This window comes from Chenopodium album, chromosome 26, assembly GCF_948465745.1.
Source record: "Chenopodium album chromosome 26, dcCheAlbu1.1, whole genome shotgun sequence".
NCBI classification, from domain to species: Eukaryota; Viridiplantae; Streptophyta; class Magnoliopsida; order Caryophyllales; family Amaranthaceae; genus Chenopodium; species Chenopodium album.
The window spans coordinates 35,464,943-35,609,121 of record NC_137859.1 but is presented as its reverse complement, the minus strand read 5'-3'; the positions used below and the strand labels follow the sequence as shown (position 1 = coordinate 35,609,121).

Sequence of the window (144,179 nt, the reverse complement as noted above, 5' to 3'; positions counted from 1 at the left end):
CTTGGCATATTTTAATCTTTCCGCTGCCCTTTTTTGGCTTTCAATCTTCTGCCTGTCACGTTTTTCTTTCGCCATCTTCTTTAATCCTTCAATTTAAGAGCTTAGTTGAAAATTCAATGCATGGAAGGAGTGGAAGATGATGTAATTGGGTGAGAAGTAGGGTCGTTCTTGAAGTATATTTGTGAAACACTCCCTAAACTGAAAACTTTTCATTTTTTTTGCCCACCTACAACCTCTAAGTGGACTTTGTCGGAGAGCTCCTTTGTTCTTATATTACTCAAGTAAATCCATATATTCTCCCTGCATTAAGATATGTGTTAGTAACTATGGTGTTCTCAGTTGTTACAACTTAAAAGACTTAAAACATAAAAAAACAAATGAAATACTCATGATAATATTAATGTTGTTAACAATTATTAGTAAAGTTTTCGACAGAGTCTCATTTTGTAATTTGAACAATCTCCTCCAATAGGGTATGGCTTCAAAACCTGCTTCAATTTACATCATGTCATACTACGTTATTCTCATCCTCCAACTCAATCACACATGAAAACAAATAAACAACCTATAATGATTTGAGTTTTAATTAAAGAGTAGTGAGCTAAACTCACCCTAGCGCTTAATGGTAAATTTGGAAAAAGAAAACAAGGGACTTGCTAAAAAGGTAAGGGACGGAATGAGGGGGTAAGAAATAATGTCATCCTAATAAAGGATAGTGACTAGAGAATATTTTATGATAGTTGCTAAACTGAAAAAATCATGTTAAGAAAATGCTCCCATCATTTTTCTTTATTAATTAACATGTAAGCTAACTAATTAATGCAAACAAGGTTCCTTAAAAATCAAAGAAAAAAGTTTAAAGATAAGTGTATGATATCCACGATTTGCATTAGCTTATAGTGAAACAAGTAGAATAAAACTATGCTAGATTGCTACAACTCAATGTTTTTACCAAAACAGAGAACAAAATTTCAGACTAGATGAAACTACATACATCAAAATATGCAACTACATATGAGATATATAAGTGAAGTTAATTAGATTATGTAGCTTAAAAGTAGATTATATTGCTTAAATCCTTATAAGGTTCACATTTTTAGAGTTCTATAAAATAATACCAGCAACAAAAGATAAGCCATAAATTCCAGGGGCTTCATATACAAGGATATATGTAAAAGTCAGGTGGGTCAGATTGCAAGAATAAACTACACCAATTGGATTCGAACTTTGAGGCAATTCTTGTTGCTGTAGTTAGAATAGGATATCTAGTGTTAAGGAAAAATATCAGAAAAATTAACTAAAATTTTTTTTTAGGGTTTTAAGTTAGTTTTGTCAAGTAGTACAGCTGGAAAATGTGATAAGCATGTTCTGCTAGCAAGGGCTGTTTTCCTTGAAATTTTATGCAATTTCTTAGCTTTGTTTCATACGTGTTGCTCACATGGCTGTAGCCTATTTAAAGGTCTAAATTCATCAATAATATTTAGTTTTTTAGTCATCTAAAACCCCCATCCCAACAAATAAGCCTTAGACCTTGGATATAAGTTTATAAGACACCTTAATTGAATTATAAGCACAGATTTTGTACAGGTATATTATAGTTGCTTACAATTCAATGTGAATCACTACAAAAGACTTTAAAACATCAAACCAAAAAGATTCTAACAGTATAAAATATCAAACGATATTACCCATATAACATCAAGGTAATTAAAGCATCAAAAATCAAAAGCCTAAAACTAAAAGATATAAAATTAAAAAAAATAAAAAAAACTTGCAACATATATAGAACTATAGAAGCAGGTGATATATTATTAAGCACTCATTATAGACAGCCAAATACATTAATCAGTGGCTCATATAAATTGTTAAACAAGCAGTATACATACCTAATTCGTTTCTTTTTCTCGACCTCTTTCTTTTTGACAGGGAGTTCTTCAAGTGTTGCTCATATACAGACAACAAATATTGTAATTATAGCTTCAATTATAGATTAAATTAAGAAAAAAGCATATTGATTAATTAGGCAAAATAGATTCGAAATTGACGAAATAATTAAACATATAGTAATAAGAAATTGACAAAACCCAAAACATTACTAAATCGTAGGGATTATAGCTGGAATAATCAGACTTGGGATCTTTACATTGAAAATAATTAAGGCTTTTTGTATAATCAATCATTTTTGAATCGTTTTACATTGATTGACTTCAATGATAACCATAAAATTCGCAATTGGCAGCCAGATTAAAATCAATTTAATCAACTTGCAATTCACAATTTACTATGGAAACTAGAGTATAATCAATTCAATAAATTTGTAACTCAAATTCAATCAATAATCAGGTCAACATCAATTTCGCAATTCGCAATGGAAACCATATTAAAATAAAAAACTGGACAAAAAACTCAATGCTAACCCTAAGATTCGCAATTGGCAAGTTGCAGTAAGTGAAAGATGAAATGAAGGGTAGGAAGGGGAAGAATGCATAACTTACCTAGGTGGAGATGTGGTGGCGCAGCGGCGGCAGGTGAAGACGACGACGAGGGGTTCGATCTGAAGTTAAGAACTTGGCCTTTTTTTTCTTTGAGAAAGAAGACTATGTACTGTTCGTCTGTTCGTATAATGAATGAAGGAATAAGGAGTGAAATTCTTGTTTTTTTTTTTTGCGGCAACAACTTATTATACCAAGAGTTTTTTATTTTTATTTTTTATAAATAAATTTCAAAATAATTGTAGCAACTACCGGATTACGTGTTAGTTGCAATAGTAGTCGCAATTTTTTTTAAAAAAATGGTTTAAAAATTATTAAGCCTAGCAACTACACTTTAGTCGCAAAAAATTATAAGGATGCCACAGATTAGTGACTGCATAGCAACTATTACAAAATCAGTTGTAAAATTTGCGACTACTTGCCTTTTTTAGTCGCAAAAATTATTTTTCCGATTGATTATTATGGTAGTCGCAAAAATTAGTTGCTAATTAGCGACCGCATAACAACTTCCTCGAAATCAGTTGCAAAATTTGTGACTACTCGTCTTTTTCAGTCGCAAAAATTATTTTTACGACTAATTATTATGGTAGTCGCAAAGATCAGTTGCTAATTCCCCTTTTTCTTGTAGTGCAAATTTCCGATGGTTAGTCTATAATTTTCCTAATGTCTAGAAATTTACTCTCCTAAGTGACTAGTTTGTGTTAGTGGCTTAGAGTCATATATTAGTTGTGGGTTTAGTAAGTTATGTTATCACCTGACCTGATCATGTTCCTTACTTTTAGCTTAATTTTGCACTTTATATGTTGCAAAATGATAAGCTCTCATACTTGTATATATGTTGCAAATTTTTATTTATTTATTTAATTTTTTTTTTCTCAACAAATAGAGTGGTAATATCCCTTGTTTGGGTGGAAGTCGAGTTCAAGAAAGATAATGCCTTAAATATAGGGAAGGTCTACTGTGTCATTTTTCAAAAAATGACACCAAAACATGATGATTTGTCATGTTATGATTGGTTAAATTTTGATTTATTATAAAAAGCCTAAATTGTAATGCCTTTTTTAAAGATTGACATTGTAGAATTTTCATTTAAATGTATAGTAAATATAGCAACTGTATATAGTAAAACTTATTAGTCCATAACCATATTGAAATCGAGTATTTTATTAGAGATAGTAACTTGTGTACACCTTTTTCCTTGATTGGAATTACAATCATACAATTGAACTTCCTACAATTAGTTCTTTGTAACAAGCTCACACACGTTCATCTATAACAAGCTCCAAAATTTTGGAGCATTGACCTTCCTACAGTTAGTTCTAACCTCTCCTTTGTTGCCGGTAAGAACACCAGTTTGTCCAAACTTTGTTATTGCCGTAACATATTGCTTGAAAAAAAAATCCTGATTTGAACTATAATTCGCGACTATGGCATCTGTGATTCCTCCCTTTCCAGTGTATAGTTCTTGATCTATGCCAAGAAGACCTTTTTGTTGCATCAAGTTTTTGAAGTATGCATTGTCAAACACGTATGGAGTCGTGGTGTCGATTGGTATACGTTCGCTATCGTTTCCTACCTTGGGGCAATGTGCTTGCATCGCCTTTGCGAAGGCTGGATCTATGTTCTTATCGTTATAGATATGCTTTCGGAAGGTTAAGCATCTTGCCCTACCAAATGTGTGAGAACCTGTACTCAAGAAACAACATTAGTCAAATTATGTGCATGATTAAAGAAATTGCCTCCTTTGTGTATATTAGAAGGGAAATTACCTATCAAAGCCACAAATTCTTCTGTTGTATAGCCTTTTTGTTTAAAGGCCATAATTAGAGCTTGTAATTTCACATCAAAAAGAGCACCTAAGGTATCAGTCAAAAATTTATGTGGTTGAGTTGAATCTCTTCTTCCTAATGGTAATGGCCATGCTGGTCCACCAAGCTAGAAAATTCATGATCAATAAGAAATAAATGAATTAAAGAGAAAATTCATCATAGTACCTTAATAATATTTATCAATAAATTAACAAATAAATTGATGATCAAGGTGCAACATAAAAATTTTAAGATAATCACACTGTGACAACAGAGTCTCGAGCAGCTGCTGCTAAGATATCAGCACATGATACAACACCAGGACATGCTTTTTCTAGTCGAGCTTTGATCCTATCAATGACATCGTATCCCCAATTTGAATTTACATTTACTAAGGAAGACTTCTCCCCGGGTTTCATTGGCATGTCGTCGAGTAATATTGATCCATCACATCCCTAATTATACATTAGACAAATATATTAGCTACAATTTTTTTTCATATATATATATATATATGTATATATATATATATATATGTATATATATATATATATATATGTATATATATATATATATATGTATATATATGTATGTATGTATGTATATGTATATGTATAGGAGGCTCTCGTGAGAATTTTTCTTATGTGAGAACACTCTTTATGTTCTAAATTTTTACTCGAATGTTATAAACTTTTCCTTAGGTGTTCTAAATCAAATCAAATATTCTAATTTAGTACTCACATGTTTTGAACCATAAATTAGTTAAGTTAGATGTCATAAATCTTAAATAACTTGTTCCAAAATTTTAACTTATATGTTCTAAATTTTAAAACGTGTGTTCTAAGAATTTTAATTATATGTTCTAGATTTTAAGGCGTATGTTCAATTTTTTACTCGTATGTTCTAAATTCTTTACTCACACTTTCTATATTCTATATAAGTTTGTTCTAAATTTTTTTCACATGTTCATAATCTTAAATCTGATATACTAAATTTTACTCATATGTTTAAAATTTCATAAAGCAAATTTTATAAATTTTTAATCACTTGTTCTAATTATTAAATCAGATGTTCTAAACATATTACTCATATTGTTTCAAAAAAAAAAAACATATTACTCATACAAATGTTCTAAATTATTACTCATATATTCAAAATTTTAATTTGAGTCACATGTTCTAAATTTTAACTTGCATGTTCTTAATTTATACTCACACGTTCTAAATTTTAGATCAGTTCTCATATAAGTATGAATTCTCACATATGGACCTATTCTCACCGGATCCCTCCCCCTATATATATATATATATATATATATATATATATATATATATATATATATATATATATATATATATATATAAACTTGCTTTAAGTTGGCTCCAATAATAATAATAATTTTACCATTTATTTAACAATATGAAGATTTGATGAAAGGAAAAAAAGGATTTAATCAAAGCTTACATATATCAGATTGAAATTTCACAATATTTCATTCCCCAAAACTTGACAAAAATGACCCTCCCTCTCATGTGTCCATGGAGAAGAGAACATGGAAGATTATATAATTACATTCGAATGTATAATAGATTTTATTTTAATTTATGGTTAGAATTCTAGCTCTAATAAAAGTAATGGGGAGAATATTGACATGAATTAATAGTGCATGAGAAAATCAATTAATTGTTGTTTTATTGTGATCCCTAGCTAAATGATTTAAATTGTGCACACGTTATATATGTACGAACAAAAATTTAAACACTAAAGCCTAAGATATTAGACTTACACCAACTCCACAATCCTTGAAATGAAGATGAAGAAGAGATCCACCCATGCCAGGTTCTTTCTTTAACGTTTGCCTAATTTCATCTTCAATTATGCTTTTAGCTTGGGGGCATGATTTTGCATAGTAATTCTCGGATAATTGAGCGAATGTCGATCCGAAAACTACAAAGATCAAGCACAATTGAAGCAAGGAGGAGGAAGCCATGGAAGATATTTAAATAGACTAAAGAATATACATAAAATATTAGGAAATATAAGAAAAAAAAAGTGTTAAGTTACTATCTCAAATTATTATGTTTTATGGATCTATTGTCTTTTCTTTTAATTTATAGTGTTTGAAATTTATCTACACACTCTATTTTTAATGACCATGCTTGTAAATTGCAATGCAAATCCCTTATTTAGCATATATCTAATTATGAACTTGTCAAATTTATTCAACATTTTAGCTTGGTTAATTGGTTTATTTGATCTTGGTTTATTTCAATTTTTGAACATTATAAACATTTAGCGTTTGTGTGGTTGCTTATGCATTAGGGTGTAACGGAAGTATAAAACCACGCATGATGTGTATTGGTGAATATTGCTTTTTTCTTTTTGTTAGGTGCAATTTTACTATGATTTTCTATAAATTTAGTATTAGCGAACAAATCTACCAAATATACCCCAACATTACATTCAAATTTTGTGTTGTTGTTTTACTGGTTAAGCCTTAAAATAATCCATGGAGATTCTATAAAAGGCATTTAGCAATTGTATATGTGAAAAGTTTTAAAATACAACAATATACATAGAAAAAGGAATTAGCTATCACAATGACTATTAATCATCATACTCAATTCCACAATGTTAAACGGTGTTGTGCTGCACCCGTCACAAAAATTCACTTTACAAGTTCAAGAAGGTTTTACCTCAAAACCATATGCAATGACAAAGATGAAAATTTCCCCCAACACATACCACAAAAATCCACTTCACAAGTTCAAGAAAGTTTTAACTCAAAACCATATGGCAATAATGAAAGTTGCCAATGTGATATTCCTTCTTTGGTATTCATTTTTTACAATGCCTATTGCATTTATAACAAAATGGATTACCTTCTAGCCTTATAAAGTGGACAAGATTAGGGGTTAAAGTAATTCAGTTTAAAATCGAACTGAACCACAAATCAAACCAAATAAGTGTTATAGTTTTTTTTTTTTTTTTTTTTTTTTAATTTTTTAATTTTTTTAATTTTTTAGTTTATTTATTTATTTACTTTTTATGTGGCATAGTTTAGTTTTGAAAATGAAAAATTGCAGCTTGCATTTTGATTTAGTTTTAGGTTTAGCAACAAGTCTTAGCTACACACTAGTGCAGCTATAATAGATGCACCACTGCCTGTAAAATGAACATGTAAAAAATAATGAACTCGTACAAATAAATGAACATTTAGTAATAAAAAATGAACACATTAAAAAAAAAAAAAAAAGAACATTCAGTACTTAAAAAGTGAACATGTTAAAAAAAAAAATGATAAATCAATATTAAAAATAAACATGAAATTCATAAAATTGGTGGGGCCAAAACCTTAAAAATGAACATTTATTCTAAAAATAATTATGAACACGTAAAAACAACAGTGTTTTAATAAAAAATGAACATGTCAAAAATAATTATGAACATTAGCGTATTAAAAATGAACATTTATCATATAATACTAGAATAGCTGGAGCACACCAAATAAAATGAACATTTCATTAAAAATATGAATATTAAAAAATTGAACCACGTGAAATAAATTAATGAAAATTTAGTATATTAAAAATGAACATGATTTTCTTATATTCATACAAATTCAAATTCATCATTTATTAATTATTAACGGAAAATAAAGATAAAGTAAATCATTAAATGTATTAAGTTTTTATGTACTAACTGTTCACTTTTAGTGTACTAAATGTTCAATTTTAAAGTACACCGTTGTTCATTTTTATTTTTCCAACAATTACACCCAAATATTAGCAACTCAATTAAATAAACCGAAACTCATTATAACAAACAAGTTAAAGATTCGGCAATCCAATAAGGAAAATTTCACATTTGCTACTAGAGAAAGGACCCTAATTCACATTTGCTACCCCTTCAAGTTTTTATTTTATATTGCTACCACCTAAATCAAAGTATTTTAAAAATCACTACCACTTAACGGAATCCGTTAGGATTTCCGTTAAGTTTATTTAAAAAAATTAAAAAATTAAAAACATAAATTAAAAAAAAAATTAAAACATTAAAAACCACCTTCCCCCCCTCCATTGCCACCCCTTCCCTCCCCCCTGCCGACGATCGGCGACCAGCGAACCCACCCCGACGCAGCCAACGCAAACCGGCGAACCCACCCTCCTTTTCCCCCACCCCTACACAACCACCCGTACTTGCTGCCCCGACCCCCACCCGAACCAAATCCACCCCTTTCCCCTTTCCCCTTCCTCCCACCGGAATCCGCCCCCCAGCCCCGTTCCCCCCACCGAAATTGATCCCCTCCTCTTCCCCTATCGTTTTCAACCTTCCCTAACCCTAAACCACTCATCCACCACCCCAAAACCACCCAAATTGAATTTAGGGTTTCGTTTTCGGCTTGATTCAGGTTGGGGTGGGGGAAATCGGTCGTTTTCGGCTCGATTCAGGTTGGGGAAAGGGGAAATCGGCCGTTTCCGGCTCGATTTCGGTTGGGGTGATGTCGGGGATGGTGTTTAAGGGTTGGGGGTGGCTGTTTTGGCTGTTTTGGGTGGGGGAAGGGTGGTGTCGGGGCTGGTGTTTAGGGGTGGAGGTGGGGGCAGCGAGGAAGGGATAAGGGAAGGTGGTGGGGCTGTCACCGGCGCTGACAGGGGTAGGGAGGTTGCTGGGTTTTAAAAAAAATCATGGTACAGTGGCCGAAGGTGGCAAACGGGGATGTAGTGAAGGTGTCTGAGGAGGGAGGGGTGGCAGTGAGGGTGGTTGATGTCACTAACGGAAATTATAACGAAAAGTGTTAAGTGGTTGCAAAATTAAAATTATGTGATTTTGTGTGGTAGTAATATAAAATAAAAAATTAACGGGGTAACAAATGTGAATCAGGGTCCTTTCCTTGGTAGCAAATGTGAAATTTTCCATTTAATAATTCATCACAAAAACTCATAAATTAAATTAACGTTCATAAAAAATTCAGTTGAAATAGTCTAATCACTAGATTCATCAAAAACTCAATTAAAATTCATCAAATTGAATTATAAATTTAGCCCAAATCTAACCTAATTAAAACTAATTAAAAATCAACAACACAATAACTAACCTGCATTGATGAACTCTTTTGAATAACAATCGAATCCATAATATTGTAGAAAAAGAGGAAAAAGAAAATGGTGACGATCGCGACAAAAATGATGGAGAATGCTACAATGCATGGTGAGGAAGTGGAGCATATTCAAATTAGGAGGATAAAGAACTTTAAAGATTGAAGGAAAGTGGAGCATATTCATGAGAAAATCTCGCTTATCAATTTGTTTAATAAACCAGCCATTCACAAACTATTTGCGAATCGAGCAATATACACTATCTAGCTACAATTGATCAAAGTCCTAGAATGTAACTAGACTTTGCTCTTGAATATGTGGATATTGTTTGATATTTGCTTAAAATCACTAGTGATTAGTTTACCCCCAATGTCTATGAATTTGCTCTCCTAAGTGACTAGTTTGTGTTAGTGGCTTGGAGTCATATAATAGTTGTGGGTTTAGTAAGTAAATTAATGTTATCACGTGATCATATTCCTTACTTTTAGCTTCATTTTGAACTATATATATGTCATTATATAGTTTGTTTAATCGTTTTTCAATAGATTGAAACAATGGTCTCCAAAATCTTAACTCTTTGAACATTTTTGTTTAATTTTTTATTTTTTTTTTAATTTTTTTTTTTTTTTTTAAAATACCCTTGTTTGGGTGGAAGCTGGGTTCAAGAAAGATTACATATTTTAAATGTATAGTAAATATAGCATATGTCTTAGTAACCTACTTCAATTCTTCCTCTAAATCGATATCATGCAAAAACTGTACATAATATAATTCGAATATGTACCAAGTATCATGTACTACTACCTTTGTTTCATGTTTTTTTGCAACTTTGGGCATTATTTGTAAGATATAAAATATTTCAAAGTTACAAAAAACATGAAACGGAGGTAGTAGTAAAATTTATTAGTCCATAACCATATATTGGAATCAAGTAGTTTATTAGAGATAGTAACTTGTGTACACCTTTTTCCATGATTGGAATTGCAATCATACGATTGACCTCACATATATTCTTTTTTATATTTAGTCCATACATCACATGCACACGTTCAAAGGCTCGAATAAGTTATATACAAGAGCTTGAACATTCATCTTTAGTAAGCTTCAAGCTTTTGGAGCATTGACCTTCCTACAGTTAGTTCTAACCTCTCCTTTGTTGCCGGTAAGAACACCAGTTTGTCCAAACTTTGTTATTGCTGTAACATATGTCTTGAAAAAGATATCCTGATTTGAACTATAATTCGCGACTATGGCATCTGTGAATCCTCCCTTTCCAGTGTATAGCTCTTGATCTATGCCAAGAAGACCTTTTTGTTGCATCAAGTTTTTGAAGTATGCATTGTCAAACACATATGGTGTTGTGGAGTCGATTGGTGTACGTTCGCTATCGTTTCCTACCTTGGGGCAATGTGCTTGCATTGCCTTCGCGAAGGCAGGATCTATGTTCTTATCGTCATAGATATGCTTTCGGAAGGTTAAGCATCTTGCCCTACCAATTGTGTGAGAACCTGTATTCAAGAAACAACTTTAGTAAAAATTTACAATTTATGACTCTTTTGATATAGTTTCAAGATTAATATCTCTCATCACGTCTTCAAAATAAATCATTACAGTGTATACACTCTCTCCATCTCATAATATAAGACCACTCATCATTTTTCATGGGAGACAAGGTTCGCAGTAGTATAGGGAGTGTATAATATTCTTACGAGGTAATTCTTTTTGGGAAAGTAAAAAAGAATGTAAAAAGTGACATATAAACTTTGCATATATGGTAATTTATACGGTATATATATATATATTAAAAAAAAAGGTAATTAAAGGTACTATAGTAAAATGAATAAATCACTACATTATGGATGGACTGAATTCTAGATAAGTAAATAACTTATCACATAAAAAATAAAACTATGAGCATAATTAAAGAAATTGCCTCCTTTGTGAATAAAAGAAGGGAATGAAATTACCTTGCAAAGCAACAAATTCTTCTGTTGTAAAGCCTTGTGCTTTAAAGGCCATAATTACAGCTTCTAATTTCACAGTAAAGAGAGCAGCTAAGGTGTCAGTCAACGCTTTATGTGGTTCAGTTGAATCTCTTCTTCCTAATGGTAATGCCCATGTTGGTCCACCAAGCTAGAAAATCCATGATCAATAAGAAAGAAATGAATCAAAGAGAAAATTAATCATAGTAACTTAATAATATTTAACAATATATTAACGAACAAATTGATGATCATGGTGCAATATAAAAAATATTACGATAACCATACTGTGACAACAGAGTCTCGAGCTGCTGCTGCTAAGATATCAGCACATGATACAACACCAGGACATGCTTTTTCTAGTCGAGCCTTGATCTTATCAACGACTTCGTATCCCCAAGTTGAATTTACATTTATTAAGGAAGACTTCTCCCCAGGTGTCTTTGGTGTGTCGTCAAGTAAAATTGATCCATCACATCCCTATTTTTATATCAAACAAATAAATTATGCTACAATTTTTTTTTTAAACTAATGATACAAAATGCTATATATATATATATATATATTTTTTTTTTCAATAAAGAAGTAAATTTACCTTTTTTGTTATAATAGGATGATTTGATGAAAAGAATAAAAGATTTTACTAACATTGAAATTATATAATGTATCACATTCTACTAAAATTGTCGAAAATGACCCTCTCTCCCATGTGTCTATTGAGAAGAGAATGTGGAAGATCATATAATGACATTCGAATGTATAATAGACATCATTTTAATTTATGGTTAGAATTCTAACTCTAATAAGAGTAATGAGGAGGATATTGACATGAATTAATATTGCAAGGAAAAATCAATTAAGTGTTGTTCCATACTCTTTTTCCCTAGAATCCTTTAGGGATGTCTATACTAGCTTTATTGTGCACACGTTATATATGCATGTAACAAAAATATAAATACTAACTCCTAAGATGTTAGGCTTACACCAACTCCACAATCATGGAAATGAAGATGAAGAAGAGATCCACCCATGCCAGGTTCTTTCTTTATTGTCTTCCTAACTTCATCTTTAATTATGCATTTAGCTTGGGGGCATGATTTTGCATAGTAGTTCTCGGACAATTGAGCGAAAGCGGATCCGAATACTACAAAGATCAAGCACAATTGAAGCAACGAGGAGGAAGCCATGGAAAAAAAAATTAAAATAGACTAAAGAAATAAAAGAATATACATAAAAATATATGGAAAATAATAAAATAAAATAAGTGTTTAAGTTACTATCTCAAATAATTATGTTATATTAACTTGTATCTTCTTTTATAGTGTTTGAAAATTATCTACACACTCTATTTTTAATAACCATGCTTGTAAAGTGCAATGCAAATCCCCTAATTTAGCATATATCTAATTATGAACTTGTCAAACATAACGTTTTTTTCGTTTATGACTCTGCAAATAAAAGGTAATCTTTGACAAACAACTAATATGAGCAATTCATAGCTAGCAAGTCTATCCTATCATTAAGATTTTAATGTAGTACATGTAAATAGTAAATAATACTTCAAAAAAGAAATAAAATAATTTCATGAAAATGATAAACTGTTGAGCTACATTTTTTTTTTGAAGAAACCCAAGCAACTGTTGAGCTACATTTTTTTTTTTGAAGAAACCCAAGCAACTGTTGAGCTACATGGTGTTAATGACGATAAACAATAAACTACATACAATCGTCAAAAAAAAAAAAGGTAGTTCACAAAAGAATTTTCAAAAAATTCATGAAAATGATAAATTGTTGAGCTATATGGTTTTAATGATGATAATCAATGAACTTCATACAATCATACCAATATTTTCTTGAGTCAGAAAAATAAATAAGCTCCGAGTAGCTTAGGGCCTGTTCCCATTTACATAACTGAACTGAACTGAAATTAATATAAGCTGAAGTGAACAGGCCCTTAGAGTAATTATGAGAAGACTTGTAAAACTTTAAAGATTTAGGCATGGCAAATTTTTATGTGTCTGGGGTGTCTCATTTGGTTTGGGGTACTTATTCTAAGTCGGGTTACTTATTCAAGGGTTACTCGTTTAGTCAGGGGTTACTCGTTTAATCAGAGGTAAATTATAGGGGTTACTTATTCAAGGGTTACTCGGTCGGTTAAGGGTTACTCTCACGTGCATACAAAAAGCGCGCAAACCGGCGACTGAGTAAGTAATCCCTACAAGTAACCCCTGAGAAAGTAACCCCTGAATAAGGGTCTGTTCAATTCAGCTTAATTTCAATTCAGTTTAGTTCAATTCAGCTCTAATCAGTTCAGTTTAGTTCAGTTCAGTCCAGTACTGCTCTTAATTTCCTTCTCTCATAAAATATTCATTTCAGCTCCATTCAATTCAGTTCAGTTCAGCTCCAATAATCAGTTCAGTTTAGTTTAGTTCAGTTCAGCAAATGTGAACAGACCCTAAGTAAACCATATAAGTAGCCCCTGAATAAGTAACCTCGACAAGTAACCCCTGCTACACAAAAAAGTTGTTGTTTGGACATAATTAATCTACACCTTGAATTGCCTCAAACAACGGACAAAGTTTATCTCAAAAAGAATATGCTCCTATTATAGGCACGTATTATAGGCACACAATTTATTGTACAACTTAAACTTCCGTAGACCTCACATAGCTTTTACGGATTAGCAAATTAAGTCGTTTTTACGAGTAATCCAAATGGAGATCACTGGAAAGCATTAAAACGTGTATTGGGTTATCTAAAGCAAACACAATTTCGATTTACATTACACTAAATATCCTGCTATGCTTGAAGGATATAGTGATGCAAATTTGATAACTAGCTCTAAGGATATGAAATCTATTAGTGGATGTGTATTTAGTTATTCACACTAGGTGATGGAGGGGAGGTGTTTTGGAGGTCATCCAAGCAAACTTGTATTGTTTGATAGATTCACCATGGAGTCTAAATTTATTGCTTGAGATTAAGCTAGTACAGGAGTTGAGTGGCTGTAAAATTTTCTAAACGATATTATATGCCTGCAGCCTGCTATTTGCATACATTGCAATATTCAAGCAGCTATGTATAAGCTAAGGGCAAGGAATCTCATGTTTGAATTGTTCATATTTCGGTCAGGCCATGTTCGAGTCAAATTAAAATCGACAAATTCATTGTTAATTATAATTAGTAGTGTTGTATTTCTGGGATATATGTGTTAATATCTTGTCATCATAATTACGAATTTACGAGTATACGATTTAGGTCTGTTCAGTCAAGTAATATTAGTTGGTCATTTAGGATATCAGCTTATTCAAGTATTTTTGGTTTGAATCATTTCAAGTATTATAAGGTAATTTTAGGGCATGTTCACATTTACTTAATTTCAGTTCAGTTCAGTTCAGTTTAGCTCCAATCAGTTCAGTTCATTTCAGCTCCAATCAGTTCAGTTCAGTTCAGCTCCTAATTTCCTCTCTCATAAAATATTTATTTCAGCTCAGTTCAGCTCAGTTCAGTTCAGTTCAGTTCAGTTCAGCTCCAATCAGTTCAGTTCATTAAATGTGAACAAGCCCTTAGTTAAGGTCACTTCAGGTATTGAATCGGTTCGGGTCAATTTATTCGAGTTAAATCGGATCAGATCACTTCAGATATAAAGGCGATTTCGAGTCAGGTTACTTTGATTATTTTATAATTATTATTACTCTAATATTTTTTGGTCCCTTAATTAATCTTTCGTCATGTTCATTTTCTACCAAATTAAGTTCTCATTTGTTTCCTAAAAAAAATAAAAAAAAAATCTGATTTATCATTTAATGGGCCAACTTGAGCAAGGAATGTGTCAAAACATGCAAGCCCATGTGCATTTGGCCAATGGGCCTTCAAACAATTCCCATGTTTGATTTTATTTTTTTAATGAAAATTTATACGTATAGATAAAAGTTAGTTATGTAAAATCATTAAAGATCAGAGTGTCTCAATATACATTATACACTATTTTAAAATTTATTTTTTCAATTTAATACTCATTAAAACTTTGATATTGATGATTAAAGTTATGTATTTACAAGCATGATAAATTGTATGAATAAATTGTATATGATCGAGTTATTGACCGATCAAGGATAACTGAGTTTCACAAAATATTACCTTCATTTTTTTAATATTATTTGTGAGACATTTAAAATTCCTTAAAAAGAAACAGAAATAATAACGCCTATTTATCCATAACGTACGTATTGAAATAAATTTTTTGAATAGAACAGAGATAGTAACCATTTTTTTTTTTTGAACAAGAATAGAGATAGTAACTTGTATACACCTTTTTCGATGATTGAAATTACAATCATACAAGTAATAGTCATACATATTTTCTTTTATATTTAACCCGTGCATCACACACGTTCAAAGACTCGTATTAACTAAACACAAGAACTTGAACATTCTATAGCAAGCTTCAAGCTTTCGGAGCATTGACCTTCCTACAGTTAATTCTAACCTCTCCTTCGTTGCCTGTAAGAACACCTATTTGTCCAAACTTTACTACTGCTGCAGCATATTCCTTAAAAAAGTTATCTTGATTTGCACTATAATTAGCAACAATGGCATCTGTTGGTCCACCCATTCCAGTGTATAGTTCTTGATCAATGTCAAGAAGACCTTTTTGTTGCATCAAGTTTTTGTAGTATGCATTGTCAAACACAAATGGAGTCGTGGAGTCAATTGGTGTACGTTCGCTATCGTTTCCCTGCCGAGGACAATGTGTTTGCATTGCCTTCGCGAAGTTGGGATCTATGTTTGTTTCCTCGTAGATACGCTTTCGGAAGGTTGTGCACCTTGCCCTACCAATCGTGTGAGAACCTGTACGTACTCGAAATAAACACTAGTCAAAATGTAACATTTTATGGCTCTTTTGATGTAGTTTTTGGTCAATATCTTATATAACGTCTACATTTTCATGAAAACATACTTCCACTGTTTTTTGTTATTCTTGTAACATACCTTTTATTTTTATTCTATTAGTACTGATCGAGTATCTCATGAAATTTTTTATGAAGTTTGGTATGACCGATTATTTAATTTGAACGATACTTGTATAAGGAATTGCCCCCTTGTATGAATAAAAGAAGGAAAATACCTACTAAAGACACAAATTCATCGGTTGAGAAGCCTTTCAGTCTGAAGGCAAAAATCAGTGTTTCTAAATTCCCAATAAATAGAGCACCTAAGAGGTTAGTCATAAATCTATGCGGTTCCGTCGAATCTTTCCTTCCTAATGGTACTGGCCAAGTTGGTCCACCGAGCTGAAAGTTCATTATCAATAAAAAAAAAAATAAAGAGAAAATTTATTAATAATATTTATAAATAAATTAGTACTAATTAAGAAGTTATAATCAAGGTGCAACTTTGGAAAGGACTTATAAGATAACCGTACCCCGACAACAGAGTCTCGAGCGGCCACTGTTAAGATATCAGCACATGATACCACGCCTGGACATGCTTTTTCTAATCTGGCTTTAATCTGATCAATGACTTCATATCCCCACGTTGAATTTTGATTAAGTGAGGCGGACTTCTCCCCGGGCTCACTTGGTGTATCATCGAGCAAAATTGATGCATCACATCCCTAATTATTCAACAAGTATATTAAAAACTATAATCGTTTATTTAACTAAGCTAATTAGCAACCAAACAAAAAAAAAACAAATGTAACTTCATAATTAAAATAGTTTCATACTATCTCCATGTTTTATGATGATATCATTTAATTTTTGTATACATGGTTTCCAATAATTTTATTTTATTTATTTTTTTTTCTTCTCATACCATTATATCACCTACTACCTCCTTTTCTTTTTAGTTGACACGTTTTGACTTTAGCACTATTTATCCACCTCGCTTTGACCGTATTTTGTGCTTTATACGTAATGAAAAATATAGTCATGTGGGAACTTGTTAGATTCGTAACGTTATATACTTTCTAAATATCAACTTTTCAAAATTTTAGCTTATCGAAAATTCAAGATATTAATGATTGAATAAGTGCATTGGCAAACGTGACTAAAGAAACGTGTCAAATAAAAAGAAACGGAGGAAGTATTATTTTGTGAAAAATTCATGGGATAAGAAATTGATAATTTGAACACAACTTCAAAGATCTTAGACTTACACTAACTCCACAATCATGGAAATGAAGATGTACAAGAGATCCACCCATGCCAGGGTCTTTCCTTAAGATGTTATTCATTTCATCTCTAATTATATTGTTAACCTGTGGACATGTTTTTGCATAGTAGTCTACAGACAATTGTGCGAATGCCGACCCGAAAAGTACAAAGGTCAAGCACCATTGAAGCAACGAGGAGGATGCCATGAAAAAAATTTAAAGTAGACTACAGGATAAACATAGAATATAATGATATAAAAACAATATAAGGTATACAAGTTACTATCTCAAAAAATATAATGTAACATATTGTTCTAAATTTGCATCTTCTTATATAATGTTTGAAAATTATTTACACGTCTTAGTTTCAATGATCATGCATGTAAAGTGCAATTCAAATCCCTTTTTTTAGCATATATCCGATTTAGAAAGGTGTAGGCTTAATGAATTGCTTAGGATAATATGGCTATTTTCCTTCTCCTTAGGAATGGTTATCATTTAAATTCAAAATTAACCAATTTAAGATTATTTCTACATATTATTCTAGATCCATGATAGATAATTAGGCCTGTTATTTCCTACTTTGTAGTAATCTGATCTCTTTGTTACCTCATTTTAATTACTTTTATCCTAAAAAAGGTAATTTCTTCCTTAGTTTAAGTTTCAGTTTGACATTTACTTTTGCCAGTTTACAAGGACTACAACCTTTGACAAATTAATCATCAAACGTCGTCAAGTTTTCACATAATGTGGAAATTAAAGAAAATGATCAACTTAATTAAAACACGAAAACAGTATTTAAATGAATATGTCTATTGTTAAAGTTGGGGGTGGAATGAAGTGAAAAGTTGGTATCTTATGGAATGCCTAAAATACCACATATTTGCCTTTAAAGGGTAATAACGATTTAGGCAATAAAAATCAATGCATCATAGAAAAAACTCGACAATACTAAAGAAATTTCACTATTGACAATTGGTTAATTGACTTGAAAAAACAATTTAGGTAAATACAAAAACACAATATTATTGAACCTTGGAAATTAAAAAGAAAAGAAATATATATATTACCTCCGGTCCAAATTATACACAACTTTGGGGTAGTATTTGTGAAATATAAAATATTCCAAAGTTGCGAGTAATTTGGACAGGGGTAGTATATATGATCAAATTAAAGGACTCGGATCACTTATGAATTCGGTTTGAACTTGCCTCTATTTGCATTTACTCAAGGGCACCACAAGCCTTTGTGTGACCAATTAATAGTTCGTACAATATCATTATAACTCTGGGACGCATCTCCTACATGCATTCAAGTGAAATTTCGTCATCAATCCTTGAAAACACAAAAATTTGCCAGTTTCATGCATGGATTATAGATTTTACATTTGTATAGTTTAAACTTTTTCAAACTAAAAAAATTAAAACAATTGGGATTGTCTCCCATGTACCCCTAGGACACTTCGGGAGGACAATTAGATGGTTGCAACCCACTTTGTCCTTAAAATTTGTTCATCTAACATTTATAACTTACGCCTATTTTCATTAAATCAAGGCTTCGATGAGCTTTTATATATGTGACCATGGTTCCAAATAAAAATTATATGACCCTAGAGTTTTCGAGATTGGGTCACGAAACCTATAAATTTGTCTTCATATCATGGATCTTGAATTTTGGACATTTTTCTAATTTTCTAGACTCTAGAAGAAACTAGGTCGGGATGCTTCCCATGATTCTCTGGACACCTCGTGAGGATAATTTGGGTGGTTAGAATCATCCACTTTACCTTTAATTTAACCATCAAATTAACCAATTACTACTTATGCTTCTTTTAATCTATTCAAGGTCGCCACGGGCCTTTACGCGACCACAAACAATATTACATAAGGCACTGAGATACATCCCCTATGATCTCAGAGATTTTTTAACACAAGGTCCCAAAACCTCCAACATTGGTCCAATTTCATAGATTAGTCTTAAGTTTTGGACAACTTTTACTTTCTAGGACCCAAATGAAAGAAGTCTGGGTGCTTATCTTATATATAACCGTACAACTTCTTAGGGAAGCATTTGGGTGGTGGGATTTGTCCACTTTTCCTTTAAATCTTGAACATACAGTTTACAACTTTCACCTCCTTTCATTTGGGTTAGAGGGTCCTTTTGTCAAGAGTTAGAGGGTAAAAGTGTAACAATTCAATGACTTCAAATCCCCTCGCTGAATTAAGATTCATTAAGGCAGACTTCTCGCTTGGTGAAGTTTTTGTGTCATCAAGCAAAAGTGATCCGTCATATCCTTAATTATTCAGCATATAATAAAAGATTATTATCTAACTTACTATGTGTAGAATTGTGTAATTCTCCTTAGTTGGAGTATTCTCATTAATCAATATACTACTATGTGTAGAATTGTGTAATTCTCCTTACTATGTTGTAGTATATAGAATTGAAAGGTGGATTAGGTGTAGGGGTAGTAGAATTGCCATAACCATTAACCGGAATGCGTTTGCCATCACCAACTAAAATAAATTGAGAAATGCTCAAATTAAACAAATTAGAAAGTTTACCCGAATCACGAGTTATGTGAGAGGAGGCCCCCGTATCCATGTACCATCCATTGTCGGGAGGTTGCAAGCTCATGGAACTATATGCTTGGCCCAATTCGGTAGGTGACATGAGCTGCCCATAACTATATGCATAATAGGCCTGTTGTTGTGCTGGTCGTGGGCCCAGGATGGAGGGAGAGGGCCCACGAAATTGACCCTGCTGCTGTTGGGCTGCAGTTGGAAACGGGAAGGGGGTGAAGCCCAGGACCCGGGTTGCTGCTGCCGGGTGGGTTGGGCTCCCCACTACGGGGCAGTCTGCTAGGCCGAATAGCTGAAAGGCCCAGCTTGCTGTTGCTGTTAATTCGGCTGCTATTATTGTTGCGGATTGTTGTTCTTGCCTCGGCCTCGACCTTTCCCCTTGCTATTATTATTGATTAGACCTTTGCCTCGACCATGGCCACCCCCTCGTGACTGATCCGCCGGCTGTTGTGACGGTGGTGGAGTGGCTGCCGAGTTTGAGGATTGTACAACAAGGGCATGTTGTCTACCATCCCGTTGTTTGTTCTTCCAAGTTTCCTCCAACAAGAACATCGATCGAGCCTTGTTAACACTCAGAGTTGGTTCGGTTTGTGAGACAATAGCGGACACGGTGTCATATTCACCCTCGGTAAGACCCACAATGAGTTGCATAACCATCTTGCGGTCGGAAATTGGGCAATCAACGTTGGCAAGTTGATCGGCAAGGAGCTTGATTTCCTTGCAATAATTAGTCATATTGGCAAAGTGCTCAAGCTTGATGGTGCTAAACTGCTCCTCTAAATATACCGCCCTAGTATGCTTATTGTCATGGAAGATTTCCTTGAGACGGTTCCATAATTCGAGTGTCGTAGCATCCGATTTCATGATGGTGTGTACAAGGTCTTTGGATATGGATCCATAAATCCAATTCTTCACAATATCATCCAACCTATTCCAAGTTGCATCATCAATGTCGGAGGGACGAGAAACCTTTTCATCAATATGATCAAGGAGGTTGTAAGCACACGCTTGTATCCGAAAGAGCTCGGCCCAAGTGGTGTAATGTGCTTCCTGTTGATCTAGGGTAACACTCATAAGGTTTTTGATGGATGTTGCGGCATAGGCCGGATGGAAGATGTTGGAGGGTGGTGGAAGAGGAGATGGGGGGAATTGTCATCGCCGGCCATGGAGATTGAAGAAGAAGGCTGGGCGAAATTTGACAGGGAACGGCTAGGATCGTTTTAGGGTTAGAGAGAGAAAATAGAGAGAAACCCTAATTAGAATCTCATACCATGTAGAATTGTGTAATTCTCCTTAATGGAGTATTCTCATTAATCAATATATATAGGTGTGTACAACCTAATTATGAGAGGCCTAATTACACGAGATATATCATTTACAGAATATTAATAAGATAATATATAAATCTATTATCTAACACTATGCAACAAGGTAATATTGTACTCTATCTTTATTCGTACTGGTTGCACTTGAATTTAATTCATGGTATGCTATGAATTTATCCGACCATGAGTAATTATCACTGTTAGGAAATATGCCTTGAATCGGTAACCGAGTAGGTACATGATCATGTAGTCCATTGTACACGATCGTGTAGTCGGTGTTATAATGTACTCTTCAATATACATGGCCATGTGGTTCATAGTACATGGTCGTGTAGTTCCACTACAACAAGACTTGTCACACGGTCGTGTGATCCAGGGTACACGACCGTGTAGATGGGCACACTATAATTGTCAAGGTACACAGTCGTGTGGTTTTGGTTCGTGTGGTTATTAATTGGGCTTTGGCCCAAATCAGAATCTGTTTTGGAGAGTTCTATATTAATTGGTCTTAGGTGCATCCTCATGCACCTAAGATAGGTGCAACAAGGGAAGGCCCAAAACGCGCGGCCCAACTAATAACCCAAACAACAAATTCGCGATCCGCCAAAATCAACACTACGCTCTACAAAATGAACATATAGTAAAAAAATATGAACATGAAAAAAATGAACATTTAATAATAAAAAATGAACACGTAAAAAAATGAACATTTATTACTTATAATGCATATGTTTCATAATCATATTATTTTTTATTTCTTCAAATTTTTATGTTCATAATTAAATGCATTATATTCATAATAATATTTTTTATGTTCATATATAATTTCAAATATTCATAATATAAATATGTGTTGTTCTTGAAATATTAATTAAATTTGTTTATGCATATTGTCTTTCTTAAATGTTTATGTTCATATTTTTTTACGTATATGTTCACATTTTAAATGCTTGTATTCACTTTAAGAAAACCAATGCTTGCGTTCATATTTGAAATGTTATGTTCACTTTCTGAAATGCGTAAGTTCATATTTTTTTATGCCTATGTTCACTTTCTGAAAAGCTAATGTTGACATTTAAAGGCACCCATGCATATGTTCATAATGTTAATATTCATAATATAGTAAATATTTTTTGTTCATGAAATATTCTCATTAAGCCTATTTATGCATATGTTCTCTTTCTTGAATGCATATGTTCATATTTTTTACGCATATATTCACCTTTTAAATGCTTATATTCACTTTAAGGAAACCAATGCTTACGTTCATATTTTAAATTGTTATGTTTACTTTCTGAAATGCATATGTTCATATTTTTTTATGCCTATGTTCACTTTATGAAAAGCTAATGTTCACATTTGAGGGAACCTATGCATATGTTCATATTTTGCATAATTATGTTCACTGATAAAAAAAATGCAAAAAAATCAGATGAAATTCATACACAAATAAAATTGATCGAAGCTAAAAAAAAAAATTCTATTCATATGAATTCAAAAGTTAGATAAACTTAATAAATTGAAATTAAGCAAAATTCACCACATAATAAATTCAATTGAAAAATTAAATCGAAAAAATGAAACAAAAGATAAAAAAAAAAAAAAAAAATAAACAGAGGAGAGAGAAATTAAAGAAGGAAGGAGAAAAAACAGAGGAAAAGAAAATCATAATGATATATTTGATTATATTATCCAATCGAAACAGATGCAATCGCAAAACAGAGAATAATTTTTCCAGAAAAAACAGAGGAAAAAGGAATTAAAGAAGGAGAAAATACAGGGAATAATTTTTCCAGAAAAAAAGAGAACAAAATATAGTAATGAAAATTTTAATGGAAAACTTTGATGAGAATTAGGAAATATAGGAGAAGAGAGAGAATTGGAAAAGAGGAAACCATAAAATTTGAAAAAGGAAACTAAGAATCTTGTGCGGGAAGAAACGTTAGAGAACACTAAATATGTGTGGCTGCGTTTTGATAGTGACACCTATTTCTAGGTGCAAGAGGTTACACCTAAGAATATGTCGTTCTATATATATATACCCCTTAGATTTATTTCCTAGCCGTGACAATTATAAGTTGAGTGATTATTCAGAAATCTGAGAGTATTTTGTGTATTTATCATCTGTGAGATCTGAGAGAGATAACATTAGAGATCTGAGAGACAATCAACCTGTTTCTGTGATTGGTCTCAAATCTGTTCTGAATCTGTAATTTGTATTCCCCAAGATCAATAAAACTATTACTCTCGCCTGCCCGTGGACGTAGCCAACATACTGTTGGTGAACCACGTAAATCTGTGTGTTACTTATTTGTTTTGCATTCATTAATTTGTTCTTTCTCACATCCGTTATAACAATCACGATAAAAATAAGTTTTTTTGGTTAAAAATCAAAACCTAAACTAAAGACCTCAAATATCACCCTCAAGACTTCGATCGTATAAATTGTTTATTACCAAGTACTTTAATTTGTACAAATAGAGAATGCGCTATCAGTGAGTAAATATACTCTCATTGCCAATCAAGGCTTTAAGATTTTTATGTATCAAATTAACACTTTTTTCTATCCAATAGTAAATTTTACTTTTTCCTTAATATTACATTATATTTTCTCAAGCAAAGATGGTTTGAATATGTCACCTAATAATTTTTTATAAAAGAAATTCATGGCAAATTTGAATGTTATTTCATGCATTCTCCCCTTCCATTAGTTTCATACATGCCAATCTTTTAATTTGCGCTCATGCAGTTGCGTAACATATGTAGGAAAATCATGGGAGAACGTAAAACACACCTAGATGTAGTGTACCATAGACGCGTCACATTTAATAGAAGTAATGAAGAAAATCTATCTTGAATTAATAAGTGCTAAATGCTTGGAATTTTTAGTCGTTCCGTCCTTTAATTATTATTTCCCTAGGATAGGATCATTAGCCCGAAGTTAGCCATGTTATGTACACAAATTTTTAAATACCATTCCATATATTTTAAATTAGACTTACGCCAACATTACAGTCATGGAATTGAAATCTAAGCAAAGATGCACCCTTGCGAGGCTCTTTCTATACCGCGTATTAAACCTTATGTCTAACTATGGAGAGTGCTTTTGGGCATGAGGTTGAATAGAAATTTTCGGACAATTGAGCTAGGGCTGATCCAAAAAGTATAGAGATCAAGCACCATTCAAGAAGCGAGAAGGAAGCCATTGTAAAAGAAATAATCAAAGTAGGCTAAATAAAATGCATTGAAAAGAGGCAAATAAAATTAATTAAGGTTGTAATAGTTACTAAAATCCTCTAGTAACATAGTTCTAAACCCTCTATGTTCCTCTTTTAAATCTATTTTCACGCAAATTTGTTACTTTTACAATGATCATGCGTGCAAAGCATAGTGCAAGTCTGCCTTAATTAGCAAATGTCTAAGAAAGGTCATGCAAAAGTGCATAAGATAATCTGTCAAATCCTAATAACACATTAGCAATCTTTATCGATTGAATTCAAAGTTAACTAATTTAAGACATTCTTTATGTCTATGCATGTTCAAATTGATAGCTAAATAAGCTATTGATGCTTTTTATTTCCATCTTTATAGCGTAATCTCTCTTCGATTGGTCATGTGAAGTCGTACTCTTCTTTTGCAAATGAAGTAGGCCACAATCTTTATAGCTAAAAAGTACTCTAGAATCCAGCTATGTGCAAATGAAGTAGGCCACAATGTGCTATATTGGATTAAGCTGATCAAACTCTAAAACCACAAACCAACCAAGAAAAATGGCTTTTACTCTCTTTATGTCTCCAACAGAATCTAGCTACGCTGTTTAGGTGGGAGAAATTAATTATTTGCCTCAGTTCTAATATCTTGATTTGTTGATGACTAATTAAGCCGTGCTCATTGGTATTATATTGTGTTTAGACGGTATCAAAGAACTCAATTGATACTCACGAAACTATTGGTACTATAATGAAGAAATATTTTGTTACTAAATTGATATCCTCTATATATAATTTGATCGATACCACTAAACATTCTTAGATTATAGATGACTCATGCTATTAGAGGCTACGAAATTCTCATTAAGGTGCAAAGTCCGTAGTCTAATTCTACGTCAACACATCACAAAATTTGAGTGTGTGATGATGAGCCACACGCAAGACTTGTTTTATATACTTCCTCCATTTTTGTTTCTCGATCACCTTATTTAACCAAAGACATCTCATTTTTTTTTTCCAATAATAATCAATCAAACCTCACTATCTTATTTTTTGTATCCATCTCTCCAAAATACATTTGCATTGAATGAATGCAAGTTTTATTTTTTATTTTATTTTATTTAATTTTATTTTTTAACGAAATGCAAGTGTATTTTTTTTGAAACACAAATGCAAGTGTATTTAAGGACAAAGAGAATGCTAATCATTTTGCTGGATATTAGGAGAAGATATAATGAATTTCATATATGTGAAGTAATTTATTATTAGTCTAGATGAGATATAAATAATGTATAGATCAAAACTTGATCAAATTAAAAAATTGATGAACAATAATTTAAGCATGTTTATATCCAAAAAAATCAAAATTACAATTCAAAGCTCATTTCAATTCGTTGCACCATTGGCCCTCCTACAATTAGTCCTAACTTCTCCATGTGTACCCGTAAGAACTTCCATTTTACTAATTTTTACAACAGCTTTTGCATAATCATCGAAAAATGCTTGTTGATTCGAGCTATAATTTGCAACAATGGCGTCGGTTGGTCCTCCTTTTCCGGTGTATAGTTGTTGATCAGAGTTAAGAAGACCTTTTTGCTTCATTAAATTGACAAAGTATGCATTATCAAACACAAATGGAGTTGTAGAGTCAATTGGTGCAGTGTTGTTATCCCCTCCTTCCTTAGGGCAATTAGCTTGCAATGAAGCCGCATAGGTTGGATCTATGTTTTTAGCTTCATAGACACGTTTTCTATAAAATTGACATCTTGCTAAGCCCACCGTGTGACTACCTATATATAGTTGAGGGGAAAAAATGACTTTAGATTATCTGCCTAAAAGAAATATTTCGTGCAATACAATTAGAGATTGAAAATAATAGTTTCCCGTCAAAAAAGAAAATAAAAGTTGTTATGAACAAGTGTAAGAATCAGCTGATAAAGGAGTAATTTCACTTGGAAACCCTATATAATTTGTTCGGAGAATAGTTCCCAAAAGTTTACATTGTGCCAATAAGCAATAAAAAAAAGTGGTAATTAAGTAAGGAAAATGCTTGTTACCTGCTAAAGCCACAAATTCATTCTTATTGAAGCCTTTCATTGCGAAGGCTCCAATTTGTGTATTAACATCTCCAAGAAAGACAGGAACTAAGGTGTCAGCCAAATCTTTATGTGCTTCAGTTGAATCTCTTCTTCCTAATGGCGTTGTCCAACTTGGGCCACCAAGCTAGGAGAAAACCCAAAATAAATCATAACAAGTACCTCATATATAATTTAAGTATAGATTTCTATATTACATTTTTCATTGGAGTTAATCTTGGTCTATTTTACATTTTACATTTTATCTATCTCTCAATGTGTGATGAGTGGCTTATAAAATTTTATCTGGTTACAAAAATTAGTATGTAGTCAAATACCAAAATAAATTGTTTAAATACATACAATTGTGGTCTGAAAAAGACTTATATAATGATGATAAGCATACCATGACAACAGAGTCTCGAGCTGCTACTGCTAGGATATCTGCACAAGAGACCACTCTTGGACATGCTTTTTCTAGCTGAGCTTTGATCGCGTCAATGACTTCAAATCCTATTGTTGAATTGCCATTTACGAATGCAGTTCTTTCCCCGATTGTACTTTGAGTGTCATCGAGCAAAATAGAACCGTCACATCCCTAATTTTAGCAAAGATATAGAATATTAAATATTACACAAAGTTCAAGCTTAAATTAAAATTAAAGTAAAATTGAACTCTTTTAGAATTAGATGATTTTACTTGCCTGATCAAGGCCCTAAAAGCATACCAGACTATTAATAGATTTAATCAAAATTAGTATAGGATTAAATAATTGATTGTTGATATTTTTAAATACACCTTGAATGGACACTAACAAACCCCATTTGCCATTTCTCATATAATTATTGTTATACCAAATATTTTCATAAATTAAATAACATTGTATATGATACTAACGGTATCATCTAGTTAAATTATTCTATTTAATAAGTTTGTAAAACTAGCTTACACAATTGATCTTCAATTACTAGTTGTAAAATTATTTAGAACTATAAAACTAAATTAAAAAAGGATTTGATGAGATTGTTAAATATAAGGTAGCAAATTATTCCACCTCAACTTTCTTACAAATTCATTGGTACGTCCTCTTTATCACATGCATTATCCCACAATTGTTTTTCCAATTTTTTTCTAGGATCAATTATTAGGAGCCACCAAAAAATTCATGATACACACAAGCTATTGATATTTAAATGCAACTCCTAAGATCAAAGTCTTACACCAATAAGGCAATCAATGAAATGAAGTCTCAACAATGCTGCACCCATACGAGCCTCCTTTGCTACCGCTGATTTAACTTGGGATTGTATTATGGAGTTTGCCTGAGGGCATGATGTTACATAGAAGTTCTCGGACAATTGAGCGAAGGCAGACCCGAAAAGGATAGAAATCAAGCAACATTGAAGAGAGAAGGAGGAAGCCATGGTAGAGATCAAAGCTAGCTAAAGAAATAACATTGAAAAGAATTGAAGTAAACTACGTTAGATATTTAAAGTCCTAAAATATAATTGTACATACATTACAGCTATACTCTAGTAATAGGCATGGTTCCAAATCTAAATTCTATTTTAAGGTGCCGTGTCATTGCCTATGGTAACGCATGCAAAGTGCAATGCAAATCCCCTTATTTAGACAAAGCGTAAATAAAGTTATTTTAACATCTTTCATTTAACGTTATCTAATATGGTACATAAAAGAAATTATTAACCTAATCAGTTTAGTACTGTACAATATGTGCACGGTATATTTATTAACTACAAAGTACTAAGTTAAGTTTGGCCTAGTTGCATTGTAAAGAATATACTGTTTAACTAAACCCTGATTAGCAATTCAATTTCCATGCGTATTCACTCTCATCTCAAAATGTCTAGCCTAATGATTCAAGGTTAATGTATATACTTCATAAAATTAACAATGTTAAAACTATGTGTTGAAAATTTGATAAATCCCATCCGATGGGTTATGTTACCAGTATATTATATAAAATCCTATTAATATATTTTTCTAAATAATCCAAGGTAAACTTTAGTAATTTGACTCGTCAAAAAGCAAAAAATCGAGTGATAGAGCAGTTAACCTCTCTTTTTCATAATTCAATATTGTCATTAAATCTTTACATCCCATGATATCACATCTTGACAAACTACAATATCACCGGAAATTTTCAGTACTTGAATGACATGTCACGAACTCACGACCAGATTCGGAGAATCATCAAGTAATCTTGCTTTTTATCGAGCACGTGTTAGCCCATAAGAAAATTACCATGTTCCCTCAACATTGACAAAAAAAAAAAAAAAGTGGTCCAAAATTCTAAAATGCCACTTTCACTCTACTGTTACAGATTAAAGACTTATGGTATGTATGATACTATGATAGTATCTGATAATTCCTCAGTTTTTAATTACTTGCATCACATTGATTTATGGCATAACGGATAAATAGCACTCGTATTATTGTTGGCCTCCACAACTTTTGAACTCAATATCTGTTACTGGACACATTTGCCAAAACATACTTTAAAATCAAAAAGTGTATTGAATAATACATAAGACAAAGTGATGCTTATTTAGAGCCTGTTTGATTGGTTGAACTGACCTGAACTAAATTGAACTGAATATTTTATCAGAGAAGAAAATTAAAAACTGAACTGAAATGAAATGAAAATAATCTGAAGAAAACAGGCCTTTAGTCTTACTAAGTCTAAAAAAAGGTTTTAAATGTTAGCGTATTGTATCATTGAATTTATCAGTAACTATTTATACAGTATATTAAGGAACTATCCTAAATGTACTACATAGTAATATAGTATTAACTAAAACAAATTTTTAAATGGTCTCAAATAAATAAAAAAAAAAAAAACATATTTTTAATAATATAAAATATTCTAAAGATATTACTTTTATATTAGTTATGAAAAATATATGTTTAATTTAAAGCAAGAACAGAAAGAAACAATGTTACTATGGGAAATCTAACCTGGAGAAAAACACACCGTATCAATTCTTTTGGTCCTCCCTTTCTAGAAGGAATTTTCAAAGTCTCTAACAAATGTATTGACTTTTCGCAGGATTCATTTCTCATGAATTCTTAGCTGGCTAAATTTCGTAAAACGTTGATTTTGGATTTGAAATTTAATTTGAAATGTATGCATTCAAGTGGAAATATGCTGAATAGTCAATATACATATGTTTGTCCAATAAAACACATGCTTAAAACAGTTCCAAGTAGGAATTTGGCGATTGATTTGATGGACTCGGCTTACAATATTATTTATTTTAGGTTAAAAGCAATAATTTAATTAATATATTTATCAATGTACTATTTTGATTATTAATATTTGTAATTACTTTCTAGTAAAATCATATAAATTGAATTTGTTGAAAATAAACATACATTAGAAAAAAAATCTAAAACATCTTATACACTAACATAAAAAAAAATCTAAAACATCTTATACACTAACATAAAAAAAAATCTAAAACATCTTATCACTAACATTTAATTTTATACTCTAGTCCCGTTCAAAAATATATAATATGATTAAATTAAACATTTGAATATTGTAAAAGTCAAATTGTTGCATTTTTTTTAAATAAAAAAAATAATTATTACATCTAAACGGAAAAGAGAGAGAAGGCTTAGCTTATTTAAGTATTGGCGGAGCTCAAAAAATACTCGTATTATATGTGCTAATATAGGTAGTATGTACTTCGTATTGTATTCGACTCCACTCCTTCAAAAAAAAATAAAAAATAAAAATAAAATTACTCCATAATTGTTAACTATTTTAAAATAAAGTCACCTTAATAATATATTCTAAGTTTAAAGTTGAAATATAATTTAGAAAAAAAATCTAACTGCTCCCTCTTAATTAATGATTTAATCCATAAGAGTACATATAATTTTGTCCACTTCTACAAATATGTTCTGCTTGGAATTTGGGGCTAACCTAACATTCTTCTTAGAATATTTAATTTACTCAAATTGTTCACATTTTAATTTAGACTAGATGATGCTACTATAAATTAAGTCCTTTGCTTTCCTTACAATTCTCCACCTCCCTCTTATTCAAAAACGGTGTCTAGGCTCATTAAACTATAGCAGAAATGACTTCCTTTTTATCAACATCTAGTTCAAAGTTCTTCAATTCAAAACTTCAATATTGCTTGCTTTGGCTATTAATTGGTGTAGCTTCTGCTCAATTATCACCAAATTTCTATTCAAGCTCGTGCCCAAATGCGCTTTCCACAATCCAATCTGCAGTTCAATCTGCTATAAATAATGAGACTCGCATGGGAGCATCCTTACTTCGGCTTCATTTCCATGATTGCTTTGTAAATGTAAGCCACACTTGAATACTTTTCATACAAATTATACGGATTATATATATAAAGTTGATATTGTATGCATGTAATAGTGTACGTAATACCCTCTAATAATGTTCTTGAATTAGTTTATCATTTCATGCAAGTTTAGTTAATTTTAATTTTGAGGAATGTTCAACAAGTTTTGCGTTTGATTATCTTCGTCAGTCCAATTTCATCATGAAAGATTTTGACGTCAATGGTTTAAGGTGTTTGAATTGTTAAGGGTATGTATTGGTTTATACCATTAAAACATTGAACGAAAAAGTAGAAAAATATCTACATATTCTATATGCTTATATCAACCTAATCTACTTAGCTTGTCGCATCGAATGTGTATAAATAGGTAGTAAGAACAAAAAAAAAAAAAAATTTGCTGCATATCAAACGTTAAGTGGTCCTACTATAGTCCTTTTTTTTTATTTATATCAATAGAGTTCACAACGCGTAATAGGTCACCCCTAAATACAACTAAAAGTAGAGGTCACTTTAATATAGCGTATATAGTCACCCATATACAATTTTGTACTTCAATTTTAGTGAATGTAGTGATGAAATTGTATCAATTTCTATATAATAATTATAGGAAGAGATCTACTCTTTAATTTGGATTAAAATTAAATGCATGTTAAACTATTTAACAAGTTATACTTTATGTGGTGAACAGGGATGTGATGGTTCCATTTTACTTGATGACACAGCGAATTTCACTGGTGAGAAAACAGCGATTCCAAATCAAGGTTCAGTTAGGGGTTTTGAAGTAATTGATACCATTAAATCACAAGTTGAGAATTTATGTGCCGGTGTTGTGTCTTGTGCTGATATATTAGCAGTTGCTGCTAGAGACTCCGTTGTTGCGGTAAAAATGATATTTTTTTTTTAAGTCTTCTTGGAATTAAATTAAATTTCCTTACTTTTCATACCAATCATCTAATATGACACATGAACCTATGAACATCCACCAAACTTGTCAAATCTCATGTATAGTAGTAAGATATAAAGTTAATAGGCTTCAAATAAATAGTAAGCACGAGAAGTCATCAATTCACATGGTTACACATTTTAAAGTAACTTATTATCTTATAAAGTCTTAAAAATCTTATGTAGTAGGTGTTTATGAAGGTGACTTCATAATGGAAAAAACACATGTAATTTCCGTGTATCATTTTTTTTTTATTATTATTATTTAATTATTTTTGTGTTAAAAGATGGGCAGAAGAGTAATATTTAGTAATAGTAAGGGTGAATAGTAAAATTTAAGTTTACATTAAAAGTAGTTCTCTTGTATATTACTATTATGTACCATGAGTAGTATTGTATAGAATGAAAGGAATACATTATTATAGCTAAATAGCTGTAAAAGATGACCTAACGAGTAATATATTGACATACCATTAAACAAACACACTAAAAAGCTAGAATTCCGATTATCTTGTGATGTAAAGTGATAACTTTTTTTTAAAGCTAATTAATGTAGTTAAAAAATACTTCCCCCATAATATATTGATTATTATTTTAACTTTTTCACTTTTGACCATATGTACTCAAGCAACACTCCTCTTTGATACTCTTCTTTAATCATACACTTTGATTTATACTTAGCTTCCTCCATTTCATTTTAATTATGATTAAATAAAAATTTTGAAAAAAAAAATTGAATATGATGCAAATATATATTGAGTCAATAAGATTCCACTAAATTGACTATAATTACCATACATATTAGTCATTAAAGATACAATAGTCAAATAAAAAATACTTTGTGTATGAATAGTGACAAATGTTAAAGTGTTGTGAGTAAAATAAAACAAGAAAAAAAAATCTAGATTCTAATGAAATTTAATGTTTTAATTATGTTTTGCTTTTTTACTTTTACTTTCCAAGACTAATTACATTAGAAGGTATGCATGTGCACTTACAATTTTTCAATTTTTGTTCCATAATTTAGCTTGGTGGACAAAATTATACCGTGCTGCTTGGAAGAAGAGATTCCACAACAGCAAATATAAGTGTAGCTAATGCCAATCTTCCTGCTCCTTTTATGAATCTTACCCAACTAATCACTTTGTTCTCCAACCAAGGCTTTAATCCCCAAGAGTTGGTTGCTTTATCAGGTATATACTCCCTCCATCCCAGAATATCTTGAACGTTGAACTTTATTCACTATTCACATTTATAAAAATTTATTGTAAGATCAGAATGACATTTAAAATCTCTGAGACGTTTAAAATTTATGGAAATAAACTTTTAATATATATATGCGTTAGTTGTGACATATTGTTACACATGTATTGCAGGTGCACATACTATAGGGCAAGCAAGATGCACTACATTCCGATCACATATCTATAATGACACCAACATAAATTCCACATTTGCCTCATCTTTACAATCAAATTGTCCTCGTACCGGTAGTGACAACATCACTTCACCACTCGATACGACCACCCCGAACACGTTCGACAATGCCTACTTCACCAACTTGTTAAGCCTAAAGGGTCTTCTTCACTCGGACCAAGAATTGTGGAGTGGTAACACTACTAGAACCACGGACAATCAAGTCTCGGCTTATAGTTCAAATTCGTCGGCTTTCTTTAGGGATTTCTCCAATGCTATGATAAAGATGGGTAATTTAAGTGTTCTTACGGGTACAAGTGGAGAAATAAGAACAAATTGTAGGAAGCCAAATTCAGCTGGTTTGAATATGATTGATAGTAAGATCATCGATATAATAACAACTATATTTAATATGTAAGGTGTTGCTAAAGAAAAATAAATACATTTGTGTGTTTTATGATCTAGTATGTTCTTAATAGTTTAATGAACTAAGGAGTATATTATGAAATGCTTTGTAATCTTGTAATGGCTTTGAGTTTTATTTATGGATAATTTTCTACTTTCTCCTTTTTGTTGGTTTGCATATATAAGGAACTAAAGTTAATTCAATAATTAAAAATACTTTACTTGATTTAAAAAAACAAAATCAAAGAATAAAAGCTCAAAGAATAATCTCAAACACAAGGCATACAAAAAAGTTTGGAGCACTTGTGATAATCTTACAAAAAACAATATTTTTCACTTGAGTAATTAAATATTTTTAAATGACTTAATGCTGAATTATTAAAAAAAAATAAAAAAATAAAAAAAATAAAAGAGTTGGCGCTATCAAAAACAAATAAACGATAGGTCCGTTAACATTTACTGAATTGAACTGAACTGAACTAAAATGAACTGAATTGAGCTGAAATGAATATTTTATGAAAGAAGGAAATTAAGAACTGAATTGAACTGAACTGATTGGAGCTGAACTGAACTGAACTGGAATTAAGTTAAAGTGAACAGGCCCGATGTATCTGAACTATTGTTTGTATGCCTTGATTAACATAGAATACAAAAAAAAAATTCTCTAGTGAGAGAAAGACCGCTAGTGAGAGAAATTCTCAAAAACTTTCCTTGGATAACCCAAAGTTTGTTGTGTCTTAACTTTTATAGCAGTTTCCTCCTAACTTTCTTAGTCCTCCTCTCTAGTTTATTCCTCCACTATGTCTCAGTATATCAACTCTGTTACTTTTGTTTATCCGCACATCATAGGTGCGGAATTCTCTTCACCACCTGTTTTACAAGATGATTCCCATATTGATTGGGATTGCTGTGTTATTGGACGTTTTTGGGATGAAAGAGTGTTCTCAATTTCTTTGATTCTGCGCCTAGTCACTCGTTTCTGGCACTTACGTGCTCCAGTGTATGTGTTTCCTTATGGGGAACAGGAAGTTGTTTTTTGTTGCGGTACGGTCGAAGACGCTGATGAATTGGACGCTCGTGGATGGGTCCACTTCAAAGGTACCCTTGTTGTCCTTCAAAGGCTCCGTGAAGATTCTGTTCCCCTCAACATGAATCTGCAGCTCGCGGAGCTATGGGTACAAGTGGAAGGCTTGCCGATTCGCTTTTCTACCCCTCAAGTGGCGGCGGCGATTCTGTCTCATGTTGGTGAGCTAATCATGGATGACGATACTAATGGTCAGTTTCCTGTCCCTCTCCCTCGTGCTAAAATCTTAGTTGATTTGTCGTTACCTTTGATTCCTGGTTGTTTTTATACCACGAGGGAAAATCGAGTCACGTGGTGTAGGGAATATTTCAAGTATTACGATCCCAAACTTGAACCCCACTGTGATCATACACTAAAGTATGGTGGCGTTCCAAAGGGAAGAAAAAGAGAGCAAAAGAGTCGCCAACAAGTTTTAGGAACTTGTAAACCCAAAAGACAATCCAAAAGGACCATCAACTCCATAAGGTCTTGAACCAAACAGGGTTCGGGGATGAGGGTACGAATCCAATCTACAAAAGAAAGGACCCGCCATATAGAATAGGCCTCTACTTTGTTCTGCTCGTATTCATGTGCGCTTTTCGAATAACATGCAAACATTATATTAAACCTACCCTGTTTAATCTATGTTGGTTGAATATTAATGCACAAATAAACTATTATTGGCGATCACTTGTATTAAAATCATATTAGCCTAAATCAAATTATTAATTATCTTATTAAGCGTGATTTCAAGTACAAATTCCCTTTAACAAGAATAAAAGGTGTGATCAAGCAATAACAATAAAATATCAAGCAACATAATAATAATCAATATAATAATCATAATAATAATAAAGCTTAATAATAGCAAGATCCTAGGCATGATACTAACAAGATTAATAATAAATCATAGCATGTCACTAAGCAATAAAAATCAAAGCTTTAAACCTAACATGGTACTAACATGATATCACAATATTAGAAAAGAGTAAAGGCACCCTAAACATGATACTGGAAAGCAATAAAAGCATCCTAACATGATACTAGAAAGCATTAAAAGCATCCTAACATGATACTAGGAATATTAAACAATAATAAGCATGCTTTCTACATTGTTAATAAAATAGGGAGTAAGCTAATCTACTTACTTTGAAGCCTCGTACCTCTTTCTAATAACAAAATACACAAGTTAGTAAACTTCAATGAAAATAATAAATCAAAGAACTAAGTTAAATAAATTGAAAGAAAGAGTTAAAAAGTTTAGACTGGATTTGGGACCAAACCCTCAGAAAAGTATAAACCTTTCACGTCTAGGGTGAAGGCAACTTCGAATTTGGCAAGGTGTTTCAAGATCTTGTGTATGCGGAACTGTATTTGTTAAAAGGGTTGGTTTAGAAAAAGAGATAAAAGAAAAGAATTAAGTAATTCTTAATGAGAGAATAGAGAGAATTGATAGTTGATGAATAAAAACAGAGGTTCGGGCCCTATTTATAAGAAAATAGTCCGAAAAATCATAGAATTTGATAAGGAATAAAACTCTACTCTGTCGCCAGAAAAGTAGACCTGTCGCCAGAAACTTATCTTGTCGCGAGGCGACAGGCTTGTCGTTTCGCGACATGACAGTTTTTTGCGGATTTTGTTTTTATCATATCTTTTGATCCAGAAGTCCAAATAAGTCATATAATATGTCGTTGAAAATCTCTTGAAGTCTACTTTCTAATTCAATTAAAATCTTTTGTTGATAAAAAGATATGGCCGAAATATTAGGAGGGTGTCAGTTTTTGATAGAGTTTCGTATTTCTTTCATATCTTTTTCGTTATAGCTCGGATTTACTATTATAATATATCATTGGAAAGATAATTTCAAGATCTATCCAACCATTTAAAATTTGGATAAAAAATATGAGGCACGAAAATAATATCTGACTATCTTTGAACATCTTTAAATTCGAATAGAATTAGGAAAGTTTTTAAAAAAGGAAAGTTTTATATTGAAATCAAATTCCATGATCTTATCTTTTCAAAAAAGGATAATTAAGATATTTTAGAAACTTATAGAAGATTCTAATCAATCCTAATTAGTTTAGGAATAGGATTAAACCCTTGAACCCTCCACATGATCATTGGGTCGTAGGTAAAATCCGGTTTTGGCCCAGTTTAGTATTTTGGCCATAACTTCCTCATTATTCATCGGAATTGTGCTTATAATATATCGTTGGAAAGGTCTTTTCAAGCCCCATCCAACTACACCATTATTGGACCCTTATTATGGACCAAAATAAACTGAAATGGACATTTTTATAAAATAGAATTGGTTTTCGAAAACAGAAAGAAAGAATTCTAACAAAAACTAACCGCAACACTTGACTTTTCACACTTTCACCTCATTCGATTATGTTTTGACGTGACAGGTATTCATCACTGGGTTTGGTTTTGGGGAGACACAAATGGGTGTCTACACGTGGGTTCGATTTAAATATGAGGGGATATTTAGATTCTGTAAAAAGTGCGGATTTGTAGGGCATGGTAAGGAAACGTGTACCAATTCTCAAAAATTTATTAACTATCATCTTGAAAATCGCTTTCGAAGACTTCATGACCAAGGATTACGTGTGTTGTATGGTCCTACCGATACTAATTTATATTCGAATGCGGTTCGGGGTATTCGTCCATGTCCTAGAAATTGGAATATAGAGTTATGGTTTGGTTTTCATGACGAGGATGATCCTTCCGAATATTCAGCAGATTCTCATCCGTCCGATTATGATAGTGATGGTATGGGTTTACCGAGGTCTCCTTCCGATGTTCTGTCGGGTTCGTCGGATTTTCAAGATCAGCCTCCTTCTGCCGTCATACCGGGTCTTTTTCCTCCAGATTCTCCATCGGAATTTCGAGCGGTGGCTAATGAGGTATTAAGGCGTGATTTGGGAATTAATCGAGCGATTAGGGAAAAATTAGAGGTTCCTAATCAAGTTGACAAAGCTCTGCCCCGTGTTACACATGTAGATGATAATTTGTCTCCGTGGCAAGTTCAAGGAGGTTGGCATAATGAGGTGTCTCAAGATAATCATGCTCCACGTGACTATCCCAGACCTGCTTGGTGGTCATATTTGGCTGGGAGTGGCTTCAGAATGGATGATCCTTATCGTTCTTTTGGACAGCTGGGTTCTCATCAAATAGGCCACAACTCCTCAAATTGGGCTCTGGACTCTACTATAATTTCTTCTCAAATTACTTCTCCTGGGTTTCAGCATCTGAATGAATATGGTTCTATTTTCGACCACGGATTGGGCCGGCCCAATTCTTTTAACACATCCTTTTCTCACCCAAGCAGCTTCTCTCCATCATCAGATCAATTAGTTCCAGACTTATCGCATCACCAGTTCAACTTCTCGCCACCACTATTGGGTCCTCACGGTCCGATCTTCGATGATCCTTTTGGCGCTGGTCCTAGCAATTGGGATTTGTGTGCAGTTCAATCTCTCTCGCCCACTCCTTCTCTGTCCGATTCCTTTCCGGTGGATCACTCGGAGGAATCCGGATACATAGTTGATTCCTCTTCTGAGGCGTTTGAGTTTCCTTCTCCTGCTATACCGGTCTCTACTGAGTCAGATTATTCCGATGAGGTGGAATCTGATGAGGCTGTTCCTATGGATTGTTCTCCACCATTTTCTCCTCCTCCTTCACCACCAAGGATGGAAGCTCAGGTCCCTATTGAAGTTTCTTCAGATCATACTATTTCTCAGCGTGCTTTTCAGAAACAGGACAAGAGTGACAGTTCAGGTGAGCAAGGGTAAAGCCAAGGTCAGTCGATGCATCATGAATCAGTGTCCAGCGAAAAGAAGAAATGGTGATCTTTAATTTTCTAATTCACCAATTCCAATTTCTTCGGATTCGCTTTCAACTAAGGCTTGTTGTTTCCCCTGTTTGCTGCCATACAAGAAGCGTAAGAAGTCTGCTGCTCCGGATTCGACCACATCATCAACTGAGGACTCGGTGACCGCCCGGACAGGGTCACCCAAGGTGGGATGAAGGTGGGAGTTTGGAATTGTAGGGGTCTAGGTAATGCGGACACCCCTAAAATTCCTTACATTTTGTCGTTAGTCCGCACTTATGGTTTAGATGTGGTTTTTCTCATGGAAACTTTACTCCCTGTAGATAGTGTAGCTAAGCAATTAGCGTCTTTATCCTTTTTGGGTTGTTGTGGTATAGACGCAGTAGGTTCAAGCGGAGGGTTGTTTGTATTTTGGTTTGCTCCGATGGGGATGGTTCCTATGTACATATCCTAGAACGTTATCCTTTGTAAAAATGTAGTGGGTGATGCCATAAAATATTATATATTTGTGTATGGTGCGCCTCAATTTCCAGTAGATTTGATGTTTGGCATTTAGTTTCGGAGTTTTTAATTTCATATCCAAATGCAATTTTAATTGGAGATCTTAATCAAGTAGAACATTTGTCTGATAAAAAGGGTGGTAGTACGAATATTCCTGGTAAACTGGACTTTATACAGTGGCGACTTGATGTTGGCTTGGTTCCTGTGCCATATTCGGGCCCCCAATTTACTTGGACTAATAATAGGATTGATTCCGATCCTATTTTTGAGCGTTTGGACAGGGCTTATGCTACTCCCTTATGGCTGGATAAACATCCGGATACTTCCGTCACTCATCAACCTATTTTATTTTCGGATCATGCGGCTATTATTTTATCAGACTCAGGTTATCAGGATCGGACGCGTCGTCCATATCGGGTTGAAAATTAGTGTCTTTCTGCGATTGAAGTGCATTCGTTTGTGGTTCAATTTATGTCACAATTTGTTGCGGGTTCTCCTATGTTTTCTCTATCTCGGAAATTGGCCTTGCTTAAGAATCGGTTGTTAGTCTGGTGTACTTCTAATAAAAAGCTTTGGGGTATTAACTGGAAATCTTTGGCAATGGAGGTTAACCAGGATAATTATAATTTGGATAGTAGGGTTGATCGGTGTCTGTTTCTAACTACCAAGGATCAACAGATGGCTGCAGTACAGGCAGCCTTTCACTACTGGAGACAGCGCACTAAGATGCGTTGGGATGCTATGGGGGAAATACATTCCAAGACCCTTTTCTCCTTAGTTCAAGCTCGGCGCCGCAGAAATGTTATTCATTGTCTTCAGAATAGTGAAGGAGTTTGGATTTCGGATCCAGTGGGAGTTAGATCTTTAGTGCTTTCATTTTACAAAGATCTATACACTCCCCGTCATTCCTGTGTTGTTCCAGAGGATTCATGGTGGGATCAGTTACATATGCCCTCCCTTTCCCCGATTCAACAGCAATTTCTTCTTATCCCTTTTTCTACTGACGAAATCCGGACTGCTATGTTTGCCATTGAAGACAACAAAACTCCGGGTCCGGATGGGTTTTCTTCGGCATTCTTTAAAATGCATTGGCAAGATGTGGGCTCATTTGTCATAAAGGCGGTCCAGTACTTCTTTGCTCATGGGTTTATGCTCAAGGACTGGAATCGTACTTTTCTTGTTCTCCTCCCCAAGGTGGATAATCCGGAGTCAGTCTCTCAATTTCGCCCTATCGGGTTGTGTAATGTTCTTTATAAATGCATCGCCAAATGCCTTACCAGTAGGTTATGTCAGGTTCTTCCCTCCTTGGTTTCTGATTTTCAGAATGCCTTTGTCCCCGGGAGGCTTATGTCGGATAACGCCTTATTAGCTCATGAGGTTATGTCTTTTATGAATGCTTCCAAGGCGCGCAAGCATTTTTATGGTGCTCTGAAGCTGGATATGAATAAGGCATACGATAGAGTTAGTTGGACCTTTTTGTTGAGGGTTTTGCAGGCCTTCGGCTTCCCGGCATCTTGGATTCATATTATTCACCAGTGTATTTCCTCGGTCTCGTATCAAGTATTGGTGAATGGCAGCCCTTCAGTTGGGTTTCGGCCTCAGTGTGGTTTAAGGCAGGGCGATCCTCTTTCTTCATATCTATTTGTCCTCTGCATGGAAGTCTTTTCTACCATGTTAAGACAGGTTGAGGCCTCTTCTTAGTTTCACGGTATTTGCATCTCCCGAGGAGCTCCCTCTATTTCTCATTTGTTCTTTGCGGATGATTCTCTGTTGTTTTTTCAAGTTTCTCCGGAGGCTTGTGACAATTTGTTAAAGGTGGTGCATCAGTTCTGTGACATATCGGGACAAATGATCAATCTCCAAAAATCATTTGTCAAATTCAGTCCCAACACTCCTCCAGAATACAAGGATTATTTGGCGCATTGTTTGCATCTAAAGCATCAGTCGTCTCTGGGCTCTTACTTGGGTTTGCCTGTGGACTTAGGCAGAAGTAAGGTCTCGAGTTTCCAATTTCTGGTGGATAAAATTACTGATCGCCTTTCCCAGTTCGCTTCCCTCCATCTTTCCGCAGCTGCGAAGTTGGTTGTTAATAACTCTGTTTTGGTTGCTTCGTTCAATCATATCATGTCTGTTTTCAAGATACCGGCTTCGATTTGTCACTACATTGATAATTTGCTGGCCCAATTTTGGTGGAAATCCTCTTCTTCTTCTAAGGGTATTGCTTTTCGATCTGGTTCGCATCTTCATCTTCCAAAAGGCCTGGGGGGCCCTGGGTCTTCGTAGTATTGCATTGGTTAATCAGGCCTTGCTTGCTCGTCAGCGTTGGCGCATTCATCAGCATCCCCAGTTACTCCTGTCCCGGGCTTTACGAGCCAAGTATCCTTCCCTCCGCTCTTTGGGGTCTGTTTCCACTCCTAGAGCCTCGTGGGGTTGTCGAGGGTTGTTGGAAGGTCAGTCGGTTCTGCATAAGGGCCTTGCATGGAAAATAGGCTCTGGTTCCAGGTTCGTCTTCGGGAGGATGACTAGGTTCCGGGAGGCCTCACTATTAAGGATTCTGTGCCTGAGTCGGAGATTCCGTCTCATGTTTCCTCTATTATTATTCCGCGTTCTGGCGCGTGGGACACTCTTAAGATTCATCACTCTTTGAAAGTCAGACGGTTCAGCGTATTTTGGCGCTTGAAAGACCGCATCGGGCTATGGATGACTTCGTCTATTGGAAATTCTCCAGAGACGGCCGGTTTACTACAAAATCAGCTTACTCCTTATTGGTACAACAGTCTGTAGTTCAGTTGCCTAGTGTTCCTGCCCCCGACTGGTGGTGGAAGAAATTTTGGGGCCTACCTCTCCTTCCTCGGTTTAAAATCTTTTGTTGGAAATTCCTCCACGATGCTTTGCCTCTCCGAGCAACCTTATTTTCTAAGGGTCTCCCGGTTGATCCACATTGTCTTTTCTGTCGTTCGAGCTTGGAGACAACTTCCCACCTGTTTCGGGATTGTCCTTGCATCTTTCACCTCTGGGATCCAGACATTTTATCCTTTCACGGTTCTTTATCTGTTCCCATTTCCTTTTCTGCCTGGGTGGTGGAGGTGGTTTCTTTTTACAGGAAATCTAAGAACTGAGAGGGTTTGGTTTTGTTTGTATCTCTACTTTGGGCAATTTGGATTGTCCGGAACAGCTGCCTTTTTAGGCAGGATGTGTGGTCTCCTTCGTTGATTCTCCATCTTTCGCAGACCTGGAAGGTGCGGGCGATTCAGGCCCAGGAGTTTCAACATCATTTGTTATCTTTCGCTATTCGGCCTTCTCCTCCGAAGAACGACCCGGTTTGTTTGTGTCTGCGCGGGAATTTCTCGGTTCCACTTGATCATTGTTTACTTTTTTGATGGGGCTTGGCTCAATCATGATAATAGTGCAGGGGCTGGTTGGATCTTACGTCCGGCTTCCTCCGCTACAATCCTTGGTGGTAGCGCTCGGGCTTGTCGTGCTGCCTCCGCTTTTCAGGCTGAACTTCAAGCGTGTGTTTGGGCTCTTAAGATGGCTCTTAGGCATGGTTGTTCCCATCTTTTGCTCTATATGGACTGTGCTTCTTTGGTGTCTCTGCTTCGACATCCTACCTCTGTCAATATCTCCTGTCTCTGGCTGTTTCAGGAACTTCAAGAGCTCCTTCCTCAACTTTCTGCCTGTCGTCTTTGCAAGGTGCCTAGGGCGTGGATAGCTCCTGCCCATTGGTTGGCGGTTCGTGCTAGGAATCGTCATTTTCTTTGTTGGTCTTTTACTTAGTGTGGTGTTTGTTTGTTTTTTTTAGCGATCTTTGTCAAAAAAAAAAAAAAAAAAAAAAAAAAAAAAAAAAAAAACCATAGAATACAAAGTATCTAATAAGTGTCATATGATTTGACCCGTGAATCTTGGGTACCTACCTAAATTTATAAAGCATAACAATGAACAAGAGCAATCTTCAATAAACGTCCGAATGATTGAACAAACTACCGAGCAGATATTTTAAATAGGACAATCAATCAAAACACCCAAAGATGTACGTGTATGATCATATTGTAATCGAGTTGTTCACATTCTTGAAAAGGTTTTCTTGGTTTTTTGTCAACCAATTCTTCTCGTGCTATTGATGTGACTAGAACTATTCATACTTTACATTCCTTTTGTTGTTTTTTTTAAGTGTTACATATTTACACTGATTTGTCGAGACACGTCTTTCACCATTAATTTATCTAATAATATGAAAATAAGATTATAGTAAAATTGATATTATGAATGAAATAAAGTATACACTATGACAAATTCAACAATATATTATATAATGCTATTTGTTTTATTTTATATATTACAAAAATAACCAAGTCAAAATCATTATGTGAACATATAATGACAAAGTTAAAAGTGTAAGGCCATGTTCTTTTCACCTTAAAAAAATAATATTAAGTAAAAATAATTTCAATTCAGTAAAAATAAGTTCAGTTCAGTAAAATTAATTTCAGTTCAAAAAATAATTTCAGTTTAGTAAAAATAAGTTCAGTTTAGTAAAATTCAGTTTTCTTAAAGAAGAATTATAATAGAAAATCAGTAAAAATAATTTCACTTCAGTAAAAATAATTTAATTTCAGTAAAAATAATTTCAGTTCAGTAAAATTAAGTTCAGTTCAGTAAAAATAAGTTCAGTTCAGTAAAAATAATATCAGTTCAGCAAAATTAAGGTGAATCAAACAGGGTCTAACACTTAAAAAAAAAACTCAAAGTAGGGGTGAGCATAGAGATCTCCGATCAGATATCCAAAATTTGGGATATCTGATATCTGAATCCAATTTGAAATTTTTTGGATCAGTTGTACTAGATATACGGTTTCTGAAATATTATTCGATCAGTAATTTTTAATTTTAAAGTTTTTTTTAGGAAAAGATAAAATAACACCTACATTTTTGAATTTGGATCATTGTTGGGATAAATAATTATTTGAAATTTGGATATTTTGATCGAAAATTTGCAACAGATATCCTAAATTCAATTTTTTGCGGATATTAGTCGGATATCGAAAATCTGTAAATCCAAAAATTGGTATCCAAACAGATATTCAATGTCCAAAATTTTTGGATTAGATATCCGGCCGATCTGAAATTAGTATCCAATTAGATATCCTAAATTAAAATATCGGATCGGATCCTTAGTATTCACATCTTGTGATAGTTTTGCTTAGTCCTACTTTATATTCATTCCACTTCTTATTGTCTATATATTATAAGTACATGCTACCATGCATCCACCCATCATTGTATTCAAGCAAACAATAATCACTATTATTTCTCCTAGTTTCAATATAATGAGGTTTCTCTTATCATCTTTGGGATCCAAGTTTTTCTGTTTTAAGCTTCAATGTTACTTGTTTTTAGTACTTATTGGAGGAGCTTCAGCTCAACTAACACCAAATTTCTATTCAAACTCTTGCCCAAATTTACTCTCCACAATCCAATCTGTTGTTCGATCTGCTGTGAGGAACGAGGCTCGCATGGGAGCATCCTTGCTTCGTCTTCATTTCCATGATTGCTTTGTTAATGTAAGGCAACACTTAACGAGCAATTTCTACAAACATAAACGTTCAGATGATATGATGTTATGTTATTTTATAATTTTTTCACCATTTTCTTCAATTTAATTATGGTTAATTATCACATGCATGTTCTTTGTTTTTACGTTTAATAGACCAAATGATCTTTTTGACATAAAGAATTGCACTCTATGTGCATGCAACAGGGTTGTGACGGTTCGATTTTACTCAACGACACTGCCAATTTTACTGGAGAACAAACCGCAGCTCCAAATATTAATTCAGTGAGAGGCTTTGAGGTGATCGACAACATAAAAGCTCGGGTTGAGAGTATATGTGCAGGTGTTGTTTCTTGTGCTGATATTTTAGCAGTTGCTGCTAGAGACTCCGTTGTTGAGGTAAAATTATTTTAAAAAACTCGTAGTAATATTCCCTATATACATATTGTACTCACTAGTCACTACTTGTGTACTTGAGTACTCTATATACATATTGTACGAAGCTAGAAATTTTATATATATGATATATCTATAACGTTTTAATGTTTTTACATAGAAGTGAAAAAAATTATTTAATGATTTAATCTAGTTAAATAAACCAAGGTAAACATAATTTAAGAGAAAATTGTCATTTTTAATGATACATATGTACAAAGTATATATAAAGAGGACAACATTTGAGTAAAGGGAAATTAAATTGTTAGAGAATTTTTCAACTATGTAAAATGACTTTGATTTGGACATTTGATGAGATGAGTGGTTTGCAACTACGTAGAAGCCTATCATTAACAAATCACTCATCAAGTAGAAGTACATGGCTGTCATTTGCATATAATTATGGTGAAAGTGACTAGCTAGTGTGTTCTTGATATTTGTTGTTACTTACTCTATATTTCGTATAAAAAAAGTGTTACTAGAGTGTTGCGTACTAATGTACTACCTCCGCTTAAGGTTTTGCAAGTTGAAAAATATGTTAAAAACCTAAATTAACTAACGTTTAAAATGAGAACATGTAAACAGTACAAAAGTCAAATTGTATGAGATTATTTTATTTTTAGTACACATAATTACTTTATTTCGTTAATATTCAGCTTGGTGGACCAAGTTGGACCGTGCTACTAGGAAGAAGAGATTCAACCACAGCAAATTTAACTGCAGCTAATGTCAATCTCCCTGCTCCAACTATGAATTTAAGCCAGCTCACTAATATGTTCTCTGACAAAGGACTTAATCCACAAGATTTGGTTGCTTTATCAGGTTTTTATCGACGAACTCAATATCTCTATTTAACACTTTTTCTACGTGTAAATTATCAAATACAGGGTATGTATACATTAATAATCAAAGTTGTACGTTCATTTTGATATAACGTGAAAGTCAATATGAAACAATTGTAGGTAAATGAAGTGAGTAATTAACTTCAATCGATTAATCTTGTTTATTGATGATCTATTGTAGGGGCTCACACTATTGGTGTTGCAAAATGCTCCAATTTTCAAAATCGGCTCTCACAAGACTCCAACATAAACCCCGCATTTGCTTCATCTTTACAAGGAACTTGCCCTAGTGATGGGTCAAGGGCCAACAACACCGTGCCACTCGACACCACCCCAACGGCGTTTGATAATGTCTACTTCAATAACTTGTTGAGTTCACAAGGTCTTCTTCACTCCGACCAGGAATTGTTCAATGGTATTGGACCAACAGACTCTATAGTCTCGTCTTATAGTTCAAATTCTTCAACATTCTTCGGAGACTTTGCCAAAGCAATGATAAAGATGGGCAACATAGATGTTCTTACAGGCAAAAATGGAGAAATTAGAACCAGTTGTTGGAAGACCAACACTGATGCTTCAACCTTAATTGACAAGAAGATATTCGATATCACAACTCTCTTAGATGTCTAAGGAGACAAATTACCGAAACAAACCTAAAACTTCCTTATATAATTAGTATGCTGCTTGTGCTTTATGTGTATTCTATTAAACTAAGGAAGACTATGTATTCTAGTAAACTAAGACTATATATGAAATATTATGTATCAGTGTATGTGTAAAATACTTAGCTACTAAGAAATAGAATAACCTACCAATCAATGGTATTATCCAAGATATCATCCATATATACCAAGATGCATGGTATATGATTTTTATTAAAGACTTGGTAGAGACTCATTGTAAAGTAATATAATATTATAAAAAAATATTATGGACGAAGTATAATTTTAAATATTAACGTTGTGCAAGTTTTTTTTTTTAATTTGAGGTGACTGATTAATTTTATAAATAGCTTAGTACAAGGCCTCCAAACTGTTTAAGGCGATCTTGTATGTAGCGTCTTCTTTAATTAAAAATGTAAATAGCTAAATGAGACCATTACACTTAGGTGTTCCTAGTACCTTTGGAATGTTAAAAAAGAATAATAAAATAAAATAAAATAATAATAATAATTCCGAAATAAAAAAAATATAAAAACAAAAAAAAATTTCAAATAAACATCAAGATCACACTAATTAATATATTTCATTAATACATAGCAATAATTCACAATTCATTTAGGCCAAAAAAAAAAAAAAACAAAAAAACAAAACAAAACAAAACCAAAAAACCAAAAAATTCTCTTTTTTTGCAATTCAAATGCAATAGATGTAATAAGACTAAGTATACAAAAATATTCATAGTGTCAACCATATGTCCATATACGTAATAAAATCAATTGGTTTTGCTGCAAATAGTTCTAATTTCTCCATTCGTGCCAGTAAGTACACTCAAGTTACCCATCTTCACCATTGCATCCGAGAAATCAGTGAAGAATGTTGAAGAACTCGAGCTATAAGACGAGACTTGAGAGTCCGTGGTTCCGGTACCATTCCCATTATACAATTGTTGGTCAGAGTGAAGAAGACCTTCTTGGCTCAACAAGTTGGTGTAGTAGGCATTGTCGAACGTTGTTGCACTTGTTTTGTCAAGTGGCGAAAGGTTGTTGTCTCCTCCACTACTAGGACAATTTGCTTGCAAAGACGTCGCAAATGTGGAGTTTATATTAATTTCGTTATAGATACGTGTTTTGAAAGTGGTGCATCTTGCTTGCCCTATAGTGTGAGCACCTACAATAAAAGAAATACAACTTTAGGTGAAAGGTAATACAACATCACTAAGCTAGTAATGCTTCATTGAATAATGTATACATTTCATGATATAGGATATAGTGCATGTCCATTGCATATTCTAAATCAATTCAATAATAAGTTCATGCATGCATGTTGCATGAGCGCTCATGCATGCATGCATGGACGTTTGTTTCAATTTTTGTACATCATTCTTCTACAGAATTGACTCGTACCCTTATTTACATTGTTTATTTTAATAAAAGATGAATTAGTTGCATAATAAAATACCTGACAAGGCTACCATTTCTTGGGTAGTAAAGCCTTTGTCTGAAAAAGATTTGATGAGCTCATTTATATTCAAAGTTGGGGCAGGAATATCGGAATTAGCCAAGCTAAGACTTGCTGTAGTTGAATCTCTTCTCCCCAACAGTACCGTCCAACTTGGTCCACCAAGCTGAAAAATGAAAAATAATTTAGAAATTAGAGTGTTACAAAAAAAATATAACAATTGGAAATTCATGTTTAATAAGGTTGATGATGAATTTATAATTGTGATTCGAAAAAGAAATAAATCAAGTTGCTAATCAATTTATTATTAGAAATTTCATTATGATAAAAAACAATTGAAGTACATGCTTACCGCAACCACAGAGTCTCTTGCAGCAACAGCTACAATATCAGCACAAGATACAACTCCGGGACATAAATTCTCAACTTGAGACTTTATTGTGTCTATTACTTCATACCCCCTCACTGAACCAGCATTAGGTCTTGCTGTTTTTTCTCCGGTGAAGTTTGAAGTGTCGTTGAGCAAAATTGAACCATCACATCCCTGTCAATCAAAGAGAGAAGACAAATCAAACTTCTTAACCTGATTAATTAAGGTTATCATCATAGCCTACTCCAAATTATAAAGTAATAAAGCATATTGGAATGGGCTCGCTTCCAACGTACTACTCTACTATTGGACGATCTTAAATTGAGGGTGTACATATTGGAATGCAAGAAACTTGAACATTTCCATAAAAGGAAAATTATTTTTCTTCACTCTTTGTCAAGTCTTGTTTAGCTTGTGTCTCTATATTCATTGCTTCTTTAAGATAATGTTAATTACGACAACCAATAATCCAATTAAAACTTTACTAAAAACGTTCTTGAGTATGCGTTACCCTAGCTTTTAAATATTATGCGCGTAGCAATTTGCATCTTACGTACTTGTGTCTTTTACCTTATTGTGTTACTTTATTTTTTAATTAGTTTTAACATTTTTTTTTGTTGTGGCACTATATAATCACTTGATTGTGGCCGGGAAACCACAATTTGTGATTTATACTAAAGATAGAAAACATTGTCATATGCAAGTATGTATGTGGAATTTTGTTACATTTAACTCAAATATTTAAAATTGTGCATTGACAAAAGTGAAAGTCAAATTGTTGCAACTAATTAAATAGAAGAAAAAAATAGAAAGTATAAAAAAAGAATACACCATTACTAAGCCCAAATAAATAATAACTACGAATATTTATGGTACGTGTTCATGTCATAACCAATTAACAATTCGATTTTTTTTTTTTTTTACTGATGTTATGGAATACTTAAATCTTTAATCAACAGTACGCTTGTATAAGCTTAAGAAGAAAACATGCATGGAAAATTATTTACTTCTTCTTTTCTTTTTTGTTTGACCCGCTTTGACTTTTACACTATTCACCACCCCTTCTTTTACTGTCTTTTGTGAATAATAGGTAAGCTAAGGGAAAACATATTCATGTGGGCATGTGGGATCTTTTTGATTTCATTTCAATAAGTACTATCATAATATATAACTTTATAACTTTACTTATGGAGAGTTAAAATTATTGAATATTAAAGTTTTGCGTTAGCAAGCGTGATAAAAGAAACAGGTCAAGTAAAAAAGAACGGAGAAAATATTTTATTAAGAAAAGAATGAAATCAAGCTCAAGAGTTGAACTAATCAAATAGTAGTACCACTAGTACGTATAAACTTAACTAGATGAAAAGAAATCATATGCATGAACATCAACGTACTATTGATCCTTGAAACACATATTCAAACTTAGCTACTTACATTAACAAAACAGTCATGGAAATGAAGCCGAAGCAAGGATGCTCCCATGCGAGCCTCACTCCCCACAGCTGATTTAACCGCAGATTGAATTGTGGAGAGCGCATTTGGGCACGAGGTTGAATAGAAGTTTGATGACAACTGAGCCGTAACAGCTCCTATTAGTGCCAAAAGCAAGCAAAATTGAAGCTTAAAGTCGGAAAATTTTGATGCAGAAGACAATAAAGAAGCCATTTGTACTGTGTTAAGGATATGTGAGTAAGAAAAAAATTAGTGTATAGATTATGATTATTGTATGTATGTAGGTTGGCTTTCTTTAGAAGGAAGAATGCATACATATATATATACCGTATATACGTGTGTGACAATATCAAGAGGAATGATTCTAGTCAATATTTCATCGCTCACTATGTTAGGTTTGTAATAAATGCCATGCGAGTTGTGTTACAATAATAATTCATGACAAACTCTTTCAAATCAGATTAATCAAATTATATGTTTGTATTCCTTTAAGAGTTGTTTATAAATTAGGCTATGTTTTTTCACCTTATTTTTGCTGAATTGAAATTATTTTACTGAACTAAATTTATTTTTACTAATCAAAGCTTATTTTTAATGATTTTCTATTATATTTGTTCTTTAAAATTTTTTGGTTTTGTTGAACTGATAAAATTATTTTTACTGAATATTAATTTTTTTTTTTTTTTTAAAGTTAAAGAGAACAGGACATAAAGAGTTGATCAAAACCACAAACAATTTTAATATATGAATCTTACAGAACCAAAATTAGTGATATACAAGTAGTTTACACTTCTTAATGATTTATGCAAACTAGGAATAGCTTAATGATTTACACTTCTTACTTCTAAGAGGATTTCATGAGTGGACTTATGGTATACACGTTGCATTCTTTCTACTCATCAAAGAATGATTTGTTGTTACAACAAAGTCAAAAACACATCCACTACGCAAGTGCACAAAATAAAAGATGAAAAAAGAAAGGGAAAATAAAAGGCAAAGTATAATTTTAAAATAATCACATAATTATTGATAGACTATTGTTTAACTAGATTCTTTATCATTATAATTATTGTAATTATGCCGTTGCTTGGTTTTCAATTGTTATACTCCTTCCGTGTCTTAATAAGTGTTACATTTATCAAATGCGGACGTGTTTTAATAAGTGTTACACTTCCTTCTAATGTCATATCTTTCTTCTTTCATGGTCCCCTCCCAAACGCACTACCTTCCAATACATTTCAATAAATAATTACTCGTAAGTCACTATCTTTCTTTTTAAATTTTTGGGAAATTCTACGTTATAAACATGAAGACTTCGAAATTCTACGATGCGTCCAAGGATTTTGAAAAGTTCACACTGTAATCCCAAGGTCCAGTTAGTAACTCTGTTGTACCCTTGACACTAATTTTCCGTTAATGGTGTCGTTATCTTAAACAAAGCAGCGTATGATTGGCTTACAGAATATTTAAAAAAATACAAACAAAAAAAATAAATAAATAAAAAATACCAAAACCACCCCCATGGCCAGCCCGCTACCACCGCCAGCCCAACCCCCTTCCCCCGGAGCGTCGGTCGCCGCCCAAACTCCTTCCCCTCCCCCAATGTCAGCAGTCCCCCGACCACCTCCCTTTTCCCTACAAACACCACACGAAATCCAGCAAAACCTCCCAAATCCCAACCCCAAATCCCAAACCCTAACCCTCGAATTACGGCAGCAGAATGCTAGAGCAGAGAGAGAAAAAAGGAATATGAGCAAAAGGCGGCGGCCGACGGCAACGGTGAAGGGAGGTGTGGCTTGATGTTTTCTAACGATTTCAGAGATTATTTTTAGGTTTCTTTGAGGGGAGGAGGAAGGGTTACGAGAGGTTTTAAGGGAAATGGGATGGTGGTCGGGGTAGTGCCGGCATCGGAGTAGAAGAAGGCCGGGGGTCTGGGCGGTGGGCGGCGCTTGAGAGGACGGGGGTAGGGCTGGCCGTACGTGGGTTTAGCGACTGGCTGTGGGTGGCTGGTTTATTGGTTTTGGTTTTTTTTTTAAAGATGATGGAAACTTAACGATAAGGGTATAACATAGCTAGTTACTAACTAGACCTTGGAGTTACATTGTGGACTTTTCAAAAACCATGGACACAATTTAAAATTTCGAAGTCTTCAGGGTTGTAACGTAGAATTTCGCTTAATTTTTTAATATTACAACTACTCTATTTACCTCTTGTTTCATATTTTTATTTAAGTCTGTTAAATTGCCTGAAACTATATGTCGTTCAAAGCGTAACACTTATTATAGCACGGAGGGAGTCAGTAGTAAAAATTACATTTCTTTCATTTTTATAACCAACTCAATCTCATATTACGCACTCATAATCAACACATTCTTCTTATAGTACGCACTCAAATTAATTAGCTTTGAAATTATGTTATACAGTATATATTCCTCCATTCGGGTATGTTTGCTCTATGTAATTTTCATGGTTTATAAGATACGTTCTAAAATATAAATATCTCCAATAATCCTATGCATGTAAAATTAAAAAATAAATAAAAGTAATGAAAAAAATTAAAAAAAAAATAAAAAAAAAACCCTTTCTTAAAGTGAATATTTCAACAACTCTAACAAAATTTCACATGGCTACATTATTTCTAATCAACATTGTAAAAATATACGACAAAGAAATAGGGATGGAGGAAGTACAAATTATGAGTGCACTTTCTGTATATCTGTAATGCTTTATACATGCATGTAGTATATCTTACCAAATTTGGCGATAAAGATGAACTGCATCAATTACTAAAAAAAAAGGTTGGGTAGGGGAAAAATCTGTACTTTGATACTACGTCAAACCTCTATCTATAATTAGCAATTGCATTAATTATTTACTAATAGTAGTTAAACAGAAGAAAAATAAATGCTTTGATTAAAGACTAAGTCACTACTCTTCCTAAAATTGGAAATTTAGATTATTTAATCGGTGTATGTAGTAAGAATAGATATTTCAACAAACCAAAACATGTCATGTAGTCACTTGTGGTGTTCTTGCGCATGTTTTGACCAACTAAATTTCTTGATTCATTGACCCCATAGTGGCCCATACAATTATCTCCTTATATGCATTGTTTTGAATCATTAATTAATTTGCTAGATATTTCGCTAAGATTTTTGCAAAACTAGATAATTTTGCCAATTTTAAACTAGTTTAGAGAGTTTACTATACGTATATATTATGTGCATGTAGCCCGTTTAGGGTATACCTAGCTCTAAGTTTACGCAACGCGTTAATTTAAAATTTATTGCCCAATCAAGAGGTGTATGTAGAATAATGAGCTAAATAAAAAATCTTTATTAGGCATTTAGGTTTACATAGAGCGTCATGTAAAATTTCAAATCCAATTATATATTTTGTTATTTGATTCATCAATATCTATAAATATTCATATAAATATGTTTTAATTTAAATATTTTATAATCAAATGTTACTCTACGTATTGCATGTGCATTGTATTCAATTAAAACTTTCAACATAACAAACTTTTTTTTAAAAAAAAAAGAGGGCGGTTGGGGGGGGGGGGGGTGGGGGGATGGAATAATGAATTTAGAATACAGTACTAATTAAATTACATAATTTAAAAATTTTCCTATTAAGCAAACATTAAACATCGCTTTTGATGGAGTATGGTTTTAAAATTGGGTGTAATTTTGAATATTCCCATAGTATGCATGCATTTTATTATTTATATCCATCATTGAGCATCATTTTTCACCATTAATTTTCCATGATCAATCAATATCTTCACTAAAACTAGTAATGAATGCATGTAATATTCAAAAGCAATCACATATTAAGAGCTAAAATTGTATCTCCGTATACATTGAAATGAATTTTTCACTCTAACACAAAGTGTGAAGTATTTCCTCTGCATTATTTAAAATGGAACATTTGTCATTAGATGCTTGATTGCCATGCTTTATTTAATTCATTAATAATTTTTATTACAAATACATAAAATTTATATAAAAAAAATTAACAAAGTATAAATCGAGACAAAATTAACAAAGTCCCACATGATTATAATTTTATTTCCTTATGTATAAATTTTACTTGGTGTAAAATTAAAGTGTTATATTTAAAACAAAATAGAAAGAGTAGTACAAACTTTTTCAATTTTTGAGAACACTAAAAAGTAGTGCTGTCAAATTTCAAACTGAAACCGTTTAACTGCCCGAAACCGACCGACCCAAATGAGAACCGAACCGATTAAAAACCGATTTTTTTGAAACCGAAAACCGACCCGAACCGTATTTTAGTAAACCCGAACCCGAATCGACCCGAATAACGTTAAACCGTATAAGAACCGAACCCGTTAACAAACCGAACCAAAAATAAACCGAACTGAAAGAAAACCGAACCGAAAAAGAACTGAATCGTATCTAACCCGAAACCGATTCCAACCCGAAACCGTTTAAACTGGAAAAAAACCGCTTACACCAAACTGTTAGCAAACTGCTACCCGTTTGCACCGAACCATTTAAAAACCGAACTGATTGTAAGCCGAACTGGTTATAAACCGAACCGTTTATGAACCAAACCGCTTCTAAATCGAACCGTTTACAAACTTTTTTATATAATTAAATAGATTTTTTTTTTGACGGGAATATAATTAAATCGAACTGTTTACAAACTTTTTTTTTTTGACGGGAATATAACTAGTAAGATCAGTATGACTAAACTTGAAACAGAACATAATATGTATTTATAAAATCAATGAGAATTTGTTTATAATATGATGCCTAAATATGAAATGAGTCGCGACTTTATATAAAACTTGTGAACGCAAAAGGTTAGCAAGTACTATCAAATTTCAAACCAAAACCATTTAACTGCACGAATCCAAACAATTTTTGAAACCGAAAACCGACCCGAACCGTAATTTAGTAAACTTGAAATGGAACCGATATGAATGACGTTAAAGTGGTTAAACCATCGAAGAACCGAACCAGTTATAAACTGAACCGAAACAGAACCGAACCAGTTAAAAACTGAACCGAAAAAGAACCGAACCAGTTATAAACTGAACCAAAAAAGAACCGAACTGTTTCTAACCCGAAACTGTTTGAACCGGGATAAAAACCGTTTACACCGCACCGTTAACAAACCGCAACCCGTCTGCACCGAACCGTTTACTACCCGGACTGTTTACAACCCGAACCGAATTAAAACCGCTTAAGAATAAACCGAAACCAAATCGAACCGATAACTATTTAAACCGAACCAAAACCGACCCGTGAGACAATTAAACCGATTCCAAACCGACCCGATTAAATACCGAACCGAAACCGAACTGTCAAACCGTTTTGACAGTGCTACTAAAAAGTATTTGGCCCTTCAAAATACACTTGGTTTCGCACTTGCAGTGTCCAATTTTCAAGATGATTCAAGTAGGCCTTTATATTGAGCCCAATAAAATAGTGTTGTAAATGGGCCTTTGGATATAGTTTAGAATACTTGCATGCTAAACTAGTTGGACCACCAATTTATAATACCAAAGAGTTAACATGCAAAATTCTTCACAAAAATTGACCAATCTTTACTAAAATGAAGCTTGACAATAATTACATTAAGATTATATCACAATTCAGTAATCCATACAAATATCATAAATCACCCCAACAATTCCTATTTCCTTTAAAAAATACTATATATATAACATTATAACAAGCACAACATTGAAACTCTAAGCATTTTTTTTTTTGTTTTGGAGTGTAAACTTAAATTTAAAATCAGTTAGTCTTCCTACAATTAGTTCTAATTTCTCCACTTGTGCCCGTAAGAACACTCATGTTACCCATCTTCACCATTGCATTGGCAAAATCGGTGAAGAATGTCGAAGAACTCGAACTATAAGATGAGACTTGAGAGTCAGTTGTTCCACCGTTCCCACTAAACAATTCTTGGTCGGAGTGAAGAAGACCTTGTTGGCTCAACAAGAGGGTGAAGTATGCATTGTCGAACGTTGTAGGGCTTGTTGTATCAAGAGGTGATAGGTTGTTGTCTCCTCCATTACTAGGGCAATTTGCTTGTAGAGATGTTGCAAGTGTGGAGTTTATGTTAGTCTCGTTATAGATTCGTGTTCGGAAACTAGTGCATCTTGCTTGCCCTAGAGTGTGAGCACCTACAATATGATGGGAAAAAAAAAAATCAATTATACATGATATTTGTTTATACATTAAGAAGTAATATTACATACACTCATCACCCATGCCATGTTTGATAAGATTAATACCATAAAGTGCATGCGTGTGTAAGTATTATAACGCGCGAAAACTGTACTTAATTCCTAAGTTTTTGCTTAGATACTATTATTATTGTGTGACGGTCTGCTAACTATACCTTAAACCTTTAGCATTTTATTAAAATATTTTATAACAGGATGTGTAGTTGTATAGATTATGGGTTCATGCAAAAATGTTTATAAAACAATTCGAAAATATGTGACTAATATATATTGTACCCAATAAATAACAAAGAATATATGTAATGTGTCAAAAAAACAAAAAAAACTTCTAAAAGGGTGGATAGAAAATGAATAAATACCGGATAAAGCCACTAATTCTTGGGTGGTAAAGCCTTTGTTAGAGAAGAATGTAATGAGTTGGGAAAGATTCAAAGTTGGGGCTGGAACATTCGCATTTGCTGCACTTTGACTTGCTGTTGTCGAATCTCTTCTCCCTAATTGCACTGTCCAACTTTGTCCACCAAGCTAAAATTATGGAACAAAAGTATGTAATATAATTAGATCAAGTACGTCACTTTCCTTTTTTAACATACATTTATATTTTTTTTTTTAAGTCTTACCGCAACCACGGAGTCTCTTGCAGCAATAGCTAATATATCTGCACAAGATACAACACCGGCACATACACTCTCAACTTGTGATTTTATGGTGTCAATTACTTCGTAACCTCTCACCGAGTTTGCATTTGGCCCGGCTGTTTTTTCTCCAATGAAATTTGCAGTATCATCGAGTAAAATTGAAGCATCACATCCCTATTGAACCTCCACATGTACAAAAGTAAATATTTTGTTTCAAAATAGAAACGGCTGGCAATTAAAAGAGAAAGTATAATTTTCTTCCAATGAACATATCCTACTACACATGCATGTATATAAACGCTTAAAAAGATAATTATTCGTTCAACATTTTGATATTACTATATTTGTCATCCATCACTACGTAAGTATTAAATGCAAATTAATTATCTGTTAAAAAAATAAAAAACCTATTATTTGAAAATTTGTAAATATAGACTGAATTGGAGTAACAAAAAAAGTGAAATTCTTGATTATTCTTTGAACATTTTGGGGTTACTTGGCTAACAATAATTAATTCTTCAGTCGTAGTTTTTCAAATATTCATTTCAAGGTGTCATGTACAAACTATACTTTAAACATATATGTCATAATCAATCTTAAAACTTCTTTGAAATATTGAATTTAAATAAATTAAAGTATATACAATCTAAATAAACCATATATGTCATGATCAATCTTAATACTTATTTGAAGTACTGAACTTGTATAATAATGATTCTTTGAATTATTGAATTTATATGATAATGATATGATCGTATCATCATATCAAAAGGAAAATTAAGCATTTAAAATTGCATGAAAAATGATCATTGATCAGTTATAAACTTAAGTAGAAGAAAAAATTGCACGTATACTAAAAAAACGAACTATTTGATAAATGAAATAAGTGTTGAATATATAGTCTTACGTTAACAAAGCAATCATGGAAATGAAGTCGAAGCAAGGATGCTACCATACGAGACTCATTCTTCACAGCAGCTTGTACCGCGGATTGGATTGTGGAGAGCGCATTTGGGCACGAGCTTGAATAGAAATTTGATGATAATTGAGCCGTAGCTACACTAATTAGTACTAAAAACACGCAACACCGAAGCTTAAAACTAGAAATTTTTGATGTAGAAGCCATTTGTATTATGGTATGAGATAGTATGTTTAAGTAAAGTGTGTAATACGAAGCAAGAAGCTGGCTTAAGGAAATTTAATATGCTTGCTATCTTAAGTGATTGTAATAACAGTGGTTGGTTTGAGGCGTGTATATATATACATATTTATGTTGTTATTATTTTAACAATATTTATTATTATTATTTAATATTTATATTTAGGTGACAATATAATTAAGATGTGAACAATTCCAGTCAACAAACGACGAAATTATTCGGTTGGCTAAATAATGAGTTACTTTGTATTAGCTTATATAGTTATAGTCTTATGTCATAAAAAAAAAATACGTAGTATATAGTTATAGTCTTATAGAAGAGGAGTTACGAACTGACTGTAGCCCAATTTAGACCGAAATTTATATGTAGGGAGTATTTTGTGGTCATATACTTTGTATATATTTGTCGTATATATTAAAAGATTTGTTATATGGTGACTTGCATTTAAGGTTTATGGATTACTTATTCTACGGTCATATAGATGTAAACTCTCTACATGAAGCAAAGTACGGTGTAATTGCTTGACGTGTCTCAAAGATATACGGAATAATATTTGACACAATTTGAATTGCACCAAACACTAAGTCAATAAATGTAATCCGAACTTAATATAATATACATGGATAAATGTAGTTCTTATCCCCGTATATGATATTGAGAGCTCATGCACGGTCAAAAACGTTTCCTTCAACTTTTTCATGACGGAGTATTAACAAGGTAAATTGATGGATTGCAATTCTACTCTTTTTTTTTTTTTTTAAGAAGAATTGCAATTCTACTTAGCCCAAGTGCCCAACTAATTGTGTGCCTTTGCAAGTGTATATATTAGTGACGAAAATTTATTTATCTAACCAGGCCAGTGAGTATATTAACCATTAATAATATTAAATTTTATTTTAAGAACTCAACAACATGCAAATTCTTTTTACCTAATCTTCAACAGATAAAAGTTGCAAAACATATTGTATTTTTGCTTCCTATCAAAGCCATTGATTCTTTATTCCCCTGCCGCCTGCCAATACTCATACACGTACGCACACCAATGATTTAAAGAAGAATGTTAAAAAAGCAAGAGCTCGAGGATTTTTTTTTTTTTTTTTTAACAGATAAAAAATAAAAAATTCATTGTTAACCACCGTTTAAGTCGTTATCAAAATCATAATTACGTATGTGCGTGGTCGGTCCACTATATAACTCTACAATAAACAAGCTCCAGTAATTTTCAAGGTTTTTCTCCAATAAACAAGCTCCAACATCTACAATAAAGATATTTAACCAAAATAATTGTATAAAATAATGATAAACTTCGTATGTATAAGATTAGGGTTACCCAATTACAATAAGAAACCATAATTTCAGGGGAGTAGTCTATATTTCTATATCATTATTCATGTTGTTATTTGACTTATTTCCCCAAGCCCTTCTTTAATAAAATGATATTGTTAAAATATAACTATGATTTTTAATTCTAAACAATTGATGTATTTTATGGGTATTTTCTATATAAATTAGTTGCCCCACTTGTTTTATTATAAACTCCATACACAATTTGATCATTAATTTGATAAATTAAGTTCGATTATGTATTCTAGGACGTTATGTGATTTATGATACATTTAAAGAGTTGATGAGCTTTGACATTAATAAGTAAGATAAAATACCTAGTTTGAAATGGAGGGAGTGCCTATTTTTATCGCGCTTGAGTGAAATCTCTATTTAATGATATGATGGAGCCAAAACCAATTGTACAATTTTTGCAAATTATTACTATCAAATTCAGAGATGAGATAATATATTACAAAGTAATTATATAAATCAAGCAAATGGAAATGAGAAAATATTCAAGTTTAGCTTCATGATAAATAAAAAATTATTTATTTAGTAGCATTTTTGTAAATAAGTAAACAACTTTTATTAAATGCGAGTCTCATAAATGTTGCTTTATTTACAAAAATGTCATGCTAACTGAATGTTTTATAGATTTGTTTATGATAATGCCACTAGATAAACGATTTTTGCTATCACGACGATAAAATGGGGCTCCTTCAAATGGAAATTGGAAAATCTATATTAACATAATAAGAGATATTAATGATAAATAATGCGAAATAAAGACCATGAAAAAACAACAAATAAAAAATGGACTAACGGAAGGATTATATTTAAAATAACCTAGACTAATACTTATTATCCCCAAATCAATTATTTAAGCGACTCATAGATTTTAGGGGGCATAATGAAAGCTTTTACATGCTCTAATTAATTAGTGATATTAAATTACATTATTATCGCGTTTAATTAATAGACCTATAGCTAGCATTTGATTAAAAAGTTAGTTAGCTACACGTATCAATTTGTGAGAAAAAGAATGTGGCCAAAGAATCCTACTCGTTGTAACTTAGCTGTATTTGTACTGTCTCCATACAAAACAACTTTGCTAAAGGATGGTGACAATTGACATACGAGTATAACATTGAATATGGGTCATTTATTTGGAGTATTAAGTATCGAGATAAATCATGAGAGTGAGGAATAGCTCGAGCGGTTTATGGCTCTTTAAACACGCAAAAAAAAAATATCGAGATAAATCATAAAAACAGGTAATCGCTAAAACGAATAATGTTACATACTTAGGAAAATGGATTCATGAAAGCTTAACCGCGTCAGATTACTATAAATAATTGAGCATGCAGAAAGAAATAAAGTCAATGACTTTAACTAGAGACTAAGTTCACTTTCTAAGAAAAGAAAGACCGAAAGAAAGGGTAGTTAGTTGAGACAATTAATTAATGAAGTATCCCTACAATATACTTCCTCCGTTTCTTTTTAGTTGACACGTTTCTTTAGTCATGTTTGCCAATATACTTATTCAATAATTAATATTTTTAATTATCGATAAGCAAAAATTATGAAAAGTTAATACTTTGAAAGTATATAACGTGAGGAATCTAACAAGATCTCATATGACTATATTTTTCATTACGTATATAGCACAAAATACGGTTAAAGAGAGGTGGATGAATAGTGCTAAAGTCAAAACGTGTCAACTAAAAAGAAACGGAGGTAGTATAATAAAAGATGATAATATAATTACTTAATTAGTGTATAGGAGATAGCTTTATCTACTGAAACATGTAATCTTAGTCACTTTGTGGGGGTACTTACGCATGTGTATTGCCACCTTAATAATCTTGATCTTAATCATTGGACCTTTCTTAATTATCTCCTTAATCTACGTACGCGTTATTTTGTTCCATAACTTGCCCGGATTATGCCAAAGATTAAACTTTGATGTTACATTATTAGCGTGTGGCTGATTGGAGAAAGAAAGCTATAACTTTAGGCACTAATTTGGATCTTATATACATCTGAACTGAACTGAGCCTATACCCGGCTGATAATAACCATAACTTAGTTAAACCGATAAAAAATGTAATTGATCTGACCTAATAAAATTTGGTCTAAACATGAGGTTTGTCTTATCCGAACTTGACTTGAACTCAAAGGTCAACTGCTCTAGACTAGACCCATCAATGAGAATTGTCTTATCTGAACTTGACCAATATTCGAGGATTATACAATCTGAACCTGATCTGGACCCATAGTAGTTTGGTCAAAAGTTCATCCGAACTTCATATGTTCAACCAAACTAAATTTAAATTGAGCTCAAAATATAACGATACAAACGTATTCGCTCCAATCCAATATTACGGAGTAGCTCGCAAGCCATACCAAGAGTATCCCGAACTAAATACAGCCCGTACCAAAATTCAATAGAACTTAAAACTATAATTTAACCTTTTTTTTTTTTTTTTTTTTTTGTTTTTGCAAAAAAAATTTAACCATTTTCTCCCAAATTTGAAGTGACTCAAACCGAGCTAATTTGAACCAATTGAAAATTCTGAGCTAACGCTATCCAAAATAAAGATGAACCAACTCGTCCATAAGACCATAACGTATTTGAACCTGAATCACTGACCCAATTCTTAATCTCACTGCGTCAGCAAAATCTTGGACTGGGTTATTATAGTTCCAACATAATCTTCTGAAATTGGGCAATACTTTTCAAATTTCAATCTAATCCAAAATCTAAAATACATAATACGCTGGATATTATGGCCCGTTAAAAATGACCCATGTTCATGTAATCATGTTTGGCTTTTAAGTTGGGCTCTATAACCTTTTATCCAACTTGGGTTTGTTTGCATATGTTACAATTTTTATTTTTTTTTTTTTTTTTTTTTTTTTTTTTTTTTTTTGAAGAAGAAGAAGAAGAAAGAAATTACAACTTTTGAAAATAATATATTTCCTCTGGTCTTATATTAATTAAGACATCGAAAATCACTGTTTATTAAGAATATACATCCCAAGTCCCACATGGAAGAAATAAGGAGGAGGAGAGCTCCTTATTAATAAGATATTCACTACACTAGTACAAGGCTTTTTGGTGCCCAAAAATAAATCTGTGCGTGCTTGGCCGGCCCAAAGCAGACAATATCATACTAGTGGGTGTATGAACGTGTGCGGAGGCCTTAACAAGTGGTATCAGAGCAGACTGTTCGGCCCGAACAATACGGGCATTGTGTGTGGGACGGTTCCCATTGTAAAAATTATGTTAATTTCTCTAAATTTGTGGTTTACAAATCTTAACTTTATTGTTATAGATGACATTATTTTTTCCTATCAAAAAACAAAATATGCATCACTTGATTTATTCGGCCTAAACATGTCTATTTATATTGATATTATAATAATAATTGTAATTATTAGCGCAAAGGTTTACTGGCATAGATAGTTTCTCATTATTGTTGATCATCAATAGTTATACAATAGCAACATAACACCTATTAGGTGTAGGAAACGAAACTTCCTAAACATATACTACGTAAGTAATGAATTGAACAAATGAGAGGCTTAAGAGCAATTCATAGAGTTAATAAAGTCAGTAAGTCACTGATGGCATGCATTCACTTAATTAGCAAGTACCAACTAGTATTATTACTAAAACATCATAATGTAATGGTACACTTAGCTTAATTTCAAGCTAACCGCGGGAGGAACAACAAGGGATTCATGAAACTCTCCAACCCGTTCAATAACTAGGCCTAATTTACGTACGATAGATCTGCATAACTTTCATCACGAAGAAGTGAGAGCTAAGGCATCGCAACGAAACTTGTCATTACACAAAATAATCAAATGATCCTATAGCTATGCCAAAAAACAACAATTTTTGACATGTAGAGTAATTACGTATATACGCATTACTCTACGTACGTTGTTGTCTACGTACTCTCACTCCAATTTCTGATAGCTTGTAACACTGCTTGCCTTACTACTTGAGCATCCAAGCTATCTACTCCTTCATTCTGCAATGCATATACATACAATATAACTGTGTTCAAATAATGAAAACAAAAATGAAGGCAACATCACTAAGAACATGTAAAGATTCAAAATAAATACTTGTTACATAATAGTGCTAGTTAATTTTATGTTAGAATTGTAGTTATTTAATTAGGTGATTGTTTCAACAAAATAAATAAAAGTTTGCATTTTCTATATAAAAATTAATATTCACACTTATAGTGTTACGTTGAATGCATGCAAATATGCAATATCCTCAATGTAATGATACATATGCTTGGGTAGTTGGGTTAACAAGATATACAAATATGTCAGCAACTAGGTTACTTACGTAGCCACGTAGGTGAGTAATATACTTTGTGTATGTACTATTAATTTTATTTTGATGAAATCTGTACTATTAAACCTTAATTATGTTCGTAAAATATGTTAATTTAATGGATGTTTTGCACAAGTTTAAAAAATATGAACATCAAAGACCTAATCCGTATGAAAGTTGATAAAGTTTTAGAAAATATTTTTTTCCTTGGACGTTTAATGAATCTTAATTATCTCTATTAGATTGTATACATATTTGATCGAATTAACCATACACCAAATCTTAAATTAGGCATACTGTAATTAAAATTTGTGTGAACATTATATTAAAGAGCTAGCTAGTCAACTGCTCTATCCTCCATCACTTTAAAGCATATAATTAATGAATGGTCTCATCTGTACTTCCTACCTCCATCAATATTTTCTCTCTATCATGTAGCAATTTTATTTTGTATCAATACACAATAGATTTATTAATTCAATCAAAGTAACTAAATGCTATTATGCTTTCCTAATTTAATTAGCTTTATCCGACATCCAAACCAAAGTTTAAAACTTATTACATTAGTATTGATTAACTTATTATTACTACAACGAAGTATATGCCTATTGTATAATTTCCATGTTTTACTGATCAAAATTTATTTTTATTTAATATATATATATGTATATATATATATAATATATATATATAGGGGAGGGATCCGGTGAGAATAGGTCCATATGTGAGAATTCATACTTATATGAGAACTGATTTAAAATTTAGAACATGTGAGTAAAATTTTAGAACATGTGAGTAAAAATTTAGAACATGCGATTTAGAATTTAGAACATGTGACTCAAATTAAAATTCTGAACATATGAGTAATAAATTAGAACATTTGTGTGAGTAATAAGTTTAGAACATCTGATTTTAGAATTAGAACAAGTGATTAAAAATTTAAAAAATTTGCTTATGAAATTTTAAACATATGCGTAAAATTTAGAACACCTGACTTAAGATTATGAACATGTGAATAAAAATTTAGAACAAACTGATATAGAATATAGAAAGTGTGAGTAAAGAATTTAGAACATACGTGTAAAAAAATAGAACATACGCTTTAAAATCTGGAACATATAATTAAAAATCTTAGAACACACGTTTTAAAATTTAGAACATATAAGTTAAAATTTTGGAACAAGTTATTTAAAATTTATGACATCAAACTCAACTAATTTATGGTTTAGAACATGTGAGTACTAAATTAGAACATTTGATTTAATTTAGAACACCTAAGGAAAAGTTTAGAACATCATATTTAAAATTTAGAACATACAAGTAAAAATTTAGAACATAAAGAGTGTTCTCACATAAGAAAAATTCTCACAAGAGCCTTCCCTATATATATATATATATATATATATATATATATATATATATATATATATATATAATGAAGACATATGATCTTACTCACTACTCCAATCCGTTAAGTTTGTTCCCTTAAAATCTTGCCATATAACCAATTCTCAATTTTTTTTTTTATTTTTTGGAAACATAACCAATTCTCAATTGCGAGAGCTTAAACTGTTAAAATAATATTTAGGATGCCCTAGTCAAGGAAGTATAAGTCCAATGTAGTACATGTTATACTCTAAAATTTGGGTGTCAAAAAAAAAAAAAAAAAAAAAAAAAAAAAAAAAACTCTAAATTCTGAGAAAATATAATGTAAAGAAAATGCAAAAATTTTAGAATAATATTGTTAATTAATAGAAATACATACCTCCTCACCAACAGCTTCGAGCTCAAAGCGATCTGTACATGAAGCTTTAGCATCCAGAACTTCGAGTCCAAGCTCTTCGAAGGCTTCAAGTATTGAGACCAACAAGCCAGGGCAACTTCTTTCTGAGAACACATTCACTAAAAACCCTTTTTCTAGGGTTTGTACACTTACCTGAAAGTCGAGAAAACACATGTAAATATTTCTATCATGATTATCAACATTTGTACTTTATAATTACTAAGTTGCTAGTGAAGATTGATCAACATAACATATTATTAAAATTTCTTTTTTTTTTTTTTTTGAAATCATATTATTATAATTTCTTACACATAATACGATCAATGAAAATAGTTTAAGAAAACAAAAATGAAAGTATAGAAAGTACTATGGTCAATGATTGTTATTATAATGAAAGTAGTACTATTTGATTAGCTTCTTAATTCATGAAATAGGTACTAATTATAATGGTCATATAACACTTATAATGGCCTCTATATACTCAATCTACATCACCTTTAGTTGTTTGAAAACTAGGTCAAATGGATACACATGTAAAAATAACATTTGTAGATAAATACCGATCAATTTTCATGTTTTAGCGATCATTTGGTGTGGTCAAATAAAGCTCGAAGTCCTATTGTGTAGATCTCTTATTTTCCCTCTTCATTTTCGATTTGAACAATGTACTCACATTTGTATTTAACAATCGTCACAAAATTTTTACTTGAGATTTGAAATGTATTTTGATTTAATTATGTATTAAATATGTTAGTACACCTTTTGGAAAAATATGACATGCTCTAAATTGCCAAGAAAAAAAAAGAACTATTGAACTTCTATACTCAAAATATCAAAGGATCTATTATACAAATGTAAGAAAATAGTAATAATAAAGAAGATCTACCAATTAGACAAAAAAAAAATGGAGATCAAAAGATTATGCAAATGAAGTCATGCCAAGATCGATGTTTTATTTTTTTTTTATTTTTATTAATTTATTTATTCTAACAACGCAGTACAAAGAGTAAACCTTTTATTTATTGATAGGTCTAATTACATGTTCAAGTAAAATGTCAAGAAATTATGGCTAAGAAATCAGCCCACAACATAGAAAATACAGCAACAATAATTAGACAAAAATCTTTACATACAAATATCTATACATTATTTTTGGCTTTATTAAGAACTTTGAGCTATCTTCAAAGCTTCAATTTCAATTCCAAAATTTTTGGCGCATCCCACAAAATGATTAGCTCAAAAGACTTGATGAAAAAAATAAATAAAACAAATGTCAATAAAGGGTAGTTTGTGTTTTAATAATTTGTTGTTTAATTTATAAATTAATGTTTTACGTACTACTTGAATCAAAATAATTAATATAGCTAAAATGTTTAGTAAATATAAATTTAAACTTGTAATATTACTAATTTACACAAATTCAAGTAAACCATAATTAGGAATCCCTTAAAAAAAAAAATTTAAAAAAAAGATGAAGAAGAAGAGTATACCTTAGGAAATGGACTAGTGCTACTACTACCACAACCACTAATGTCTTGATTAAGCCTTTCAATCTTTTCCTTCAACTCTTGAATGTGTTTTGATGCATCTACTAATATAGAAGCCGAGTTCACCTGCATACAATAACCCGAAACAAAACAATATAGATCGAAAAAATTAAAGATCAAATGATAGCAAAAAAGAATAACAATGAACATAATACACATACGGCGTTGGAGTTGGTAACTGAACGGAGGAGCTGGTATTTCTCTTGCAAAGCAGCCCTCTTTTTATCTTTAGATGACATGATTATATCTCTATCTAGATCAATCGAACGATCGATCGATTTGTTTGTCTTTCTCTAGTGAGAAGTGAGTAGCTAGTTGTATAGTATGTGTTTGGAAGTGATGATCAAACAAATAAAATGATAAATCGATCTCTGTCTATTTGGGTTGCCCTGAGAAAGTGGGAAGGTAAGAGAGCCTTATATATAAATTCAGTCTCTTTTGTTGTTTGTCTGCTGCTGCTGCATATCATGGGGTGGTAGACCACATATATCTTATATTACTGTTCAAGTGCAACTACATATTTTAGACTAGACTAGACTACATATATTCATATATAGAATAATCATATTAAATAAGTACTCGTACTTCGAACTGTATATTGTAAATTATCTACAAGTGTCTCCATGTAGGTTGGCCCAAGATGGGCCGGTTGAAGTGGGTTAAAAATTACTGAGTTAAAAGATTAGTCGATTTGACTTAAACTGGTTAATATACGCTAATAAATATATAAATAAACGTGAAAAGTAAGAAAACGAACCTATCAGCTAACTTGGTGGACCAGTTTAAATCAGTCTAGGTCAAGTTTGCCTAGCTAGCCAAGTGTCACGAGTCATCTCCTACACCAAAGATGGGCGTCAACTGAGTCATTAAGCGTGGCTAGGGGGCTTGCCTTTAGTGTTTGGCAGCAAGCTTCTCCCTATAGATCGAGTTTTGTTTTGTTATAACCTTATTATTCTAGTGAACAACCACTTGACAATAAGATAATAATAAAATTAATAATGGGATATTTGGGGACCAAAATAAAGTCCAAATGGGCCCAAATTTGGGGGTCCACCATATTTTGGGCAAACGAAGACTGTGGTGATGTCGATTTCCCAAGATGAGATCCTGAAATACGAGTTTTGGCAATGAGGAGTTTGAAAAACGCGGGAAGCTTCATTCTAGAAGGTTCCACATAACTGTTTGAGGTTCTTTTGTGGAGTATTCTGGAGAGGAGGGCTCTAGAATATTCAAGGGAAGTCTTGTACATAGTAGAATGTATTTATGTTCTTCTATGTATGTACATAAGTGTTGTAATAATGCTCATAGTCTTGTACATTTAATTCTTGGAAGGAAATATGTCAAAAGCTAGCTCTTTGTATATGTTTCTGTGGAGGTGGGAACAGTAGTCTAGTGATCGAGTAGTAGTTTAGAACCCTCCATTTGAGGAGGTTAGGAAAGTATCTAGAAAAGTTTTGTAAGTAGGATGCAGCACTATAAATAGACTCCTAGGCTCATTTAATTCGTACATTTCAAGTTGAGAGTTCAACAAAGTAAGCTTTTTTAAACCCTTTTATCATCTTGAAACTCAATCTCTTCCTTCATCCACTTAGAGTGTGTGAGGAAACGAAGGCACGAGGGTGCCAAGTTAGTGTTTGGGCATACTAGCAAAGAAGTTAGCTTGTGTTCTTAATTGCCTACGACAAATATTTGTAAATTTGGACGGACTGAGGCACTTGCCTTACAGCCTTAGTCTAACTAAGCAAGAGGTTTTTCTTAGCACTAAGGGGACGTGCTAGCAAGTGCATTTGATGCGCACAATGGGTTGTGCTATGTTGGGCAAAGAAAGTATGACTCGTCTTACAATGAACTAAAGCAAGGGGCACACGGTGTGTGACTAGAGTAAAGTAGTTACCATGTGACATTAGGCAAACCTAAACAATGTCCATCTCCATTATAAAGTATTTCTACTCAAAAAATGTTAGTTGCTATACATTTGATGTTGATCGAATCTCCTACATAGATTAAGCTTAAGAAATTTTAGCCCGATAAATGTCTCTTTTTAAATATTTAATTATCACAATCCTTCTATTTGGATGTTTAGAGAGTCATATGTATGACGATGAGGTAGATGAGTTCTATATAAAATTTTATAAATCCCTAAAAACTTCAACAATAAGTTCTCAACCTTTTTTTATGAGATTTGGCCGTACACAAAAAGAAATTCTAAAGAGAACTAGAACGACTAATTATATCCATCATGCATGCATGACAGTGGCGTATCCAGGAATTCCAAAGAGTGAGTTCAAAATCGTGAAAAAATAATGAAAATATTTTAATTAAAGATTTAATATATAAGTTCAAATTTCATATTGCATTTAAATTAAAAAAAAATTAAATTTTTTTTGTAATAATAAAAATAAAAAATCTACATATAAAAAAGCATTTTTTCATATTTTTGGAATTGTGTCAATACATCATCACTAAATCTAGCACAATTTGTATGTTTACTAATTTATCGTTTTATGAGTAAAATTCTAGTTTTTTTATACAGTAAATGTAAATTTGTTTTTTTTTTTTTTTTTTTTTTTGTATTTAGAGAGCCACAAGGGCGGGGTGAGATCGATCTCAGGATCTCTGATCCTAGAATCGGGAGGAAAGCTCTAACCACTTGAGTTATCCCTCACTCTCAGTAAATGTAAATTTGTAACTCAATAAGACAATAACTTTTATCTCTAAATTAATAATTTAACATTCTAACTTCTAACTCCAAAAGTATTACACACAAATTTAAAACCCCAGCAAATATATACAAATGAATTAAACACTGCCAATTATAGTATCAAATAATTAAATATATCAAGTAAGATTCTAACTCACAATTAACTACAGTATTTAATTTGTCAATTATATATCAAATTAGGCAATTAGCATTTATCAAATAGTAATAATCAGTTAAAATTTTAACATAAAGAGTTAATTAAATCTCAGTAAAGTAGTTGTTGTACTGTACTCAAACGCTCAGTGTTGACGGGCTCGGAGTTTCATTTTCTTGAACGAGTGGATGAATGGTGCGCAAGAAAATGGATGGTGGGTGCGTGCAGGATGTGGCGATGCTGAGTTAAGAGAGGGAAGGTTGAGGTTGGGGTTTCAATTTGGGGGGAAAGGAGATAGGAACTAAGTTTCTTCCATAATCAATTCATATTTTATGTTTTATGATGAAATGTCCGAAAAATTAAAAAAAAAAAAAAAAAAAAAAGATAAGTGTAGGGATCGAACTTGATCTACAAGACTGGTTCAAGGTAAAAATTACTATTGAGCTGCACTTCAACTTCTAACATAATAGCTCACAAATAATAACTATAACCTTTTTTCAAAAAAAAAACTGTGGGTTCAATGAACTCGTTTGAACCCCACGTGTATCCGCCCCTGATGCATGAATCCTGTGTGTTTTAATTTATAGTCTACAATCTTAAAATGTCATGGCATTCCAGCTTGCACTCAAGATTACATCGAACACAAGAAGGGAAATAAATGTTATTGAAGATTGATTTGCATGCTAATTGATCACTAATAATCTCGAGTAAGTTTTGAGATGTTATTCAAAATCAATACAACAGTTTCTAATTGACTAGATAAGATATAGCAAAATTCATTGTACCCAATTATCAGACAAAATTGACTGATCTAGCTAAAAATCGATCAATTTAAATGTCATACCTTACCTTATTTTCACTTATTCGAAAAAGATAAAGATATACAATTTCGGTTAAGGGCTAATAAATTCATACATGATAATTATTATTTTATAACAAATAATGCCTATATTTCTATATCGACTATATGTGATAATACATCCTCCGTTAACTATTACTTGCAACATATACTGTAAATGGATGCTAACTATTATGTGTAACAAATGTTTTATTTTATTTTTAAATTATCATTTCTTTCAATCTCTCTCCTCATCACATGCATCCAACTTTTTCTCTCTCCATTTTACACTCACAAATAACTTTTACCTAGGAGTCCGCAAACACCCCCTTTATTGCAAATAATAGTCAATGGAGGAAGTATAATGGGCGTACGTGGGGCAAACTTGAAAACGGGAGGATGTGATGGAAGTGTAAAAACAAAATTAAATTTGCATGAAAGCAAATATATACAAAAATGAACATGCACACATACAAAAAAGAATCTACTCGTGATCCGACCTAGTTTTAGAGAGTGAGAAGAAGCTGTCAAAGCTTCCTATTTAGCTGTCAATGCCTCCAAACATTTCTCACGGGGGTATTATTAACAAGCCTCCCTAATTATCATATCAACTCTATCTTTGTTTCTCATATTTCTTTGATCTTTTTCCTATTGCTTTTTCATCATTTTATTATGGATTTTTCCTAACTTCTTCTAATTTTATTAACTTCAATTTCTTTTGTCCGATGATATGGTCACACAATCACATTCTTGGTTTCTTCTTTTACAATATAAATATTGTATGGGTCTATATATTGAGTTTATAACAAGTAGTATATATCGTTCTCAAACCCTTTTAAAGGGACACCATATGTTTCATACATTCATTTATGGAATGTTATGTGCATATGAGTAATAACTTAGTTTTCGTTTAAGACCGAAATTAGTTTCATCTAAGATTAGTTAGTTAGTAAGTTCTAAGTATCAATATATTTATCTGGCCTATGCATAATTCAATAATGCTACCATCTCTAGCGTAATTGATAAATCAATCTAAGATTGAGTCTTTATCATGTTGGCTCTTGGCATTATCGATAGATTATATAAATCGATCCTAGGTTTCAACCATCAAATTAATCTCCCCGCTGGGTTTGAGGAGGGCCCATGCCGCATCCACACTTCAAGCCCAACGAGCTCTCGTGTGAGTAATTATTGATTGGTACACCCGGGTGTACCATGAGCATGGTACACCCGGCCCAAAACAGTCTTCATTGTGTAAAACGCATACCCCAATCAACAATATAAAAGGCGGAGAGAACATTAAGTTGATTAATAAAGAACATTTAATCTAAAAAGTACATTATACCCTGAGTAAAAGAACACGACCATTTAGGTAGGAGGTAGTTTTTCCTTTTTTTTTTTTTTTTTTTTTTGATGTAAAATCCAACGTGGAAGACAAAGTGTACCATGCTCATGGTACACCATGATGTATTATGTAAATTTCAATTTGTAGTAGCCAAATTACCCCATCCATAAATGGCTCTTGGTGTCATATCACTGATGTATAGCCAGCTATGCCCAAGTCGATGTTCACATGCACACAGAAAAGGGTGGATAGAAAGAGAAAATGTGTAAATAAGAATGAAGAGCCAAATCCAATTCCCCAATTTTCATGGAAATGTCAGCGTCGAGTAGAGGCAAAAATTCTTGACAGTACGTGCATCATTTATATGCCTGATTTCCCTATGCATCACCCTCCTACTTCATTAATGACCCATAATCTTATACGAAGTACGTGCATCATTTATACTTCCTCCGTTAATGGTTATTTGCAACAAAGGGGTATTATTTGTGAGATATAAAATATTCCTTTGTTGCAAATAACCGTTAACGGAGGAAGTATATAGCATTACTAGGATAGAATATACATTATTGTTATAGAGCATTAGTAATAATATCATCAATTAGGGATACATAATGATAAAATAAATAGGACATTGATTTTCAAGAATCAATTTGTGTAAAATATATGTGAGACAAAAGTTTTAATTGTAATGAGCCACAAGAATATTCTAACCAATTAAAATTCTTTACTTCTAAATATACTTTTTTTCACGTTACCTTTTATATTTTTAAATACTGGCACCTCGTGGTTAATAGTAATGTTGTACATGTTTACAGATAAAATTCAAATGCTAATTTTTAATACAACGTATACATACAAATGGAGAAGGTAGTATCAAGTAACTTATAGGCATTATGGTTGTTGTGATAGATCATGTTGCACCGGTTATTATGGTACTTGTACAATTGTTAAATTGGTCGATGGATGGAATTGCGGAAAGTGTGGAAAAGTATCGTGTTTATGTAATGTATTACTGTATAATCTAGCTAGCTATATATATATACTCCGTAAATTAGAATTACTCTAGAAAAGCAATTAAATTGGCTAAGAGATCAAACTAACATAGCATAAGATTGGGCATTGGCTTTGTGCTAGGTTAGTAAAAAAAGAAAGATTCACATAAAATAAAATGTCCCTCAGTTTATATTATAAAATAAATAAATGGCCCTAGTTAAGAACTTAAGACTCACGTACCCACTAATTCACGTGCTTCTATAAAATGATTACAAGAAAACAATAATCTTACACCATAGGTTACAATACTCCTTTGTCTCTTGGCCTAATTTTATTCTATCACATTATGATCTTAGCATTAGCCTCCAATATCTTTGATAGGAGTCCATAAATTGCATCATTTTATTTCTATTCCTTCTCTCTCACACAATCACAAATTTTGTGAAAAGACATGCTTTGTATGTGCTTAAGTAACTATCTACATTCTTCCAAAAAAAAATATATATATATATAATAATAAAGCTACAAAACAGAAACTATCTACATGATTAAAAATGTTATATATTCATAATAATTAAATTATACTATATAGTTTGATCTTGGTGGTTAATTGCTCTATTAATACTTCACTGGTTCACCCCCGCCGGCCGACTAATTTGTAGCCTAAAGATTGTTAATTATTATTGTTGGGATCCAATGAGAAGATTTTTAAATTGAGAAAGATGAATGTGCAAAATTTTTAATAAATATACACATTTTTCACTATATGTGCAAATTTAATTTTTAAGTTGATAAAATTTTTTAATCTTTTGGAAAAACAGAAATTATGCACATTATATACCAAATTTGAGTCATATTTTATTTTCATGTAAAATGCTTCTCATTTTAAGGAACTTCACATTTAACCCAATATTCAATTCAATCGTCATTAGTGGTGGTCCTCCATCTATCTATACTAATTAAGACTTGTAGCAATCTGCAAACTAAGGTATATAAAACACTTGACTAGCACACGCAAGCATACAAGCTAGCGTTAATATGGAAAGTGAACAATCTCCATCCAATTGTTTGGAGAGAATTGTAATTACATTATTGTCACGTGGTGCAATTGTTATATAATATATATCTTTCGCAATTTGTATTTGAAAATGATGATTGTGAATACATTCTTAATTGCGTAGAAAAATTAAACTAGTTGTGGACCACATACTTGTATCAGTGTATGTGCATATTGTTTTAGTTTCGATATCAAGCCAATGTTAATCTCCATTAAATTACACATACCACAAATTACTTCTTATCAATATTTGTTAGCACACAACTTGTCATGCTTTAACTTCATTGATCTTTAATCAAAAGTTTTGTCTACATCAATCAATTGAGTTCTTATATTTAAAGAGTATGTATATAAATCAATTTTGGGTTCGATTTAATCATCAGCTTAATTAATTTTTGTTGAGATGATCCTTTAACATAATATTAAGAGTTAATATAACATAAAAGCCACAAATTTGAATCTCATCTACCCCTTCCTTTTAAAGTGAGATATTAATATTAGATATGGTGGGTCTTATGTTGTATCCATACAACAAGCTTATTACAGTTATGATTTGGAACCCTATCCTTTTTTTATTTTTAATCTTTATAGGAGACTTTCTTGATCGAAGCTAAGTTCTAAAGCGGCTAAGGAGTAAACCTTCTAGATGAAATTTCGAAATTTTGTTGCTTTAGTAGTGTGTTCTAAAGTTTTTCAAACATATAATACAACGGATGCAAGAACTAATAACAAATAATTTAACAAACAGTAACAGTATAGCACACCTATTTAACAATATGTTAGGTACATTCATCAAGAGCTATTAAGAGGAAATAAATTTCATTGATTGTAAGAAAATACACAGATTATAGGATGAGATTAAAACCTAAGATGTTTATATAGCATCCCAAACCAAAAACTATATAGTAAAATGTTATATCGGTCCCTGAATCGCCATATCAGGGGCAATGTGTTCCATTGACCTGATTTTCGATTCAAAACATTTTGTGTGAGACTGGACTCACCTGAGACCAGACCCATAATCATTAAGGCGCGGGTCTGATAAACCCAACCAAAGCCCGCGCGCCAACATTTTATAAAATCGATAATATTGTCTTATTCCTGATAAAAATCATCTTATTCCTGACTAAAATAGTCTTATTCTTGATAAAAATTAATTATCTTATTCCTGACTAACATCTTTATTTTGTTTATGATATTCCTGATAAAAATAATCTTATTTCTGACTATAATTTTCTAATTCCTGACAAAATATTAATCTAAAACCTGACAATACTAATCTAATACCTGACAATAAACATTTAATACCAAACAATAACAATCAAATACCAAACAATAAACCCATAATACTTGACAATATTTTCTCCTTCACCACTGACCCTCTTCTTCTTCCATGACTACAGCATTTTCTCTCTCCTCAACCCTGCACCAACTGAAACGAAACCACCACCCCATCACTCTACCTTAACTGCAACCACCAGGCACCACCCCACCTTAATTGAAATAGCTAGATTTTCGGCGACCACAATTCACGTATTTTTGGGTCAAGTTGAATGGGGGACGAGGTGGGCGATTATGGTCAGGGTCGGGTGGGTGTTTCTGGTCACGGCCAAGGTTAGGGTCAGGTGGGTGTTTCTAGTTAGGGCCGAGGTCAAAGTCGGGTGGGTGCTTCCGGTCAAGGCCGAGGTGGGTGTTTGTGAGTTGGAGTCGCAGTGTGAGTTTCTGGATCAAGGTCAAGGTAGACTGGTGGCGGGAGATCGTGGTGGCAGCAGACTCACGATGAGTCCGTCTCACCCAATACTTTTACTTTTCCATTATCTAAACTTATTAAAACATTTTTTAGTTGTAATTTGACTTAAATAACCCTTATATATCGATCAAAACGTAATTATTTTTTCTTAAATTGAACCTATCTGACCTAAAATAAGTGAAAATAAGGTAATTAAAAAAAAAACCTCTTACAATCAAACATATGTTTTCGCAATCGTCTTATATGTTCAGCGAGGTTTGATATCATTGTTAATTTTATTCTATACTAAAATAAATGAGTTGTACCCTAGAGGTGTCAAAATCACACCCGAATCAAAACCGACTCGAAAAAATATTCGATTCAGATTTCCAGTCACGTGGACATAATAATTTAGTATAACTCAACTTTAAAAATTAACCCGACCTGACCCAACCTCATCAAACCCTATCCGAACATCTAAATTGACACCTCTAGTTTTAGTTGTACAGACGCCTTGTACCATAATATGTTCATGACTTCATGTTCATATTCACGTTACCACATATATTCATTCGTTACATCCCATGATTCCATGAACACAACTTGCAATTAATTAATAGAAGTGATTCCTAAAAATGCCTATTACAATCCTACAATTAGGCTCATTCTACAAAGTAAACGAGGAGGGAAGATTTGATTCCACACATAAAAGACTTTGGATCAAAAGGAGGGGGACTGTGCCATACCAACTCCACAAAAATTAAAATAATTAATCAAACGATGACTTACATCTTTCTCAAGAAATTAATTAAATTATGCATACAAAAAAAAATCAAAGGCTTAATTCCTTTTATTACCATCCAAATATCCAATAGATCTTCTTCAATCGTTCCTAGATAAGCCAAAATCCACATGGAAATGTGGCATCGATTAGCATGCGCATAAAAGTACGTATGTAGTTAACATATTAATATTAGAAGAAGATAAGTTAGTTGTAAAGAGTCAATTTAATTAAAATGATGCATGAATATGCATGCGAAACTAATAAAACTATTGCAATTTGCTATAACTTAATCACCCTAAAACACGCATTAAAGAGAACTTTAAACATGGTGATGTAAGGTTAGTGGTCCAACATTTGGTGGTAATTAATGGATATATTATATGAATAATTAAGATGTATGTTATCTTTTAGACACCAATTTACGGTAGGGTTTTTGAGACAAGAGTTTATTTAGAAGAAATGAATTAAGATAATAATAATGAAGAACTAATACAAACAAACACTAGATATATATTATAACCAACCTTGTAAGAACATGTAAGATACAACACTAATATAATCATCTCCGTTTATCAACCTCACTTTTGATATTACCACCTTTTGATTGATTATAGGGGACCATGCATGTATTCTTTGATATACTAAAACTAAACGATAATTTTTTTAATTTCTTTGTTTTGTTTATTATCTAAACTTAACCTAATTTTTTTAAAAAAAAAACTTATCCTCGATTCTGTATACAGCAGCATCTCATATCGTAATTTGACAGTTCTATTTGTCTTTGTGATATATCAAAGGGTAATAAATGTATAGAAGATGGTTTGTGTCAACTTAACCATATCTAAACTAAAAAGACACCGAGAGGTTTGCATCATTTTGGTAAGTGTAATATTTCCTTTCTTTCCCTTTGCTCAAACTTGCCCTTGCCCAACAATTTGATTAGATAATACAAAGAATAATTATCTTATACGAAGTATCATTTACATTTGTAATTCTTTATCTCTTGCTATATGTGTGTACACTTGTGATCCATGAATTTGTAGTGATCATTTAGCATGTACAACTTATAATATAAAAACTAAATAAGAAAATATTAATAAAAATTAAAAAGTACTATATTTTGGTCAATCTATGATTGAACATGACCTATTGTTTTTGTTTTCCTACAAGTGTCATCTTTTATAGGGCCAACAAGTTAAATGTCTACAATGTGTATTTTCTTCGTGATGATATATATAATTTTATTACGATGTGTATTTTTAGTTTATTTGTTCTAAAATAGTTCAAATTTAAGTTTTCATATAGCGTGCTGAACCACTATGGGTATACTACCTCAGTTAAATTTTAGTTACAACTTCGGAATATTTTATATATCTCAAATAATGCCCCAAAGTTACAACTAATATTTAACGGAGGTAGTATATATTACCAAGATGAAATTATGTATTAGTAATAAAAAAAAAAATTATATTATCGATTTAAGATAGATTTAAAAAAAAAAAAAAAAAAATTATCAGCGGCTTCAGCGCGATATTTTATATTTATCTAATTTCCTTATTAAAAAAAATCATTTTAAAACGCATTCAAATAATGCTACAAGACATTGAAACATTAATTTGCTTTTAGAATGTTAAAGGAGAAGACCTTGATGAACATCCAATACAACATGGATTCAAATATAATGCTACTTCTCTTTGAAATAATATTAGACTACTTGATTTCCGAATCCGGATTAACCCAAAAAGTGAATCGGGTGAAACACCAAAAAAAAAAAAAAAAAAAAAAAAAAAATTAGACTAGCTTGATAGACATCCACATACAACAATTAAATAGATTCGTAATACGATTTATAGGTATATGACCTTATTACAGAATATTAGCATTAAAAAAATATATATACCAAAGTAATTAAAATAAATAAATTATATTGTGTTTAGTGTTAACGATCAATATAAGGAGAGGAGTCAGATCAACGTTAGGCCTTCCGGAAATTTTGACGAATGCATGTATGAATGCATGATCTGGCCTAGTGCTGTCAAATTTCAAACCGAAACTGTTTAACTACCCGAAACGAACCGGTCCAAATGAGAACCGAACCGGTTAAAAACGGTTTTTTGGAAACCGAAAACCGACTCGATCCGCATTTGAATGAACCCGAAACCGAACCGATCCTAATAACGTTACACCGTATAAGAACCGAACCCGTTAATGAACCAAACTAGTTTTAAACCGAACAAAAATCAAACCGAACCGAAAAAAACCGAACAGTTTCTAACCCGAAACCGAGATAAAAACCGTTTACACCGAACCGTTAACAACCCGCAACCCGTTTGCACCGAACTGTATATAAACCGAACCGATTATAAACCGAACCGCTTGCAAACCGAATCGTTTATGAACTGGATCGTTTATAAATGAATCGGCTACAAACTGCTTACTATAAAGAGAGTATTAAAATCAAGTAAAAAGGTGTTTTCAATGAAATTTAATTATGCACACATGTTTACTACCGATCGAGCATTAAAGAACCAAACTAGTTATAAAGTGAACCAAAAAAGAATTGAACTAGTTATAAACTAAACCGAAAAGAACCGAACCAGTTATAAACTGAACCGAAAAAAAAAACCGAACTAGTTATAAACTGAACCGAAAAAAAACCGAACTAGTTATAAACTGAACCGAAAAAGAACCGAACTGTTTCTAACCCAAAACTGTTCCCAACCCGAAACTGTTTGAACCGGGATAAAAACCGTTTACACCGAACCATTAACAAACCGCAACCTGTCTGCACCGAACTGTTTACTACCCAAACTGTTTACAACCCGAACCGAATTAAAACCGTTCAAGAATAAACCGAAACCGAATTGAACCGATAACTATTTAAACTGAACTGAAACCGATCCGCGAAACACTTAAACTGATTTCAAACCGACCCGATTTAATACTGAACCGATTTCAAACCAAACCGAACCTGAACTGTCAAACCGTTTTGACAGTGCTAATCTGGCCTCTATATTCTCTTTCAAAGCAGAATAGTATATTTTTAAATGAACAATTGTGAAACCCATATTTATATGTATTTACAAATTCGGATAAGTTTAGATAAATTTATACAGAGACACTGTACTATATAAGACAAATAGAACGTTGCATTTTATAGACTCAAAATTATGTATATTATTAGAAAAGTCGTTTTCTTTGCGCCCATGTCCAAAATATTTGTTTTTTTTTTTTTGTTATATCTATATACGAAGTATAACTTTATATTATTTTTTGCATGTATGTATGATTGTATGAGTTGTATGTCCACATACAGTAGTAATTACCATGACATATAATCTCAAATCTTGAGTATATTATCCCTCAAATACTCCGTTACTTTCATCATTTGAAACGATATTTTGGTGGTGGTGCAATGTGCAACAATTGGCATCCACATCAATCAATAATATATACTAAAAGACACACCAAAAATGACACGTGTCATTTCCTGGTGTGTCCCTTATTTTTTATTTTATTTTTTTAAAAGAAACTATTTAGGAAAGAAATCTTTTACATATAAATAAAGAATAAAAAAGATTTAGTATATCCTTCGACAATATATATTCATACCATACACATAACTTAAGTAAATTAAAAAAAAAAGTAAATAAAAAAAATAATCAAAATCTTACCATCATTACAGAAAATATTTTTCTTTTTAAAAATTTTGTATTTAATTATGTACGAAAAGCTTGCCATTGAAAAGAAATATCGCATAAGAGAGAATGAATTATAGTGTGTAAAAAATAAATCTATTTATGGGTTAATATATATTACCTAAATATTCATTTGGTTAATAAGAAGAAAATGATATAAATTTGTAGGTGAATTTTGATTTTTTGGTGTTCCACCCGATTCACCCTTAATTTTGGTTCTAGGTGGTTAGATTTCAACCCCCCTCTTAATTGTTGTTGCATGATCGAACACTTTAGTCCTCCCTATCAAGTGCAGTCTCAATCACCAATGCACCAACAACCAATTGGTATTAGTATCTAATAGTTATAGAAAATTACCGTGCATGTCACGGACCTAACCTAGTTTTAATAAGTGCTCACACATTGCTGTGTTTGTGTTTGTGTTTTGTGTAGTTGTTTATCACCTCACCATAGAAAAGTCAAAAGTACTTGTGCAGTTATATAGCCCATGCAAGCTGCAATAAACTGCTAGCCCATTCAAATAATAGCCCAATCTACTTTATATCTAGTGGTCCAGTATTGTAGCACATTACATAGCCCAATTGTTTATCCTTGCACTAGAGTAGTCAATCAGCCAATTGTGCTCAACATTTACTAGCTAAATGACAAACATTTGTACACAAATATCTAAAATTTGTTCTCTTCAACTTGTTTCTAATACTTACTTCGTATTACTTATTCTTTAATAGATTCAGATCATACCACACTAAACCAGAAACATTTCAGATCAAGTCATATCAGAACTTTTAATTGTCATTTGCTTATTGCTAAATATCGTTAATAAGGTATTAAAAAATTATGAAAATTACATATTTGAAAAGTTCATAATGAGACAAATCTAACAAGATCCATTTTGATGATGTTAAAAGTGGTCAAAGTTTGGTCAAATTATAAAATTAGACCTTGTAAAAATCAGACCAGATTTCCTAGTTTCAAATGAACAGAACATGTATACTAGATAATATAACAAGCTAATAGATCTCGTCAAAAAAAATATGTTTGAAATTGTGCACAATTCACATACATTCATTTGATTGTCTTTAGTTATTATACAAAACATTTGAGATAATTATGTTAGATTCGTCTCAAAATATATTTTAAAACTCATGCCATTGTAATATTAACATTTGAGATAATAGAACTAAGGAACTATTCTTGATGGTCTTGGAATACATTCGACCCATCCATTTTGTTGAGAAATTTTAATGACTTAGCTCGGTTCCAAGCTTTGTAGTATACTAGTATGATTTCTGGATACTTTAGTTTTGTAAGTGCGTTTTTTTAAAAGAGGTGTCAATTTGGGTACTTAGGTCGGGTTCGGTGATGTCCGGTTATTTTAAAGTTGAGTTGTGCTAAATTATTGTGCCCAATCAAGTCAAAATATGTGATGAGTTTTTTGGATTAGATTGAATCGGGTTGATTAGATCAGTTTAGTAACCTCTAAGTAGCATACATTCAGTTGTCCCACATTCACGTTATATACTATCAAAAACATGTTTATATTCAACAGTAGTACAATTTCTTGGTATTGGGCTGTGATGCATATTGCGCTTATGTAGATGGAAGGGTCCTCTACACTAATTTGACCCATAGATGACAAACCAGCGTGTCTGAACTCTAGATATATTTTTTTGCTAAATTTCACGAGATTAATAATTTAATGAGCATACGTTTTAGAATTATATGTCCTCCCAATATAAGAATTAAAATGAAATAATTTGGATACAACATTTGTTACTCCGTATTATATCAGTTATTCAACAATAATATATATATATATATATATGTTATTCAATACATATCATTTACAACCCTTCCCTTTCTAAATAATCATAACAATTTTATTGACACACCAATCAATATACAAGTCCGATATTTCATACGAAGTACTTTAATCATGGAGTATTATGTATCAATAATATTTACAAAATTGTGACTATTTATGAGAATAGTGTGAAAGTAAATTTCTCTAAATGTCAACCTTTATATATAATTTATAATAATACGGAGTAATAGATTATTTAAGATATTAGTGGTAAACGATGTGCATCAATCAAAGGGTTATTACAACTATAATCAATAGTGAAAATATTAAGATACGGGGGAGCTCCCGTCTGTCATAAGAGGGGGGTGAGGATCAATCAAACCACCATCACTCGCTGGGGGTGGAAGGACTAACCATCTTTCCACTCTTTTATCATTTAGTGAAAATAAAAAGTCATTGAAGCATTAATGTTATACATAGCTCTTTGACTTCTATGAGTTTTACATCATATACCCTATATATACTTCGTAAAACAATGAGAAAGAAGCGTTCAATCGATTAACAAGAGAAGAAAATAAAAATTTGCATTCACAATTAATTGTCACGTTGACAACGTAGCATCTATATTCCAACTTAGGGTTTGTTCACTTCAACTTAATTTCAGTTCAGTTCAGTTCAGTTCTGTTCAGCTTCTAATTTCCTTCTCTCATAAAATATTCATTTTCAGCTCTATTCAGTTAAGTTAAGTTAAGTTAAGTTCAGCTCCAATCGATTCAGTTCAGCTCAGTTTAGTAAATGTGAGCAGACCCTTAGTTGAAACGTGCTTCAAAGGTAGCATATGTTGATACAATTGAATTATCCCACATCGATTTTCTTGCTGCTAGAACATTACTTTAAATAATTTAGTGTACACTATACATCATGAGCAGTGAGGATAGCTGCGCCATAGTGGATGGAGGGTCCTCCACGTTTGTCTGACTTGATGATTAATTATAGGCGCTTCTGAGCTCATTCCTTTTTTTTTTTTTTTTTTTATTATTTATTATTTATTTTATTTATAGTATTTGGTCGTATTAGAAGATCATAGGCGTAAATAATTTTGATTTGTTGAATTACTTGTATTACAGTATTTTTTTTTTCCCACTTGAAGTTTATTGATTGAAATTTTACTGTAACAAAATGGTACACTTCCAGACTTCCTCCATACTTTTAATCTAATTTAGAAAGGAAATGAAGAAGAGCTAATATAGTTTGACTATATTAGTATATATACTTCCTCCGTTTTCTTTTACTTGCAACACACCTTTTAGGTACGCAGTTTTAGGAGATGATTAGTGAGGGTAAACGAGCAATTTTATCAATATAATTTTTACACGAAGATTAGAATAGGGTTAAGTATCATTTGTAAAAATTATAATGAATAATTTATCCGTTTACATTGCATAAACCCGACCTCAAAACACATGCCACAAGGCTATGTTGCAAGCCCTGTAGCATCTAATTTCCGGCTGAAATAATGAAATTTGAAAGGTTACATATATCTCCCTCCATTTCGCATTAGTTGCAACACTTTTCATTTTCGGCCGTTTCATATTAGTTGCAACACTATTATATTTGAAAAGGACCCACCATTATTTTATAATTTCTCTCTTCCACTAACCTTTCACAAATATTTTATTATTTCTCTTTCCTACCAACCCCACCTACATTAATTTTTTTATTATTTATATATCTTACTAACAATAATACTAGTACTTTGCATTATAAGCCTAATCTATAATTTTCTTAAAATATGAGTCAAGCCTATTGTTGCAACTAATGCGAAACAGAGGTAGTATATTTTTTTAACGGTAAGATACAAGGGGTGTCCCTCCTATCACATGAGGGGTGGGGTGAGGATCGAACCTAGGTCACACTTAGAGGAGACGGAGGGACTAACCATCCCTCCACTCGTTGATCCTCTTGAAAGGTTGCATATGAGGGGACACAACTCACACAGACATCCCACATCGACTTTCTTACTGATAAGAAATTACTTTATATATTTAAGCGTTAATTTCCACAAGCAACGTCGAGCTGTGAGGATTGCTTCGCCGAGTGAATCCCAAACTAACTCTGAATCAAATGATGTCTTTAGAAGCATCTGAGCTCATTTTTTCTTTAACAGAAAAAAGCAAATTTATACTCTTAGCTCAGAATCAAAGCGATTTTTAGTGGAAAAAGAAAACAAAATAACGTTAGTTTAATGTGATATAAGACTATATGTTGTTAGGAATAATTGTTACTTTTTATTTACAAATATATCTGCTATGTCAATAATTTAAGGAGATATATACAATAAATTCTTTGTAACAAAATTGTCATATCTATGCTTTACTTTTTTACAAGTGTACCGGTTTGATTGACAATAAGTTTTAAGATGGTTAATTAAGTAGAGTAGAAGTAGAATATTGAACAAAAGCAACAAGTACACAAACTTTTTACAACCAATAAAACAAATTTTTGCAAGGATTTGGACCCAATTAAACTATCAAAAATTTATTCATTGAGATCAAAATGAGCACTTTAAAATGAAAGAATAACATCTAAAATTCTAAGCGTACTCATTGGCTTGAGTGCGGAAGCCACTTAAGCTTCAAACAAATTCAACAAGTATAGAAACTTTTTACAACCAATAGTAAATTTCTTTGCAACGTTTTGACCCAATTAAACTATCAAAAATTTGTTCATTGAGATCAAAATGAACACTTTAAAATGAAAGAATAACATCCCAAAATCTAGGCTTACACTTTTATGTTATAATTATGAAGAACAATTTCCATCTCTTAACCTCTTTTTCCTCTTCCAAACCAAGAAATACCCAAGACCTCCAAGTACCAAAAACAGAATCATTCCATCAGCAACAAGTATCAAAACCAAAACCCATTTCTTCAAACCACTCTTCTTATGCTTCCCAAATCTTCCCTTAGGAACCTTAACCATGTAACTCAACCCGCTTCCTCGATTAACTTGTTTAACCCCTCTAACCACATCAAAGAACATACATTCCCTGGTTCGCGATGAGTACAATGCAGCTGCACAAGTGCAGTCATTTAAGCAAGAATTCGCGCACCTTGTTTTGCTACTATTACTCATTGAAGTAGCATTCTTTAGTAAACTATCAGCATCTTTTAACTCAAGCATGATCCCTACCTCATCTTTGCCACACTGATTTCCTGTGATAAACTCTTCATTGCAATCGCCTTTTAAACTATCTTGATCCCTTGCTAACATTCTTATACACGAACATGTACTAGAAAATGTACAAATTCCATAGGCAGAGCAAGCCAGGGGAAGATCACAAGTAGTATTTAGGACTTGAAATGATGCCTCTAACTTGTCCTTGTAGGGTGAGTAGTAATAAAAACCGAGGTTTCCAGTGTCATTATCCAGTGCTAAAAATCGCGCTGAATCTTGGTAAGGTGCAAAAATTTGAGAGAAGTTTCGGTATTTGTCATCAAAGAACTCCAACCCCCTTGAAGCTAACTCAATGTAGGTAATGTTTCTGCTTTCGGAAGGTTGGAATTCCCAGTAGGAATACTTGTAGCTGTTGTTGTTGTTATTACTACCTGAATTCAAGTAGAGAGCAACCTTGTCATGGTGAATCTCAAACGAAAAGAACGAACTCGAAGATTTGTTAGTAGGAAATGAGGTCAAGTGAGTAGCTACACTTAGTCTCTGCCCCAAGAGTAAGATGTTTGTTGGAAAATTGAATGTTTGCCACTTTATGTTTTCTTGAGCATCAACTAGGACTAAATTTCCACTGTCAAGCAACTGCAATTTCTGCAACAAACGCGACATAAAAATAATTTCAGGATTCGGTCTAGTTCTACAGCTACAAATTAAACTAAATGTGACTTTTTCTAAGCAGAAATAGACCGGACAAAACTGACTCGTACCTAATTACCTAATCTAAATCTCAAAACTAAAACTCGAGGTATAGTATACCCTCGAATATTACCTATCTAGATTAAATCCACCCATCCATAGACTTGGTTGCATCCTCTACACCTAAATTTACATATGCAAATTGATATCGAGTAATCCAATACTAACAATCTAGTTCATCTTAACTCTAAACAATTGAAATAACATAAAATCATTGTATTGTTTGGTACATTAAGTGTTAGTTACCTGCACACCTTGTCCAGAAGTCCCAGTACGCCAACCAATATCATCATTCAGCCCTTTTAACCGAAGATCACCCATTTTCGTGAACTCGAGCACACAACTATCAGACGTCACTACAAGAAAAGGGCCGTTTTGCGACGGAAATAATTCGTCGCAAACTGGCAAAATTCCGTCGCAAAGTGACTTTGCGACGGATTTCCGTCACAGGCATGGCGTCGCTCGAACTTTCGTAGCAAACAGTCCTTTTGTGACGGAATATCCGTCGCAAAACGAATTGCGACGGATTTTGCGACGGAAAGGTAGTTGTAGCTGAAAACAACATTTGCGACGAAAATTCCGTAGCAAGAGGAGTCATTTTGCGACGGAATATTCCGTCACAAATTTTGCGACGGAATGTATTTCCGTCGCAAAATGGATTCTTTTGCGACGGAATATTCCGTCACAAATTTTGCGACGGAATTACATTCCGTCGCAAAATCAAGTTTTTTGCGACGGATAATAATCCGTCGCAAAATACTCCATTTTGCGACGGAATGTAATTCCGTCGCAAAGTTATTGTAATTTTAATTTTTTTTTTTTTTGTATTTTGTTTTTTTTTCCTGGAACCTGTATTCCTGCAATCCTGTTTAATTTTTTTGTATTTTGTTTTGTTTTCCTGGAACCTGTATTCATGCAATCTTGTTTAATAAAATACGTGCATTTAAAATAATTTCAGTCAAAAAGTCCACGCCCTAACATAATTCAAATATATACAACACGTAGCCGTAACTACCAAGTACGGTACATGATATAATTTTTTAAACTACAATGTCATCCATATACAAAAATCGAAAAATGACACCTAACTAAACACAAGCTGGCTGTCCTTGGCCTGCACCACCACCACCACCACCACCCGGGTCGTTCCTGGGGTCTCGAATCTGAGGCTGAATCGTAGAACAAGTGAAAGGAGTGGTCAATCCTGTAAATCTACTGGCTAACTCCTCTAAGAACTCCTTGTTCTTCCTCTCGATTTCAGCCATCCGTTCTGCCACTCGAGCCTCCACTCGAGCATCGAGCTGTTCCGCCACACGGCTATCGATCTGGCTCTCAATTGCTTCCACCCTCTCATTCAACTCCTTGTGGAAGTTTTCCTGCATTTGAGTTATGACCGACGGTACGTATTGGCTGGAAGAACCCGATCCTCGTCCCCTAGATGTGCCGTAGTACAAGTCAGCACCAACACCAAGACCTCTAACACGACCCTTCTTATTACGACCACCAGCCGCCTCAAAGAAAATTTCATTTTCAGACAGTTGGGAACCCTGGGTTCTTGATTCCTCCTGTCTGTGTTGGTACGCCTCCTGTAACAAACAAAGGATATACAATGCAGAAATAAAAATAAAGAATGAGAACCAATAGTTTGAGGCTTGATATAGTTCATAAGTGGCAATATAGGTTCACTAGGTCCTAAAACTAGGAAAATTGGGTGAAAATGGGGCGTTTTTGGTTCTAACTTGTCTATTTCTCACATTTGTTATCTAATGAACCTATTTTTGACCTTAATACACCTAACTAACATAGTTACTTGAGTTTGAGGCTTGAAATTGTTTATAAGTGGCAATATAGGTTCACTAGGTCCTAAAACTAGAAAAAATGGGCGAAAATGGGGCGTTTTTGGTTCTAACTTGCCTATTTCTCACATTTGTTATCAAATGAGCTTATTTTTGACCATAATACACCTAAATAACATAGTTACTTGAGTTCGAGGCTTGAAATAGTTCATAAGTGGCAATATAGGTTCACTAGGTCCTAAAACTAGGAAAATTGGGTGAAAATGGGGCGTTTTTGGTTCTAACTTGCCTATTTCTCACATTTGTTATCTAATGAACCTATTTTTGTGACCTTAATACACCTAACTAACATAGTTACTTGAGTTTGAGGCTTGAAATTGTTTATAAGTGGCAATATAGGTTCACTAGGTCCTAAAACTAGAAAAAATGGGCGAAAATGGGGCGTTTTTGGTTCTAACTTGCCTATTTCTCACATTTGTTATCAAATGAGCTTATTTTTGACCATAATACACCTACCTAACATAGTTACTTGAGTTCGAGGCTTGAAATAGTTCATAAGTGGCAATATAGGAAACAAGTGGCTTGAAAATGGGCGAAAACTAGTTATTACCTACATGAGGTTTTAGATGACATATATCCAGGGGTCCTTATCACTCCAACCTAACCCATCCTTGGACATCTTATCTCACTAGTGAATGTATGCCTAGTGATGAAACACATATAATTAACACACAATTACCCACATTCAAATAAACATACATACACTAACATGTATTTTTAAATTAACATATATTTTAAACTAATCTAACATATATTTTAAACTAATCTAACATATATTTTAAACTAAACTAACATACATTATAAACTAACTAACATATATTTTAAACTAAAATAACATACATTATAAACTAATCTAACATGTATTTTAAACTAAACTAACATACATTAAACTAATTCTAACATTGCAATATATCTTAAAAATTAAACTAATTCTAACATTGCAATATAAATTAAACTACACTACACTAAACACAAGTAATTAAATAATAAAATTTAGTTACAAATTAAATTAAAAAACATAATTAGAAAAAGTTAGGGTTTACATTAAAATTAAATTGAAAACAAAAACAAAGGGGGATAGTGGAATACTCACCGGGATTTGAGGGTGTTGTGGCGGAAATCCGGCTGCCGGAAGGAGGGTGGTGTGGTGGCTGCACACCGCCGGCGAACGGAGGGGCGTGAGTGGGCTTGAACGGAGGGGGTGGCGTGGGTGGGCGTGAGTGCGCGTGAGTGGGAGTGAACGGAAGGGGTGGGCGTTAGTAGGTGTGAGTGGCCGGATTCCGGTCGTTCCGGTGGCGACAGCGGCGGTGAAGTGGCCGGATTTTCTTTCTCTCTCTACGCTTTCCTCTATCTCTCTCTACGCTTTCCTCTTTCTGTTCTTCGTTTTCTTTTTCTCTCTCCTTCAGCGAAACTTCAGTTTTTTTTAAAAAAATTTAAAAACTTTTTGCGACGGAATTTCCGTCGCAGAATCCGTCGCAAAATGTTTTTTTAATTTTTTTTTTAATATTGTTTTGCGACGATTATTTCCGTCGCAAACAAACTTTTGCGAGGGAATAAATTCCGTCGCAAACTTTGCGACGGAAATTCCGTCGCAAAAGTTTGTTTCCGTCGCAAAGTTGCGACGGAATTTATTCCCTCGCAAATTAACCCTTTTTGCGACGGAATTGTAGTCCGTTGCAAGGTTTCCGTCGCAAAATGACCTATTTCTTGTAGTGCGTATAAAACTTAGAAACATGCCCTGAACTCCAAACCATAACACTGCCTAGGAAGACTTGTAACGAGCACACGTACCGGCCATCCATAGCCTCAACGCTAACCGCGGTCCTGAAATTGAGCGGCATTTGATCAGTTTCCATCAAGTAAGCCTTCCCATTGAAATCTCCACTGTAATAATCACTAGGAATTGCTAAGGTGAACGTATAACCAACTGAAACATTGTTAGACTTACAACATCCTAATATTATCAACATTAAAAATACCAAAATTATGTAACATAATGTATAGATTAACTTCATTTGTTATACTGTTATGCAGTATTTTTATGACAATTAGTAGAAACATTTGGATGTTTTTTTTCTAGATAGATTGTTGAGGTTGGTGGGTACGTATTTTGGGGTCAAAAAATAACTAAAAGTTTGTTACTTTTACATTTTTTTATTCTATGCTTTATTTATTTCATTTTATATTTTTAAAAAGTTATTGTCTAGTTTTGTCTAGTAATATAATTCTGGTAGTGTACAGTTTATGAAAGTTTATGTTTTTATCAATGATGTTTGTCGTACCAAAAAGAGGTTACTTTTAGCTATGGTGGGAGGCATTATCAGTAAGGAGATCTTGTTGTGCTGCATATGGTAATCACAGAAGCCACTCGGCCAGCTAATTTGTCTATTTTTTTTTAATAAACGGGTAAAAAACTAAAAATTACTTCATATCACAACGGGATATTATGCGCAAAATTTTTAGCTCTCCAAATTACATTGCATAAGTGCATAACATAGAATAGTCGCTTTCATAAAGGATTGATTATTACATTCACATGTTATTTTATTTGTTACATTTTGATACTAATTTAGTTCTATTAGTTAAAAACAAAAAGTACGAATTCAAGTTGTAAATTGAAAATATGGATTAAGGTAAATTTAACAAAATTTAGCACGATCAACATCTCATAACCTTTTTTTAAAACATTGATGAAACATGACATACCTTCTTCAATTTAACCTAAGAAATATGGAGTATATAATTTATGTGTGTAATTTTCATACATATTTTGGGATGAATTGGAAATTGGGACCCAAATTCTTGTAATTTGTCGGGCGTTATCAAGTGTGGGCTTCTATAAATTAATGGGCATGGATGATGGAGCGATTTTTGTTTATTAGTCACCATGGATTATGACATTTGGCTTACGCCAAAGTGACGTATAACGTACTTATAACATACTGTATCATTTTAACGGTACAAAAATCCACATTTTTTTCCCTTAGAAAATGGGGCAGCAGAAAGCATTCAAAGCGTAACCCAAACCAAATACAAACAATACGAAGATGTAATAAAATACATTAAAATTCATACATTTTGTTTAATACAGTAACTAGAATTAAAAAAACTGTATATGATAATCTTGAAATTTTATCATCTTTAACATTTGAGAATAGCTATTCAAACGCTATCTCTAGTCCTCTACCACTAACCGCTATCCAAATAACTATCTTGCCAAACACTTTTATTTTCATGTCTAGTACTCCCTTGCAAAAAGAGAAGGCGGGTGCTCAACCCAAAAGGGTGGGGGGTTGATGTACCTTAGTTAGACCTGACAATCCTAACTCAGACCCGATGATCCGACCCGAATAACCCGACCCGTGACCCGAAATTGACCCAAAAACATTGACCCGAAAATATATAACCCGAAACCCGAAATTGACCCAACCCGACCCATAACCAAGCTGAAAATGAGTTGATCCGATTCTGACCTGACACCCGAACTGATCCGACCCAAAGTGTTTGACTTGAATAGACCCGATACATGAAATTGACCCATACAGACCTAATACCCAAAATGTCCCAAAATTAAAATTACCTAATAATTGAACTAAAAATGTCTTGTGCCAAAAATAACACAAATTGTTCATTTTCAACCATATGCTAAGCTCATAAATAAACTGAATTGGTAGCTTTTATTATACCAATAACAAAATATATACTTCGTATAAAATTATTGATTTGAGCTTAATCCACAAATGAAACAACCCGAACATGACCCGACTAGATTTTGACCTGAGTCTAATATGACCCGAACATGCCCGACCCGATACCTGTCCCGAGTCATACCAAAAACCCAAATTGACCCAACCCAACCCATACCCGACCCGAATGTTAGCTGACCTGAAATTACCCGACCCAAATCCTACCCGAATAATCCATTTGCCAAGTCTAGCCTTAGTAGGGTTGGTGCTCGGCAAGACCGGCTTCCCGGAGAGCCCTAGGATTGGATTCATCTTCTTTGGAATTGGGCATAGTATTTTGACCTAGTCAAAACGCTAACTTTTTTTAAAAAAAAAAGAAAGTCAAAACGTCTCAACCGTCAAACAGGGCCTCAACATAAGAATTATTATGAGTTTACATCTTAGCAATTGGATTATAATGAGATCAGTAGCCCAAGTAAAAACATACTGAATACATAAACAAGGCCCATTTACTTCTACCCAAAAATTTTGTGCACTAAAATTCCAAACAAAATTAAAATTGAAGTTTGACTGTTTGAACACTTTGAACTTTCAAGTACCCATTAAAGTAGTTCTGCCGTTTTCTCAAAAAAAAAATAAAAATAAGTAGTTCTACCGACTTCCCATTAAAACGGCACCGTATTATGCTTCAGCGACTACCTGTCTTCCGTTCCGTACTCGTGTTTCCGTACATGTGTAGAACCATGACCCATGTAAGTTGCTTTCGCTTTTTCGCAACTCTTTAACTTTCAACTATTTTAATTTTGGTTAAATTTGTTTAATTTATCTTCTTGTTCTTGGGTGCATAATTTTGAGATATTTGAAGAATTTCATACTAATTTTGTTGTTAGTTCAGATTAAAATTGCTCCAAAAAAGAAAAACCTATTTTATGGGTTTTTGATTATTAATGATATATCCTAATGTATATGAGAATTGAGAAATTATACATTTATTCATAAACATTTGTTTTTTAAGTATAAAAATTGGTTCAAATTGACACTCAAAACACATTTTTTTTTTATCAAATTATGGCAATTAGCTTATAACTTGATTGAAACTTTTGAATTGATGAAATAATTGGGTTGGGTCTCAAATTTATGATAGAGAATTGGGGAACTATTAATGCTTAAAGTAGCTTCTACTTTCTTGGAGATCATAATTTTGTTCTATTGAAAGTACTATGTTTAATTCTCGGTTTTTCCTTGGAGGATCTTAATTGTAAAACCGGTTGAAAGGTACAACCCAAGGTCATTTTCTGCCCATTTGCTCACAAGGTACAAATGTACGAGAACATGAGCAAAGAAATAATCTTAGTAATACCATGCACGAGGTACAACTATAACTAGGTAAAAGTGATAATATTAGCCGAAGTTGTGTGCATTCCTAAATTAATACGGAGTATTGGGAATGTATATATTAATTATATGCAACACTAAGAATGATATGTTCATATGTACTTGTAGTATTGTAATTTGCTTATGTAATGAACATAAGTACTAGTGATAAAGTATCTATGTCTCAATCTTTCAGTAGGAAATTTTGGATTGAAGGTTGTTCATTGGAAAATAAGTACTTTCAAATTAATCATAATAATAAAATTGGATTGATGATTAGCAGGTTGAGTTGAATACAAGCAATGACACTTCTATTGGCAATCAAGAAGCCCCTGTCAACAAGAAAACAGTATATAGGGGAATATCAAGTGGTAGTAAAGCCGCTCTTTTGAAACATCTGGGTCTAAATACCAGCCAGCAGCGGCGCCCTAATGCCTCAGCTATGGCTACAAATAACATCACAAGTGGTTCCTTATCTAGAACTCACGACCAGCCTCCTGTTACGAATGTGGCTCCACAGGCTACAACTTCTAGTTTGGAGATGTCAGTTTCTTGTTCAGAGCAACCTCAGCATCTTCCTGTTGGAGATGTTGATCGTGAAAATACATGTTATTTGCCATCTTTAAGTTCTGGTTGTGATGACTCAGGAGAGGGATCCATGAAAGAGAGTAATTATTCGCATGATGTAGAGTGTTCAAACATATTGGAGGAACACTCTTTGCCGAAAAGTTTTGGAAAGCGTTGTGAGCAACCACAGTCCAAGAAGCCAAAATCCATCAAACATAATCTGAAAGATGGTGGTAGTACTAGGAATAAATATTCCAAGAACATGAGATGTGGTCCTGCTGAAATATTCGACATCTGCCAGCCTCAAGTTGATGATTCTATGTTTCTGAGACAGCCTCTAGACTTTATGGATGAAGCAAAAGAGCCTGAGATGGATAAGCTAGATGAGGAGCCTAGGGAAAGAGTGCTGAGGCCTGGGATGGTCTTGTTGAAGAGTTACATCTCCAATAGTGAACAGGTGATTTACTAGACCTTGTTGTACTTGAAAACTTTCTCGAAACCCCCATCATTTCAACTACATTTTAAGGAGACTGTATTAGCATTCAACAAATATATCATATGGAGTATATGTGTTACAATTTTACAATATGTCCTTAGACTATACTATTTCTAAATATTTGCGTGTTTTAGGCTTGAAATGAAGCATCTAAATTTCTACTAAGATTAATTATGTCAGTGTTAAGCACAAACAGAAGTCTTTAAGGTGGAGTAAAGATTCAGTAGCTCACTAGCTAAGAACCATATCAAGCTCCATATCGGCTCAGCACTTGTAACTTAATTACATGTTCTACTTTCAAATTCTTCCATATTGTTTATTTGGTACCTCTCATATTATTAGATAAACAACACTTGAAAACCCTGTTTGCTAAGTTTCAAATTAAATCGTATTGTTACTGTTAAATTATTGAATGCACCATATATGAATCTGTTTTAAGGGGCTGAACTCTGAATGAATATGATCTAATTCCACCTACAAATCTCGCGCCTGTTTTATTGTTTTGTATGTCCATTTTGGTTCCTTAGTTTTAACTCTCATTCTGTGTACTGTGCCAGGTTTCTATAGTAAGGAAATGTAGGGAACTTGGCATTGGTCCTGGGGGGTTCTATCAACCTGGTTACAAATATGGAGCAAAACTCCGACTGCATATGATGTGCCTTGGTCTTGATTGGGATCCTCAGACAAGGAAGTATCAGAATAGAAGACGAATAGATAAGTCTAAGCCACCTCGTATTCCCTTTGAGTTCCATGAGTTGGTTGATAGAGCTATGCTAGATTCACTTGCTCTCATAAGTAAAGATTCTGATGTTTCCGATGCTGAAGACATCCTTCCGCAGATGAATCCAGATATTTGCATAGTCAACTTTTACTCTGAGACAGGAAGGCTTGGTCTGCATCAGGTATATGTGCAGTTATATACTGGTTCAACTATCAATTTACCCTGCTAGCACACTCAAAATAATTTCTGAACTGTCGCTGCTAGTATTATAATCACGATGCTGTTATTCATTGCTAACTGGCATGCTGTGCTAATATACAGTTCTGAGATTTAAGCCATTGAATTAGTTAACCGGCTACATCTGATTGGTATTCACTTAAACATACAGAACTTGAAATGAAAGCTTTTTTTTTAAATTACTTGAAATTGAAATGTCTTGAAACATTTTATAGCATGCAGTTAAGATGTAAGGACCCCTTTTTGAAAGGGTGGAGGAACATAGGACTAATCTGTGATAAGTGCTAATATGTTCAGCTAAAAGGACCATTATAGCTTTCTCAGATTCTCTTGTTTGGTATTGTTCATCTCAAGTGTGATTTCTATATCGTTATCTTTTATTTTGTTCAGGATCGAGACGAGAGTGCAGAGTCTCTTAACAAAGGACTACCAGTAGTTTCTTTCTCGGTGGGAGATTCAGCCGAGTTCTTGTATGGAGATCAAAGGGATCCAAGCAAGGCAGAAACTCTGATATTAGAATCAGGAGATGTTTTGATATTTGGCGGTCAATCAAGGCATGTTTTTCACGGTGTTGCCTCCATCATACCGGATTCTGCTCCTCGTTTCTTATTGGAAGAAACCAAGCTTCGCCCTGGCAGGGTTAATCTGACTTTTAGACAATACTGAAGTTGCCTCCTTTGATGATCACAGTTAAGTTAGTTAACTCCTGTATGTATTTATGTTCTTTCTAATTAAAAAAAAAAATAAAAATAAGTTCCTTTTGTAAATGCCTTTAGATTTGAAAAAACTGACTAGTACTCAAATTATACCCGAAACTAGATAACATGATTTGTACCCGAGGTGATATTGGCCCATACCAAAAGTTAGGAGGACTATTATTAAATCGATCATAAATTTTTCATCATCAATAGATCTGACATGACCCGACTCGAATTGACTAGATCTAATGTTACCACTAATAATTGCATTTAAGCAATGTTGAAAAAACTTTCAGTATCAGTAATCATGACCCATAAGTTTACTCAGCCACAATAGCAATCAGATTTTATTTGGGTTTCTGCAAAAACTTAAACTTCAAGTATATGGCATAAAAAGTTATAAGTGCTCAACTAATGGCAATAAGGATCAAGGCTAACTTTAGGGACAGTCCATTGGGCAAACCTACTTCCTTTAATGTGGGTTTATAATATAAATGGCAAAGCTACGTTCTTCAGTTTGGGCTTACAAAAAGTGAAAAGCCACTTTCTTCGATTTGGGCTTACAAAATGTGAAAAGCCACTTCCTATATTACATACATTCTTGTTTCCCCCCCCCCCCCCCTTTTAACCAAGGTCTTGCACTAGATGAAGTTAAATTCAATAAGGGGCTGTTTGGTTAGCACAAGGTAAACGGAATGGAATGAACAAAGGGAATGAAAGAGAATGGAATGAAAAACCATTCCATGTAGTGTGTTGTTTGTTTAAAAAAACAAAGGGAATCACCATCGCCACTGCATCACCACCAACACCACAACATAACCCCCTTTTCTTTCACTTTCCCGATTCTCAAGCCACCTTATTGCCAGCCACCACCTTGTCAGATTCCCTGAAGCCCGTCGCATAAAACCCTTCAAGCCTTAATTCGATCCCTTTCACCTTTCTTTCTCCTCTTAACTAGCCATTGCCGTCAATTCTAAGTTCACAAACCCTAAGGGCCTGTTCATATTTACTTAATTTCAGTTCAGTTCAGCTCCAATCAGTTCAGCTCAGCTCCAATCAATTCAGTTTAGCTCATTTCAGTTCAGCTCCTAATTTCTTTCTCTTATAAAAAATTCATTTCAGCTAAATTCAATTCAGTTCAGTTCAGCTTTAATCATTTCAATTCAAATTAGCTCCAATCAGTTCAGTTCAGTTCAATAAATGTGAACAAGCCCTAATTAAGAAATCCAATTAAGAAACCCCAGAAAACCCCAATTAAGAAATCCAACAATTTCTCGTCTTTCTTCAATTCAAACTTCGTTCAATCGAAACAGGGGCAGCGATGGCCGATGAGGGGTCGGGGAAGGTTTTCGAGGGATGGGGGAGGTGTAACAACCTTCGGCGATGGATGGGGGAGGTGCGAACAGAAGCAGTGAGTTCCGATAAGGGGTCGGGAAGATTTTTTAGGGAGATGCGAGCTTACCGGAGGTCGGCGAGTGGCGGAGAATGAACGACGATGGCCGGGGGGAGGGCGACGAGGTGGATGGGTGGTGGCTGGGCGGTGGGGGTAGGGTAGAAGGGTGATTGTTGGTGTAGGCATGGTGGATAAGGAAAGGGAATGGAAAAGGCTAGGGGGGTGGGGAATTAATGTAGAGTAAATTTGGGTAAACTCAAAAATAAAAATGGGTAAAGGGAATGATTGAAAGTGACAAACAAACATCAACAAATTCCCTTTCCCTTTGATTATTAACCCAACCAAACGACCCCTAATTATTACTTCCTTGGATTACATTAAAATCAAAATACATCACTTAGTTAACAATTATTTACTTTATAAAATAGATGAAGTTAAATTCAATATCATTTTTAGTCATTATTTTCTCCGTCTCTTTATAATTTGAACACTTTCATTTTTACTCACATTAGATGGGGATGAAGATGATAAAGTGGAGGAAAGCTTGAATTCCTTCAATGGAGTTAAGGCGAGATAAAGAAGATGGAGTTAATGATGTTGGTGTCCTTAAATCTGATTCAACAAGTAATAATGCTAAAAACTAAGCCGTCACCATATCAATGTTCATCAATATTACAGTAAGATCACTAGATCAGCAAACCCTGTTAATCTAATAGATTAATTGGGGCTCCTTCATCAAATAATGCACTTTAAATACTATAGTTTTGAGTTGATTTTGTTGATCTCAAACTCAAAGTCATCATGTCTTAATGTTCCAATCCAATCCATTATTAATTTGCAAATTGTGTTTTATGTTTTCAATGGAGCAATGGAAAACCAATATTTAGTTAACCTAATCACAAGTACAACATTTAGTTATATCGCTTGATTGCTTGCCCCATTACGTAATCTTTAAGCTAATTAAAGATCAAATTAAACTTACATATTAATATGCCAAAATAATAAACAATATACATAGTGTTATAGTATTCATTCACATCAATCTATCAATCCACGTATAATTGGCATCATAACAATGTCAAGATAAGATAGCTTCGTATATTATACTATATGTCTTAGCTATTTGGTGGAGTAGCTAGATGTCCATAAAAAAACAAAGTAACCAGGCATATTACGATTTCTTTGGTATCAAAATTGGACATGTCTAGCAAATAACCATTATTTTTTTCCTTAGAATAACTAGTGAATCTTATTCTAAAATTAGTCTATATTCTTTTCAAAATGAATGTATCCTTTTTAACAATCAATCATTCATTGTTCTTGCTTACAATTAGTACTCATTAACAAATCCTTCTCATGGTGTCATCAAGTTAAAAGTTGATGGTTCATGCAATCATTTGTCGACAACTAGTGGTGTTGTCTTGAGAAATGTTGATGGAATCTGTCTATGTCCTTTGTCACAATTTAACAACCTCATAGAGTCATAGTCACTTGCATAGAGTTTTTGGAAAGAAAAATAAAGCAAGTGAATTGGAATGACCACTTATATTATGAAACAAAGTTGAAGGACATTGAATGTTAAGAAAAATTAAACGGTCCCGATTCAAAATCTTTCACTGGTTAACTGAACCAAGATTAGTAGGCGAGGAAGAATAAGGGAGATCTCCACCCTTAAAAGTGTTTCTAATAGTAATTGAACCCCCAACCTCTTAGAAAGTTCATTCCTTACCAATATGTCAACACTTTGTTGGTGAGTGCTGGGTGGACCGCGGACATTAACCGTTATCTATTTAATTTATATTAGCACAGCATTATATTAAGCCTCGATCGATATACCCAATTAATAAAGATATTTTAATTTCACCTAACTTGGGCCTAAATACTTTAGAAAAGACCTAAAGTAAGGGATGTGTTCATCTATAGGGATTATGTGTGATTAGCTAACATGGAATTGGATAGCCTATGCTTTTGGTAAAGGGGCACAAATCAATTTGATGAAAATAGAAATAACTAATTACTAATTTTTGCCAATATACAAAGTGAAACAAAAGTTTTACAAAAACATCTAATTTCACAAATTTGGTTAATTAGAAAGGTGGTGAGGTAGATTGGGAAACATCTAATGATTCTCATCCTGAGTTAATGGTATAGATCATGATTCTAGGACTGTAGGTCAAGACATAAACTCTATATAACCCCAAATTAATTTGATGGACACAATTTTGTGATCAAATCTTCTTGGTAGGTTTGAAATACTCAATCTCCTTAATTAATCTTAAAATTTTATGAGAGGCTATTAGGATCTTACTCGGATTGTGGAGACTTAAATACTAAGGTTAGAGAAATCATATCATCCTTCCATAAAGATATTGTTTCAAGAGATCTAAAAAGGTGTTCTTAAAGAAGTTAAGGTGCCACGTGGCGCTCTCCTCATTTAATCCGATTTTGACCCCATGTCTAAAAATATGGTTTTTACAAGATTTGAACGCATGACCTCAAGTTTAAACTCCAACGTGTTAGCCACTAAGCTATTACCATAATACATGTCATTCAATAAGAATTAAATATTAATAAAGATTTTTATCATGAAAATAATGCAATGGTTTGGGGCATCGTCCGGGCCTAACACTAGTTTTGCATTAATATTTGTCATTTAGTCATTCAGTCATTCAAAGTATGCGACAATGTAAGAGTTTCATATATATGTGTCAGCCAATGAATGAAAAGGCACGTAACTCATTAATGGTCTTCATAAATTTAAGGGAAATTCCCAATGGTAACCTCCTCTTTTTTTTATTATACAAAATGACCTCAATTAAGAATTTCATCTCACTTATGACATTAATGAGTGTTATGTAGTTAAAAAAAAGTTTACTATGGTTAGCTTTGTAAAAAAAAAAAATCAAAAAAAAAAACACCAACCTAACCACCACCTCCACCCTCATCCCTCACCAGACCTAGCCAGCCCACCTCCAACCTCACCGGGACCTCACCAGAGCCACCGAAACCGCTGAATCAACCACCTGAACCACCGAACAATTGCCTCCCCCCTTCCTACGCCTAGACCCAAACCCTAACCTCGCAACCTTCTCTCTCCTGTGGCCGTTTTGGTCGAGGAGGGGCGGCGGGTTTAGGGTTTGAGGTTTCGAATATGGGCGGGATCGGAGAAGGCGGAAGGTGAAGAGAGAGAGAATGGAGGAGAGGGCGGAGAAGAAAGAGAGAGAGGGAGGATCGGTGGTCTGTTGGTGGTCTGGGGTGATCGTGGCTTGGCTCGGTGATCTGGGGTGGTTGGGGTTCTAAGTTCGGCGATCTAGGAGGGCTGGGTTGTCGGGGTTCTGTGTTCGACTAGGGTGGTCGTGGTCGCGGTTTGGGTCCGGTGGTTTGGGGGTGGTCGTGGTCGCCGGAAAGGGAGATGGTGGCTGGCTAATTGGGATGGCTGGTTTATGGTGGTTGAATTAATTTTATTTTTATTTTTTTTTTTTTTTTTTTTTGAAAAAAATCTAACTATAGTTAATTTTAATCAACTATTTAATGAAATAAGGTTATGAGTGAGATGAAAATCTTAACTAAGATCATTTTGTATAGCTAATTTTCAAGAGGGTTACCATTGGTGCGTAGCAAAAGTTGGGGGTTACCATTGGGAATTTCCCTAAATTTAATAGCATCATACTAATAAGCTACTTCCTCTGTTTTTTATTACTTGACCTATTGTAAATAGGCACAAGTTTTAAGGCAGAGTAAGAATAAAGGTTAAAGGACCAAATTACCCCTCCAATCCCACCCTTCCCCTCCACCCACACATACAGTACTACGGAGTACATCTCAACAGTCACCACAAAGCTCCCTTCACCACCAAAACCGCCTACACCACACCACAACCACCACTTTACCACAAACACTACCCTTCACCACCCCCGTTCAGGCCGCCACCACCATACCCCAGTACCCCACCATCACATACATGAGTAAGTTTAAAGAAATTGAAAGATTGAAACTCGATTTGGTTGTGGTGGTTATAGATCGTACCCTTTGTACATACCACCACCGAAATAAAGGCAACAAAAGAGAAAGAGAAAGAAAATACCCATAATCCGATCACCGTCATCCGAACAACATTTAAGAAATTGAGATCCAAAATTAAGGCTATGAAGGTTGAATTTGGTTGTTTTTGTTTTAGATCTAGAATTGGCGGCCAAATTCAACCATCTTAGCCTCGGTTTTGGGCTCTTGGTAAACTTTGCGGAAGAATTTGGGTTGCATAAATCTGCAATTACTGCATTTCATTTGAGAAAGAAGCTTTGGGAGGATAAGAATCGATTTCGAAAAGGCGGCAGCGAATCGGACCGAGAAATTGTGCCCGAACTCGGTTCTGTTTCATAGGCTATAAATGTTGTGGACTTGTGGTGGTGTTTCAAAAAAAAAAAGTGAGTTGGTGGTTTGTGGTGGCTGCCATGGATACAGTAGAGAAAAGAGGGAGGATGTGATGGTGGTGGAGGAGGAATGAGGGGGGAGTGTTGACTGAGGTAAGAGAGGAAGATATAAAAGGTTAAAAAGTAAAGTGTTCTATTATGGTTGAAATGGTCATGAGGGTAAATAAGTAAAAGTATAATTTTGTATTTGCCATAAAAGGAAACAGGTCAAGTAAAAAGAAACTTCCCAAAAAGGAATATAGGTCAAGTAATAAAGAACGGAGGAAGTATGTACTAAAGTGGAAAACAGTTTAATTATCAAGGCACCAATAAGGAATTTTCCTTTTAATATTGCATTCTCTACCTTAATAAAATTTGCTCCATATTTGTACCAAATCTTAGTTAACATGCCATGTAGGATTATAAATTAATAAATTATAGTTATATCTAATAAATAATTCAAGTGCCACATAAGCATAATTGACCAATGAGATTTTAATGGTTACATTAATTAAATACGAAATATTATCTTTTGAGATTAGGAATTTTATCTAATATTTTAAAACAGATACGGAGAAAATGATATATTACGTAAAACTATTATGAAAAATAATTTTTTTGCACGGGTCGATCTATTTTTTTTTTTTTAAAAAAAATATTTTTCATATTTATGTGATTACATTTGTTATTTTATTAGTTGTACGTAATATATCATTTTCTCCGTATTTGTTTTAAATATTAGATAAAATTCCTAATCTCAAAAGATAATATTTTGTATTTAATTAATGTAGCTATTAAAATCTCATTGGTCAATTATGCTTATGTGGCACTTGAATTATTTATTGGATATAACTATAATTTATAATCCTACGTGGCACGTTAACTTATCTTAGGTGGCATAATCCTATAGTAGCGTTTTAAAAGTATTAATCCTATGTGGCGCCTTAATAATTTTTAAAAAATAAAAATACTACGTGGCGCTCTAAAATCTCGGGAAAAAACTTCCCTTTATATATACTAGATTAGTGCTTGTGCAATGCACGGATTTACCAGTAATATATCTTGGGATTTTTGTAATTTTTTTTTTGAGTTTACAATATTCATAAGTTCAATTTAATTGACCTTTAATTATGCTAACAACTCCTATAAAGACTCTAACAACCTGATATGAACATAAATTACCAAAATAATATGTACTTCCTCCGTTTTCTTTTACTTGCAACACAGCCTTGTGGCACGTGTTTTGAGGTCGGGTTTATGTAATGTAAACGGACAAATTTTTCATTATAATTTTTACAAATGATACTTAACCCTATTCTAATTTTTGTGTAAAAATTATATTGATAAAATCTCTCGTTTACCCTCACTAATCATATCCTAAAACTGCGTGCTTAAAAGGTGTGTTGCAAGTAAAAGAAAACGGAGGAAGTACTTATTTTAAATTAATTACCTAAATAATAGCTACTACATATCTGTTTAAAATCAAATAGCATTTTTTTTTCAAAAAAAAAAAATAAATAGGATTTTAAGCGGGAAATCTTTCAATAAAATAGCGCCACGTGTACAACTTTTAAAAAAAGATGATATCAGTTGCTACTTTAGTATTAATTATAGATAGATACGAAGTATTAGATTGTAGACAATCTAGACATATATATTCGGTCTATATCGAAACATTGTCGCTTCTAGCGAAAAAAGTTGATGGTATGATTTATGTCACTTATTCTATTATGTTGATTTGATCGTACACGTGGCATGGCTATCTTGATGTCGACTTGAAAATGACTCCATTTTTTCCATGTGTTCAAATCCAAATAATAAGGAAAAGAAATAAATACGAGTATTTTTTTTTTTTTTTCAAAAATTGGGACAATCATCCGACTAGGAAGTTGAATTGGGAATATCAGAATATGCAATATGCCAATAAACCCTCTAATATCATTAATTGTTGGAATTTTTTATTTTTTTTAGGGAATAAATTGTTGGAGTATGACTCAGAGAATCAATTGAAAATTGCACATAAACTAATGGATGAATTACTAGTGTTAAACAGAAGATTTGGTTGTTTCAATTTTAACTGGGCATATCTCTCAAACTACTTTGAGTATTGAGATGATTTAAGCGGAAGGTGAAAGTTTATTTTAAGATATTGTTTTACTATGAATTGTCTGTGGTAACCCAAAATGTTAGGGTATAAATATTCATTTGGAGGTACATTGAAAGCTTGAGTTCTTGTGCTTGTAACTCTTGTGCTTTAAACTGAAAATTTACGAGAGCAATAAACACTAATTGAAATCAATACAACTATTCTCCATGCTTGAAATCAATACAACTATTTGGGTGGGTTTTATAATCTTTAAGTAATTTGCTTGAAGGATTTTTGCACCTTCTAATTTCTATTGTCTCTTGTACTATCAAATTTCTTAATTGTTCATTTCTAATACTACCAAGCTCTAACAAACTCCTGTTTTCTTTATGTTGATATATGATAATCATCTGTTAGCTACAAACAATAGGTCGTATTCTTGATTTATTCACTTAACTATCACTTATATCTTTACTTATCTTATTTTATCAAAACTTCTTTAAACTTATCTTGACTTATTAGAATTTATTTTAGTCGTAATTTAAACTTGGATTTTTCTTGTACTCGTATTAACAATTAAAACCTTAAATATTATTCAATTCTCGTATTAGTGTATTATAATTCAATCTAAAAATCATTTCAAACCATTTTTTAGTTGGTCAAAATTACGAGTTACTTTCGTAATTTAACCAAGACGTTTTTTCTTTTTCCTTTTTTCCCAAATGTCCTTTTTACGAAGCAATACCAATATTAATTAAATAAATTCCAATTTTACGTTTACATTCTTTAATCTACTAAAATTAGAAACCCCAAAAAAACAAAAAACAAAAAAAAACCCCAACTATGGAGAAAATGTTATTTTTTTTAATAAAAATAAAAGTAAAAAATCAAATGACGTACACGTCATTAATTCCCTTCTATCTCACTCTCTCTCTCTCTCCTATATAAACAACAAAAACCTTATAATTTCATATCACATTTTTTTTTTTTTATAATTCTAATTCATATTTTTCAGTCCTACTTCTTCGGAATTACACTTAACCAAAAAAAAAAAAAAAAAAACCATCTTTAATAAAAACCCCACAAATCAAAAGGTTAAATCTTTGGAAATGAGGAGGGCGTTAATAACCGCCGTTAAAAATGGCAGAGGACGTCGTTTTGTTGCCTCTCAGGCGGCAGCAACGGCAAAGGTTGACGTCAGCTCGTCGGAAAATGACGTCATACTGCCAAAGATGCCGGCTTTTGATTATACACCACCGCCGTACACCGGACCTTCCGCCGCTGAGATCCTTGAGAAGCGCAAGGAGTTTCTTAGCCCTTCTATGTTCACCTTCTTTAATAATCCTGTAAGTTTTTTATTTTAATTAATTATTGATTGATTAATACTATTCATTAGAATTATTTTGATTAATTTGATTGTTAGTAATATCTGTTTTTATTAATGCATTCGTGTTATTCTTAATTTTTATAACCAGTGATGTAGTTTTATTGTACTACATATAGTGTAAATTAATGTTCCTGAATTCTGAAAGTATGTAAATTTATTATTTGATTGTATGATTTGATATTAATATTACTTATATTAGTGATTTTTCTCCTTATATAATCAAGTTATGCATTATTGACTTATGGTAAAATTTAAAAGGAAACAAATAACTAATAATATAGAAGAATCATATCAATCTTATACGTAGTACTAGTTTATACACTGAATAGTGTGAATTATTGATTGATGATTTGATGGTTGTGATTAAGAAATAAAATGTTTGTTTGTCATTAAAAAAAAAAAACATATTATTGATTTTATTATGATTAATATTTTTGTCAAAATGAGAAATTGATTGATCAATTATTCAATAATGGCCATAAATCATAATGGGTGCTAGGTTCATTATAAGCTTAATGTGCACCCGTTTATGGTCGATATGTGTTCATATGTCCGATTTTAAAATGGGAATCTCAAAGTATTAAAATATGGATAGTAACTTATGTACATAGTACAATATGTCACAGATATTGTGGACCGGGTTTATACGAGATTTGTATTGATTGTAAGGTGACTATGATTTTTGTTTTCCAAGTTTGTGTAAATTATATAATTTGGCACGTAGTTTATTCATTATGATTTGGGCGGATGTATCTACTTTTTTTTAATTAATATTTATGTAATTATTTTGTTTTTTGTTGGTGGGTGTGGCAGCTGAACGTGGTAGATGGGAGAATGCAGTATCTGTATGATGACAAAGGGAGGAGATACTTGGATGCATTCGGGGGGATCGCAACCGTGTGTTGTGGTCATTGCCACCCCGATGTGGTTGATGCCATTGTGAAGCAAACACAGCGTTTACAGCACTCTACAATCTTGTACTTGAACTCTGCTGTTGCTGATTTTGCTGAGGCTTTGGCTTCTAAATTGCCGGGTGATCTTAAAGTACGTCATTTCCTTTTCAACTCTATCAACTCTTGTTAGGTGTTACTCCACTTGTTGGTTTTATGCTTTATTTGAGTACTTATGATTATAGAAAAAGAAAGTGACTTTGTGCTTGTCCTATGTTATAGTCTTTTCACTAGTTGTTACTTGTATGGGAAACATTTGTTTGTTATTGGACGTGTAAAGCATACAACAAAGAACCTGTCTCTTAGCTTGGTGGGATCATTTTTTTGTTGTTGTTGGTGACTTGGTGCAACTCCTTTTGGTAACGTTTTTTGTTTTCCGATTTTTCTATTTATTTTGGATGGGGAAGAAGGTACGGAAAAATTGGACTTACAAGAACCAAGGAACATATCACTTGGTAGAATGGCATACAGTGAGAGGATCTTAAATGATGACTACAAGAGAGAGTTTTTTTTGGTTCATGTAGCCGGCCTCATCATTGGGATTAAGGCTTTGATATTGCTTTTGTATGTGGATGGTGGGTGGGGGGTGGGTGTGTTGTGACATAGTTTGACTGCCATATTATTTTGCTTGAAATTTCGGACTCTATTATTGTTCATTTATTATTTGTGTACTATATCATTATAGCATTTCAATTCTCTCACAAGTCTTCCTCAACTTATAGAAGATTAGAATGTCAGCTATTCATCCTTATCCTTATTCCCTAGAGTTGCAAAGCTGTTTATGCCTTTTTTAGAGCCTTGATTGGATAAGATGAACAAGTTAATGATAGTGATCATTTATGATGTGAAAAATGGACATAATTTGCTTGCATGCTTTTGCTTGGCATCTTTCTTACAAAGTAGTTTCCATCTCTATTTCCATGTTAATTATTTACTATATATAGGATGTACGAATTTTTCTGGTTTTTCTAAGTTAGGGCCTGTTCACATTTACTGAACTGAACTGATTGGAGCTGAACTGAACTGAACTGAAATGAATATTTTATGAGAGAGGGAAATTAAGAGCTGAACTGAACTGAACTGAACTGATTGGAACTGAACTGAACTGATTGGAGCCGAGCTGAACTGAACTGAACTGAACTGAAATTAAGTAAATGTGAGCAGGCCCTTAGAGGGAACTCTTCCATGTTGCTTAAATTTATTTGTACACTATATGGTTGCTTTTGTAGAGTGGTTTTTTGGGTCTTACTCTTTAACTTATGGATTTAATTTACGTGCTGTAGGTTGTGTTCTTCACAAACTCCGGAACAGAAGCAAATGAGTTGGCTTTGATGATGGCAAGGCTGTACACTGGGTGCCAGGATGTTATCTCTGTGAGAAACGCCTACCATGGAAATGCAGCTGGAACTATGGGTGCAACTGCTCAGTCCAATTGGAAGTTCAATGTCACTCAGGTATAAGGCTCCACTGCTATTGCAGCTAAAAGATTGCTCATGTTTGAGTCTCTTAACCTGTTTTTTGTTGAGCTGATTGCACCATGAATCCTGTTCTTGAGTTTTGACTTGCTTGGATCGTAAAAGGATTTAGTCTTTCCTGTTCCTGGATGATCTTGATAGAACGAGCACTCTGTTATTAGATACCTGTCAATTTCTAAGGCTGAGAAAAGTACTCATAATGGCTGTGCTTCACTCTTTTTGTTGAATTCTACCGAGATATTCACAGAAATTTGAGCTGGTATCTAGGTATAAACTATAAAGTAAACTCTTTGGACATTCACAGTAGAGAGCAGAATTCTCAAAATCAATGCAATAGATTGCTATCTAGTGGAAGCACTATTTGTGTATTTTTCTTGCTAGCTTTGCTTAAAGTTGCTGGAGTGCTCAACAATCAGTCAGTGAAAAGCACGTGGGAATGTAGCAAAATTTCTGTAGCGGAAGGCTTCTTTGCTTTTGAGAATCTAGCAGAATTTTTGAAGTAATACTTACAAACAGAACTATCTGACTTTATGCATTTTTTAAGCTGTTTACTCTCTTCCCTGTATTCTGTTTTCGAATGATATAAGCTTTGTTTCTTTAAGAAAGGAAATCAATTTACCATATTCTTAGGATTCTTCAATGGAGTAAAAAGTTTGCTAATAGCTGAACCTGTTACAGAGCGGAGTCCATCATGCCATGAATCCAGATCCTTATAGAGGCCTGTTTGGAGCAGATGGAGAGATGTATGCAAAGGATGTTCAGGATATCATCCAATTTGGTACATCTGGTCATGTCGCAGCTTTCATTTGCGAAGCTATTCAGGTCAGTATCTTCTTCCATAAGAATGCACATGGTGTTCTTTTTGGGAACATTAATCAGTCATTCTAATTAATAATCTTATTTGTGTGGCAGGGAGTTGGAGGAATTATCGAATTGGCCCCTGGCTACCTTTCTTCTGTGCATGACATTGTGAAGAAAGCTGGAGGCCTTTTTATTGCTGATGAAGTACAAGCTGGATTTGCTCGCACTGGAAGCCACTTTTGGGGTTTTGAGTCTCATGGAGTTGTCCCTGACATTGTGACAATGGCAAAGGTTGGTGAATTCCTTTTACTTAATTACAGCACAGTATATGTGATTTATATTGAAGCTGCCTAGGAAAGTTAGGCTGTTAGGCGCATGCTTAACATATTTGAATGTTTTCCCAAGCTTATTTTATAGTCATGTATTCTTTCACTATACTTGAAGGTTTGAATTATGGCAGAAGTAGTGGAAATTGAATCAATGAACTATTACATTGATTCATTTTTTGTTGCAACTTAGAAGGAACTGTGAGAGTGAGGATACATTAACCCCTGAATATAAGCGAGCAGATTTGGGATCTTTAGAACACCAGGAACTCTCTATCTTGGGTGGTTGTTAAAAGTTCTGAAAAAAAATCTTCTTTTGACCTATTTATCTGTTTTTGGATTTTCAGGGTATTGGAAATGGTATTCCCCTTGGTGCAGTAGTTACCACCCCTGAGATTGCGAATGTCTTGACTCGTCGTAGTTATTTCAATACCTTTGGTGGAAATCCTGTATGCACTTCTGCAGGACATGCTGTTCTCAAAGTGATTGAAAAGGAAAAACTTCAGGAAAATGCTCATGTTGTGGGTACTCATCTCAAGACACGGCTCACCGCTCTGATGGACAAATATGAGTGTAGGTTTCATGCTTGATTCTGATAAAACAAAATTTTTAATTTTATTTTTAAGATGTGCTGATTTTTTCTACTTTGCTGTTTTTTATTGTAGTGATTGGTGATGTGAGGGGAAGAGGATTGATGCTAGGGGTAGAACTTGTTAAAGATCGTGAAAAGAAAATTCCTGCGAAGGATGAGGTCTTTCATGTGATGGACCAAATGAAAGGTAAATATTGTGGTCCTTTGTTAAGTTTTCAATTTTACCTGAAACTTTCTCCTTGTGTGCCTTAAACCTGTGCTATAAGCTTTCTTTTGACGGAAATTGTCATATACTCTGTAGAAATGGGAGTATTGGTCGGAAAAGGAGGATTTTATGGCAATGTATTCAGAATCACACCTCCCCTCTGCTTCACCAAGGATGATGCTGGTAAACCTTGCTCACCCTTCTTATAATAATATTGCTTGTATAACTTAATTTCTTGAAATTTAGGCATGAAACAGGGTTTTGCATGTGTCGTTCTCTAGTACGAAAGCTCTGATGTGCAGAAGAATGCATTCTCATCACGACTTTTCTGTTCCATTTTTTTTACATATAATTTTTTATTTCGTCAAATGATCAAAGGGAGGTGTAGCATTCGACTTAAATTAGAGTAATGCTTGTCAGGCTGTTGTCAATTATAGCACATTTTTAGCATCGTATAGTCTAATGTCTATTAAGAAACCCGGAAATTTGAGCAAAACCAACCCAAACTTGACTTGTCAAATATTCCGTGAAATTGCATCTAACCCGAGAACCCAACCACACCTGGCTGAGAAACACCTGAGTACCTGACCAAATATGATTGTAAATTTTGACAGCATGCTGGTTAAATATGCACTTTTCACCTGAAAACTCACCGACCTGTATCTGTCCGATAAACCTGTTTGACACGACTTGCTTTCAAAGTCTTTGTTTACTTCGTTTATGATTGAAGTTATTTATCGTATTGTATCTCTTTGGGTGTTTTTTCAGACTACCTGGTGGACGTGATGGATTGTGTGATGGCTAAGATGTGAAGCCATCTGATATCAAGCTGCAAAAAGTGATGCAATTCGAGTCAATATCATATGTAAAGTTCATTGCATTTGGTAATGTGTTGTATCTATTGCTTGCTTCTTGGTAAAAAATCTAAGCATCCAATTACAGCTTGAAGTTCTCTTGTTCTGTAGAGGACGAATATGAACGATGATGAGTCAACACCTCGTTGTCTCTCCATTAGTCTCATTTCATATGCATGCTTCGGCTTCTGCTTGATACAAACATACAATCACCGTTTCGTATTGTGAACCTTAGATAGTTTTTCGGTATTATGTTAGTAATTGTTTTCCGGTAACAACATTTTCTTTTTGTTTCTGAACCTTAGATAGTTTTTCGGTATTATGTTAGTAATTGTTTTTTTTTTCCATGTTAGTCACTGTTGCGATAGTATTAGCCTCTAATACTCTAATAGTAAGAAGTAAGATCACACCTCGATCAAAAGTATATAATGAAGCTTATATCTAGAAAGTAACACCACGTCCGCAATGTTGATGCAGTACAAAAATATTTCCCTTGACACAATTGTGTTAGCAATGTTATATGTATAAGTTATGTAACCCTCTTATGTCGTGAACTCGTAATGTATATAGACTTGCACGTTTCTTTAACCCGTAATATGGCCTGAAACTAGCTCGACAGTCATAAATTTGCCAAAAGAACGACTTTGTGAACGAAGGAGTACAGTTTAACACTTTAAGAACGTACCACTCTTTTAGACCCTGTTTGATTCACCTTAATTTTGCTGAACTGAAATTATTTTTACTGAACTGAACTTATTTTTACTGAACTGAAATGAATTTTACTGAACTGAAATTATTTTTACTGAACTTAAATTATTTTTACTGATTTTCTATTATAATTCTTCTTTAAGAAAACTGAATTTTACTGAACTGAACTTATATTTACTAAACTGAAATTATTTTTACTGAACTGAAATTAATTTTACTGAACTGAACTTATTTTTACTGAACTGATCTTATTTAACAGCCTAAGTATTCACATCACATGAATTTGGATATTTCAACATTTATTCTTGAATTCTTGAACATCAAGGATTTATGAATATCAAAGATGAAGGTTATGATCTTTATCGTTAACATTGTCTTTGAAAATTTGAGCACTTATGGAATTGATGTTCTAGTTCGAAAATTTTGGACATTACTCCGGGTTAGACATATATACCAAGAACCAAATAGAGCTCCCAATTAAGTGATATATGTACTCTATCGAATCACCTTGTAGATAGTTGGACGATAATTCCTCTTACAAGATGGGAATGAACCAAATTAAAAGAAAAAATAGTGAAAAAAATTTCTTGAAATCAAGTAAATTGGGCCTGAGGTTAAAGCCCTCCTAGAGGAGCGGATTTCAACCCTGTCTCCCCAACACTATTCATAGGAAGGGTAGGAGTAGTTTTCTCCTTCACTTTCATCTCCAGTTCTTTGAGACCCTCAATTACCATCATCATTGGTTTCGTCATTGTCACTTGCTAGATTTGAAATAGGCTCAAAGACAACCATGGGTGTTTGGTTCACAGAGTGGTATGGGGTTGGAATCAGGAATGGGGTTAAGGTGGTATCGGGTTGGAACTTGATACTTAATACCGTGTGTTTGGTTTAATCAGGAATTGAATATCTCACTGCTCTCTCCTTCTATTTGATACCTAAAGGAATGGAATGAGCCAAACCCACCTCCCTCCTAAGGTTTCTAAACCCCATACCTCATGGGTTTGAGGTATGAGTTTGAAATTCATATTTTTGACAACCAAACATATGGTATGAGTTTTAGTCATTCTAAACCCATACCTCATACCTATATTTCGTGAACCAAACGCCCTCACAAGATATGAGCTTTAGTGGGCTGAGATTGAGCCATTATCCAAAGGAGAATATAACCATATATAAATCTAGTAGAGTTTCATCCTAAAATCAATTGATGATAGATAAAGTAGTCTACGAATATGATAAGTCAGTTATTCTCCCTCTATTCTGTAAATATAGGATAACTATTCTCAACTCGTAAATAGATTATTTTCAATTTGAGAAAATATTTTAAATACTAAAAAAGATACAGTATTTGAATAAGCTGAAAATATAAAAAAATGTAAACTCGACCTATTGAATTATAAAAAAAAATTAAAAAAAAAAAAAAAAAAAAGAAAAAGAAAAAACAAATAATGAAGGACACACAAGGAAGCATTCTTGTAGCCTCGCAAGGCTCTCTCATTGCTTCTCAAATTTTGTTGGTAAACAAAAATTATTTGACATGTGGAAATTTATAATTCAAATTGTTAAGCTGATTATATCTTAATTTTCTAATGAATCTTAAGTTCATCAACTCAAATCAATTCTTAGTAAAGTTTAACTGTTTTGAATTCTTTTTGAGCTTTAAAAAACTTGATTATCGATAAATATGAACAAATGTTATCATATGTCAAACTTCTAAGGAAATTAAAGGTTAAGGCTTATATATATAGATCTTGGTCATACACTAGCATGAGCAAAAATGAACGAACCATCCTCTATAGTAAATCTATCATTACACTAACATCAATTTGAATGCAAAAATCTATAACTAAACCAGTTTTATTGCAAAAATCTATAACTAAACCATTTTTATTTGGTGTAAAGAGAACTATAAAAGACATATAATGTAGACGAGATTCAAATACAGATTGTATACTTGTATGTACCACCTCTAACACTTTATTCAAATAAGCTAGTTGACCGTAAACATAACTACACCATATGATTATATATTAATACAATTGCTTTATTCTATTATTGAACAACAAAATACTATAAATCATTAAAAAAAAAATAAACTAATAATTACACTAATTAAACAGCCATTAAATTAGATGTCCCAGAAAACCTTACAGTAATGGAAGAATGATGAGCGGCAGATCTTCTCGACGACGTCGAAAACTGAAGGAGGGCAGAAGAGAAAACTGAGACTAGATCATAGAAAATTTGAGCAACTTCTGAAAACATTAAAAGGCTTCTTCTACAAATCACACACACTAATATTGGAGCTGGGTAATTATCCATATTATATATATTTCTTGGTAGATATATCTTCTTATACTTGTGATTATAGTTAAGCAACTATATTATATATGATACATCAAAATGTAGAAATAAGAGCAAAAAAAAGGAGAGAAATGAGAGAGATGTATGTTATGTTTAGTTTCAAAGTGGTTTATAGTAAAGACTTTGTTGTGGCTAACTTATCAAACACTATAATTGTAGAGAAAAGGTCCACATGGAATCAATTATCAATTAATATATTTTGCTGTATTTTACAAGTAACTGTACCTGAATGCAACAATTTTATAAATTTAATATTTCATCATTTTTTTTTTTCTAATTGCAATATATATTTTTTACATTAAATGTTGCAATTAAAAAAAATGGATCAACCGAACAAGCATAGTAAAAAATCTCAAGATAAATATATGTAATTGGTATAAGTAAACGGTAAGTGATTAACTTTTATGACACGGTCATGATAAAATGATGTATGAAGTACCAATTATTATTACTTTAGAGTTTTTAAATTTTTTTATTATTATTATTTTTTTTTATCAAATAGGTTTCGTGATGCATAAAACATACTCCATAAAATTAAATAGAATTCTACTTTTAGAAGTATTCATCCATGAAATGTATTAGCTATTAGTCTTTTAAGTATAAATGATTTTAATATAAAATTCAAATGTCTAGTAGCGATTAATAGGTATTCTCTCATAAAACGTCTTAGCTTACAACTCAAAGTATTAAGGGTCTGTTCACTTTAACTTAATTTCAGTTCAATTCAGCTCCAATCAGTTCAGTTCAGCTCCAATAAGTTCAGTTCAATTCAGTACGGAGTACCTAATTTCCTTTTCTCATAAAATATTCAGTTCAGTTCTGTTTAGCTCCAATCAGTTCAGTTCAATTTAGTTTATTTCAGCTCAATTTAGTAAATGTGAACAGGCCCTAAGTGAAAATTAAAACACTTTTCAAATATATTGTGTAAAACTATTAACAATATGTGGAAAAGAGTAAGAAGGGATAAAAATTAGAGGGATTTATTTTCCTTCCTATCAAACAAAACAAATCATTTATGAGTTTTTTATGGAAAAATACAAGTCCGCTCTTTCCTTGAATTTTGTCTATGATCGCTAACCAAACACATGGCTTAAATACAACAAAATTAGCACCCACACCAACACCTCTACATCACAAGGAAAAGTGTCCATTTCAACATAATACTTTGTAGTATATAATTACTTAAATAGAAATAGAATTGTTACAAGCAAATGAAATGAGCATAATTAAAGTATTAGTACATAGATTATTAAATTGTTCACATCAAAGAAAAAACAATTATTGTATATTGTAATATTGTCCTAACATTTTAATATTAAAATTTTATAATTAAAAAAAAAAATTAATGTGGCTTGAAATTTTATTTATACAAATTTAAATTTAAGTTTCTCTTGAGTTTATACAAGTACATACACATTTTTTCTAACCTGTATTAACAATTGTAAATATTATTTAAAAAAAAAATAGATTTATTATGCATTGACAAACATGTAAAAAGAATTAACAATCAATACTTGTATTAATTTTCAAATGTATTGACTAATCATAAAAAACAAAGTCATTAATGAAAAATTGATTGAAGATTTAAAAATGTGCTACCCACCATAGACTAGGTATGTTGTTGTTCCATATCCAACGGTAGAGAATGTAAGAACCTAAGATGAGCACATTATGATGTCATTCAAATGTTTGATACTAACGTTATATACTTGTATAGCCCACAATAGCATGTTTCTTGCTTCCTTTTAACGAAATAATGTCGTCATTTTTAGATCTTCAAATTCTGATTTCTCTGCTTTATACATTGGCATCTCCAAAAGTTCAAATAGAACCAAATCATATTATTAATTTTGAGTACAATCATATGATTATATTATATATGAAACTTATAATACTAGATTTCAGAGTATCCAAGATTTAAATGATGGTTGTTATTAGTTTTAAGAAAATAGCATGTACTTACTTCTTTTGTTATTTGTTATGTTAGCCACTAACTTCATCTACTGCCCGTCTCTTCCCACTCTTGAACTTTGCAAGTGAATATGACGGATGGGTAGAGGTGACAATAAGGTAGTTTTTCTCGGATTCAAGTTGAATATATAGGTCAAATTTAAGTAAAGAATTATGGATTTATTACATATTAGGTTTGGTTTAGGTCATTCTCATTTTTATACACATTAGGTTTGGTTTAGGTCATTCTCATTTTTATTGTCAATTGGTTCGTGTAGGCATGAGGCATGTGGCAAGGGGCATGGGGCATGGGCATCTTAGCTCAAAGAGAATAGAAATCTCATGTAGAATCGAAGGAATAAAGCTCATCTAATTCCAGATTTCAATACGACTACAAATTGTGAATTGATTTAATACTATAATACTCGTATTATTGTACTATTACATTATAATAGTGGCGTGTTTGTAATTTATCATCAATCAATCAATCAATGTTGGCTTTGGTTTGATTGTTTACATACAATTGTTATTCATATAATGGAATGGGTGAATTAAATGGAATAGAAGCCTTTTTAATTATAGATGGAAAAGTATCCATAGCCTCCATTTTGTAACATTCACAAAGTGAAGTCCATAAATATATTTGAGGTGATCATTAACGTTCTACCGTGTTTGGACAAACATAAAAACGCATTTTTAATTCAATACCCGAGCCTAGTCCCAAAAAATATCGTTATAGCCCGACAATCCCAACATTATTCGCAAGTTTGGGCACAAGATTTTACTTAAAGGCCCAGCCTAATTTTGATCCTCAATAATGTATACACATAGTTGTCGTGGCTTGGTTAGAATTTGAATACCCATATTAATTTTACGAACTTACGAAGTACCAATTACCTTAACTACAAATTCCTTTGAAAAAGCTACACTAGTTGCAATATTTTAGCCAAGTTCCACTGAAAATAACTCAAATTTTGTGACATTATTTGAGTAACATTCAGTGAAAATTAAAGAGGGACAAAATTTTGAAGATAAGGAAGAGAGCTTATTAAAAGACAAGGAATTCTGAAGGATAATGATACACGCTGATTACAATTAAGTGAATCACAATTTCAACAAATTCTATGTACAAGATTAAATGATGGATATCAAGCATCTACCTCTACCACTAGAGCACTCGTTAATCAGCTAATACATGCATAAATATGCATCAACATCCCTCTGTCGCCTAAACCGTTAGGGTCAATCACCCAAATTCACTGTCTAATATGAACGCTTGCTTGTAATATGCTACAATTTGAAGCAAATGGAAAAGAAAAACATTACAAAACCCCTCCCCTACAGAAATTTCGAAAAATAAGACATAATAACAAATGATGGACAAAGACGCAAGGCATTTATATATTTACACTGTCAATACCTATATTGCAAGCTTATTAGCAGAAGCCTCCCTGGAATGAATGGACTCTTTTCCATCTAGCTCGACATTTACATGGGGGCTAATGAATGTGCAGCAGAAAAACCTAATTCCAAAAGCCAACCTCCACAACTCCATTATACTCTGTATGAGAACGTAGTGACACGACTGATGCATCATCATTCCCAATACCTCCCAGAAAACAATTCTCTGGAAAATCCCAAATCATTGTAACTTCAACCTAGATCTCAATCATGTCACCATGCTTTGTCTTAAACAATGCCATAGCCTTCGGCTTTGGCTAGTACATATGTTCATCTTGTGGGATTATTGTCATCGGCATATAAGGTAACAAAGGGATCGGCAGCGCCAGCAGCAAGTAGCACTTGATAGGGATGGAAGCTGAGGCAACTTACAGGTCCAATCTTCTGAGCCATGAATGTTGGGTGATATCGAATGGTGCCTAGTTGCTCACCTTCTAAACTGAAGACTTTAATAAGCTGCTTTGCAGAACCACTGGCTATAATAGGTGCATGCCGATGAACAGCTAAAGCTGTTAGAGAGCCCCTGTGGGCATCAATTGTGAGGTACGCATCACTGTGATTTCTAATATCTAGGAACTGAATGTCACCAGCCTGAGATGCACTGACAATCTGGAGATAGAAAAGTGAAACAAATATGTGGTTAGGCAGTGCTGTGCAACCCAATTTACGAAGTTATTTTCCCAGACAAAAACTCGGATTAGCAAGAGCATCTGAGCATGTATGACCTCTGTTCCTTTTTGTTCTTTACACTTTTACTTTATACCTGATTTGGCAATGATATTTATTATAGTATCCTTCCTTACACAACCCAAACACCCCACTTGATCAATCACTGTTATTTGTAGGCCAAAAATCATGCTGTTGCCACATGTTGCCCACATTCTCTCTCTCTTCTGACCTTAATTTTAGTGCAAATATTAATTGTCAAGAATAGAGGTTATCCTAATCATCAATTTTATCCGATTTTCCTATTAGTGCTGCTGCTATATAAGCAATAATTTGGCAAGTACTCACCTTAGCCACATCTAGCCCTGGTTGAAAGCCGATTCCTACAACTCTTTCAATTCTCTGGATATGTGGGCGGGTAGCACAAACAAGCCTAAAGAGGATAAGAATATTCAGAAAAAGTCAAAGATGGTTACAGATATAGTAAGCCCAGAGAAGACTCAAAATCTCACTAAACATACACAGTTTAAGGAATATCAAGAGCAGCAGAAAATAATGAGAAAACTGTTGAGTAGTCTCATGCTTGAAATTGTACATAGCTTTTAATATAATGTTTCATTTGATCTATCTGATTTAACAGTTGACATTGTCATTAATACATGTGTGTGCGTATGCAAGGAAAAGCTTTGACTTTAATAAAAAAATTAATAATTAGAAATAATTCATCCAGTTCCTTCCATTAGATCTTGCCAACATCCTAAACTTGAACGAACTTGTTTTCTCACAATGAAACCCATGCCATGTCATTCATACAGATCTTTTTAGTTCTTAACACATGTATTGTGTAATACAACTTCCCAATGGGAAATAATGGCATTAATCATAGTAAAAACATACTACCGTTATACAAACTAAATTCCAACGGCCAATCTGCAAGTAGTCTCATTTGAGTCTCACATAGCAACATTATTGACATGTCAGTGCAATCAAGTTAATCCCAAGAAAAGCACCAAGCATGTGACAAGGAAAGCTAGCATGTGCAACTTTGACAACATACAATGCCATTTTAAAGTAATAAAAGAAAAAGAAGACCCAAAGTCAGCTTACATTTCAGGTGTTCTAATGTCATAGAGTCTGACAGAGCCATCAACAAACCCAGCAGCAAACTGACCTCCATGAACTTGAGAAGCAGCCTAGAAATCCAAGTTACAGTGTTAAGCAGACAAAAAAAAATTTGATGACACAAAGAACAAAAGAATAGCAACTAATCAAAAGAGTATGATAGCTAATCACAAAGAACATATATCTATGTACTAAAAATTAAACTAAGAACAAAGACTGACCCCTTGGGAATTTATTTCACATGTTTTCACTTAAATATCCCCTTTAGTGAGGTTCAAGATAGAGTATGGTTCTCACATTTGTTTTTAGGAAGATGTTTGGAGAGGAGCGCAACCTGTTGATGTTATGTTCCCTCGATCATTCCAATTGTCTTCTTGGCATAACGCCCCATTGTCTATATTTTTCGTGAAAATGAGTAGAATTTACATTTCCAGAGGCCTCCATGTGATGGAGATTGAGTAGTTTCCTTCTTTTAGTGAGGTTCTCAAACTTCAATTGCATACAGTAAATGATCCAACAGGGGACTCTTTAGGAACTTTTCATGTGTATAAATTCTCTGTTGTTTTGACCCAGCCCCCACAATTTACACTTGTCCTGATAACAAATTTGATTTGAAAGGGCACAAAGTCCCTATAAAGGTGAGAGATCGTGTTTGGACATTAGCATTAGGTAGGACTAATTTTAATGGCATGCTTCAAAGGCCTAGGCTGGGGCTAATTCTTTAGGATATTTGCCTGCAGTACCAAAGTGCTAGCGAGTCATATTCATATGTTTTCCTTCATCATGAAATGGCAAACTAGCTTTGGTAGAGATTTATTGCTTTGTATCAAGAAACTAGGGTTTGCCTTCTGATGATGGTGGATTTCTTACAAATTTGTTCTCCAGGGTCTGGCAAGGGCAAAGAGAGCACAGTGCATTTTTAAGGAAATATTGTGACATTTTTGGTTTGAGAAGGATTCCCATGAGCTTCTCTATCTTCTGATTAGGTCTAGGACAAATTAACTTTTCTTGCGTCTTAAGGGGCTAAGGCTGCAGGGGCATTAAAGGGAAATTTGATTCGAGAGGTTCAGATAAATTACTCATTTTATTCAGAAAATGATTACTCCCTCAATTTCATTTTAATAGACACACTTTCCATGTTTAAATGTTTAAAAAATGATTGCACTTTACCTTTTAAACACATCCTTACCTCTTTTGGGTCCACTATTACTTTCTTTTTTACTATTTTTTTCTCTTTCCAAATTCCTTTTTTCATAATTCTCTCACATGCTTCAAGTGATTTCCTTAATTTAAAAAGCAGGAAAACCATTAACATGAGATGGGGGAAGCATAATCTATATTTTTTCCCAAAAAAAAAAAAAAAAAAAAAAAAAAGAGAGAGAGAAATCATAAGAGTAAGACATAAATTGAATAAATAAAGGGAACATTAAGTACTGGATCTCAAAAATCAATACAAATGAAACAAGTAACTAAAATTATCAAGGTAGGGATAAAAAGAGATACCAAAGCTGATATGCTGCTATCGGGGGATGAAGGAATGGAATGCACAAGTTGTTCTTTGTCTAGATCCCAAACCTTGATTGACGGCACATCTCCAGCCACAAACTAAAATAGATGGAAATATTTTAGAATAAATTTCAAATTATGTGAAGTTCAGGTGGCTGACAAAACAAGTGCTTACTAGGCATCCAGATTGTTGTTGCCAATCCACAACAGCATTCAAATTTCGAGTAGTAGGTCCCTGAACAGACAGAGAAGAGAAAGCAGACACAAGCTTCTGTTTCCCCCTTTGCATGTAGTCTTTCCATATCCGAACATTTCCATCACCTTCATGAAGAAAAAATAAATTTAATTCACCCTTGGTTCTAATAATTTAGGTATCAATATACTTCCTCCGTTTCTTTTTAAGTTGACACATATCTTTTGCTAATGCACAAATTCAACCATTAATATCTTTAATTACCGATAAGCAAAAATTATAAAAAGTTGATATTTTGAATATATATATATATATATATATATATATATATATATATATATATATATATATATATATATATATATTATGACGAATCCAACAAGATCCCATGACTATTTTTCATTATGTATAAATCACAAAACAAGGTCAAAGGGAAGTGTGTGAATAGTGCTTAAGTCAAAATGTGTCAACTAAAAAACAACGGAGGTAGTATTACTTAATGCATGAGAATTCTCAGACTCATAGCATAAAAATGTAAAGAAACATAGACAAGGAAACTTTACCAGAAGCAACAAGAAGTAAACTATCATCAAGTTCATTTAAAAGGCAGAGTTTAGAAATTCCTTTGTCAGGAAATTCATGATTGTCGAAACTATTCAAAAGTGCTGGTTCCTCGTAGTTCCAAACCCTGAGAGAAACACAAAGCACATGAATGTGAGCAAAGAAAAGTATTATAGTGAAAGTGAAAAAGATCAGCTACTTTGTTCAGCTGATAAAATAATAACAAAACTGGTACCAATAAAGATGTTGATATGCACTTAAAACTTGTATCTATATAAAAAAATAAATAATAATAAACCTACATATATATATAGTCTGGTTTTGCTGGAATTAGCAGGTGACAATTTTATTGTTCAAAACAATGTTACCTCATTTGACAATATGAGATTAGGTACAAGTTCGTAATATGCTCCCTACTTTGTTAAAATGAGCCAAGAATTACCAATTAACTAGTATAATTTGCCTTTGTTGACTGGCGGTTTGCGAGGGGGATGGGCAAATTATGCAACCCCAGTAGAATTTTCCCAACCCCCCCCCCTTCCCCGCCCGCCCGCTAATTGCCTACACCCCTCCCAATTTTCCCGCCCATAGCCCAATTCAAAAAAATTTCCCAGTTGCCCACATCCCTCCCAAATTGTGCCCAATTTCTCCAAATTATGTAACACATCATGTGCAAGCCATCAAGTCAACTACATAAACTATGGCCTAAAGATACGAAGTGATACACACACGAATAACAGAAAAGGAAATTGCCATGAACAAGAGTAGAAAATGTATCGGCTGTTGAAACCTTAATGCTTCAGCTTCTACCTTAAATAACAATACCAAAAATAATATGTACAAGTGTATTTGACATTGCAACACCAGATGTAAGCAAAACAGGAACCATTTACAAAACCATTAAGCCAAGTTTCCCACTATATTCTGTATAAACCCACTAAACATTATAGCCTATTGAACTCCAACACTTCAATTATCAAAATTCAAGCACAGGCCAAAAAAAGGAATTTCACCAAATAGATAGGCGCATTCTGCAAGATAAACATCTAGAAATCAATGACACCATTACTCATGTAAGAAAGGTCACTCGTTTACTAAGCTTTCTAATTGAAACATCACATTTGCATTGACTGTATACATACGTGCACACAGAACTAAATCACACAGAGAAGGGCAGCAAGGGCCAACAACAAAAGTGCACAAAAAATAAAACATCAAAATATCCATGAACTTCAACATTTGCCAACTCTTTTGTCCATAATCTTTCAGAAAGAATGGTATCAAATTTTCCAACATCTAGAAGTCCATTTGATGATTTGCAGGTGAGAAGCAAATAAAAAATAAAAAATAATAAAAAAAAAAAGATCCCTCACACCTCTAAACTGATCAACAACATTATTAAAATGGAAACTAATTACAAACACATTAAAAGGTCTAACCTATGGCATGTACAACAGATATTTCATTACTTAACATTCATAATATCCAGGACTTAACCAAAAATCAAACTAAATGCCAAAATCTACAAGATAATATTCTTCTAGATGCTTATCTCAAGGTTTTTAAAAAGAAACATCAGCAGATAATTCTTCAAGAATCAACAAGAATATAGGAAGATAAACAAATTAAGGGACGTTTTCTTACCTAATCCTTTCCTTCTCATCTGCTGCAATTACAATAGGAGAGAATGGTTGTAACAAGGTAGTTTTTGTACCAGTCTCAAATCTGGTATCCCAGCTTGCAATCTGATTATTTAGCTTGCTAACAGCTACAAAAACATTTTACAAAATCAGGATACAAGGATCAGCATGTCAGGCAATGACAAGTAGAAGCATTACAGATAATGATTAACAAGCCAACTTACAATAATGCTGACATTTTACTATGAGGTCCAACGTTGATCTTTCCTTTGCTTCCCTCTTTGCTATTAATTCTTCACTATCATCTGTTGATGTAAGAAGAGGTTTCGAGAAGTGCCCACAGCTCCAATTATATATTGTTGATCGTGGAAGAAGACTACGCTCGGTATTAGCATTAGACCCGCCATAACCTAGCAGTGGATCTGCTAACCCTGAATCTGGAGAGCTGAGCAAGTGTGGTCGAAATTCCAAGGAAGAAACTCTTCTTATTCCTGTCAAGTAACTCGCTCTAGGAGGACTTACAGGAGGAGTTCTAAATGTCAATGGGAGATGACCTGTCAAACCACCCCAAAATAATATTTCAGCATAGAAATCTTAGCTAAAAATCAACTAAATCTGAAAACAGCAACTTGTCTGAGGAAGAAACAACATTATAGCATCAGATCACAGCCAAAGATACAATCAATCAACAGCACCAAATACTGTCGCTAATGCATTAGTTAGATTTATCAGGCTTCTTGTCAGCACATCAGAGTCATACCTGAACTCATATCAAACCACGATGATGATCGAGCTAGTCCAGAAAGCCTCGCACCAGCAGAAGTGGTAGGCTCGCCTGGCCGAACACTACCAGTAGAGGGCCTTATGGGTCTTGCAACAACCTGCTCAATTCCAATAATAGAGAGAACTCTCCGCCCAAGTCTTGCAATGCGAGGAGATGGGTCCTTTGCTAATGTACACATGGAAAAAATACAATCCAAATAAAGACTATTATCAAGAGGTCTGGGTCTAGCATGGTTTATGATTCCATTGCCAACAGCATCATTTGATGCACCAGAATCAGAATGTTGAGATGAATCATCTGAAAGAGGAGATCCGTGCATTATTCCAGCAGTAGCCAGTGGACTACTCGTGGAGACTCTCCCATCCCGAACAATTGGAGTGCTGTCACCCCCAATCCTTAACAGAGGACCAATGTGTGAAGTAATGATACTTCCCGGAGTACTGAGCCCAGTGTTTGGCTGGGATCTCCAATATGTGGCAGCAACAGATTTGAGATGCTTGTTATGGCCAAAAGCAAACCGAGCTAAAGCTGTTCAAACATCATAAGAAATTGTTAAAAGCAATCTAAATGAAACGGGACAAAATATTCATATTATGAGGATGCACAAGTGACAAGGTAGACACATATTTCATCAACATGAATATTCCAGATACATCAAAATATGTTTCCATAAATCAGTAGCGTATCAGACAAATTAAATCTTAGAATCTGATCTTATACAATACGTTATAGAACTTTGTGTTCCTATGCCACACCTAGCTAATGGAATTTCACCTCGCATAACCAGAAGGCGCAAAATGTTGGCAAACCAGAAAGATTAAAATCAGATTCAGGGGTGTTTACATCAACACAAAACTCATTAGTTCACATCTTTGTGAAGCAAATAACTGAATATCCAAACACCATGAACCACGCCATTACTCCTCCAAAGCAACATTATTTTAGGGGAAATTCTCAATGGTGGCCATTAACTTTTGCACATTACATGTGGTAGAAACTCCTATGGTAGCCCCCATATGCTGTTTTATACTAAATGTGACCATATTAGTTTGACAGTAAATGTGACCATACTAGTTTGACAGTAAAATAGGTTGATTTAGTGTTTACTAATTTAATTACAGTTCAAAGCTCATAAATAATTGTTCACTACAACATTAACAGGGTTCCAACTGTAGCTTATAAAATCAATTCATTCTCTATCCTCTTTCACAGCTCATATCATCTGTTTGTTAGTACTATCCACATTAAATTTAATTATTTTGTTTCTCAGAGGAGCAATGGAAGGGAAGTGGGTCAAACTCAATGCCTGTTGGTATCGCTTTTATCCTAGAAAATGAGATGAAACACAATTTTCAGTACAAGCAGCAGCCATGGAAGGGCATATTATAAGTGCAACATATGCAGGTTGTTCATGAGTTTAATGAAGCTGGATACTTTATTTTAGGTTTGAGCAAGAGCAAATTTTTATGACAATTTTCAGAGAAAGACAGATGAACTATCACTTAAATAGAGGGATAGAAAGAAAGTTAAATTGAGTAGAGATAAATCCTGAAAGAGTAGGAGGCGTTTTAGTAAATCCTCCACCAACCCAAAGCTAACCTTGAATATTTTAATGACATAATTACTTTTTAATCAAGACTAAGGCTGTGTTAGGGAATATATTGCAATTAAAGACTACAATGAGATTTCCATAACTTTTAGCTCCTATGTATAATGTTCAAAACTTTAAGGCCGACATTAGCACTGGAAAAAGTTGACTTGATACAACATGAAATAAAATAGACACAAAATGTCGATTAGTGTAGAGCCCTTATAACCCATTTACATAAGAGGGTGAACACGAGTTTTACTATATAATAAATGGGTTGGGTTAGTGTAGAAGATTTCAACCAGAAGCTAACACGATTTTACCTGCTTTTCTGAAGTATATATATTAGAATTTTTTAGAAAATAACACCACAAATTTTGAAAATTTGATTATAACACCACATTATCCCAAATTTTTATTATAACACCACCAAAAAGCCAAAAAAATTTGATTTCACCACCAACTAACGGATCTTTGGATGGAATCCGTTAGTGGGACCCACCAAGCAGTGGCGGATCTTGAAACTTTTTTTATCGGGGGCCAAAAATTTTTAACATGATAAATCATGCATGACAATATTAGTAATAGAGTTAGTATTATATAAACCTAGATCATGATACTCCATACTAATAATGATTGAGTTATTTTGTCAAAACCCTATCTTACTTTGCTTAAATAATCTTGTGTTATTTTACTACAACAATATGTTATTTACGTATTACAAAAAAATAGCAAACAATTATAAAATAACATATATATAAATTGAAATATTAAGAAAATCATATCTAATAACATAAATTTTGTAAACGTAGAGTACCTTGTGCATGGTACTCCAGGAGTAAGATAGAAATTGCTCAATATAGTAAATAGCACAATAAATTTATGTCTTTTTACTACCCGTCTTATATTTTTTTGCAACTTTGGATATTATTTAAGAGATATAAAATATTTCAAAGTTGCAAAAGAAAATAAAACAAGGTAATATCTTTTTTTATCTGGTGCGTTAAAATATGAAATATAGAGTTTGATACAAGTGAATAAATTAATTAAGAAAAAAAATCATATCGTAAATAACAAAAGAACATACATATTGCTAATTTGGGCTTAAGTGGCAATGTAGCATATTTGAGCTTTAAGTTATACACCTCAACTTTTTTCCAAAAACCTTTGAGGGGCCAAGCCCTTGTGAGCCTTCACAAAGGTCCACCCCTGCCACCAAGTACACGTGGCTCTCATTGATTAACTTTATAAAAAAATTAAAATAAAAAAAAATTAAACCTAAACCCTAATAACCCAGCTTAGATTAGTTAAAAGGGTTAGGTTAGTGTCAAGAAAGATTTTCATCACGTTTATTGACTTACAGAACACAAATTTGGCACGACACAACCTTTTTGAGAATTTGCCAAAATATATACTTTCTCCAAAAAAAATTAAATTGCAATTGCACTATTCATCACTTGGACATTTACACTATTCTCACACTCCCCTTGATGATGTTGAGTAATTTACTATGTTACTCGGACTCTTCATTTTACCTCAAGTACCCGTGTCGGACCCTCGACCCTCGTACATGGGTATGACACATGGACACTTCATTTTAGTTGAAAATCATAGAATTTTTTCACAAAATAGCCGAGTCGAACACTTGGACACGTACTCGTGTCGGACATGGGTACCCGAGTCCGAGTAACATAGGTAATTTATACGTAAAGAAATAGTCATGTCAGTTCTTTATAGATTCCTCACAGCACATACTACAAAATAACAAATTTTTTACATTCTCCCTAAAAGGTTATTGAAGGTAGTAGTTTTATAAAATTGAACAATGGCAAGCATGGAATTCCAAACTGTGTATAATAAAGAGCAGAAAAAGTAAAAGAGAAAGAATCTCTTACCTACTGCAACCTCAGCCCTGACAAGAGGACTTCCATCTGAAACAACACTTAAAAGGTTTTTAATAATACTAATTTCAGCTCTCAGCTTTTCATCATCATCACACTCTTCATCCCCTCCATCTCCCGAAGAGTCAAATCCAACACCAAGCAAAGTTCCCAATGCAAAGACAGCAGAGGCTCTAACCTGAAAAACAGTCATCGTTGTCTTCCTTTATACATGAGTGAAGATATAACTTTTTTTAAAAGATGACAACACATTAATTGCTATGATGTATGATAGGCAAACCTCAGGTTGGGGCTCAGACAATAGAGATGCTGATATTACAGCAGCACCTGCCTGTAAACCTACTATCTGAGCCTCCGTAAAATCTTCCCACATCTTTCCTAGACAGAGACAAAGCCATTGGAGAAATAAAGGTTCAGACTGAGCATCACTTGGAATTGAATCTTGAAGGTACTTAAGGCACACATCGAGTAAACCAGCTTCTATACAAGCCTCTTGTCCCCGTTTATGCCCATCTACAATGACGGCTAATACAAATGCAGCCATAGCACGCTGCTCAGGAAAGGCTTCCGAGCTCTCAAGAAATCTAATAAAATATGTATGACCTCCATCCTTCACTAGATCAACCTGACATGACTGACATTCCAGCAAAAAAACATCTTTAGAAAGAATCCAATAAACATATAAAGAGGTTAGAAAATTGAGGGGGGTGGGGGGGTGGTTGGTGGGGGTGTTAGAAAGTTCATGTTCCATATTAACCTTATCAAGAGCAAGGATCTTTGTCCAAATGAAAACAAGAATTTGCCGCAGTTCAGGTGTTGTAGTTTGCAACAGCTTAAGCACATATGGGAATATACCAACAGACAATGCCTAAAATAAGCACAAACTCATCGTTAAGGCCAAAAATGCTGTGAGTATAAAAGGAGCAACAGGTTCCAAATTATGAATCAGTAAAAGGAGATAAAGAAGCAAATATTCTCAGTCTCAAATAACTACCAAGTCAACAGCCCAGGGACCCATATCAAGGAATCTCCCAAGAAGCACCAGCGCCCGGAAACGATGACATTGACTAAGAAGGACCTACATCACAGACAAAAAAAATCAGCTACGTAGCACCAATATGGATACATACACAAAAATGAGGACAGGACAGGACTGAAAATAGCAAAACCAAAATTATAGATAAATAAAAAAGAAATTACATAGTCCTTCCAATTCTATAAGTTTGACTCATTACTGTAGATTCTTGAATCTAGGATTGCATGGAAAAAGTTAGTGGGAGTAAGATAAAAGTAAATGAAGTAATCCCTCTATTTTATTAATTGACACAGTAGCTTTCGTGCGGAGTTTAAGGAGAAATACATAGGGTGTACAATAGGGTAACTTGCTGGAGAATTCAATACTAGGATGTAAGATGAGAGAAATAATAAAAAAAAAAAAAAAATGTAGGAGTGGGGACCATGGGGGAGAAAAATAATTTAGAATGTAGTAATGGAGACCAAAAAAAAAGATATAATTCTGAATAGTAGAATAATTCTAAAAAGGGAAAGTGTATCACTTAAAAAGAACGGAGTAAAGAGAAGGGGAAAAAAGAAAGGTGTTAGGAAAAAGATAGGTGTTAGAAAAAGAAAAGGTGGGTGTTAGAAAAAGAAAAGGTGGGTGTTAGAAAAAAGATGGATAAAGTAAAAGTGAGTAAAAATATGTGAATATTATGGGTAGGAGCGATAAGATAGTCAAAAGGGTTTTCAAAAAAGAATAAAGTATAAGTGAGCCGAACTTTTTGAAACGGCTCAAAATGGAAAGGGAGTCGAAATTTTGGGAACCAAAGGGGGTGTAATATTTCCTCGTTTAAAAAAAAAATAAAAAATAAAAAAAAAAGGTAAAATAAGTTGTAGAATAAGTCATAACTCATAAAGTGGAAGTGATAGAGAGTAAAGACCTATAGTTTTCAAACCCCCTTTAAAAAGGTTTTTAAAAAATATACATATTTGTTAGACTTGTCACACGGGAAATTGAGGGGGGGGGGGGGGGGGGGGGGGGAAGCTTAACTAAGAGCCGAAGAGGATGCTTGGCAGAGAGAGAGAGAGAGAGAGAGAGGGTAACATATTTCTACACCTGAAGAACAATAGGCAACTGCTCTGGTGGCTTCTTTTGCTCAGATCCATGGTCAAGCCATACTTCAAATGCTGTCAACTGCTCTGTAAAGAAGGGGCTAGGCTGAAAGAGAAAAACGAAAAGAAGAAAACTCATTACTATACATTAAAACAGATCCGCAGAGTCCTCAGGAAATTAGGGACATGGTTCTAAACATTGTTCATCTCAACTTAAAGTGAAAAATCCACATTAAATGGCACAATAAGCATAAAAGGCACACACCTGAAACTCTGCAGTTGGATCATTCACGAGTGATGGAAGCTGAGAAAGACAGATTTCAGCAGCCATGTCCCATGCATCCCTATAGTCACAAAAATAAAAATAAATAAAAAATAAAAAATGATGCAACGAAATAGAATAGCTCAAGCACGGGTTGCAATCACTTACCAAATGCCAATTCATTTAGTACATTTCTAACATACAAAATTGTTTAAAAAAAAAAAAAGTGAGCAATAATAGGCAACATCAGTAAAAACTTTTTATGAAAAGATTGCTTTATACTCCCTCTGCTCATAAAAAATTGCTCCATTTGAATTTTCACGGACTTCAAGCTACATCTTAATTCATTAATATCTCCATTATTGCACACGTAAAATTACAAAAAGTTTATATTCTCAAAGTATACTCCCTTTGTTCCTAGAAGATTGTCTTGTTATATTCAGCATGGTTTCCAATGCAATCAATCAATCAAAGCCTTAATTTCATAAGTGGGGTCGGCTACATGTACCAAATTTGATTATTCCGTGTAATCATGAACAAAGACCCTCCTCCATCCCCTACGATCCAATGCCTCATCCTCATGCACATCCATATACTTCATATCCTTCCTAACTCCTTCCAACCAAGTCATTTTCGGTCTCCCTCTCCCTCATTTAACCCCTCCATGGTCCCACTCTTCCACTCTTTGTATCGATGCACCCTCGGGACTCCGTTTAACCCTTCCATGGTTTCAAATGCAATATTATAATAAAAATATCTCAAGCCATACATCACAAAAATTTTAAAAAATTACATACTTTGAGAAGAATCTAACAAGATCCCACTTGACTATATTCAGAAGTATACATTTATCTTATTGTATTAAATTCCAATTACATTGGAATCTCTCCAAAGAGAGGAATGTAGGAGTACATTGTATTGAATCTAACAAGACCCCCACATAACTATAATGTTTTCTATAGATTAGTGATTTTTTTTTAAAATTCCCAATTATAGGATTACATAAATTAGCAATTGAAAAAAGCGAGTGTCAATCAACAATTTAGACTTCACAATAGAGATAGTAGTCTTTTAAATACTTAAAACACCAAGGGGTTCATTGATTAGGGGGTTTTAGGAAAGATAGAGGATCAAGAGCCTTAATCCTTTTACTACTTGTTTGGTTTTGTATGTACCTTTTGCTTTGTTAAGTTCCACGAGTTCCACCCAAATCACCCCCTTTCCATGATTTCAATATCCTCAAACTAATCAACACCTTTGATCCAATGCGACCCTCCCCTTTACAGTCAAAACCATCCTCACCATCCCAAACTCCCAAAGCTGCCAAAAGTTCAGCCACCACGAATACCAACACATGAATGCTACTACCATTGTTGCAAACAACACCGTCACGACCTAACAAAATCCGATCGCCTCTCCTTTACCAAGATAGACCACCGCCTGACAATTAAAATTGCCTCACCCTCCACCATAACCCTCATGCCAACCATATACCTTCCTGAAACAACCTGCTACCATCATTTCCCCTTTTTCATAAGCCCAAAACTCAAAGATGACCATACTTGGCTCTTAAACTAGTAATGACAAATACATTGGAATGAAGTTGAAAGTAGCACTACCTTTCATCAATCGTGTTTGATTAGAAATCGATGGCCAATATGTATTTATGTGATGCTACTCATCATGGGAAGAGAGTTAGGATGCTAGCCAGAAGGCCCATAACTATAGCTACTATGAAGCTAAACAAAGTGGTGGTGTTGGTAAAAGGTGAATTGAAATCCTTTCCTCTCTTTTTGAAACCAAGCATGATGTAAGAGAATTTGTTTCTATTATGTTCTAAAACCATACATTACATTTAAACCCCCCCCCCCCCTCTTTTTTTTACTATTCCTCTCATTTACCTTTCTTTCTTCCTTTCCATTTCCCTTGCGTAAACCAAACATCCCCTAAACCTATAACAAAAGTCTACTTCTCATCTACTCACTACCTCTAAAAGAGTATCTAGACAAAATTTCTGTAGGAGTAGTGTTTCTATTAGGGGGCATTTATTTAGGTTATTCAAATGGTAATGGAATCAACAAAGATGGTGACCTTAATTGTTTAAAATGTTAATTTAGTCATTCCCTTTCCCACTCAATTACCCTAAAGTCCTCTACACTCAATACCCACCCCCTTAAGGTTTCATATACCCTTTCTCTCTACTACTGCCATCTCAACCACTACTTTGACCAACATACCCACACACCACAGCCCCCACCATTCACGTAATCACCAACCGCCTTACGCAAACACTTGAAACATGCCACCACCACCACAAAAACCACCTATAACCATTGAAACACATCCCCCCCCCCCACCTAAAACCTACTAAACACCATGAAATAGCCTCCAACCAAAACCCAACACCACCACCGCTTAAACCACTACCACGATCATGAAAACCACCTCTAATCACTGAAACTCATCCCCATCCACCTAACACTCACACAAACCACCATGAAATCAGCCTTTGAACAACAAAAACCCACCCCACCAACCTTAGAACTACCACTACCCACCCACTATACTCCACACACAATTAAAACCCATGCATCATCAACCCAAAATCAGCTCTACAGCCTTACTTACCAATAGAATCCACCCCCATCCACCATACAACCCAACTACTAGAATAAGATTTTTTTTAAAAAAAAAAAATCTTATTTTAAACAGAAAGGTGTAGCAACAAACAAAGTAGAAGGTAGCAGAAACAGTGGTTTAACTTAAGAGGGGAGTAGAGGGAAGAGTGGTGATGGTTATTGTGAAAAAAAATGTATAGAAGGGAAAGATTGGTTGTGGTTGTGGAAGATATAAGGGAAGGGGTAGTATTGAAATATAGAGTGATTTCCTTTACTTGGATTTAAAACAAACATGAAGAGATATTAGAGGCCTAACCTTTCCTAAATGTTTCCCTTTCCCCTTCTTCAACTAAAAGCCCCCTTAGTAACTTAGCAAAAATAATTCTATCTCTGCAGCAGCAAATAGAATAGATCGTTACTGAGAAAAGCATTAAGTACAAGTCAGTATAATATCCTAATACCTTATTCTTGCTGACCAATCTCATTTCAAACTGAATTTCGGCACCAAATGTCCAAATCCCATTATATCCTTACCAATTAAAAAGTATAACAAAGCACTTATGAATAGTGTGCCAATTAGATCCTTGAAATGTTTGTTTACCTATATGCCCCGATTGATATGACGCTAATTGCCACCATGTTTTTCCTTGTGTGATTTAATGATTTAACTATAATGAATAATATTGTGACAATTATACCCTCTAAAATGTTTATGTACAAATTTTCCTTCATTGATGTTAATTGCCTTTTTCTAACTCTTAAAAATAGTGTGCTGGCATTTATACCCTAAATTATTTGTTCACATATTTTCACTCATTTACGTTGCTAACTAAAAGAGCTCTACAAAAATGGCTAGCTATACCGCGCGCGCCACCCTAGTTCCTTGCAAATTTCAAAAGTTGCAAGCCCTTCCTTAACATCTTTAAAAAATAAGCAATCAAAATATATGGTGAAAAGTCTCATCTTCCACTTCACATAAGTTGCAAACAGTTTTACAGTTGATAATTTGATATGATGTTTAGACAATCTAGTGGTAGGAAGATGATCTTGTACAACCAGCCACAGTATAAAAACAAAATACTCCTGGGACTAGTCTTGTTGTTACAAATAAGCTTCCTTCAGGGAAGAAGTTCATTAAAGCCTCTTTCTATTCACTAGCCAATCCACCAAATTGATCAATGCAAGTTCTGCATTACAAAAACCTTCTTTAACACCCAGGAGCAAGTACTTATGATATTAAAGGGAACTGATCCCTTCCAATAATGTAGTAAGAGTTCGCCAGGTTAGGGAGGATTTGCAAAGGGGCAATCTTTTGGGGAAATAGTAAATAATGAATATAATATAAGCGTAACATGAAACCAAAAATGAATAACACAACACCAAATACGTATATTTTCTTCAGCTCTTTAACCTTTGCAGCTTTGTATCTCTTCATAATTTCAAGGAACAATAGAATCTATACCATTCCGGCAAATTCCATCTTTTTTCACAATTATCTCTTCAAACCTTTCAATCTAATTTCTTAAGCATCTCCATCATGCTAGAGATAAAATTAATAAGTACACCAAATAAAAAAAACAACCTCGTCAATTACGCAAAATTGTCATGAATATTTGTCAAGATTCTGATGAAAACCTCTGTATCCACTACGTACATTACACAGATGGGACATGCAGCACTCCTATAAAGCCTATCACCCAACTAATTTTCATGCATAAAGTGTTTTTATGTTCCCTTGTGTATTCCCCGCATCATCCATATAAAATTTTTCAAACAAAAGTCGTGTGAGGTCAGTAGTAATTAATTTTCTACATCAGCAAATCTCCCGTTCTCCATTTTCTTATAGCATGAACATTTTCAGTACATGAAGTCAGGACTCCTTGTACTGCCCTATCTTAGATCTAGACCAAAGGCTCAACATCTCAACTCATAGTCTATACCCCCTGTTGTTTGGATAAAGATTTGATCTAAGGCAAGCCCATTGAAAAAGGGGAAATCCAATACATGGATACCACCTCCAATTCTCATGGCATCAACATCAAATACTTCCAGATGACAAATTATCAACTCTGCAAATCCTAAACAAACATGTGTTGGTTGCAATTTTTAGAGCAATGACCACTTAGCAAGGTGGTGAGTATACTCGATAAATTTTTTAATAAAAGATAATTGAATCTTACTCATTTTATAAAGTTATGATAGCCTTGCGAAAAGAATAAATGGTAACATTAAAACAAATTAAATGAGTAAATCCTATGATGATTAATAAATGCCAGAATGCCACCCCAATACTAAGCCTTTTTGAAGAGATGGTACTACGTGTTTGAAGACCATTAAGAGACATTGCTTGGCTTATTGTCTTGTTAAGAAGAGAAACATTCTTGCTACTGTAATGCAAAACATACTAAAAATGAAAGAGAAGCACATAAAATATGAGTGCTTCTGAAAAGTGTGCTCAAGTTTCATACATACCACATATGATGCTGATGGGTTGGCGGCAACATTGGGTACGAAATCGGAGAGCAGTTGGCTGAACGCATTATTCTCTCCGCTAGTAAAAAGTTGCGGAACAGACTGGCTACTAACAGATCTTGTCTGAATAACCTCTGAAAAAGATCTGACACATGGAAAACAGATCAAACACCACAAATTCAAGGAGAACTATAAGCCAAAGTTCAAAACACACACACATTAAAAAAAATTATAAATAAAACCAGCTTTACCATGTGGAAGAACATTCCAAGCAATCGTGTCTGTCACTGCTGTAAAAATCCAATTAAGTTCACCAAGAAGTGTTTTACGATCATTTGGACGACCAGGAATTTTGTCTATGAGTGAATGATCAAGAGATTCACGAAGCAAGGACCGTTTGCAGAACCTGATAAATTCACTCATATACAAAACAAATGAGAAACTATAGAAATGTGACATAACAAGCAAGAATTAGAACATTATTGAGATTAAAGCATGAAACACTCTAGAGGCATCTTTATAATCCTAATTATGAACCATAAATTAAATTGGAGATACATATAAACTTATTAAGTTTGTCAGCCCTACATTTAAAAGCACATGAACGTTACATCAGATCATCTAGACACAGATGGCCTACAAAATATGAAGTTATGTGCCACCCGTGATCCATCTTCCAATTACTTGCTCCTCCATAAAAATTCTTTTCTTCACCAATCTTATTGATGACATTGACACATCTAGCTTTCACAAAGTTCAGTGTGGCAAAATTATCAAAACCTTCACCATATACCTAGCACTAACACTGTTCTCACATGCATAAGACATTGACAGAGAAATTATCATATATAAAAAAATTAAAAATAATAGAAAAAAAGTTTTAAAAAGGCATAACAATCTTCAAATAGCATGAAAGATTTTATGTTCGAAATCATATTCAGGTTTAAGTCTCAGTTATGTATCTGCGAATCACACAAGGGAAATTCTATATTTAAGAACACATGGAAACATTTAAAACTGTCCAAAATTTTATATGAGCTGGAAATGAGAGCAATTAATATTGTTAATATTGTTAATAAATAATCTGTTTAATACAATGGATTTTACAGTATAAATCTTCTTTTAAAGTTTATTTAAAAATAATTCTTCAAGGATTGACAACCTTCTTTCTTATTTAAAGAAAATAAACAACTAAAGATATTAAAAGAAAAGAAAAGAAAAACAGGAAGTAAGAAACATTTAGTAAAATAACTCAGGCCCTTGATAGTCAACCCTCCTTTCTAAAATGTGAAGACCCCTCCCCCATTATTACAGCGTATACAGATTATGGATAACAGTAACACAGCAGAGGAGCAGAGATGCAGAGCTACCGCCACCTCCATCAAATCAACCACCTCTCTGATTGTTCTCAGGCAACCACCCACTAGCAAAAAGGATACCACAATGAGGTAAGCCTCTCACCAGTGTTTTATACCATTCCTGTGCATAATAATGACTCAAGATATAGGTCTAAGGCTTTCAATTTCTGATCTGGAAGAAATTGTTGATTTTGCATTCAGCTGAAATCATAATGTTGAAACAGCAAGCACAAAGGAGCTGGGTCCTCCCAGATCTCTGTATAACATGTTCACACCCAGGTCAAGTTGCACTGTCATACAATGAGTCAAAGCAGAGATGCAGGCCTACAGCCACCAACCCATCAAAGATCAACCACTTCTCTGATTTTTATCAGGAAAAAATCTACCAGCAATAAGGACACCACAATGAGGTTTGCCTCTCACCGTTGTTTCATTCCATTTCCATGCATAGCTAAGGCTCAAGATATATGTCTAGGGTTTTAATGTAATTTCTAATCTGGGAGAAATTGTTGATTTTGCATTCAGCTGAAATCATAATGTTGAAACAGAGAACACAGAGGAGCTGAGTCCTCCCAGATCCCTGTATTACATGTCCACAGTCCACACCCAGGTGAAGTTGCAATGTCATACAATGAGTCAAAGCATCATATAAGGGCAAATTTGGCTTATAGCACTGCAAGCGAGCTCAGTAGGTTGACATATTCTTTCACACAAACCTAAACATTAGCGAGGAACCAAAGAGGCACTGCCAAACAAATACTTCTCAAGAAGCAAATTTGGTCTTTTTAAAGTGAACCAATTTAATCCACAAAAATGTCTAATGGATAAACAGGCAGCTAGTTGGCAACCTTGACTATATTTCATAATTACTGTCTATAGGATGGTGGGAGAGATTAAACAGAGGACGACCAACAGTGTTGTAGCAATTCTAGAAAGATATTTGCTTGGAAGAACAAGTTAAAGAAGTGACAAATTCCCTATTTCAGATGAATGTTCGATATTGGCAACACTGAATCAGAAGTCAGTTAAAACAGTAGCTGCATCATAAAAATTATTTGTGAAAAAAGTAATTATTACCATCTCAAGGCCATCTGGATAGGTGTTGTGAGGCAAGAAGTGAAAACATCAGCAGGAAACTCAGCACTCTGAGGAAGGGTCTCATGAGCTTCACAAGCTGCAAGCAAGATGCAATCCTTTGCAGCACCAGAGGAAACAGAAGCATCGATAAGCTGTCAAAAATCAGAACTAACCATATCATCCACCAACATATCATCTATAGGGTGATAGGAAAAGGGGCTTTTAAGCACCAGCATAAAGGTCTATACCTCTATGAAAGCATTAAGTATATTTCCAGCAGCAGAACAATCAAACACATAGATTGACGGGGATTTTAGCCAGGAATCCAACTCAGTGACTGGCAAGGGGATATACTGTGTATAACTCTGCATAAGCGCATATTGAAGCAAACAGTCAGCTCCAAGAGGTAAAGCTAAAAGGGAAGTGAGATAGTATAAAAGGCAATTTACCCTATTGAAGAGCCAGATTTCACCATTGGTTGTTGGTTTTGGTACCCCATGTCCATTGTAGTGAAACAAAACTCTCTCTGTCTTTGCAAATCTACGACAAGTATTACATAATCTCTTCACTTCTTCCACCGTCGGATCAAGCTGGTACTTATACCGAGCCTGTGAAGATACCAAAAAATTAACAAGGAGCAACACCATTTTGAGTCAGCCAAGCAAGGGAATATGAACATGATGAAAAACAGAAGTGTGTTATGGAAAGGATAAATAGTAGTCACCTTGGGTTGCCATCTTTCATACTGCAAACTAAGGGCCTTTCCAATTGCTTCCAGTGCTTTTTGAGGTGCCATGGCCAATGGGTCTGACACCATGAAGCACAGGTAAGGATAAGTACAAGTGCTATACTTATATCCAAGCAGGCAACAAATCAACAGTAACAGAAAGGATAGAGAAGCTTCAAAACAATGCATCTAAAGATCACACTAAAGAACAAAAAAGAGATCAGGGTGAATAAGAAAGAACCTACTCAAGGAATGAAGTCACTAAGAAAAAAATAACTCATCCACTAAAAACAGCCCCAACAACCTTCCAAAAAAAAAAACAAGAGCTAGCAGAAACATAAATAAAGAGGGGGAAAAAAAAAAAAAAAAAAAAAAAAAAAAAAAAAAAAAAAAAAAAAAACAGTGACAAAAAATGATGATGAAAATACAATGAAAGAAGCCCCCAAAAAAACAAAAAAACAAACTTCAATAATTGAAACTGCTGGTCAAAGCATTGCTATTAACTCTTTTTTTTTAACATCTTAACATAACTTCTTGGCAAGCAGTTTAGTGAAAAGAATAGGTAAGCAAATGGACAATTTTGTAAATATATATACATATATATATGTATATATACTATAACAAAAGTATATCATTAGTTCTGCCATCACTATTTCATCATACATTAGTTATGCCCAACACATATTCATACAACATCAAAATTCTCCACTATTAGGTATGTCCAATGGCAGAATTTGAGATCAGGCAAAATATCTGTCATAGGCTCATCGCCACATTCATTCTTTTTGAAGATTCTCCTTTCCCCATCGCAGAGCACCATATATTAGTACAATGACCTTTTCAAAGTTTCATGGCTTTCACAAATGGCATTGTGTTAATTCAGCCACTTCAACAACTTAACAGCAATCAAACTTTTCATACATCTTTTTCTTAACTATTATCTATTTAACTTCATCAATTGTTTCAATGGATGTATTCATAGTTTCATACTGCCATTATAGTTTAAAACCCACAATTATTAAACCAATACTATGTCATCATCAATGTAACCTTTTCAAAGGTTGCTAACCAATTGACATCTACATAGTAATTATTTTTCACATTAACAATTAAAACAAACAAAAAAATTACCATAGAGATACTAAACAAGCTTGCTTGACCCTAAAGGCGATCCAAAAACTTTTCATCTCATAACTTGCTCTTTCATGTTATTATGAGAAGATCTTTAGCAATCATACTTACTTATCCCTAAAGGGATCTTTTACAAAATTATAAGAAACAAGTTTACTTTCCAGCATAACAGCATTGAGAGTAGTTCTCTTGCCAAAAAATATGAAAGTAATGGACAACTTTACACACAAACATTAGGAACATCTCATCTCCAATTCAGTTAAACTTCATCATAAAAAATTAAAAAAAAATTAAAAAAAAAAAAAAAAAAAGAACCCATTAACTTGAACCATCAGTCGTTACAATCTACATTATAGTGACTCTTCGTTTCACCTCAAGTACCCATATTGGATATCCAACACTCAAACATTGGTATGAAACTTAAATTAAGAAAATTTGCAAAACTCTTGTAGCATTATCAAGTTTGACACTTGGGACACATACTTTTGTCTCACACTTCTACCCAAGTCTAAGTAACATAGGTCACAATTAAATGAACAGAAAAGAAGTCGGACGTACCTATCCAGCACTCCAACCGCGCACAAGGAGATATTTTAATAACATCAGGTGGGTCACAACTGATATTTAAACATAGAACAAGAGCTACCATTCCTGTCTTCATCTGCAAAAATATATCTAGTGGTAAGCATTAAAAACAACCTAACTCGTAATGAAATGATAGAAGGAAAAGTGACACATCAAAAGCCCAAATATATGTGTATCTGATTCAAATCATTTCCTAAGAAAATTCTGCGCATTATAATTTTTTTTTTATAAAAAAGGTAATTTTTGTTATTATCATTTAACAGCCTACCAGGTAATTGGCAACTATGATCAATTCAAAGTAATTAACTAGCTGAATGTGCATTATGGTGGAATAAACTTATCACATAACATCTAAGCCATCATGAATTAGCAAACCAAACCCCTTGTCCCTGATACCTTAGTCAGTAATTAAGGTCAGCCATCCTTATCCTGCCTCTTCTTTTACTTCAATTCATAAAAGTCATATGTATATAAACTCAAAAGCTAGCTTTTTCATTAAAATTTTCCCCTAAATGATTTCTGCTCTCTAGAAGATATCTCCCAAAAAGGCCAAAGCACCAGCAAAACACCTCTTCATCTTCACCCAATCTCTCAAGTCCTTAGTTTTAAAAAGCGCAAGGCGCACCGAGGCGCAAAGGGTCTTTGGAGACTAGGCGCACACCTTTTGTCTACAAGGCACAGTTTTATTATCTTTTATTATAATTTTTTTTTAATTCTGGTATTAAATATCTAGTCAAAAAAAGGCATTCTTTCCAACCCATGGAACCAATTATCCTAGGAAAATACTAAGCAAGAAAGAATGAGATTCTGTTCTCATAATCTTGCAAACAAACAGTTCCAGAGTGCAATTTCAAAGCTGATTTGAGCCTAAATAACAGGAGATCTCAAAGAGTTTTCTGACTGGTAAATAGTTTGGATTATTTCAAAAATTTCTAAACAAAAGTATCACTTTCTAATATTGTCTTAAAAACCTTCTTAACAACAAAATATAGACACCTAAGTAACTATTGTGTCGATATCTTTTGACAATCTGTTGGTTTGAGAAGAGTTCTATCTCTCTATTGGTTAATACCATTTGTCAAACTAGCTTGTAGAGCACTATAGAATTCCCCCAGGACTGCATTGCATCCTCAACAAAGTAATATGGAATAGAAGATAATCTCAGCACAAGTAAGGTTCACCATTCGTAAATATGATACATGGACTCCTAACAGTATCACACACAATAGTACATCTTGTAGTCCTCTAATTCGGAAAATTAGCACAATCGCAGCCTAACCTGAACAACATATACCTAAAACTCAAAGAAATATACTCAAATTCTTCCCATATATTAATTAGAATCAGGATAAGAAAACTTATAGACTTTTCCTACATTTACACATTTCCCAAGTCCATATATAATTCTATCCACACAATATGAAACAACAACAACCAAAACAAAGCTATTCCAGGAATAAAAAGGAATCTTACTCGATCCCTAGGCCGCCATTTCGACACCAACCCGCTCTCAGCAGGCCCAGTAGGAACAGAATCCTCAAAACCCTCGTGCCGGAGCTCACAAAACACAATAGTTTGGGGGAAATACATCGTACTTGTAGTAGTAGAAGTATTTCCTGCAGCAGTAGTCACCACAGTGATAGCATTTTCAAAGACATTGCCACCACTGCCACTCGTGCTGGCAGTTTCAATAACCTCCCGGGCACGATACAACTCGACATCATCACGATTCACATACTCATCCAAGCAAGCCCGTCCCTGAGCCAAGGAATGAGGGGCAGCCACCCTTGGCCCAGGGAGTAAAGGTCCATTTTCATAGTTCCCTCCTAACATTTAAGGGTTATACTTGTATAAACAAAATCCTGCAACACATTAGCAACCAAATTTGATTCAATCAACAAACACAAGCTCAAAAAATCAAGTTAAATCATTCTCCAATAAACACAATGAATATCAAAATCCCAGCAACAAAATCGCTCATTATAATCACTCACAACTTCAATAATTACAACCAATAGTTCAATAATCTAACTTACAAGAACCCTAAATTGAATATAGTGACAATTAAATTAACGATTAACACTAGATTGTGAAATTGATAATCGATGATTTATAAAAAATGAAAAAGTAAAAAAACATCTTTACCTCAGAAGGTGCTTCAATGGAGGAGAGAAAGCACAGAAGCTGCTTTAATGGAGGATTTAGAGTAGGCTTCAATGGAGGAGAGAGAGAAGAAGAGAAGCAGCGACGCAGCGTAAACGTGAAAAAGCTTCAAAGGGGAAAAAAATTAACATAGGAGAATATGGGAAAAATTCCTAATGTATCTCTAAGATTTGTTGGCCAATTAATCTTATTGGTATAAAAGTAAAAAAAAAAAATAAATAAATTTTTTTTAAAAAAAAGTAATAAATTCTTTCAAAAAAAAATTATAAATTTTTTTTATTGTTTATTATTATTTTTTGTTATTTTAGATACACTAAATACTATGAGAAACTAAGTAAGTACCAAAATAGCATAAAATTTAGGCTTGTGTAATGGTGTATAAATTTTATGTTGGTAAATAAATAAAAATTAAGTTAATCTCTAACAAGAGACATTTGAATCATTCTAGTAGATAATTAAATAAAAACATCATCACTGCACGAGTTAATAAAAGCAAGATATTTGTTATTATGCCCTAATTTATTCGTGAAATTCGTTGCTTAGTCAGCTTCTAGGAAATAGCTAGTGGTGAAACAAAAAATTAAATTGAAAATCAATACAAATCCACCTTTGCATTGCAAATGGTTGTGAAAACTCTATAAAATTATCCTCCTCTGCCTAATGACATTGATTACTTCACAATTGTCGCCCTCGATCATGATGCATGTTTGGAATACCTAAATAATGGGCTCCTGTAATTACCTTGAGCCCTTCATGAACTTCAATTTGGAGAATGAGCAATTTTGACAAATTCTCATTTCAATTCGGCAAACATATTATGTCGAGTCATCCCTAATTACAAGTTTTAAGGCTATGACATCCCCCTTTAAAATCATCAAAGTTAAACTTATAAAACCCATGAAAGAAGGCTCCCAATTAAATGTCAATTTTCATGTTATTGAGGTAGACACTCGATGAGGTGGGCGTGGGATTGAGGCATCTGGATTGTTAATGTATGTGTTTCTTTGAGTGCACCTGATGTGTCCATTTTGTTATCTTTGTACAATATATATTCCCTCGTTTCTTAGTTATTTGTTGCATTTTTTAGCTCTTCGCAACCATTTTTTACCAATACTCTTTTTTAGTGTGGTTTGGAGGATTTTATTTGAGTTTGGTAGGAATCTAGAAGTTTTCGACTATTTTCTCCTATTAAAGGAGGCAATGAGAGGATAGCATGGGTCATTGAATGAAGGATCTAGTCTACCCGATCTAGCGGAGTTTTTGTACCCGACCCCTACTACAATGGGTGGGTGGGTTGCTTGGTTATCTAGATGTAGGATGCAATGGAGCATCAGAAGTTTGTCTTCAACACTGCATACCTATTCGATCTAAAGCCAATTTCCTTTAGCGCAACAACTTTAAAAAGAAGACTTTCAACCCTCTTCACATATGTGATATTGTGTGTACTCGTGCACTACTTGAGTGAGGTTTTGCAAGAACGATCTTCTTAGTATCTAGATTTCAAGTTCTTAGACTATACATAAGTACTTTTGTAAAGCTCGACTAAGGCACACTTAAATTAGATACGTACTTATAATTAGTTTTCTTATTTGCTAATAAGAACCCTAATTTTCTTTTCTTTTTTTTTTAAAAAAAAAATAACGTAGTTATTGATTACTTCAAGTTTCAAGCTTTCCGCCTCTTCAAAGGCACTTGACATATTGTTCCATCAAATTAGCTTGCTTTTACTTGATTCTTCAAATATTTTGTTCTTCAAAACTCAAATAAAAAAGGTATCGCATTCTCTCAATTATGTGAGTATTATTTCTAAAGGATCATTTATATTAATGATACTAATTAGATTATTGTCACTGTCAATGAAACTTATATTGATTTCTGTTTTCCTATCCATTGAGATTCCATTGTGAAGTGTTATCGACATTGCAAGAAAGGTGTCAATCTCAAAAATTGTGCATACAAGAAGAGTCAAGGTCACCTTAATCCCATCAGATAAAAATCAATAATAGCCAAGTCATTCTTAAATTTGAATTTAGTAAAGTATTTAGTAAACAAATTCTAATAGATCAATATTTGAGTGCCTCTGCGATACGATATGATTTGACACTTAGCAACATTGCTAAGGTACCACTTACAAGTTAAGGGAGTTTTATGATGTAATATATTATGATACCTAGTAAGAGTAAGTTGATCATAATGATAGATTTATGTGTTATACATGAAGTAGAATATCAAATGATAAAATGATAGATTTATGTGCTATGCAAACACTTGAATGCACATTCTAGTTATGCGTAAATTTGGTGGTGCACTTAAATTAAAAGCTTAATGACAACCTATGTTTTTTTTTACCTATGCTCGTTTAGCATAAATTTATAATTTATATGCTATCTAGGTTTAGATACGTATATTCTTTTTTAATTATATATATTTTCATTATGATCTTAATTTTCTACGAAGTACATTCATTATGTATTACACTCTTATTATGTGTTATTTAGTCTATTTTTTTTTTTATAAAATTTGCCCGTTTATTTTTTGAGTTAGACCCTATTTAGCAGTAGCGTTTGAACTTTGAAGTAGTGGCTATTGTCAAAACAATACTAGAAAAAAAAAGTGTTTGATAAGGTAGTAATTCGAAGAGAAAAGTCTGGTTAATATGGCATATTAACCAGTATCGTTTATATGAGGGCGCATTGGTAATTTTAACCTTTTTAGTAAGGGCAAAATTGTAAACATGTGAGAGGACCGTTAACTTCCAAAATGCCGGCATTTAAATAGGGGTTGTAATAGTACAATGACAGTGTGTTCTTCATCGTCCTTCGTCGTCCAGTTTCAATGGAATTTGAAGCTCACAAACATGTTCAGTGGAGGAGGAAGACAAATCCTACCATTTGGGGTTAACCATGCCCTTTCTTTCTCCATATTTATTAGGGTTTTTCGTTTAATACGGCGGCGAACCGGCGGCTTCGCCGCCGAAACAGTGACGATGACGAAAAAGATGGTGGGGTGTGAGCAGAACACGACGAAGAAGATGGTGGAGTGCGA

At 33.4% G+C, this 144,179-nt stretch overlaps 12 protein-coding genes and 1 non-coding gene across 14 annotated transcripts; 5 read left to right on the top strand and 8 right to left on the bottom strand.

Annotated features, from left to right (window-relative positions):
• Positions 1–3,762: 3,762 nt before the first annotated feature.
• Positions 3,763–6,290, bottom strand: LOC145617131 (cationic peroxidase 1-like). Its single transcript, XM_081671815.1, has 4 exons — positions 6,087–6,290; positions 4,564–4,755; positions 4,262–4,427; positions 3,763–4,178 (listed from the first exon to the last, which is right to left on the bottom strand). Exons 1-4 carry the CDS (start codon positions 6,288–6,290, stop codon positions 3,763–3,765), a joined length of 978 nt encoding a protein of 325 aa, XP_081527941.1.
• Positions 6,291–10,500: 4,210 nt separating this feature from the next.
• LOC145617130 (cationic peroxidase 1-like) lies at positions 10,501–12,565 on the bottom strand. Its single transcript, XM_081671814.1, has 4 exons — positions 12,362–12,565; positions 11,667–11,858; positions 11,364–11,529; positions 10,501–10,904 (listed from the first exon to the last, which is right to left on the bottom strand). Exons 1-4 carry the CDS (start codon positions 12,563–12,565, stop codon positions 10,501–10,503), a joined length of 966 nt encoding a protein of 321 aa, XP_081527940.1.
• Positions 12,566–26,037: 13,472 nt separating this feature from the next.
• On the bottom strand, positions 26,038–28,150 carry LOC145617129 (cationic peroxidase 1-like). Its single transcript, XM_081671813.1, has 4 exons — positions 27,947–28,150; positions 27,133–27,324; positions 26,709–26,874; positions 26,038–26,441 (listed from the first exon to the last, which is right to left on the bottom strand). The coding sequence occupies exons 1-4, from the start codon at positions 28,148–28,150 to the stop codon at positions 26,038–26,040; spliced, it is 966 nt and encodes a 321-aa protein (XP_081527939.1).
• Positions 28,151–30,809: 2,659 nt separating this feature from the next.
• Positions 30,810–33,848, top strand: LOC145617964 (cationic peroxidase 1-like). The gene is made up of 4 exons (XM_081672736.1): positions 30,810–31,069; positions 31,761–31,952; positions 33,042–33,207; positions 33,391–33,848. The coding sequence occupies exons 1-4, from the start codon at positions 30,836–30,838 to the stop codon at positions 33,846–33,848; spliced, it is 1,050 nt and encodes a 349-aa protein (XP_081528862.1). The 5' UTR covers positions 30,810–30,835.
• A 10,712-nt stretch (positions 33,849–44,560) lies between these two features.
• On the top strand, positions 44,561–46,691 carry LOC145618171 (cationic peroxidase 1-like). The gene is made up of 4 exons (XM_081672958.1): positions 44,561–44,794; positions 44,992–45,183; positions 45,876–46,041; positions 46,243–46,691. Exons 1-4 carry the CDS (start codon positions 44,561–44,563, stop codon positions 46,689–46,691), a joined length of 1,041 nt encoding a protein of 346 aa, XP_081529084.1.
• A 725-nt stretch (positions 46,692–47,416) lies between these two features.
• LOC145617618 (cationic peroxidase 1-like) lies at positions 47,417–50,216 on the bottom strand. The gene is made up of 4 exons (XM_081672337.1): positions 49,986–50,216; positions 48,534–48,725; positions 48,182–48,347; positions 47,417–47,890 (listed from the first exon to the last, which is right to left on the bottom strand). The coding sequence occupies exons 1-4, from the start codon at positions 50,214–50,216 to the stop codon at positions 47,496–47,498; spliced, it is 984 nt and encodes a 327-aa protein (XP_081528463.1). The 3' UTR covers positions 47,417–47,495.
• Positions 50,217–55,624: 5,408 nt separating this feature from the next.
• LOC145616315 (cationic peroxidase 1-like) lies at positions 55,625–58,073 on the bottom strand. The gene is made up of 4 exons (XM_081671013.1): positions 57,778–58,073; positions 56,853–57,044; positions 56,592–56,757; positions 55,625–56,169 (listed from the first exon to the last, which is right to left on the bottom strand). Exons 1-4 carry the CDS (start codon positions 57,994–57,996, stop codon positions 55,778–55,780), a joined length of 969 nt encoding a protein of 322 aa, XP_081527139.1. The 5' UTR covers positions 57,997–58,073; the 3' UTR covers positions 55,625–55,777.
• Positions 58,074–63,046: 4,973 nt separating this feature from the next.
• LOC145616316 (transcription factor bHLH61-like) lies at positions 63,047–67,417 on the bottom strand. The gene is made up of 4 exons (XM_081671014.1): positions 67,207–67,417; positions 66,989–67,111; positions 65,481–65,651; positions 63,047–63,398 (listed from the first exon to the last, which is right to left on the bottom strand). The coding sequence occupies exons 1-4, from the start codon at positions 67,282–67,284 to the stop codon at positions 63,315–63,317; spliced, it is 456 nt and encodes a 151-aa protein (XP_081527140.1). The 5' UTR covers positions 67,285–67,417; the 3' UTR covers positions 63,047–63,314.
• Positions 67,418–83,071: 15,654 nt separating this feature from the next.
• LOC145618780 (small nucleolar RNA snoR114) lies at positions 83,072–83,158 on the top strand. Its single transcript, XR_014108029.1, has one exon. It is a non-coding gene; the product is annotated as a small nucleolar RNA snoR114 (small nucleolar RNA).
• Positions 83,159–84,659: 1,501 nt separating this feature from the next.
• On the bottom strand, positions 84,660–90,080 carry LOC145618404 (G-type lectin S-receptor-like serine/threonine-protein kinase SD2-5). The gene is made up of 3 exons (XM_081673176.1): positions 89,650–90,080; positions 86,322–86,429; positions 84,660–85,970 (listed from the first exon to the last, which is right to left on the bottom strand). The coding sequence occupies exons 1-3, from the start codon at positions 89,944–89,946 to the stop codon at positions 84,951–84,953; spliced, it is 1,425 nt and encodes a 474-aa protein (XP_081529302.1). The 5' UTR covers positions 89,947–90,080; the 3' UTR covers positions 84,660–84,950.
• Positions 90,081–92,224: 2,144 nt separating this feature from the next.
• LOC145618089 (DNA N(6)-methyladenine demethylase ALKBH1D-like) lies at positions 92,225–95,857 on the top strand. Of its 2 annotated transcripts, none has more exons than XM_081672873.1 (4): positions 92,225–92,369; positions 93,275–94,015; positions 94,612–94,956; positions 95,403–95,857. In XM_081672873.1, exons 1-4 carry the CDS (start codon positions 92,301–92,303, stop codon positions 95,676–95,678), a joined length of 1,431 nt encoding a protein of 476 aa, XP_081528999.1. In that variant the 5' UTR covers positions 92,225–92,300; the 3' UTR covers positions 95,679–95,857. The 2 variants fall into 2 exon arrangements, with proteins under 2 accessions (XP_081528999.1, XP_081528998.1); XM_081672872.1 differs by having other exon boundaries at positions 93,272–94,015.
• Positions 95,858–104,628: 8,771 nt separating this feature from the next.
• Positions 104,629–110,487, top strand: LOC145616586 (alanine--glyoxylate aminotransferase 2 homolog 3, mitochondrial-like). The gene is made up of 9 exons (XM_081671339.1): positions 104,629–104,944; positions 105,799–106,029; positions 107,219–107,389; positions 108,089–108,232; positions 108,323–108,502; positions 108,885–109,110; positions 109,203–109,316; positions 109,431–109,517; positions 110,103–110,487. Exons 1-9 carry the CDS (start codon positions 104,708–104,710, stop codon positions 110,144–110,146), a joined length of 1,434 nt encoding a protein of 477 aa, XP_081527465.1. The 5' UTR covers positions 104,629–104,707; the 3' UTR covers positions 110,147–110,487.
• Positions 110,488–116,273: 5,786 nt separating this feature from the next.
• On the bottom strand, positions 116,274–141,281 carry LOC145618098 (regulatory-associated protein of TOR 1-like). Its single transcript, XM_081672887.1, has 24 exons — positions 141,117–141,281; positions 140,445–140,833; positions 138,945–139,047; positions 137,253–137,335; positions 136,978–137,136; positions 136,777–136,893; positions 136,529–136,680; positions 134,345–134,499; positions 134,094–134,238; positions 129,007–129,085; positions 128,746–128,847; positions 127,627–127,710; positions 127,390–127,500; positions 126,913–127,266; positions 126,627–126,810; positions 123,120–123,671; positions 122,584–122,913; positions 122,364–122,487; positions 120,722–120,846; positions 120,141–120,286; positions 119,963–120,064; positions 118,445–118,530; positions 117,686–117,770; positions 116,274–117,280 (listed from the first exon to the last, which is right to left on the bottom strand). Exons 2-24 carry the CDS (start codon positions 140,802–140,804, stop codon positions 116,942–116,944), a joined length of 4,077 nt encoding a protein of 1,358 aa, XP_081529013.1. The 5' UTR covers positions 140,805–140,833; positions 141,117–141,281; the 3' UTR covers positions 116,274–116,941.
• Positions 141,282–144,179: the final 2,898 nt, after the last annotated feature.

What these genes read in the sequence shown, in the direction of transcription:
- LOC145616316 (XM_081671014.1), bottom strand. Translation starts at nt 67,284, where the DNA reads ATGTCATCTAAAGATAAAAAGAGGGCTGCTTTGCAAGAGAAATACCAG. An exon ending in GCACTAGTCCATTTCCTAAG is followed by an intron (nt 65,652 to 66,988) that starts GTATACTCTTCT and finishes CTCGACTTTCAG; the next exon opens with GTAAGTGTACAAACCCTAGA. An exon ending in TCGAAGCTGTTGGTGAGGAG is followed by an intron (nt 63,399 to 65,480) that starts GTATGTATTTCT and finishes TATGCATTGCAG; the next exon opens with AATGAAGGAGTAGATAGCTT.
- LOC145618404 (XM_081673176.1), bottom strand. Translation starts at nt 89,946, where the DNA reads ATGAAGTTAATCTATACATTATGTTACATAATTTTGGTATTTTTAATG. An exon ending in GGCATGTTTCTAAGTTTTAT is followed by an intron (nt 86,430 to 89,649) that starts ACGCACTACAAG and finishes TTTCTTGTAGTG; the next exon opens with ACGTCTGATAGTTGTGTGCT. An exon ending in CTTCTGGACAAGGTGTGCAG is followed by an intron (nt 85,971 to 86,321) that starts GTAACTAACACT and finishes CGTTTGTTGCAG; the next exon opens with AAATTGCAGTTGCTTGACAG.
- LOC145618171 (XM_081672958.1), top strand. Translation starts at nt 44,561, where the DNA reads ATGAGGTTTCTCTTATCATCTTTGGGATCCAAGTTTTTCTGTTTTAAG. An exon ending in CTAGAGACTCCGTTGTTGAG is followed by an intron (nt 45,184 to 45,875) that starts GTAAAATTATTT and finishes GTTAATATTCAG; the next exon opens with CTTGGTGGACCAAGTTGGAC. An exon ending in AGATTTGGTTGCTTTATCAG is followed by an intron (nt 46,042 to 46,242) that starts GTTTTTATCGAC and finishes GATCTATTGTAG; the next exon opens with GGGCTCACACTATTGGTGTT.
- LOC145616315 (XM_081671013.1), bottom strand. Translation starts at nt 57,996, where the DNA reads ATGGCTTCTACATCAAAAATTTCTAGTTTTAAGCTTCGGTGTTGCGTG. An exon ending in CAAGAGACTCCGTGGTTGCG is followed by an intron (nt 56,758 to 56,852) that starts GTAAGACTTAAA and finishes CCATAATTTTAG; the next exon opens with CTTGGTGGACAAAGTTGGAC. An exon ending in AGAATTAGTGGCTTTATCCG is followed by an intron (nt 56,170 to 56,591) that starts GTATTTATTCAT and finishes ATCATATTGTAG; the next exon opens with GTGCTCACACTCTAGGGCAA.
- LOC145617964 (XM_081672736.1), top strand. Translation starts at nt 30,836, where the DNA reads ATGACTTCCTTTTTATCAACATCTAGTTCAAAGTTCTTCAATTCAAAA. An exon ending in TCCATGATTGCTTTGTAAAT is followed by an intron (nt 31,070 to 31,760) that starts GTAAGCCACACT and finishes TGTGGTGAACAG; the next exon opens with GGATGTGATGGTTCCATTTT. An exon ending in AGAGTTGGTTGCTTTATCAG is followed by an intron (nt 33,208 to 33,390) that starts GTATATACTCCC and finishes CATGTATTGCAG; the next exon opens with GTGCACATACTATAGGGCAA.
- LOC145617131 (XM_081671815.1), bottom strand. Translation starts at nt 6,290, where the DNA reads ATGGCTTCCTCCTCCTTGCTTCAATTGTGCTTGATCTTTGTAGTTTTC. An exon ending in TCAAGGATTGTGGAGTTGGT is followed by an intron (nt 4,756 to 6,086) that starts GTAAGTCTAATA and finishes ATGTATAATTAG; the next exon opens with GGATGTGATGGATCAATATT. An exon ending in AGAATTTGTGGCTTTGATAG is followed by an intron (nt 4,179 to 4,261) that starts GTAATTTCCCTT and finishes TCTTGAGTACAG; the next exon opens with GTTCTCACACATTTGGTAGG.
- LOC145617130 (XM_081671814.1), bottom strand. Translation starts at nt 12,565, where the DNA reads ATGGCTTCCTCCTCGTTGCTTCAATTGTGCTTGATCTTTGTAGTATTC. An exon ending in CTCGAGACTCTGTTGTCACA is followed by an intron (nt 11,530 to 11,666) that starts GTATGGTTATCG and finishes TGGATTTTCTAG; the next exon opens with CTTGGTGGACCAACATGGGC. An exon ending in AGAATTTGTTGCTTTGCAAG is followed by an intron (nt 10,905 to 11,363) that starts GTAATTTCATTC and finishes TCTTGAATACAG; the next exon opens with GTTCTCACACAATTGGTAGG.
- LOC145618089 (XM_081672872.1), top strand. Translation starts at nt 92,301, where the DNA reads ATGCTTCAGCGACTACCTGTCTTCCGTTCCGTACTCGTGTTTCCGTAC. An exon ending in ACATCTCCAATAGTGAACAG is followed by an intron (nt 94,016 to 94,611) that starts GTGATTTACTAG and finishes GTACTGTGCCAG; the next exon opens with GTTTCTATAGTAAGGAAATG. An exon ending in GAAGGCTTGGTCTGCATCAG is followed by an intron (nt 94,957 to 95,402) that starts GTATATGTGCAG and finishes TATTTTGTTCAG; the next exon opens with GATCGAGACGAGAGTGCAGA.
- LOC145617618 (XM_081672337.1), bottom strand. Translation starts at nt 50,216, where the DNA reads ATGGCTTCTTTATTGTCTTCTGCATCAAAATTTTCCGACTTTAAGCTT. An exon ending in TCCATGACTGTTTTGTTAAT is followed by an intron (nt 48,726 to 49,985) that starts GTAAGTAGCTAA and finishes TTTGATTGACAG; the next exon opens with GGATGTGATGGTTCAATTTT. An exon ending in AGAAATGGTAGCCTTGTCAG is followed by an intron (nt 47,891 to 48,181) that starts GTATTTTATTAT and finishes CTTTTATTGTAG; the next exon opens with GTGCTCACACTATAGGGCAA.
- LOC145616586 (XM_081671339.1), top strand. Translation starts at nt 104,708, where the DNA reads ATGAGGAGGGCGTTAATAACCGCCGTTAAAAATGGCAGAGGACGTCGT. An exon ending in AATTGCCGGGTGATCTTAAA is followed by an intron (nt 106,030 to 107,218) that starts GTACGTCATTTC and finishes TACGTGCTGTAG; the next exon opens with GTTGTGTTCTTCACAAACTC. An exon ending in TCATTTGCGAAGCTATTCAG is followed by an intron (nt 108,233 to 108,322) that starts GTCAGTATCTTC and finishes TTTGTGTGGCAG; the next exon opens with GGAGTTGGAGGAATTATCGA.
- LOC145617129 (XM_081671813.1), bottom strand. Translation starts at nt 28,150, where the DNA reads ATGGCTTCCTCCTTCTCTCTTCAATGTTGCTTGATTTCTATCCTTTTC. An exon ending in TCATTGATTGCCTTATTGGT is followed by an intron (nt 27,325 to 27,946) that starts GTAAGACTTTGA and finishes TGCTAAAATTAG; the next exon opens with GGATGTGACGGTTCTATTTT. An exon ending in TGAATTTGTGGCTTTAGCAG is followed by an intron (nt 26,442 to 26,708) that starts GTAACAAGCATT and finishes AACTATATATAG; the next exon opens with GTAGTCACACGGTGGGCTTA.
- LOC145618098 (XM_081672887.1), bottom strand. Translation starts at nt 140,804, where the DNA reads ATGTTAGGAGGGAACTATGAAAATGGACCTTTACTCCCTGGGCCAAGG. An exon ending in GTCCCTGGGCTGTTGACTTG is followed by an intron (nt 127,501 to 127,626) that starts GTAGTTATTTGA and finishes TGCTTATTTTAG; the next exon opens with GCATTGTCTGTTGGTATATT. An exon ending in CAGGGCTAGATGTGGCTAAG is followed by an intron (nt 117,281 to 117,685) that starts GTGAGTACTTGC and finishes TTCTATCTCCAG; the next exon opens with ATTGTCAGTGCATCTCAGGC.